Below are 144,179 nucleotides of genomic sequence, written 5' to 3'. Positions count from 1 at the left end.
TTAAATGCTTAAAGGATAAAATTAGAAACACATTCAATAGATATAAATCAGGCCCCAAAAACGAAATTATCTATTTTTGCAAAAGTAAATAAATTTACAGCATTTTCCTTAGATGCATTGTATTAGATGTTCACAGGCAAACTTTTCAGCTGCAGTATATTTGAGAGAAATGTTCATTCAGCCAGCACCTTCCCAGTTGAACACGGGTGGAATTTTGCAGAACCGTCCTTTTAAATGAAAGTGGCGCAAAAATGTGACGCGTTTCAAGTTGGGCTTATGCGCTTAGGCGTGTGAGTTAATGTGTCCAAAATGATAGGCAAGAGATGCAGCTTGTTTTTTATACATGGATTTATCACAAAAACGAATAATTGGGATTTTTTTAAAAAGAAAATTATTAATCATGGAAAAATTATTTTAAAAAAATAAGTGCTTTTCAAAATCGTTTTTTGATATTTATAAAGCTTAATACTCATACTATGACCTCCTAGCATTAAAATTTGATTTAAGTTGTGTTGCATCACTAAAATGACAACCATTCGCGTGTACAATTTTCCCTTGAAGCAGGCGCAAACAAGCTCATTTTTATAAAGTATAAGTTATTATTTCCAATGCCTGACTCATGGGTTATGTAATAAACATTCTGGTAATGCATATTATGCAAAAGAATTGTAGGATATTCATTTTTTAATGCCAAAAAAATGAAAGTCGAATTTGGGTAGAAAACACTGTTTGAACTGCATTTTCTTCCATTCAGAGTACTTTTTAAAGTGTCTCAGACTTCAGTAAATGCATACGTTTAGGTTTGATATATATTTACAGGTTGTGCCTTCTTATGATTCAATGAGTCAATGTGCCAGTACAAAGGCTTGTTTTAATATCAGGGTTGAAGGTTCTAACTTTAGCTGTGTCTGTCACGATACTACTGAACACGCTATGAAAAACAAGACCTTTTTAAAAACTTGGAGAAATTAAATAAAATATGGTATCGCAACCCGCAACTATTTGATGTTAATAAAAAACGGCCTTAATGGAGTTAGCACCCACATAGAGAAAGAGAAATGGAGAATTTTTTTTTTGATGAAGGAAAAAGAGGATGTTTGTGAGCAGGTACGTGATGAAGTCAGTAATGATAGAGGGGTGGAGAAATGTAGAATTACAGTTATAGGAACTAGGCAATACGTAGAAAGGAGAAGAACAATTGGGAAAATAGAATGCCGTGGAGGGAAGAGAGATGATGAAGGGGAGTAATAAAGACATGAAGAGTAGCGTGAGGAAGGTTGTATTGACGAAGGGAACAAAAAGGAATGTGGTATCGGTTTGAGTAAGTGGGAGGGGAAAGATGAGATTGCAAGTTCTAGCAGTAGGGGTGAAAATATTGTAATTACCTAACGGGAGGCACTGAGTTTCATATGCTAATATGAAAGCGACGAACAGAGCTTGAATAAAGGCAAGTGACTAAATGATGAAGAAAATATCAAAACTCATTGCGAATGCAATTCGCAGTGCCAGTGGACTGGGGCAGAAAGTGGTCCCAATTGCTGGAGTTCAGTCCAACTTTAGCTGGGCCTACTGAGACGTTCATTCATTTAAGGTTGTTGAAATGTGTACCATTACATAGGATTGTAACAAGGATTTATTCTAAAAAGTGGTATGTGTGTTATTAAGTTTTGTGAATTATTCACAGTAAATGTAGTTTAATAATCTGGGAATAGAGATAATTTTTTTAGCGCCTAAAAAGGAGAAATTATTTTTCAAAATAGAGTGAATTATTGCAAGTTAGGAGGAATTAGGAAGGCCTTCTGGCTTTGACAAATCCAGAGTGGCAGAAGCCGGGGGGCTAAGGAGAGCTGCAGAGGCTGGCTCAAGTTACGCTGCTGAGATGTTATGTTTGGTTTTCCCGTAGGCTGCCACGTTGACATTTATGACCTTTTAATTAGGGCCTTGCCTCTGTGGAATGCAGAATGACCTTGCTACACAGGCCTCTGAAGGTGGGGTTTCTGGTTTCTCCACAAGAACATCAATAAAACTAAAGAACTTAATTCCAAAGGGAAAATATAGCAAAGGGGTTTCTTTGGAAGCCCAAACATCATGTTAAATGCTTTGCAGAACTGATACATTTGCATCTCGCTCTAAAAAAAAATAAAAAAAAAGAATGATGCCTGCTATTAGCTCTTATTTAACAGAAAACGGAGTGTTGCATTAAGTCTTAAACAGACAAAAATATTCTAAAAATGTTTTAAGGCTACATGCCTAAATGTGAACGAATTGACTATTAAGACTTATTTTTCACAGTGGAAATTGTAGGTGCCAAATTAATATGGAGTGTCAGTGTAACGATTTTTTTAGAAAGGTAAAACTTAAGTGGCTGGATGTTGCAAGGACTGACAAGGGGGTACAGTTAAGTAATGGCAATTTATTTTTGTGTATTTGGTCCTATCATGAATTGTTCTTGCTGGTCCTGTATGTTAGAAGAGAGACAGTATATTTGACAGCAGATTTCCATTGCCTGGTGATCTACTGGGAGGGTAAGGATTTTAAACCTGACAAATTAAACAGGCCCGTATATTGGGTTTTGGGCTGCAGGTTTACAGTGCATAAGAGTACATGACATGGTGTTGTGTGTCACCGCTTATTTACATATGCTATTGTTTTGTCTATGCTTTTTGTGCTTGATATACAGCAAGTATATCTGATGGCTTGACGTTTTGTGCGTTTTTATTATTTTTTGCATGTTTTCGTTGTTTTTGTTGCTGCTTTTTGATACTATTACAAGTTTACCTGTGTTGTGAGGGGATGGTCATGACGATGCCCATCGCTACGCAACAGTTGGTTGAACTTGTTCTGGTTACTAAAGTCCACAGCTAATGATATTTCATGCTGTGAACATGAGAGACAACACTTCACCAGTCAGTGCATGTCTAAATTGGCTATAATGGTATTACAGAAAACTAAAAGAGATCTACAGGATCAAAGTGTGTCACCTGCAGTTAGTCACTTACTGCCCTTTCCCTTAATGGAACAGGCAGCCTTACATTTATGTATCCTTGATTGGACCTAAGGATGAAATTATAGATCTGTGACTCAAGGTGGCCTAATTTCTATATTACATTAGTTAATGATGTTTTGCTTCCTAAGTAGCCTATGGCTTTTGTTCCTTAAAAGAAAACTAGGTTTTCATTTTTCCCTGAAGAAGGAACTGGAACATTACCTAAGATTACCGTATATGGTGTAGTCACCAGCGGTAGAGTTAAAATGTATGTAACTTTGGCCTTTTGTGTATCACCCGTACTCTTGGTGTAGTGTCACATGCCTGACTATCACCCAAGTAAATTCTTGTCCTTCCTATAGATTTTCATTTTTAATTGCTTTTGTTGCTTCTCCCCTGACCGATGTCGCATCATGCTTAGTTATTGGGGATTTTAGTTGTGTCCCAGTTCCAATTCCCTTTTCTGTATTCCTTTCACCAGTCAGCCCATTTATTATTGTAGGTGTATTGTTCAGGTACACACTTCCAGACTGCAGTGATGCACCAGGAACCTCCATATTATGTATAATCCCCTCTTGTATGACCAGACTGGTTTTTAAGAATTGTCCCTAGGCCTGCTTCAATGTTTTCCAGCCTGACTGTCAAGTATATTATACTATAGTAAGACAAGTTTTCCAACCCGATAGGAGATAACTCACGTTTACCTCTTTTGAACATGACGAATTTTCAATGTCTATTTTTTATTGTGGTTTTTACCCTTTTTGTTCCTGCTGCTTTAATTTTCGGTGGGATCAGAAGTTTCTAATCATGCAAATATCAGGACCCTCTAGTTCTTGTCTTTTGTTTTCATATCTGACTATTAGCCTGTGTATTGCCTAGTGCACCTGATGTGAAAGGTTTCTACATGCCTATGATAATCTGTACCATGTGATTTCTCTATTGAGATGTCCTAGATAAGGAATTTAGGAACACTTATATGTAATCATTGAAAAAAAAAAAATGTGTTTGCCCCGTTAGACAATGCCACCATATGTGAAGACATCCATTTAGATAGAATTCTCGTGGAGTTATCTACCCTTAGATGATGGAGGCTCTCACACGGAAACCTAATTGAAAAGCTTAGAGGCACTGTTTTGCCTACTGCCTTTTTATTTGTATTGCTTCCTGAGAAAGACAGTGTATTCTAGACGAAAATTGTCCCATGGCGTGTGGCCACTCCTTTGAAAATCACAGGCCACCTGTTTACAGTCCCCTTGTTATACAACGAACTGTTTAAAGCATCACACTTGCTTCATCAGAAGGCGTTCAACATCAGAAAAGAAGGAGGAGCTGGTTTTGCCACAGAACCAGAATTCCAGTGCAAAAGAGCACCTGTCATGTGCTGGTAACCTCTGACAGTGTGCAATCCCTTGAGCCCCTTGGCCTGAGTTTTTGGCCACACACCCCCCCTCTTTTTCTTTGCTTCAATGGAAGTGCAGTGCACCGGCGGATCCAAGATTGACAGAAGGCACTACATTCCAGTGCCCATGGAAGAGCAGCCTGAGCGTCCTCTGACACTGAATGACGAGTTTTGGAGTCTGAGAATGGTCCTGAATCTGCACGAGATGACCTGTGCCCTTGATCAATGGAGAGCACACTACCTGTAGTGCCTGCCGCAAAGGAAAAATACTGGCGCACTGCCTTGAGACATTGAGACTTTTTCGAGTGAGCTGTGGGTGTTTGCCAGGAGGGCACTCCAACTAAGCAGTACTTTTCTCATGAAAGGCTTGAATGAAGAGGCCCAGGCAAAAGAAAACAACAGAAGAAGATTTGATGGACAATTGAAGCCTGCCAGAGAGGCTTTTTGAACGGACTCTGGGCACAGGTGGTTTCACAAGAGGTTTCCGTGTGATTGTATAGACTAGGTGTTAGAAGACTGTTTGTTTTGCTGGCATTGTCTAGTATAAACAGAATAAAATCCATTTTCTGTGGAAGAGTACCCCCTTTTCACCTCAGAGCATTGATGAGGGTCACCACTGTTTCACCTGAACATACAAAATGTATAGGAGCCCTAAAATGTTACTAAATAATTTTAGGATTTGCTTTTTGCTCAGGGTTGTAGACAATTATTATTTCATTTGTAATAGTGGTCGCTACTTTCTCCCGTTGTCTATATATTCTTAATAACGTGTTTTCTAGTGTTTTTTTAAACATGACGTTGTCATTTATGGGTGGGATTGATTTTCTCTACTCAATTGACTTCTGCACCCTCTTCCCAACCTATGTCTTTCCCTACCACTGTTTCTTTGCACTCTTTTCACCCTTTTCCTGAACATGAGCAGGTTAAAAGATCAGAATTCGTAAGCAATTCTTTTGTACAGCTTCTGCATCGACACTAGTTAGTAGTAAACATCACTAATTGTTGGGGGTGTGATCTTATGCCCCTAGATAGAGGTATTCCTTATTTTGTCCTGCTATATGTTTCCTTTGTGCTACTACATGTGTAAGGAGACGTGTCCCGTGAGAGTCGCTAAGTAATAGGATGATGCTACAGCAACATCTCCATGACTTCATGTCTGTAGACCTGGACTCGGATTGATGAGAGTATAGTTATTGCCTATGTAAGGGCAAAAGGAGGGTCTGTCGTACTTTAAAATTTGGGACCGCGTAGGAGGCAGGGCCCTACCCCTGTCTATCCCGGTATTAGCGAACCGCGAATGGTCAATGCGGTATGTACAAGTGCTTTGTGTAACGTTTTAGCTATGAATGCACTATGTATACGTTATTATACATTTGACTCCATGGGTTCCATCTTGGAGCGGTGGCCATCTTATAGTTGCCCTCACATAGGCTACACTTTACTTTGACTTCTCTGTGACCTGTGCAAACTGACTCCACTGCCCGAGGTCAGCCCTGTCCGGCCGGTTCCTTTTACTGCGGCCAAATGGGATTAGCATCAGGGCCCGAGGCATCATAAATTCCTTCTTCCCACACGAACCCTGACTAATCTCTTTCTCACCTGACTCTTCCTGATTTATGGCTTGTTTTACAAACAGGAGGTGCCCGTGTTTATTGGGGCCTGCTGATATCTGAGGAGGGATCTGAGCCTTGCTGGGTAAATAATTGCGGGCTGGCTGAACTGAAATGTGGGATTGTAATCATGACTCTGCTTGTTCTTTGAAGTAAAATATGTGAATGACCAACTGCAAGAGAAGGGCGGTGTTGCCCAGAGCATAACATTCTCCATAAAAGAGGAGACTGGTTTCTGTTCTGCAGACTGCCTCATTCAGTTGCTAAGGCTTCTGTGCGACGTAGTCTCACTCATTTGAGTTTAATAAAGATGTCTTTTCATATTTCAGCTTCTGTTGCCAAGTTCTTTGTTATATGGTCAAGATATGCAGAATTTTATAATACCACATCAGGAAGTACTCAAAGTCATAGGGTGCTACCCCTAGCACCTCTGGGGTCTCAAAAATTGGAGTACTTCAGTTCAACTGATGCCACACCAAGGGTCCAGGTTCAGAGGGGTGCCTCAGGAACTCCAACATATACCAGCAGGGCTCAGGCAGGCCCAGTTGCAGGTCCAGTGCAGCAGGTCAACTTGGAAGTTACAGAGAGACCTCTGGAGCTTGTAGTGTTCAGAACAGAAGGTCAGTCAGCTGTCCCTTGGAGTGACTTCAGCCTGGGATGAAGGGTGCAAGTCCAGTTTTCCTTCTCAGCAAGCAGGGCAGGCCTCAAGCAGCAGGACATCATTCTTCTGTACTATCCAAAACTCCAGTAATATACTGAAATGTTGGGTCAGAGGGTCCATCATCTATGCCTGGTGCCCACTTTGAAGTGTGAGAAGCTTCTAAAGCCTTCCACTTACATAAGTGTCTGGAATGTCCTGCATCACTGTCCTGGCCCCAGCTTGTCTAGGGACACAAAGACTAGTGTGAAACCCTTTGTGAGTTTTCTGAGGCAGAGTCTTTGTGATATGCAAGTGTGGTGGGTAGCAGCTGCCCTCCCATCAACTCAGAGCTGGCCTATACTGCTAAAAACCTATTCCCCTTTTGTCTCATTGTCTGGGAGCACTACAGAAAGACTACCTGCCAGCTACATCTAGTCATGTAACACAGGATACAGGCTGCAGGCACCAAATGGTTGGGACAAGAAAATGCCAACTTTCTAAAATGGGCATTTTCAAAATTGTGACTTAAAATCCGGCCTTACCATTACATAGGGTTTTAAATCTCAATTTTTTAGACATCAAACTCAACATTCCTACCTTCTCCCAATTAAGAGTTATGACTTATTAAATGTAAGAAAGAAAACCAATGTTATCAAATTGGAGAGGTAGTCCTGGAAGTAGTGAAAATAGAATGTAAGGGTTTTTCACTACCAGAACATGTAAAAGTTAAAAGTACAAGTCCATTTTTTAATTACACTGCACCTTGCCCTATGGGCTGTTTAAGGTCTACCCTAGGGGTGACTTGCATGTATTAAAAAGAAGGTTTGGGTCTGGAATTGTTTTTATTTGGACAGATCAAAATGGCAGTTTAAAACTGCACACACAGCCTGCAATGGCGGGCCTGAGACATATTTAAAGGGTGACTTAAGTGGGTTGCACAATTAGTGCTGCAGACCCACTAGTTGCATTTAATTTACAGGTCCTGAGTTCAAGTTGTACCACTTTACTATAGATTTATAAGTAAATTAAATGTGCTAATGGAGCGTAAGCCAATTTCACCATGTTTTAAGAGAGAGAGCACAAGCACTTAAGTAAGATTAGCAGTGGTAGAGTGTGCAGAATCTTAAAGGCCAACAAAATGGCGTTCAGAAAACAGCAGTTTTGAGGCAGAAAAGTTCAGGGATGGCCTTACAGACATGGCTAAGTCCAACACAGACCTTTGCAATGGTGAGTGATGTGGTGATCCATCTATTCAGGTGAATGGACATCTCATCAATATCTGAAAAATCATGAAGGTTTGCACGCCTGGCTGAAGAGCTAAAAAGTGTCCACTAAAGGAAAATAATATTTGACGAATGGCTGTCCAGCAGTGGGCTACCTCAGAAGAAACCCACAAAATATTCAACAAATCCCAGGTACATTAATAGCACCTCCAATAACAGGCATCACAGCACGATCTGCTTTTTGAAGCCTAAGCAGGAGAAAAAACACAAATATGTAAGACTTTGAAAGAGTACAATTTGATATTGGCCTACCTCCGTCTTAATAGGGAGGAACAGTCCCATTTTCTTTAGTTAGGAGACAGATGAGTTTTTCAGTGTAGTCAATTAAAGACGTCTGCAAATTTGGCGTACTGCTAAATAAGTAATATGCTGTCTAAGTCCGAAAACACACCCATTCTTCCACCATTTTGTCATATGTAAGAGGAGTAAGGATATAGAAAGCAGTGGAGTCTTATCTACTCCCAAGTCAATGTGCAAACTGCCTATAATGCCAGAACTGTGGCCTGCAAATGTGAATATCGAACTGAAGCAAAATGTCATTTGTGAAAGTACCATTCAGTCTAAGCAGCACAAACTTGGCCAATCCAGTGTTTTTGTTTTACCATCAGTATGAAGCCCAACATAATGCCATGTTGTGCTACTCATGTATAACTCCACAGATTCCCAGTTTCATAGGAGCTGAGCCTCAAGCAGAGGGTGACCCAGAAGGAGGACTTTTGAAATAACGAAGAAGCATTGACAAAAATAATAGGCCTTACCTTGCCTGCGTCTTTAATATGCTAATATTGAAAGTATTATACATTTAAGAAAAGAATGGGAGTAGAGGTATGTTTTTAGATTTCACATGTATTGGTGCTCGCATCAGTATTAGGTTTAACGTGTAATATTGCTTGCATCATGTTGGCAAACATATTGTATTAAATACATACTCCATATATGTAGAAAGGTGATTTAGGTCACCCTTTTTCCACTTCTGGTTTCAAACAATATTGAAAACATCATGGATCATCCTAGAGTAACATTTTATGCTAACATCTTTCTATCAACTTAGATATGTCCTTTTGATTTTATTGAATGCTGTAAAAGTAGACTCGGTCACCACACATTCATTTAATTATCTCATTCAAAGACTATATATACAAAGTGCTCTCTTCCATCACACATCCTGTAGTTATGCATGCAGCCTACAAACATCTTCAGTTAGCACATTACAGGTGGTTTGGTACCAATAGAATCAATATACTTTTGAGATAAATGAGGTGGTGGTGTTTGAGAACAACCTTGCTGTGAGATTGTGCATGAAGTGTCATTGATTCCCTGTTGCTTTTGAGAATGTGCTAGAGGTAGAAAGAAATGCATTATGAGCAGTTGATGTCTGTCTTCAATTATAGTCCCTCTGTCCGCTATTGCCTCAAACCTACCAGTTTTATTTTGGCACCTCCAAGTAGTGTGTGGGGGATAGCCGCAACACCTTCCACCTAACGGCCCAATAATACTGAAGTGGAACGGGCCGCCGTGGAGAACGCAGCTGTGATGTACGAGAATGCTGGGCCGGTGCTGCTGTCACATGGTGAGAGCTGGCTTCCTGATCGATATCGTATGTTGGTGCCGTTGCGTCTGACAGTGCTGCAAGCGAGTGCAGAGCGCCGGAGAAGCCTTGAGGCATTCACCGTGATGCTGGTGACGGGGCCGGGCTGGGTAGCTGGGCCCGAGTCGCCGGTGAGGCTTCGGGCGAGTGCCTCCTTTGAAGACGTCACTTTAGATAGTCAGCGCGGCTGGACTTGCCTGCAGCGCAGTGGTAACTCCTGAGGCCGTGGGCCGGGAGGCTTCTGCGGCAACGTGACTGAAGAGGCCGGGAAAGCTGTGGGGGAATGCCTGGCCTGACTTGTGGTGGTTGGCGGCATCAGCCTGTACCTGACCATGGTTTACTGCCGGAGGCAGTAAGGTGAGGCGCCTGTTCCTGGAGGTGTTGTGGCTCCCAGTACGAGAGTGGAAAGAGCAGCTTGGCCCACCATTAGCTGCTTAAGAATTTTCAGGAGGTGGAAATGTGGCCCAATATGAGTTGCGCATAAGGAACTGGAGAAAACATTGCACAACAGTAGGGCCAGCAGGTAGTGGTCACTTTCATCACTGCACCGGGACCAAGTAAGTTGTGACTTTCTATATTACACTCTACCCCCTGCATTTTACTGAGCGAGTGTGGTTGGCCATGTTAATGGGCAAACAGAAAGCAGCAGACCCAATTAAACTGGAGACTAATGCTAAGAAACCCCAGAAGCCTGTAAATATAAACTCTGAGGATCCCTGACTTTTTAATACTAGTACGCTGGCAGACATTTATTTGTTAATTGAAGAGGTGGAGTCCCTTTTGAACCCTAAAACCAACAGAGGGAAGAGCATTTCTTCGAGGGTTCCTGACATGTAAAAAAAAAACAACAATCATCTATCTCGGCTATGGTTGTGGGAGCTGCTGCCCTCACCACAAGTCTCTCTGCACCATACCAAAATCAACGGGAGTTCATAGAATCTATAGAGTTCACAGAGTCTATTGAGCCTGCTCTATCCAAATCGAAGGAAGTAGCACTCTTTGAGCCACTTACTTTGGTACAGTGCCTGTTAATCTCCAGAATCAATATCATTCCTAATTATCCATGCTATAATCGCTTTGCTCCCTAATCAGCTATTGACGATACCGGAGGGTCACATGTATCTAAGGAGCCATCTGATAAAAAAAATCAGATTAAACTGATAAAAGGATAGATCAGGATCTAGTGGTACTAGGTGGTGAAGTCTCTTTGCAAGTACAACATTCTGAATTAGATCATCTTAGTAGCTTAATTTCTTCATTATTGGATCAGGTCACTACTTAGTATAGTAAAAAAATCCTAGCTCCTATTGTAAACATGTGTGTAGCACTGTCATGTCCCACCTTAGAGGGCGCCAAAGAGCAAGACTATAGTGGTATAGGGCGTCTGCAGGCTGATACACTACATTGCCCATAAGGCAGTGGGCAGGAACACGAAGTATATTGTTCTAAACGGGGCTTGTCACTCGAGTTTACTTCTCGTTAAACCTCTTGATGCGAGCCTTCCTGGAATCTTCCTTGCAGTGCGAACTTCTGCTAAACTACCGAGAGACTGCAACCGACATGACCGTCATCTATGCCCTTGCGTCGCTACCTTTGGAAGAGACTTCCCACGCCGAGGAAGACAGACATATCAGAGAGATTACCGAGCGTGTCTCGCCATACGAGGCGGCTCGGGGGAATCCCACAGCACCAAGACCCTCCTGCCGGTGAGCTCAGTCCTACGAAGTCAGAGGACCCGGCACACCAGCGGTGACGTCTTGTAATACGGAATTGGGAGTCGAGACTCCAACGCGTTCTCTTCGAGCGAGCGGAAAGCTTGTTCAGAGCACTGATGCCTGAGAACAGTCCGTAAAGTACGGGCTGAAAATGAAGTGCACTTTTTCCGCGCTAGGCACGTTCCCTAGCACTTGGTCCGCTGTAACCTGCACTGCTCCTCATGATTCGAAGCCTCTGAAGTGAGGAGCGAGTTTCCTGGACGTATTCTTTTGCACGCCTCCAGAACCAGGGGACCACACAGAAGTTACAACAAAACGATAAGTACATTTACTGCATATATTCAAGACTGCATAACCTTGCTGAATTCTCATATCTCATTTCACAGTGTACAGACTGCCTCTATTACTACATGCTTGAAATGCTCCCTTACATGTAAGTGTATCTAGACAGCCAGACTAGTGAGGGGGTTGGGAGGTACGTTTATTACTATATTGATGTATGTTTGTTGTCTCTCCTTTTACAGGGTCTGGGAGTGTTGAGAGTAGGAGAGGTGAGTCTTCACCACTCGCGCCAGTCCTTTCCGTTGTCTGGAGGCAATCCTGTTTTTGTTTCCTTTGTCCCTTTTTACCCTTTCCCCGGTAGAGGTGCCTCCTGTGGCGTGTTATATCTCCACGCACAGGGGTTACCTCCTAGGGGGTAGGGCTAACCTAGCATCGTTCCTGCTGTACCCGGCTTCCAGGTTAGTGGCACTCTCTGTTACCTCAGAACCCGACAGAGTGACAAGACCACGGTTATATACAGCCTGAACGATGGATACAAACACTGTCCTGACATCGGTGTTAGAAACCCTGACCGCATTACGTATGGAAGTGGAAGCTGTCCGGGGAGATAATCTGGAGTTACGTAACGCCATGAGTACGATGAGGCGTGAAGTAGCGGGGCTATCTCGTCCTAGTACTAGTGAGCACAGAGGAGCGCAATATATTAGGCACTGGACACTACCTCCACCAAACACTAGTAGCACGAGTGCAGGACAATCTACACCGGGGGGAGGAGGCAGTATAGGTCCATCTACAATACAAATCATACAACCTGCTAACTTGCCTTTGGCCCCTCCTGAGAGATTATTCGGGGATCCGAAGAAGTTTGGTATCTTCCTTGGGCAGTGTAAATTACACTTCATGTGCAAACCAGCTGTGTTTCCCGACGACCAAACGAAAACTGCCTTTGTAATGTCCTATCTGGGGGGTGATGCGGCAAGCTGGTCTTTTCCCCTCATTGAAAGAAATGACCCGGCATGGCGGGACTTCGACACTTTTTGTGAAGAAATACGCAAATTATTCGAGAGAAAAGCTCACTTACTGTCCTTAGATCGTGAACTCATCACCCTAAAACAGGGAAATCAAGAGTTATTAACGTACATCACCACGTTCAATCGGTTGGTGTCAGAAACGGATTGGCCCGTAGAAAAACGTACTTCCTTGGACTACCAAGGTCTGAGAAGCAAGTTGAAGGATGTCCTTGCACAGGTGGTGCATCTTCCAACCTCCTGTGATGAACTCATCGACCTCACGGTCCAATTGGACCACCGCCTCCAAGAAAGAAGAGGAGACAAAACGAGGATAGAAAACCGGTACACAACTCCACGTGTGCACCCTGTGAGTACAGTACCACCGCCTGTAAGTGAAGGGGTTGAACCTATGCAAATCAGCGGAATTCGAGGCCCCTTAAATCAAGAAGAAAGGGAACGGAGAAGAAAACAACGATTGTGTATGTACTGCGGGAAATCTGGGCATTTCATAAGAGAATGCAAGGCTAGAACCAAGGCCCCGTATCGAGATCCTAAAGAAGCACAGAAGGTGAACGCCACGGAGTACCTGTCTGAGGCGTCGGAAAACTAGAGCGCCCAGACAAGGAACAGGCCCCTTGTTTGTTGCTTCAGGAGGAAGAGGTCTGTCCATCCATCATCAATACACTACAAAGTGCTGTAGCACATATCAACGTATGTGTCAGATTAGCGGTAGCTAACCTTGGGATAGTGTCAGTTCACGCGCTACTGGATTGCGGTGCGACCGGCAATTTCATGGATCGTAAGTATGCCAAAGAAATCGGCATTCAGTGGGTCAAGAAGAACGTTCCAGAGATGGTTAAGGCGGTGGACGGCACTGAACTAACGTCGGGGCCGGTGGCATACCACACACAACTTGTACAGATGACTGTGAGGGAAAACCATTGTGAATCCATCCAGTTTGATCTAATTGACGCCCCTCAATTTACCCTGATATTGGGAATGCCCTGGTTGACACTACATGATCCTCATATACAGTGGGCAGCCAGAACAGTAACTTTAAATTCTCCGTATTGTTCAGAACACTGTACTCGTGACCGAACGGCTGCACGAGCCAAGACGTATACTCCGGCAGGATTTCTGGCTACAAGGCGGTGGCCTCACGTCCGCTGGTTGTACTTCCACGTTGCCCCTGGAATATCAGCAATATTGTGATGTTTTCAATGAGCAGGAAGCAAATAAATTACCTCCGCATAGGGCATATGATTGTGTTATTGACTTAGAACCCGGAGCGAGTGTTCCCTGCAGTCGTATATATGCCCTCACCGAAGCAAAGACGACATACTTACAACAATACCTCAGCTCTCTCTTGGCAAACGGGTTTATACGGCATTCATCCTCTCCTGCGTCTTCTCCTCTATTTTTCATACCAAAACGTGAGGGAGGCTTGAGGGCTTGCATTGACTACAGAGCCCTGAACCGCATTACCAAAAAGAATCGGTATCCCCTCCCTCTTATTCCAGTTCTATTAGGCCAATTGAAGGGAGCCAAAGTCTTCACGAAATTGGATCTCCGTGGTGCCTATCACCTGGTCAGAGTGCGGCGGGGGGATGAATGGAAGACGGCTTTTAGAACCAAGTTTGGCCTATATGAATACCAAGTCATGCGTTTTGGCCTATGTCTTGCCCCCGCCGCCTTCCAATACTTCATGGATGAGGTATTAAGGGTACTACTGGACGTCTCCTGCATCGTGTACATTGATGACATCCTGGTGTACTCTTCCTCCTTGAAAGAACACATTCACCATGTGGCGGAAGTCTTGGATCGGCTTCAGCGATATTCCCTCTATTCCAAGCTTGAAAAATGCTTTTTTCACACGAGCGAGGTAAAATTCTTAGGATACGTCATTGGTCCAGAAGGGGTGTGTATGGACACCAAGAAAACACAGGCCATCCAAGAATGGAAACGGAATCAAGCATTAAGGATCTGCAGAGCTTCCTAGGCTTTGCCAACTTTTATAGAAGATTTATCAAAAACTTCTCTACCCTCATTCCTCCGTTAACCTACCTCTTGAAGAAAGGAGCTAAATTCCAATGGACAACAGACACCGAGGAGGCCTTCTGCACCCTCAAGAAGTGCTTCACCACAGATCCAATCCTAAGACACCCCGATGCATCTCTCCCATTTATGCTTGAGACAGATGCCTCCTACTATGCATTGGGAGGAATATTATCACAGCGACACCCAGATACAGGACAACTCCACCCTGTTGCCTTCTTCTCTAAGAAACTAACCAACTGCGAAATAAACTATAGTACGACGGACAAAGAATTGCTGGCCATCAAGCGAGCCTGTGAAGAGTGGAGACATCATCTACTTGGGGCAAGACACACCGTGGAGATATTTACAGACCATCGTAACCTTCTGTTCTTAAAGAGCGCTCGAGCTCTAACGCCCCGGCAGTTGCGATGGTCTCTGTTCTTCGCGGATTACGATTTCATTATTAAATACCGTCCAGGACCACAAAATGGAAAGGCAGACGCACTTTCTAGATCAGTACCATTGGGTCCTTCAGACTACGAGAAGGAGGAGGAACCTCCTATCATTTTGCAGAAGGCGACCTTTCCGACGAAAACAATGGCATTAGTATCGTCACAACTCTTTCTTGCTGAAGTGAAACAACAGACAGCTACCCTAGACACAAATACATGGATCCAGGAAGAACCCCAACAGAGAAAACTAGAAGATGGACTGTTATTCCATGATAACAAACTCTATTTGCCTAACGAACTTTTGCAACAACGAGCCTTGCAGTGGACTCATGACACCCCCTTGGCAGTTCATTTAGGGAGTCGGAAAACCGAACTTGCCCTATCGCGATATTTCTGGTGGGAAACCCTCCGACAAGGCGCCGCAGTCTATGTGGCAGATTGCGCCATCTGTACTCAGGCAAAGGCTACACATCAACATCCTAGCGGGATATTAAGGCCTATTCCTACACCTCCCGCTCCCTGGCACACCGTTTCGCTGGACTTTATAGTGGAAATGCCGCCTAGTCGAGGGAACAACACTATTCTGGTCGTCATAGACCATCTATCCAAGATGAGCCATTTCATTGCGCTCCCTAAACTACCTACGTCCTCTGAAATTGCACTGATCTTCTTGCAGCAGGTGATTCGGCTACATGGAGTTCCGGCCGTTATTATCACAGATCGAGGGACCCAGTTCACCTCCAGATTCTGGACAGAACTTTGTGAGATCATGAGGGTAGATGCGAGATTATCCTCCAGCTATCATCCACAGACAGACGGCAAGACAGAAAGACTTAATCAGACCTTAAAGCAATATCTCAGATGTTTCACGCTCCTGCACACCAATGAATGTAGTACGTTATTGTGGACTGCTGAGTTTGCGTATAACAACGCTCACCATTCCTCCTTGGGGTGTTCTCCTTTTTTCTGTCTTAATGGGTTCCATCCGAACATGCTGCCATTTGAGCATCCAATTACTTCCAAACTCCCTTCCATTCCAGAACACCACACACACCTCAAATCTGTCTTAGACACGGCTAAAACACACCTAGGAGAGGCAAGAACGAGAGATAAGAAACAGGCAGACAAGAAGAGATCCCCTGAGCCAGCGTATTGTGTAGGGGACAAGGTATGGTTGAGTACAAAACACCTAAAACTCAAGAGCAACAATAGACTACAGCCTAAATGCATAGGGCCCTATCCAATAAACAAGATTATCAACCCTGTGGCCATGAAACTCTCGCTGCCAGCTAACTGGCATATCCACCCGGTATTTCATGTATCACTTCTCAAACTCTGTCGACCCAGCACACGCCTCCCTAGCCGGCCCTCAGCGATAGACGTCGAAGGGGAGGAAGAATATGAAGTACATGCTATCCTAGATTCCAAGATAAGCAGAGGCAGAATTTACTATCTAGTGGATTGGAAAGGGTACGGGCCGGAACATAGGTCATGGGAACCAAAAGGAAACTTGCATTGTCCAGACCTATTAAGTCATTTCCATTCACGCCACCCTTCTAAACCCGGAGGTCCGCCAAGACGGCAGACATTGAGAGGGGGTTCTGTCATGTCCCACCTTAGAGGGCGCCAAAGAGCAAGACTATAGTGGTATAGGGCATCTGCAGGCTGATACACTACATTGCCCATAAGGCAGTGGGCAGGAACACGAAGTATATAAGCCCCGCCTCTTGTTCTAAACGGGGCTTGTCACTCGAGTTTACTTCTCGTTAAACCTCATGATGCAAGCCTTCCTGGAATCGTCCTTGCAGTGCGAACTTCTGCTAAACTACCGAGAGACTGCATCCGACGTGACCGTCATCTATTCTGCTGCTAGTTCCCGGCGTGTCTTCATTTCACGCACAGCGCGGGGATTGCCCTTGCGTCGCTACCCTTGGAAGAGACTTCCCACGCCGAGGAAGACAGACATATCAGAGAGATTACCGAGCGCGTCTCGCCATACGAGGTGGCTCGGGGGAATCCCACAGCACCAAGACCCTCCTGCCGGTGAGCTCAGTCCTACGAAGTCAGAGGACCCGGCACACCAGCGGTAACGTCTTGTAATACGGAATTGGGAGTCGAGACTCCAACGAGTTCTCTTCGAGCGAGCGGGAAGCTTGTTCGGAGCACTGATGCCTGAGAACAGTCCGTAAAGTACGGGCTGAAAACGAAGTGCGCTTTTTCCACGCTAGGCACGTTCCCTAGCACTTGGTCCGCTGTAACCTGCACTGCTCCTCATGATTCAGAGCCTCTGAAGCGAGGAGCGAGTTTCCTGGACGTATTCTTTTGCACGCCTCCAGAACCAGGGGACCACACAGAAGTTACAACAAAACGATAAGTACATTTACTGCATATATTCAAGACTGCATAACCTTGCTGAATTCTCATACCTCATTTCACAGTGTACGGACTGCCTCTATTACTACATGCTTGAAATGCTCCCTTACATGTAAGTGTATCTAGACAGCCAGACTAGTGAGGGGGATGGGAGGTACGTTTATTACTATATTGATGGATGTTTGTTGTCTCTCCTTTTACAGGGTCTGGGAGTGTTGAGAGAAGGAGAGGCGAGTCTTCACCACTCGCGCCAGTCCTTTCCGTTGTCTGGAGGCAATCCTGTTTTTGTTTCCTTTGTCCCTTTTTACCCTTTCCCCGGTAGAGGTGCCTCCTGTGGCGTGTTATATCTCCACGCACAGGGGTTACCTCCTAGGGGTAGGGCTAACCTAGCATCAATCCCGCTGTACCCGGCTTCCAGGTTAGTGGCACTCTCTGTTACCTCAGAACCCGAGAAGCACTGGCATCTCAGGGCCCTATTCGAGGACTCAGAAGCCCAGAACTCGACCACTCAATCAGCAGAAATTTTAAAAAACAGATCAGACATCGATCTCTGCCACAAACTTATGTCCTGCTCAATTGGCTAAAACAGAGGCAGTAAGTTTACTACCCAAAAGGGTCTTCAGTACAAATTCCCCCACAAGGCCTACAAGGCCCCTACGCAATTTAAGTTTGACAGCAAGATCACAAGACTGCCAAATGCAGAGAAAGAAATGGGCCAAAGGCATTGTGCCGATAAAGAACTCATTACACACCAATTATCCCTAATGAACTTACTCCCCACCCACCCCAGCTTCATTCTCCGGGAGCTTTATCCTCTCAAGCACAAGAGAGATTAGAACATAACTCCAGAAATATGATCTATATGGCACTGCTGCCCAAACCTAAGCCTGGAGTGTATGAGGACACTGACTATTTAATCAATAAAGTAATTTATTGGCTTATGGCTATGTGGAATATTCTTTCTGTGATCAGATCCTACATTTTATATGCTAGGCGGTGTTCACTCAACGCATCACCCCGTGATCACATTCAGGTTACACTGCGTGCAAACCAGTTGGTTGAGAATCTTATAAATTTTGAACTTCACACTTGCCATCTTCTGGGGGGCAACTGACTGGGAATTAGATTGAAAGCATTTCCCCTTTCTGATAATTTTCCGGAAAGTTTTAACACATATCACCCCATTCTAACTCAGCTGGATGATGCCACTCATAATATTCCAATGTGTCAAATCTGGACGCAAATGATTGACTGATTACCCAGGCCACACAGTCCCTTTGATCTCCGCTGAAGAGCGCTATATATAAGAGTGCATTATCTGGTCAAATAGGGGGCCACTGCTAAGGTTTTCTAATATGAAACCTTAGATTGGATGTCCCTGTTTGTATGGAGAACTTGGTTGAAAGTGAGGCTATTAACAGGGAAATAGGTAGTGTAGTCGCCCTGTCAGAAACAAATAGTCATGACAAAACCCCTACTAGAGCAAGACACAGATCCCATGGAGTAGACCTGTGTATGGCCGAGGTAGCTAGGGTCAATCATTCCCAATCTAGCATTAGCCTACTATCCTGGATTTTGGCAGGAATTTCATCAAAATTTGCTGATCCTAACTGGTTGTCGTATATTGGAGAGCATGAAATCTGTTCCTAGAGACCTGGGCTATCAAAAATTGTTTGTTGATGGGTTTATCACCTTTAGTGTGGAAGCAAACGCCCCCGCGTTATGGGAGGGCAATTGGGAGTCTTTTGATTCTAATTAAGAATAATGCATTTAGTTGATGCACCTTATAGCAGCCAAATATTCCTGATTTGATGGGGGCTAGTGTTACTCTCCCCACTGGGTTAAGTCTGATATGTGTAAATATTATGTAAGAACATCCTCGGCAAGCATTGAATCTTCCACTTTATCCATTTTAGAAGAACTTTTAGATTCCTTACACACAAATACAAAAATATTATTGGCTGGTGACTTTAATGAATCTTATGAGCCTTCAACATATATTAATGAGATCATAGAAGAGGAGGATTAATTGTTGGGCATTCCACCACTAACAAGGGATCCCAGGGTTAATGTTATGGCCACTCGACTCAAACTAGCCTCTTTAACCTTCGGTAGAGGGTTGAGGGCATACAACGGCTGCACTATTTGTGACCCACATCAAGCCCCTACTTTCAGGAGAGGCCCCCATACAAGTGTTATTGATTTTGTTATCCTGGATGTTGGACTATGGCCACTTCTGATCGATATGAAAGTGGGTCGGCGACCAGATAGTGTTCATTACTCCCTGATCCTAACACTAACCAGGGCACATCTGGAAAGGAATGCAAATATTTGCTACACAAAAGTGCCAGAACCCATATTAGCTAGCAATCGATGTTATGTCTCATGGCCTAGTGTTTTGTCTAATCAAAAATTGTTGTCCCAGATTTGTGAGTCGTTTATTACGTTTTTGTCGAATTATGTAGGGTTAAGTGAAGCAGAAACTCCTATTCTAAACACGCAGCTTATTATTCAAGGAGCTACAAAAGGTTTTATATAAAGGTGGTTCTTAATAAACCAGCATTGGGAAACGGAGCAAAATGATACGATCTTGCCTGTAGACAGGCTAAATGTTCCTTGAGATTAGCTGTTCTCAAGTGGTGACAGGTCCCTAATAGCCAATGCCAGATGCATTTATAAAGCTTCACTAAACTCCGCAAAAAAGAATTGGTATGACAACATTTGGAATGATATATTTTTCTCTGTAAAACAAATGACAGTCGTTCCTTTTGGTGCACAGTGGCCCAATCTAGACCAGAGAAAATGACAAGCTACCAACATCCTATTCCTGCAGGAAAATGTGTGTCCCACTTCTCTGATCATTATGAGGTCAAAGTTCACAATATTATGGGGCAGTGTTGCGACCAGATGATTACTCTAGACACATTTAGTCATGTTCTGACAGAAGCAGCTAAACAAGCTATTGTTTTTAGCTGAGATGATACAGCTAGAACCATTGCTTTGCTAAAACCTGCTAATCCCTGGAGATCTATATAAATCAGAGCCCCAGATCTCGTCAGTCTATCTAAACTTACTCTCAAACACCATAGCGAAAGGGGTTGAGATACCAGACTCTTGGAGAGGTACTGAGATTATTACAATATATAAAAAAGGTGATGCTTGTGCCCCCTCAAATTACAGACCAATTAGTCTAATTGATAATGCCAAAATATCTATGCCAAACAAGTTCTTGAGAAACTGTTAAACTGGGTGGAATCCAAAAATATCTTGTCTGCTTTTCAAGCAGCAATTCATCAAAGATTAGTACTTCTGATCAAATTTTTAGACTCACCACATTATATTGGAAATTTGTTTTATGCCATCATCAAAAGCTCTATGTGGGGTTTATAGATCTTAGAGCTGCCTTTGATCTTATTCCAGTTGCCAACTTGTGGCATGTCATATCAACAATGGCAGTCCCAGGGAATCTGATTCACCTTATGTCTCAACTCCATAATGACAACTTTGTCCAGGTTCGTTGTGGGCATATGGGTGAATTAACCAAACACATTCCTACTCAGCATGGTGTGCGCCAAGGGTGCGTTCTCGAAACCCAAGCTATTCACCCGTTATATGATATAGTAGACACCTTGATGAATTGTAAAAATGACTCTCCAGCCCAGAGCAACAAAAAGGTTCCTATTCTATTATTCACAGATGATTCTCTTCTTATTTATAAGACACCCATGGGGCTCCAGCTCCTGGTTGATACATTAGTAGGCTTCTGCATGTCCTGGGGATTGGAGCACATTGTTAATAAGACCAAATACATGGTGCTTGGAAAGGGAAAGGGAGAAGCTTTGATTATTTGGGGGTAAAAGTAATGGAGAATCTCAAGTGGAAAGGACAACTTAGCAAAAGCTCACTACTAATTGAGCATAGATCAAATGCTATTATCAGATTGTATAGGCAAACGAGCTCGCGTTCGGTGACACCAACCCTTGAAGTATGTTGTGCTAAGGCCCAAGGAGCCACATGCTATGATGCTGAGACCTGGGGTTGCACTGATGTTTCTCTACTATCTGATGCTGAAATTAAACGTGTGAGACAGCTGGTCTCCATCCCTACTAGTTCACAGCTAATTCCCTTATAGTTTGACTTAACTTAGACCGCTTGTTTATTGGGTTTGTTTATGAGTTACACCAGCGCTAAGTCAGTTTAGAGACTCGCTTGTAGATTTACTAAATGTAGGTGGCGCCAAGTCAGTTCCTTGGGTCAAGTTTGTTTCTGATTGGCTGAGTAAGTTAGGATTGCAAAGGCTATGGGTTGATCCAAAAAACATCTGTAAAGCTGATCTCACTGTCCTGAAATCCTGTTATTGATCATACATCCAGGAGGGTTATGCTATAACAAGCTAAGTGGCTCTCTGACTAATAGGTTCCTAGATATCAAGCCTTTCGCTCGCGTTGAGGAATATTTGGATTTTGTTTGTCCATTCTTAGCGAAAAGGTTGTATATCCATTTTTGATTTGGCATTCTCACTTTGAGATCTTTCACTACCAAATAGAATAAGGACTTGCTGCCACATGCATCAACAGAAGGATTTGGGTCTCCTAAATAGCAATTTTTATGGAATATATATTTAGGAATGGAAATCATTATGCATGTAGGAATCGCAAAACAAATTGCGATTCTCAAACATTAACTAAAAGCGATTCGCGAATTGCAAATCGCTATTAGGTAATGTCACTCCATTCATTCCTATGGACCTATAGGCCCATAGGAATGAATGGGAATACATTCGCAAATAGTGATTACCAAATTGGTAATCACAAATTGCAAATGCATTTCCAAGGTTGCCAGGGGACCTAAGGCCCCCCTGATGCACCCTCCAAAAAAGGTAAGTATACACATGTGATGTGCACCACACATATGCCCTAAGGGCGCTGCACACCACTTTGAAAAGTGCACTTTTGTGCATTTTTGAAAGCATGCACAAATTACCATCAACTTCAAGTTGATAGTAATTAGAGTTTCCAAAATGCACTGTTTGCATTTAGGAAAGGCTTGATGTATCGCAATTAGGGAATCGCAAATTGCGATTCCCTAAATGCATTCGCAATTTAGGTAATCAAAATGAATTGTGAACATCTAATTTGTGAATTCAAAGCCTTGGATTCATCGGAAAAGGCCTTATTCCAGCTGCAAATGGGTTGATTCTGAGAATCGGCCCGTTTGCGACCGGAAATTTTTTTAATGCATGTGGCTATTAGTCTCTACTTTGTGCGCGGCCTGTGGCTCGGTTAGCGAAGAAGAGATACACATACTGTTTTTTTGCCCAGAGTATATTGGGCCACTCCGGAAATGGATCGCCCCAATATGTCGAGATCTGGGTGTGTCAATATACCTTGTTGCTTACAGAGTTTTAAAGAGTGATACCTCCCCTATAATTGTTTTTCCTATCAGTACATTTTTACATGCAGTTTGGTTCAAGAGTGGCAAACTGTATTCAGGGAAACTCAGTGAACAAGATGTACTATGAATACTAATTTAATTTTAACTTGTATATATATTTAACCACCATAACAGGGGCGGCTCCTCCATGTGGGCGGAGTAGCGTCGCACCACTGCTTTCTCACAGTGCGAGAAGCAGAAACATAAATGGTATTATAAATACCATTTTATGTTTTTGCTTCTCGTACTGCGAGATAGCAGATGGGTTTGGTTGGAAGCGTGCGGATGGACGAGTCCACTCGAGGGCAGGGGAGGAGTTGCTTGCCCAATGTTGTGGGCCCTGACTTTTTGGTCAGCCCTCTAGGGCCGAGCAAACTAGTCATGCACACTCTTCCTTTTCTCCATGTAGGCTGCATGCAGCCTACATAGAGAAAATGGCCTATCCATAGACACCTGTGTGGTCGGCGTCCCAACCAATCCCAACGCTGCCATTGCAGCATTGTGATTGCCTTAGGGGAGGGAAGGAGGCTGCCTGCTTTCTTTTCCTATGGGGGCAGGAAAGCAGGTGCAGTCCAAGCTGTTAATACAGGGGACCTGGGAAAGGTACGTTTTTATAGATTTAATTTATTATTTAAACCCCCCCGTGCGACCCCCATTCCTCACAACCACTCGGCCATTCCCCCCCACCCGCGCGTCCCCGCACCCACCCCTCCATGGCCGTGACTGCACCGTAGCCAAGTTTTGCACTTATTATATATAGAAATGGACCTGAATTAGTACTGATTTTATAGTATGATTGAGGCATCTGTTTGTTTTAAACCCTGTGTCAAAAACTGAGGTCCTTTCTTTCTAGCTGTTTTCACATAGCCTAAGCTTAGCTTTTCACTATTGGTATATAGAAATGGATCCGAAATGGCATTGATTTGAGCTCACGTCTGCTTTAAACTGTATTTTAACGTTACATATTGTTATACATTGTGCAAGTATACTTTCATGGTGCATAGATACCAAATAAAGGTTACTACTACTACCACAAAGCATTTGTTTTGTTTTACACTTTAGCAGGGTTTCCTATTTGCTTTTGTCTTAGGTGGACTACGAGAAATGAGTCTCTGCATAACCCAAAGATGTAAAAGCCTGGTCCTCCTTTTACCCGGAGCACCATGAGGATGCTACTGGAAATGGAGCTAGGGCCACAAAGCAGCAGATTTACTAAACAGCCAAAAGATATACTCAAAGAATAATGCAATTGCTCGATAGATGAGCTTGTACTATACAAACAAGAGATGCCTTAACAGAAATATACAATGGAGAGGGAAGGCTGCATTTGCAACATACTACCAACAGATATCCTCAAAGAAGATGGTATGTTCATATACAATTATAATATGGGGGAAAGGAGATCTGTACCTCCTCTAAAAACAACTCTTAGAAAAGATAAAGGGCAGGAATGAGCATAACGTTTAGAGGATAGAAGCACTTTCTGAGTGTCATAGCTCTTCCAGGTTGAACACTTAATGGTTTGTCCATTTTAACATTTTCCCTGCATTTTCCTATTTGTAAACTTTTATTAATAACAATAAATAGGAATGGCAGTACAAGAACAAAAGGTAGAAAAACACTCTGCCCTTCTTACACTATTCTCACATGGGCTTTGGAAGAGAGATATGCAACCTCCGTATTTATTCGGTATAAATGTGAAATCATATTTGCACCATACCAAACAGCGACATGAATGCACAATGACAAAGATGACATCTTGATAAATTCAGTTGGCACTGCCCAGCATCTATAGTTAAGTTTCCCACAGCCTCAGACAAGTGCTCAAAAGGTCAAGTGTCACTATGCAGCCCACAGATGTTCTCATCGGAAAATACAATGGAGAAGGCAAGCTTACTGCACTAAAAACAGTTGTCCAGAGTGGAAAATAAAACTGTGCTGGAAAGCACAAGTTGCTCTCCATTACCAACAAAGGTCCTAACAGAATAGTGTAATGTAGATGGAAGGCTGCTGTTGCATTATGCTACCAATAGCGGTTCTCACAGAAGAACACAATGTAAATTGAAATCCTGTTGCACTCTACAACCAACACTGGTCCACAAAGAGTTCAATGGCAATGTTCTCCTAGAGAAGGGTGTAATTTAAGTGGATAGCTGCAGTTGTGCTATAATACCATGAGAGCTCCTTCCAGAGATTGCTGTGGAGATGAAAATCTACAGTCGTAGCACTCTAGGAGCAGAGGCACAATGTAGATAAAAAACGTGCTGCACTCTGCTGCCAACAAAAGTCAGCAGAGAACAGTATAATGGCATCATAGGCTTTCCTGGGTGTATAATTGCACTTCAAAAGAGTGAGTTATAAAAGAGTCACACAACATTGACAGCTTGACAAAATACATACAAAACTGATTTGCACCTAGGTCAACGTATTCCCCAAACAAATGCAATAAAAAGTTTATCAACTTCTGCAACATCACATTTGCATAGGACTGATTTTCACGATTGAATGTTTCCTTTCCTTCTAGGAATTAGGATGTTCATCCCGATAAAGGCACTTGCACAGCTATTATGGGATGCCTCTAACATCCTGGAATCATTTGATACAATAAATACATGCAACTGCAACACCAATGTATGGGAAAGAAGTGAAAGGACTTCAAAGCTGCTGCTTTTCCTCAAGTTGTTACTAGTGTTTCCTCTTAGGCCGGATAAAATTCATTGAAATGTTAAACTGTCCTAAGCACTCGACCGAATCTGCATCATTTGAAATGGTGGACACATGGAAACAAACCTTAGATTAAGGAAAGAATGTGGTGCTGATCTTATTAGATCTGTCTACCGCATATCTCGTACCGCCTTAGCCTGAAAAAAATCCTTTCTTACCAAGCACAGACAAACAGTTGTTTTAGGATGGCTTCTTTCAACCTAGTGGCCCATCACCTCAGGCATACCAGGGGGCTCTTCTTTTAGCCCTCTTTTGTTCAACATCTACATGGCTCTGCTTATTTTGTTAATATCCTCAAATGACATTGAAACAGCCTCCTATGTGGATAACACTCAATTGATCGTAGTCTTAGAAAAATGCTCTAATGAATCACAGCTTAATTTCAATCAATGTCTAAGAGAGGTCATCACATTGTATGAGACTTAATAATCCTAAATGGAATTCGGATAAGACCAAGATAATGTTAATAGGCAGGGATAATCCCTTCAATCCAGTCCAGTGCTGCCCAGAAGATGCGCCTGCCCCACTGAATACAGTAGAAGTAGTTAGGAATCTCGGGGTAAAAGTCAATGCCTCCCTCTCATTTCAGCCATAGGCCCCCCACAGTGGCTGGGATGTGTTTCAACCTAATCAAAACTCTTGAAAAGGTTTTTGATCTCATCCCCTACTCTGCAAGGAAGACAGTAGCATTAGTACTTATCCTATCCAGATTAGAGTACTGTAACAGCCTGTTTGCAAGGGTAAACAAACAAGTACAAAAAAAGTTACAGATGGTACAAAATTCAGCTGCCCACCTGGTGTTGAAACTGACCCGCCGCTTTTTGGCTTCAGCAGCCATTCAAACCCTTCTTAGGCTGCCTATTAAAAAAATTGTATTTATGTGTCTGCTAATCACTTTTAGAGCCCTTAGAGAATCAGTACTCAAATACACAACTGCCAGATTTACACTGTATATCACTGCTAGGACACTCAGATGCTCCACAGCAAACTTGATAAAACCCTGAACCTTTAGCTACAAAACCAAAGGAGGAAAGTCCATGGCAGCCTTCGGGACCAGGTTGTGGAACTCATGCCTATACAGTTGAGACTGATGGAATAAGAAACCAAATTCAGGAAAGCCTTCAAGACCTGGATTTTTGTATGCACTGACACACTCTGTTCATCACTCATATAGATTGGGATACATCACATGCCAGTCTGAATCTCTGTGTTTACTTCTGAACAGTGCCAAGATGCTCCTTTTAGAGTGATAGTTGCACTTTACAAATAAATCAAATCAAATCAAACAGAAAGTTGAATGACTCTGGTTTCATCCTAAAAAGTTACCTATGCACTCTTGCTACACTAGCACTTTGTTCTAGTTTTTCCAAAGGATACATCAATATATCCAAAGCTGGTTAAAGTGATGAGTCAAAATTCCAGTTTACAATAAATATGTTGAGTGTTTGGAAACAGTTGATGCAAACTAATATACATGGGGACTAGCAGTCATTGGAAAGTAAAAATGTCTACGAAATTCTAGTTTTGAGAAACAATTTTTTGTGTGTATGTATACAAGTGCAATGGACAAATACAGTCACTTACAGCCAATGCATCGTTTAGTTGAAGTGGGTTCATTCCTGTGGTGGGTGAGGGCATTATAAGTACTCTACTACCAACAGAGGTCCGCAAAAAGAGTACATTTGAGATGGATATCTTTTGTTCTGTGTTACTACTCACAGAGGTCATCACAGAAGAGTGCATGGAAAACTGAGTTTAACAATACTAACAAAAGGTGTCCTCACAGTAGAGTACAAAGCCCTTCCAGGGTGGATACTTACACATTAAACCAGTAACTTATGCAACAGGTACACAAAGTTGACATCTTGAGACAATACACTAGCACTTCTTTTCATCCAGGTCAAGAAGTGTAGTAAACAAAAATATTAACTTCTACAAAATCATATTTGCCGTGGGCAAACTTTCACCATTAATTTGTTCCTTTCTTTTTGGGAATTAGGATGTATACCCCAATATAGAATGGTGACGGCACAACAATTACAGCATCACTTTAACATCCTGGAATTTTTGCACACAATGAGTTGTTTTGAAACATCCCTCTCCAGTTGGATTCAATTGCTTTAAATGCCAACCACATTGATTAGGAGGTGTTGCTTCATCCTGGAAATTTGTATATACACTTTTGCTCCTCTAATGCCTTGTTGGCGTTGGAAAGCTGCAGTGGTACTCTACTACCAACAGAGGACCTCATAGAAGAGTATAATGTAGATGTATGACTTTTTTGCCTATACTACCGATTCTCACAGAAGAGGACAATGTGGATGGAAAACCTGTTGCATTCTAAATCGAACAGAGATCCGCAAAGAAGTGTACAATGGAGATGGAAAACTGCAGTTGCGCTATATTGCCATCATTGGTACTAACAGAAAAATACAGTGGAGACAGAAAACTGTAGTTGTGCTATACCACCAGCAGAGGTCCTCTAAGAAGAGTACAATGATGATGGAAAATGTGTTGCAATTTATTGCCACCTGAGATCCTCAAGAACAGTGCTTTGGAGATGGAAATCTGCAGATGAACTAGGCTAACAAAAGACTTCCTCATGACAATGTCATGCAATGGCGATGCAAATCTGCAGCTGTACTGTACTATCAACATCGGTCATCACAGAAAAGTACAATGAAGATGGAAAACCCGTTACACTCTACTTCCAAAAGAGTTCCTTAAAGAAGAGTACAATGCAGATGGAGATGAAAAGGTGCAGTTGTGCTATACTACCAACAAAATTCCGCTCAGAAAGCTGGAGTGGTGAATGAAACCAACAGTGGTCCTCACAGTACAATACAATGCTGGTGAAAAATGTGATGAATTCTACTACCCCCAGAGGTCCTAATAGAAAAATATAATCAAGATGGTTTAGCTCGCTCCTAGACTCCTCTCCCAGGCAAACTTATGGCTGCATAGCGCCAACACAAGCACTTTTGCTCCATGGCACAAAGGTGCCTGTGTTTTGGTTAGGGTCATTTTTGTGCAAGAAGGAATACATTCCTGCACAAAAAATATCTTTTTATACTATCTCCTCTTTGTATGTATGCTGCAGAATGCAGCACTCATGCAAATAGGATAAAATGAGGAGATAGAAAGGTATTTCGGCTTACTGTGCCAGCCTCAGATATGTGCTCAATCTTGGCACAAACCCATATTTGCTGACTTTATTATATATAGGTTTATGTCACAATACATGGTTGGGTGCACAGGATCACCCATACACCAACCATGTAATGCCTCTCTGACGCAAGGCAATGCAAGGCAGCCCTAAACGCAGCCTTGCATAATTTTTGTTTTTACAAAGCTATACAATTTGGGCTTTGCATTTCTACCTAAATATCAAAATAGATTATGCATCGGAGCTACATCAAAAACGTTATGCTACCCAATGCAAAATCTTAGTAAATCTGTCCCTAGGTTGTCAAGACACAAAGGGCCATATGTAGGTAACATACAATTTACCGATTCATAAATACCGAATTTTACCGAATCGGTAATTATGAATCGGTAAATAGTATGTAGGTATACAATCGGTAAAAATTACCGATTCGGTAAAATTCGGTAAATGAATACCGAATCCAAAATACCGGCCGGAATCATGAATCGGTATTTACCGATTCGGTAAATACCGAGGTGGTATACCGAATCGGAGTTTACCGAATCGGTAACTCAAATATACATCACTTGATGAATCAGCCAATCCTGTGCAAGGCCAACCCCACCCAACCAGGAGGTGGCCACACCCAGGCAGGTGCACACAATCAACAGACTCTGGAGAGGCTGGGAGTGCAGAGCAGAGCAAGGGAGCCAGTGCCTGATTGTGAACCTCACACTGACAATGTCCAGCCAGGAGACAAAGAGAGATGGAGGGGAAAGGAGGAGGAAACAAAAATTTAGCCCAAAGGAACTGCAGGTACTAGTGGAGGAGGTGGTCAAGCAGCACCAGAAGCTGTTTGGAAAGCAGTCCCTGCAAGTGCCTGAGTCGGAGAAGAGGAAAATCTAGCTGGGAATCCAGGCGCAGGTGAATGCAATCGGAGTGACCCCCAGGGACATAGACGTGCTGAAAAAGCGGTGGTACAACCTACGTATCGTCACGAAGAGGAAGATGGGGGAACTGCAGAAGGAGGCCAGCCGGACAGGAGGGGGAAGGAACAGGGCACCTGCCCTTACAGAACTGGAGGAGCTGGTGGAGTCCACAATAGAGCCCGAGAGTGTCGTGGGGATTGGGGATGCCGACAGCTCTGCCAGAGCCGCCACCAAACAAGGTAAGACGCATGCACAGCAATGTGGCCCCCCCTACCCCTATCCCAAATCCCCAATTGGGCAATGAGCATCCCACTCCAGTCCATGTGTTAGTGCATACTAGCAATGCATTATGGGAGATGTAGTCCGGGAAACCCCAACCATGAACTGAATAGCACAGAACAACAAGGCATGTTACACACATTAGCGAAAAGCAGGCAGAGGACAATGTGAGAGTGTTTCAGAATTGTATTGTGATGCTAGCAATGCAGGGCTTCAGGTACACTGAGCTGATGTTGCATTTCTGTCCACAGACGATACATTGCGCAGGACTGCACATGAGACGGGAGAGAGGGCACACCGTAAAGACAGCTCAGGGAAGGCCACCACCAGTTCTGGCCAGAGATCAGCACCACATGCAGCCTCACCACCACAGCCAGCATCACCACCACAGCCAGCATCACCACCACAGCCAGCATCGCCACTCATGCTGGAGTCACCGGCATCATCACCGCCTGCATTGCTCAGGTCGAGGAGGCGTGCTGCTTCCAGGTTGCAAGTGTCGGAGTCCTCATCCGAAGACTGCAGGGGGCCGGAACCATCCACTGTGCCCCTGGATGGCAGCCATGCCAGTGTGCCCTCCGCCTCTGAGGGACCACACACAGGTGCCAGACGTCGCCGCAGGGCTCGGGTGCAGAGTCCACCACCACAGGGTGAGAGCCATGGAGTGTTCTCGGGGCTGGAGGCCACCATGGTAAAGATACAGCGCCTACAGGCAAGGGCAATGATGTCAGTGCAGTGGCAAATGCGGGGACTCCAAGATACATTTGTAAATATGGACAGGGGCATCAGCGCTATGGCTGAGGGAATGAGTGAGATGGCTGCGGGAATGCGGGACATGTCCCAGTCCGTCATGCTGCTGTGCAGTAAGTTTGATGCAGACAGAGCTGCACGGCGCCGGGAACGGCAGAGAAGAGACAACCATACACGGGCAGTCAACCGGCTGGCAACTGCCACTTAGCTGCTCTGCAGGTGCTCTGTGGCAATGCAGGAGGGCCTGACGCACTGCAGCAATGACGTCTCAAGGGGGATGGTGAGGGTCACCAGTGCACTGGAAGTGCTACTGACAAGCCAGTCGGCCACAACTGGTGCTGGGGATGCTGTGGACAGTGTAGAAACCACCAGCAGGAGCAGCAATACCCCCCCGTCCCAGATACACGGAGGAGCAGCAGGCGGCATGGGGCTGCCACTAGCGAGGATGCACAATCAATGGCATCCCGCACTGTAGTGCGTGGGCGCAGACACTAATGCTGCCCAGTATAGCATGAGACATTTGGGTGAAGTAACCCTTGATTTGCAACTGGTTATTGCACAATATTGAGAGCACAGGTTTTTCTTTGTGTTGTGGCGTAGTGCCGCATAATTAAACTACGTCATGCCATCCAACTACTGGCTGTGTCCCCTTATTACTCAGAAATAGTTGCATGTGATCTCTGCCCGTCTCTCTCTCCCATCTGTTGCTGTTGCCACTCCAGCTGCGTTGGCCTCTGGCTGTGCAGACTCATCATCATTGTCCTCATAATCAGTTAGCTCCACCTCTGTACCTCTCTTCGTGGCAAGGTTGTGCAGCATTGCACAAGTGGCAATGATTTTGCAGCAGATGATGGGTGAGTACTGGCGTGCGCCTCCGCTTTTGTGGAGGCAGCGGAACCTGCTTTTCAATAGTCTAAACGTGCGCTCCACCACATTGCGTGTTGATTTGTGTGCCACATTATATCGTCTCTCACTCAGGGTTGATGGGTGTAGGTAGGGAGTGAGGATGAATGACCGCACGGCATATGCACTGTTGCCTAGGTGAGTAAGAGAGAACCATCAGTCACATGCCTCAATACACAATAATTTGCACTAAGTATTAGGGAGCGTCACAGTGATTTACCTAGCAGGTATCCTTCTCCAAATTCTCCGGCAACCAGGCGTGTGTAGATCCCACTGTTCTGGAAGATGAAGGAGTCGTGGGTGCTCCCAGGAAACTTTGCTACGATATCAGTGATAATGTTCCCTGCATCGCAGATTACCTGCACATTTATGGAGTGGGTGGACTTTCTGTTCCTGTATATGTGCTCAGTGGCTTCTGGTGGGCAGATTGGAATGTGTGTGCCATCAATACAGCCTATGACATGCGGGAACTGTGCCATCTGGTGAAAGTCTTTCTTGGTTTTCTGCAGTTCAGCCTGTGTGTTTGGGAAGCTGATGTAGTGTTGCATTCTCTGCATCATGGCATCCAGGAACTTCCAAAAAAACCTGTGCTTTCCCATTCACCTGGGTGGTGTTTACTTGGCTGATTAAAAAATTTTCCAAACCACCTTCCTAGCCATACAAGCCTCCATTTGGCTCTCCTATTCTCCAGTTTACACCCGCACATGACTGCTAGTTGAAAAAGAAATTCGAGGTGATCTTCACCCTATCTCATTCCTAACTAGTAAAATTAATCCCACACCTTCAGGTAAATATATCTTTGATAATACAGGCCCGATTCACAGAACTAACTTAAGACAAAATCCTAAACTTACTACCATTTTGGTATTTACAGAAGGCACTTACTCATTTCGGTATTCACAGAAGTTAGGAATCCTAACTTTAGGACTCCTAAATGTCTTCTGTGAATACCGAAAATCTTAAAATTAGGATTTTCTCAGTTTAGTAGTAGCAAAGTTAGATCTCCTAAATTTAGGACTCCTGAATGCCTTCTGTGAATCCCGAAAGTCTTAAAATTAGGATTTTTCTCAATTTAGTAGAAGTAAAGTTAGGACTCCTAACTTTAGGACTCCTAAATGCCTTCTGTGAATACCGAAAGTCTTAAAATTAGGATTTTTCTCAGTTTAGCACTAGTAAAGTTAGGAGTCCTAACTTTAGGACTCCTAAACTGAGAAAAATCCAAACTTTAAGACTTTCGATATTCACAGAAGGCATTTAGGAGTCCTAAAGTTAGGACTCCTAACTTCTGTGAATACTGAAGTGAGTAAGTGTCTTCTGTGAATACCAAAATGAGTAAGTGCCTTCTGTGAATACGAAAATGGTTGTAAGTTTAGGATTTTGTCTTAAGTTAGTTCTGTGAATCGGGCCCATTGAGTCCTAAGAAAAATGGATAAGCTCCTAGAAACCCCTCTTACCCACTCTAATATGATGTCACTCTGGGACAACCCAAAATTCAAAATTCATGGGAAAACAATATTATGGAGCTCAAGGGCGTCAGAAGGCATCCATTTTCTAAACCAATTGGGCCCTAGAAGCGCCTCTCTCCTTCAGGGAAATCCAACAACAGCATAACCTGCTGGACATAGATTATTATGACTTTCTCATTAAGACAATACCTCCCTCAACAAGTCTGGTCACCAATCTCCAAGCTTTACCACCTCTTAAAACCAAAATCCACATTCCTCCCGGGGGCAGTCATGAAAAAATGTGATAGTCATGGGTCCATCCTTTCAGGTAACTGCCAGCTAATTTGGAAGGCAGTCATAACCCACAAAATCTCCCCCTCTCTCTCCCAAAAAAAGTACTGGCTCCTACATAGGACTTTCTGGACACCGGCTCAGCTTCATAAAATGGCTCTTAGAGAAAACCCAACAAGATGGAACTGTAATGATGCTAATGGGGACCTATGCCATTTACTATTTCACTGCAATGAGGTCTCATCTTTTTAGGATAGCGTTTTTTACTTTAGCCACACTCTATGTGGGATCCGATCCCTAATCCAGGGATTTCAATATCCCCAAATCCATTTGCAGCAAGTTAGACTTCTAGTGGATATACTACTAACTTTGGGCTGTAAGTCTGCACTGCCCAATTGGAAGAATACTGCTGCTACCTCTTTCCACTCTTTGCTGAACTGGATTACTTATCTAAGAAGGGCATATGATTTCACTCTTCAGAAATCCCCCTGGAAACCACAAAACAACAACGTTTGGAAGTCACTTGACAGCTACTTTGCCACATCGAAACCCCCATAACCCCTCAATAAGTCGTACATCTCCCCCTCTTGGACTTGGGTTGGAGTCTGCACACAGGCATAGACAGCAGGTCACCCCTCTAATTATGTGTGCCAAATATGTATGCCAAACTATGTATGATTATGGATGCATTATGCTGTACTGTCAATATGTAGCATGTGTTATACTTTCTGGCACAACTATCTTTTCAGGATTTTGTTTGCACCAGATACCCCATCTGGTACGCAGCTAATAGCGTTCTGTTTCTGAACAGTAATGGGTCATGCCCACCTCTGTGATCCCCTCAGTGAACTGTTCTTTCAATGTCTTTACTTTACCTTCATTGTGTCCTAGATTTTGTGCTCCTGATATTGCTCTTTTATTCTTGATCAGTTACTTTTCAGTCCACCACTTAATCTAGTTTATGTAATCAGTTTATTACTGTACCTTGCTACACAATCACATCATTGTCTCCTGTGTTCTGTTTTACAAAACCCAAGAAAATTCTTTGAAATAAAAAACACACTTCTTGGGAGACCAACTGCTTATTTGCAAACTAGAGGTTATCCCATTTTATGATAGTGTTCTCAGATTGCACAGTACTTTAGCTAGCAGATTATGTTTCCAGCTTAGAGCCCACATGCACCGGGGAGGAAGTGCAGTGTGGTAAATGGGATTGGGAATACATGAAAGATAACATTACAGTCTGGAGGTGAATGCTTTGTTCTGACTGGACATTCATTGTGGCCATTCCAGCAGCCATGCCATGTGAAAGGTCATGGATTATGGAAAAGTTAGGATGAATTCAATCAGGAGGTAGCTGTATTCGACTGTTGCCCCTTTGCTCACCTCTATTTAAAATAAAATGTACCTGAACTTCACAGTTAGTTTGGAAGCCTCTTTCCCACTTTGATATGAGATTGGCAATGAACGTTTACTGATCCACACATGCTGATCCCTACTGCTCTGCAATCACCATCCGCGTTACCGGTCCACCACCTGTGGACTCCCTATTGCGTACATTGATGAGTTTAGTGTATACTTCTATTATGTGAGCAGTCAGGTTCTTTGGGGCAGGAGCATTTCGTCGATGCAGAATGGTATACAGTGATTGATCTGTGTCAGTTTCTGACAGGCAATGTTCTTAACTACCATTTTCCCTCCGTTACACTTTTCCTAGCAGTACATTTATCATCACAAGTACGTGACCAGCACGGCAACCATCTTTGGTTTGGTAAATGCCCTTGCTGGAGCGGGTAATACAAAAATGTTGTATACCCACCCCATTTTGCATGTTGTTTTACTAATTAGATTAATTAATTAATTATAATCGAACTAATGGTTTGAGATTAATTAATTAATTATAATCGAACTAATGGTTTGGAGTGATGTGGAAAATACTTACCAACCTTACTAATATATGAATTATACGTGGGATTTGCACCTGCATGGCCTAATTAATACATGAACTAAATTCTGTACGCATATTAATGATAGACAATTAGAATATTGCATGATATATGTCGCTTTTGTGATCTAATTGTGATTTGTGCTTTATTCAGTAAGTATAAACCGCACTGAGTGTTGCTTTTGCTAGATAAATACACACACATATGGGTATTAGCGAGGGAATCACATTTAATTAGCCATTTCTATGTATTAATTACGTTTTTGTGTTTCTTTGCTTAAGTTGACCATTTCGAGTGGCCACAAAATGGCTGACTTCTGTATCTGATGAAACTGGCTCCATTGAACAAGTTTCTGGGTGAAGTGCGCATGCGTCACCGATAGCAACTGTGGCCTGGACCTGACCCCAGATGAACATGTACCCTCCAAGGACAGTCTGGGACATCAGCCAAATATTTTGAACAAAGACTGTTGTGTGAACCGGAACTGACAAGGGTCATAACCCAAAAGACACTTTCGTGAGAAACCAAAAGGATGATCCCTGATTGTCCAATCAGCAAACTCGGATGGCCAAACTTTGATACTTTTAACATTGATTTTACTATAAATTATGGTAGAATAGAGAGGTAAAAAGGTTGTTTTCCAATATCCTGATGTTATGCTGACGGAGAGGACGGTGACACTGCAGGACAGCTGTTTCCCTGAATTTTCGACAGACTGATCGGATGCCCAATTTCCTGATGAACTGAACTTTCAAATTTGACGGGCATAGATTGATGAGACTATTTGGATTTGACTTAGAAGACGATATTAGCCAGAATAGGTACATACGATGGTCAGCGGCTTGAACAACTAATGAATTTACTTGCATTAAGTAGATAAAGAACTGATTTAATTCATTACAGAAATGAGTTGGTTTGTTTATTTATGAAAATGTATTAATGCGAAGGGAAAAGAGAATTAGATAATCATTTAAACAGCAACTAGCAGATCCACCACCAAAATTATGGGAGGAGTACCAAAGATGGAATATTGGGCCTAATGAGCAACAGAAGGTGGTGTAGATTTGTCACTCATTAGGGTAAAGTGGTATTTCCTTCTCATACCAGCATCTGGAAGATAATCGCCTCCCACACGGATTAATGGTGAGTGAATGGTGGTGTTATGGGCCCCACCAGCGAATGTATGGATAATGTGTGTATGTGAGATCTTTGGTCTGTGATAGAGGGAGGGATTTTGCACTCCACGCTGGAGTACCCTATCCTCAGTACTGCTGTCACTCAGTTATCAAACATAGCTGCTGTGGAGTTAGTCAGTGAAGATTCTTCAATATTGACTCTAAATGGTTAAAAAATACAAGTGTTCTTAATTTCTGCCAATTTATATTTAGTTGGAAAAAGGGCTTTTATGCCTAACCAATTTTAAGACCTTCAGATGGAAAGAAAATATTGAGGTTTTTCAGTTACATTTTGTTTTTCTTTTCACTTACTTCGTCTCTTTATTCAGTTCGTACTTGATTTTTGATTTGCAGATGCAATCTATAAATCCTTCACCTCCATTATTGTACTCTCCTGGAGAACATCCAATCAGGTGAATAGACTGGTTTCAGGCTTTTTTACTTATAACTGATCCAGGGTCCAAAATTACTATTATTTCATCTGTTTCTTTGGATAAGAGAGGGCTTCTTAAGGCTCTAATTTCTACGGACATAACTCCTGGTGGGTATATGGTTTGAAAATCAATCTTGAGGGGTATTTGGATACCACCGTAGGATTCAAAGGAAGAGTAGTGCAAGACAAAATGTGTCTTTCAGTGGAAGGACCTACTCAAATTCTGGGCTGGCATCACCAAGGGTGTTTAGGTATCATATTGAAGCCTGGCTGCTCTCAGCAAGTTTTGTGGTTGGGAGATATTTAGGGAAATTCTTGTGAAAATAGTGTAGCAAAGTTCTTAGTGTAACAATCTTACATTTGTGGTGAGGATTTGGGTGGCATTAAAGGTTTTGAGCAAGTTATCAAATTTAAACAGGGTGCAGAAGCAGTTAAACATAAGTTGAGGTGTGTACCTTTCATCGTGCAAGGTGAATTGTCTGAGCTTTTAAAGTGAGGGTGTGATTGAGCCCATTGAGTCTTCATTGAGGTTATTACCCATAATTGAGGCCTCCAAGATGATAAAGGAGTTAACTCTATGCAGACTTAATATAGCCATCTGGGTTGATGGACATTCTCTTAATAGTTGACATGGGGACTACTTTGGGTAGAGCAAAGCTTTTTTTAAAGCTTGAACTCAAGGCAGCTTATCACCAGGTTGTATGCCATTTAACAGCTTTTGTCAGTTTATAACAAAGAAAAGGCTCGGAGTCTACCTTACTGTTAATGAAATATATGTCTTTATTGATTCACTTAGAATCTACCACAGTCACCGAAGATAGTTTTGCTCAGCCAGATATAGTGGATCCCCCATCTCTGTTATGGTGCTTTCAATTCAGCCCACCCTATTCTCTATGGATATAAGTTACTTCCTAAATAGGTAGTTGTTCAGGATCGTTCAATTAATATTTTGATCTCTATTTTGAAATCAGTAATAAACACTCATGAAACAACAACAAAATTACTTTGGTAAGATCTATTAGTTAATCAAGGAGAACAAGAGATTGGCGCTAGGTTAGGTTCTCCCAATTTCAAACAAGCATTTGCAATGCAATTGGGCTCGCCTTTTGGACCTTACATGTATTTAGCTTTGCAGCTTATTAGCCTGGGTGCTGAAACATCTACTGTTCCCTAACATGGAGGGAAAGTAGTCACCAAACTGCCTGACATGCCAGGTATGGGAACACATGGAGAGAAGAATTGCCTTTCAGCAGGAAATGGTATAGTCCAAAGCTCTCTTTTTAATTAAAAAAACACGTCCTTTGGTTGTCATATCAATGAAAATACAAGATCTGTAAAAAATATTATTGCCTACGGGTGCTCGTGGAAGACAATTTCTATGGACTGGAATCTAGAGAATGCTAAAGTGATTCTGGTATTTTACTGGCCTCTGCTAGTCGTTTTCTATCAAGAAATTTAAATAGAGGCAGTTGCCAGAAAAAAAGTCATTAAGCTGAAGCACACAAGTCCTAGGGCTGATCTCCAGAGCCCACAAAGTACATACACATATAAGTATATACTAACGTATATACAAGAGGTCTTGAATGCTCGACATAAAAAGTATATACTAAAGTACATACAAGAGGTCTTGAATGCTCGACCTAAAAAACTATAGATGTTGCACCTTCTCAAGCTCTCCCTCCTGGTTTACAAGCAGCTGAAACAGTTCCCAAAGTAGTCCAGAGTGAGAATAATGCCTCCGTTGAACTGTTTGACCATTGGAACATTTCTTTTTCAAAGTACCTGCTAGTCAATGAGACAAACCAGACAGGTCCCATTTCCTTGGAATATAAGAAAATTAAAAGCTGCATTTTAATAACAAAAATATTCCAAAAAGTTATGTTTCTTAAGGCAGCTACGCTGCCATCTTCCATCAACATAAATGTTAAAACAGGAGGCATGTATAATAATAATATTACAATTTTAAAAAATACTCTAAAATCTCATTGCCATTCCATTAGATTTTCTGTCCCCCTTTACTCCAGATCTCCTAGATTAAAGGGGACTCCAATTCTTCATACTGAAACTTTAAATGACGTCTGTCTAACTATTTTATTAACAGATTTACTTTCACAAAATTGTATATCCCATATTTTGAAATTGATAAACCATGCAGCATTTTCTTATCTTCTCGCTTGACGTACTGTAATACGGAAAACACAGAAAATCAGCAAATAATGTGAATCAACCAATTCCCTACAAACAACCCTTGCAATGGCTCAATTGAAAATTGTCTTGTAATTGACTTCTACATATTGTCTTCCTGACTCCATTACAGGACAAACGTCCAACTTGGTTGTCACATGCTCAGGAACCTCCTGGAGGATTGCACTATTATTATTAGATATCGATCAAAATAATCTCTGCAGATTAATTAAATTGGTTGTGGATTACCAGCATTTAAATCCTGTTGTAAAGGCAAGTCAAACAAAAAAGTGGCTGGAGAATTTTTACCTAGAATATTCGTGAGTGGGATCTTTTTTTGGACATCTTTGGTTACTCGTCTCTTTTTCCAGATTCTTAAATTATCCGCCTCCAGGAAACTTGATTATCAAATGATTTAGATTGGTTTAGTTACAGGATTTTTTCCTGTGAGCTGTTGCTTCGACGAAGGTCCATGCTAAAGTGTGTCTTGTCATAATTATTCGGTGCTGAATATATCTGCTTAGTCCCAAAAATGGATTTAGATTTTTCTTTTGTGGGCTACTTATTCAGGGTAACATCGAGTAGTGAGTCCTTTAAATGCTTGCTATGAAATGTATGTATTCACTGAAAAAAACAAGGGTGAAAATCAGGGCCAGACTGGCCGTAGTGGGCACTGGGCATTCCCCCGGTGCCCCGCACGGATGGGGGCCGGTTTTGTTACAGGGCCGTTGGCCCTGTAACTAAATCGGCCAAAAACCTGCCCTGGCAAAGAGCTCGTCGGCGCGGCCGAGCACTTTGCCAGGGCCGGTTGTGGTTCCCAGTCCGGCCCTGGTAAAATAACATTACATTTATTTGAAAACGTCAATTACAACATAACATTTTAAACAAAAAAACACTGAACTTCACCAGTTATAGTTAACTGAAATAACTATTCCTCATGCCTTGAAGTAAGTGTAACTTGCGCCCAACATGCACAATGCTGTCATAAATGATGTCATTTCAGATGCCATCAGTGATGTTATCATTGCTGCCATTAAACATGTTATGAGCAGCCGCGATCCATGCAGGTAACAGTGGTGGGGCAGTGGGCCGGGTAAGGGGAGATTTTGAGGGACAATGCAGAGGGAAAATTAATTGTTTATTACATTTTTCCTCTGCATCGTCCTACGAAATCCCCCCTTACCCAGCCCCATCGCTGTTACCTGCACGGACCGTGGCTTGTTATGAGTGTTGTAATGTGTGGGAGTATAAGCAGTGCATGGTGAGGGCGCAACTCAGAGTTACTACATGATGCAAGTTATAGTTTCTCCAGTTAACTATAGCTGGTGAATGTCAGTGTTTTTTTTGTTTAAAATGTTTTAACTGACATTTTCACCTAACTATGACATCACAAACCTTTAGTTTGTTAAGTGAATGTCTAAGCGTATTTTTAATATAAATAAGATATTATTACTACACCTAAATATAAAAAGTAGGAGAGTAGGATCTGCTTCACATGGGTACCCCCACTTTTTGCTGGTGTTTCACTGTTTTTCGACCTCAGTCTGGCTGTGGCCCTGCTAATTCGGGCCCCAGCCTAGCTGCTTCCTCTCTAAAATGGTTTCCATGTACATTAGGTACATATCTAATTGGATTCTGGAGTGCATTATAAGCCCCTAGTATATGGTATACTATGTACCTAGGGCATAGGTACCTCAGAGGCCTACTAGGGTCTGAAGAATGTATTATGCCACCCCTGGGAAGCACTCCAAAGTGACACCACAGGTCTGCTACTGCAGCTTGGGTAAGGTGGTGCTTGCACCCCTTACAGTGGTATAGGCTACCTATATCACTACCATTGCACACACATCTAAAACCTATAAGTCACTCCTATGGCAGGCCTTAACAATCCTGAAGGCAGAGTGCTTGGTTTTTATGTGAGAGGGTGCCCCTACATGAGCAGAGCCCCTCTGCAGCGTTCGGAGTACCTCCTCTGATGCTGTTTGTGGTGCAGCCTGACCATATACTCTTAAGTGCATTATAACCTCGTGGTAAATGCTAACTTCGGGATGGCTGCATGGAAACATGTCGTGTTTGGTGTCAAATGCTTTGGAATACTACCCCCCTGCCAGTTCTGGCGGCTGGGGTAGCATTCCACCCTTCTAGAGGTAGAGACATGTTCACACTGGTCTAACCCGGTAGGACTTTCTACAGCCCTGGCATCACAAAATGGAGGCCTCTGCCACAGACATGCATCTGGCCTCCTGCTGCTGACCAAAACTCTGGCAGGGGAGGCCTGGACAATAGGACCCAGGGAGGTGTAACCACCTCCCCAGACAGGCAGATGTGTATTGGGGCTGGGCGGGAGCACTCTCTGGTGCTTTGAAGTCCTGCACTGGGAGCACACTTGGTGTCCCTGTGCATAGTCCAGTTCAAACCAGTCGCAGGGGTTACCTGCCCCTGCTCTGGTGCAAAACTGGACAAAGGAAATGGGTGTAACCACCCCTCTTTCCAAACCCTCCCATAGGTGGGTCCCTAGAGTATGTCCAACCCCCAAACTTTGTATAAGTATGGGAACCCAGTCCTTGTGACTTTAGATTACCCTGGATGAAACTCTGCAACATATATCCTGGACCTTCGACATTCTACTGTGACTAGAAGACTGAAGAAATTTCCCTTGGGGTCAAGGAGTGACTCCCCTGCTTGGCAGGCACCAAAGAAGCAACTGACTGGTCTGCATTGCTGAAGCTCCCACCGGACACTGAAGTCTTTGCAACACCAGAGGTGGAATTTCAGACTTCCCCGAGGCTACCCTGAGTCCACAGCAAAGCTGAGATCCGTGGCTATCGTGAGTGATGTGGAACCATGACCCCTGGACACCGTGAACTTTTGCAGCAACATAATCTTCCTGGTCTTCCTTGAAGTTGTGCTTTGAGTTCCGAGTAGCCCGAGCCTTGAGCATCTCCTGCACCGAAGATTTCTGGCCTCCACTCCACGAGTGACCCGTGGGCCAGTTTCCAGTGCGACCGCTTGAGGCTCCTTCACGATCGCTAGCCCGTTGGATAGTAGGTCCCCACGAAGGCAACTCCTCTTCTGATTGGGCTTTCCTGGTTACTCCAGACGAGCCCCGACTTACCCTTGCTGGGTGAGTCCCCCAAACCTTGCTGGTCTGCACCGACGTCCTTTCTCTGATTTCCAGTGACTTGCCGTTCCTAAGGCTTGTTGTGTCCAATCTGGTAGCCGGCACTGCAGCACTCAACAGACTTCATGGGACAGCTTGAATCCAGCTCCTGGTCATCATCGGCGCCTCTTGGACCTCGTGGCTGAAGAGTCAAGACACCCGTCAACTCACCTGAAGCACCTGACATCTGTGGGCATTGGTCCATCCTGCCCTTGGTCACTGGTAAGTGACCCAGACTCTGTCCCCTCTGTTTTCAGGTTCCTTCCATCCTAGATCCAGGCTTGGATCGCTTCAGACACTTCTCCTCTTCACGGCAGCAGCACTTCTTTGCCAGCTTCCATTGAAATCGATGACGCGACCCCACACCAAAAGACACCTATGCACCCGGCTTCCCTGGGTGAGGTAATACGAGTACTCCGGTGCCCCCGTGGGTGCTAGCCCTAGAACTTCCCAAATTCAAAAGTGTTTGGTCCTGACTAGATTCTAAGTGTCCCTAATCTTTAAATTTCCAACCACGACATTGCCCATAGAACCTAACGGGAACCTGCGGTTGTGTGTACACACTGCGCACGGCCCCCGTTGGTCCCCTGCGTCACTACCTTGGGTAGTTCCTTGGGGTCCCAGCGATTCTACAGGCTCTAGGCCTTGTGTCTAGTTCAGTCGTGGTTCTTATACCACTTATTGGTATATGGTTTGGTATGCCCCTAGGGCCCAAACATGTATGTGTGCTATTACTGTTGATTGCTAACTTGTAAATTAAGTACTTCGAACTCCAGCCTCATAAAGAGACTAGAGGGGTGTGTTTTATCTTAAATACATATATTTTAAATATATACCTGGTGTGGTTGGACTTTCATTTGATCATTCAAGAGATTATAGACTGGTAAAACAAGCTGCTTTACATTCCTTCAAGACTTAGCCTGAAGGCTGCTCTCCATAGCTACCACTAGGATAGCTTCCAATAAAGTTTTCTTTGACCTATTCACCATAAGGGGTTGTTTGGACTGATACAGGGTGCCCACTATAACTAGTGGACAGCATATATCAGGCCAACTCCTCACATAAAGTCACTTTTTAATGTAATGTATTTTGGTGAAACTATGAGGAGCTTTTTAAAAAAAAAAAAGGACATCTACCTTGAACCACTGGCACCGGCTACTGTTCAGTCTTGTTGGGCGCTGCAACATGTTTGGAATTAGAACATTTCCTAAGTTTTTTAATTTGTTGAGGTCTATTCCACTTTGTGTCCCTAATTATTTCTTTCAATGGCTAGATTCAGCTGTCGGCATTGTAATATGGGGATCCTTTCAGTTACATAAACTGCCCCAACAAAAGAAGGGTTAGGCTTTATCCCTTTTCAAACTGCTAGCTTCACGGTTGCCCCACGCAAAGTTGTACATGCATGCCGCAAGCCTCTAATTCAGATGTCTGAAGCCATGCAAAACCACTTTGCATGGCTTTGAAAGGCTTAAAAGATCTGGCGGAAGGCAACGCAGCGCAAATCGCTGTGTTGACTTACTCTGAGCAATGGAGGTGCTCCATGGGTGTTGCGGTGGGTGTTACCAAGCAACTCCCATGGTTTTTGTCGCATTTCCAGATTTACAAGGACTTGTAAACCTGGGAATGTGCCAAAATCTTAGCCCTCCCCAGGTGAGTGCAATGAGGAGAAATATCTTTATTTCTCCTCGTTTTTTCATCTTTTTATGTGTTCTGCATTCAGCATAAATGCAGTGAGAGCCCTTGTTATAGCAGGCCCTGTGGAAAGTTTGACAGAAATATCCATTTCAACATGGCCAAGATCTGCCCTGATATGTGCCCCACTGTTGAGTGTGCACAAGGATGGCCACTATGGATGGAACTATGTCCCGTTGTGGTTTTTATAATAATGTGCTTGGAAATAACCTTTCTCTATGTGTGAAAGTAGACACAAGGTGATCTTAGGTCTAAAAAAAAAACTGAGGTCCTCATTCTGGGAAACAATCCTGATCTATGGGGAGCAAACCACTGGCCTGACTCTCAGGGGCCTCCCCCGGCGCTGATTACGAAGGTGAAGAACTTAGGTGTTATCAAAGATAATAATATTTCTTCTAGAGCCCAAGTGTCTGGAGTCACTGAAACATGCTTTGCGGTTCTCAACTGGCAAAGAAAAATCCTTTGGATGATTCCACCTACAGCCCAAAGAAACGTGGTGCGGTCAATGGTGATCTTTAGACTTGACTATGGCAATGTACTGTACTTGGGCGCAGATAAGGCGGCTGCTCGTCGTTTACAGCTCATTCAAAACTTGGCCGCTCGTCTGCTTTTTCAGTTGGCTCGACAAGCCTCTATCTCTCCTTTGCTACATCAACTTATTTGCCTTAAGGTAAATAAATGCATCGAGTTCAAGGCTCTCTGTTACATGTTTCGAGCTAAGCATGGCTTAGCTCCCTCATACATATAAAGCCTGGTCAAATCTTACCTACCTACCCGTCAGTTGAGATCGTCAAGCCACTCTCTTTTTTCTGTTCCCAGAGTGCGGTTGACCTGTATGCGAAGCCGTTCTTTTTCCTACCTTAGACCTAAACTGAGGAGTGCCCTTCCCGTTGAACTTAGGACCTGTCAGTCTCTTCTGGCCTTTCGTAAAAAGCTAAAAACATTTCTTTATAACCAAGTTTAATCCTTGTTCAGATATCTGCAATCTCACTTGCCCTGTTTAGCTCCAGGAAACCCTGTTGGGTAGCTTTTTGCTGTATAAATCTTTTATTTATTTTTTTCAAATTCTTTTTATTAAACCAATTCGACAGTCAGACAGCATATATTCATTGGCAGGCGTCGTTGGTTACAATCGGCCACAAATTATACATCTCAATACATGTTTCCAACGGAGTTTCATGTTGATTAGGGGGTTACATGAGCCTCATCCGCAGTCAGTCTGCTCGGTGGGGGACACACATCTCCTCTATAGTGGTTCCAAGCTCCCCACACTTTACTCCACTTTCCGGGACAACCCCTGACCACAAACACCGCCTTTTCTCTCCACATGCACCAGTCTAGATCTTCCTTCCACTTCCCCAGACCGGGTGGCTGTACCGCCCCCCACAATTGCGCGATGTTTCGTTTCGCTATCATGAACGCCAGCGTAGCCCACTGTGTAGTGCACACGTTGAGGTCCGTAGGCTCCCAAACATTAAGCAGGCACCTACAGGCCTCTGGGTGGATGTCAACCCCTAGCACAGCCCGAACAATTCGGTGTACACCTCTCCAATACTCTGCTATCCGCTGGCACCCCCAAAGGTTATGGAAAAAAGTCCCTGGTTCCCCACACCCCCGTCTGACTGACTGACTGACTGAAATATTTATTAAGCGCACTTATGCCGAGGCGTCTTGGCGCTGAGCTGCAAGGGGGTGTGGGGAGAGGATCTATGGTTTCATGAAGAGCCAGGTTTTCACGGCCTTTCTGAACAAGATCCTACTTGTTGTTAACCGTACTTCTGTCGGTAGTCTGTTCCATAAACTTGCTGCCTGGAAGGAAAAGGCCTTGCCTCCCCAGCGGGCCCTTTTAAATTTAGAAATGCCGACTTGGCCCATACTAGTGGATCTGAGTATACGACTTGGAACATACCGAGGAAATAGCGTTTTCATGTCATCTGCACCTCCTCCATGTACCGCCTTATGTACAAGGCATAAGATTTTGAATTGAATACGGTTGCGCACAGGAAGCCAGTGGAGCCTCTTCATGCTTGCTGAAGTGGGATGATGCTTTGGGAGGTCCAGCAGTACTCTTACTGCCGCATTCTGCAGAGACTGGAGCTTTGAGAGCTGTCGCTCACCAATCCCAGAGTATAGTGCATTACAATAGTCTATACGAGATAGAACTAGAGCTCCCACTACGGTTTTCCTTAAGGACGAAGGGATGAAAGGCAGAATTTTGCGAAGAATTTTGATCATCAGGAAGCAAGCAGAGGTAACCTGGTTGACTTGATGGGTTAATGAGAGGTCTTTGTCCACCAGGAATCCTAGGTTCTTCACTTTGGGTGCAGGAACAGGGCAAGCGCCCGCCTCTGGAGGCCACCAGAGGTTATTCCAGATGGATGGTTTTTGACCGAATTCCAACACCTCCGTCTTTTCGGTGTTAAGTTTAAGAAAGTTTGAACTCATCCATCTCATCACCCTGGAAAGGCAACTTCTAAATCTCTCCGCAGTGACTTCAACAGTTTGTGTCAGGGACACCACCAGCTGGGTGTCATCTGCATACGATACTCATTTTAGAACATGATTTCTGATTAGGTTAGCTAGTGGAGTAACATATAGATTAAACAACGTAGGGGATAGTGCTGATCCCTGAGGTACGCCACAAGGGAGAGAGAGTTCAGCAGACTGAAATCCCTCCCAGTGGATTTGCTGTGATCTTGAATCAAGGAAGGAATGCAGAAGCGCCAAAGCAGAGTCTTTAATGCCTAATTCGTTCAATCTTTCCAGTAGCACTCTATGATTAACGGTGTCGAATGCTGCTGTTAGATCAAGAAGGACAAGAGTAGCCCTGCCTCCACTGTCCATGACTCTGCGAATTTCCTCCATGGCCATTATTAAAGCTGATTCTGTAGAATGGCGTGATCTAAAACCGTGTTGTGTTACATCCAGCAGATTATTGGCGTCAATGAATTGCATCAGCTCCTGGTTAATCATTTTTTCTAAAACTTTAGATGGAAGTGGGAGACAGGAGATGGGGCGATAGTGTTTGGTATCCTGTGGGTCAAGTGAAGGCTTCTTTAGAATGGGCCTAATACAGGCCTTTTTCCAACTTAACGGGAAGATACCTGAACTAGTGATCTTATTAAGCAAGGGGGCCAGAGAGGCACTTATTTATGTGGGGGCCAGGTGGTATATGTAAGAGGGGCACGGATCAAGGGGAGAGCCTGACTTTATTTGAAGTAGTGCGTCATGGACCTGTTTTACGCTAAAAAATGAGAATTTTGACAGACCGTTTCGCGACAGAGGTTCCTCCAAAGGCTTGGCTATGTCTTTGTCAGGTTCATTCTGAAGCTTCTGCAGTTCATTGTAGACATCTTGGATCTTACGTTGAAAGAAGACGGCAAGACTATCGACAAAATTTTGATCAGGACAAAAAGTAATATCATTAGGGCTCTTGATTAAGGTAGTGACTATTTTAAAAAGTTCCTTGGATGAATTTTTTGCCTGTTGGATCTTGTTGGTAAAATAAGTCGCTTTGGCTTGTTTAATTAATGATTTGTATTTTTCCAAAGTGAGATTGTATTCCTTCTTTAATGTAGGGCTATAATCTAGTCTCCAGAGACGCTCCTGCTGCCTACATTTGATTTTGGCGAGCTTAAGCTCGGCTGTATACCAAGGCGAGGTGAATAATCGTCTGCACTCCCCACTTTCCACTCGTCCCATACGAACCAGCCCAGGACCCGTTATATATGTCATATGCAAAATATTGAGCTGAACCAGCCTAAGTCGGGCCTGTGTTGCTACCACCCTGGGGGAGGAGACTGCCTCCTGCCAGTCTTCATCGTTAAGTTCGAGGCCTTCAGCATTCCATCTCTCCCTAAGGCGCACCAGTGGATCTTCCATGTTGTTGATTAGCTTCTTATAAATAAGAGAGATGGTTTTCTCCGGGATATGCCCGTCTAGGACCCTAGTCTCCAATGGCGACGCCTCTGGCAGCGACCCACCCTTTGGGATCTTTGCCAATAACGCATGTCGGATCTGCAGTTACCTGAAGTGCTCGGCGTCCGCCATGCCATACTGCTCCTTGAGGGCAGCGAACGATAGAACCGCGTCCCGTCCCCACAAGTCCTTGATCTGCGCGATCCCTATAAGATCCCATTTGTCAAAGCCCTTGGATTTCCAAAGGCTCCCCACTTTTTCGGAACTCCACAGAGGCGTGGCCAGCGTCAGCTTACCGTCCCATCCCAAATGCTTGTTGACCGTGTGCCACACCTGGACTGGGTGGGCGGTAGGGCCTGTCAGCGAGAATGTACCCGGCCTAGCATATAGCGCCCTAGTATAGTCTCCCCCCGGGAGCAGCCACCTATCCATGGCGTAACCGGGATCACCAGGGTTGCCATGCATCCCATGATTAATCGCAGCCAGCTGGGCCGACCAATAGTACTTCCGAATGTCAGGGAGACTTATCCCCCCGTCATACCAATTCAGGGTTAATTTGGTGAACGCAATCCGCGGTCTGCCATCCCAAAGAAGCTTCCTTTGGAGGCCCTCAACCTCCTTAAAATAAGACCCCGGGACCGGGTCCATCGCGTTGTGGAGCACGTACAAGAAACGCGGAAGTGCCATCATTTTAAAGAGGACCGCCCTCCCAGCATGGAGAGAGGAAGGGACCTCCAACGCGCTACATCCGCTTTGACTCGCTGCAGGGGCGTGTGGTAAATAAAATAAATATTACCTGACTGAATTTCGTACGGAGTCTTAAAATAAAGTAAAATAGCTCAAAATAACAAGAGGCAGAATCCGTGGTATAAGAGGTTTTCTAATGGGCTTTATTCCATTCAAAATGGCCGACTCGAGTGGCGGCCTTCAGGTTCCGTCACCACGAAGGTTCAGGAAGTGAAGTACAATAACTTATTAACAGACATACATTTTTATAATAAGTGCATTGCAATGAAACGAATGTAGAAGGCGTAACATTTGATTAGAAAAATGACGTAACAGTGACATAATCGAAACTAGGCGTAATAAGGAATAAAAGAAACATAATTGGCTTGCATTATCAGACATAGGTGGATCTATAAGATAATACTTGGCATAGATGCGCGCGCGGCAGCATGACGTGTAATTGACGTGTAACTAGGGGGTGAAGGGGACTTGACATTTAGCTCTACATGTGGAGACGAGAAGTCTGGGGTCAAGTCATCCTAATCCCAAATCATATCTAACATCCTATGTTTAAAGAACTATGTTATCCACAAGGAGGAGACTCTCGGACAGAATCTATTCTATACTGACTATGTGCGTGTACAAGCGTCTAAGTGTCTATATGAGATGCGAGGGGCAGAAAACTTTCCATAGCAACAGGGCTATGAATCACTTGCATGAAGACAGAGAAGCCTGGCCTTTTGCTTGGTAACTGGAGGAATGTTTACTTAAACTACTAGGCAAGAATGCATCGGCTGAAGAGCAAAATAGATAATTCGAAGGTGAAATACAACTTCTTGGCAGACAGGCGAAAACTGGCCGAGGCAGGCACCGTTAGCTGCACAGAGAGTAGGACAAAGTTCATGGATACAGATGCGAGCTCAAGCTGAAGCTGTCAGAGACAGAGAGCAGGGAAAGGCTTTGAGGACAGAATCGGGCCTACTCGCTTGAACTGTAAAAATGGAGTAACTTGGCCATATAAAGTCGGTGGCCTTTTATACTTAGGAATCGAATATCCAGCCCATTGATGGCGGATCTGACAGAGAACATGTTGACGGTAGACACACATATGTTTGCGTCTTAGAAACTGGAACTGGAGGGAACATACATGTACTTGTAACATGCATATAGAACCGTTGGGGTCCAAGATAGGGGACATAACTGACCAGGAAAATCCACATTTCCACATTCCCTCCTTGTCCCCTTCTTGCCCTTCACGAGACATCAATCTTCATCATTCCATCGATTTGCTCATGGAGCATCATTTCTTCTTCCTTTTTCTTCCGGGATCTTGAGCGAAAACCTTGATGTGGAATACACGATGTGGCACACAGACCACAAATCGCTGGTCCACATTGCAAACATATGCAACAACTGAAAAGCATAAGAAGGCCAATACCTAGGAAGGATAGAACTCTCCATCCCCAGGCTGATATCACACTCCAAAACCACCCGGACCACGTCCAAGTGCCTGGATTCTCGTGTATCTGGCTTACAATCTTATGAAGGCGTGTTATAGCTTTATATACAGATGGCGAATTTTCTGGTATGAAAATGCAGCAGCTGGATCCGATGACCCTGCAAGCTCCACCCCTATCGGCCAGGATGACGTCAAGGACAAGACGATTCTGGAGAACAACAATTCTCATCACTGATTGTTCCTCTGTCAGATTGCCTAGGGCGGCTATAGTCTCGTTTACTACAGCTTCAAGAGTCTTGGTGAGTCTGCGTATCAGCTTACTATTTGATATTGTACCTATATAGGGAAAGATACCTTTATTGAAATCTACATACTTGTCCCATGCCGTCTCAGTATAATCGACAACTGGGAGATCTCTTCGCTCTCTATTGTGTACTAAATGAACATTTCGATAATAATCAGGAGGAGCTAGGAAAACAGGTGGCAGAAGGAATGCTATGTAACAGGTACCATCCCAATCTAGAGGCAGACGCATATATGCCGTCTGACCACATATAAAGTAAGAATGGCGAGAAGCTCTAAATGAAGATTTGCCTTGATCACTATATTCTACTGTAGTAACGCATTGGCTATGGCCCATATGTATGGAACCAACTTTTCTCACACATAATTCACCCTTTACTGGAAATACTGACATAGTGGGCAGAATTAGTTCAACTTCGGATTTGACATTCAAAATCATAAGATTAGGCGTAAAATTACCTAATTTATACACTTCATTTTCTAAATCAGTTCCTGTTCTACTGGGGTGACCCTCCTTATTAGGGTGACAGACTTTGAATAAAACTAGATTTAGATTTCCCCATATCCAATGTTGTTGATAAACTGCTGTGTCTGGGTCTATGGAATTTAATAAACTAAACCATGCTCCACAGGAGCCATTGCGTGTAAATGGATGTGGAAAGAAAGGCAGAACTCCTTTGTTATTCTGATAGGGAGGGAGTCGGCCACACACCCAACAATTGGTCGCATTACTAGTCTGATGGGAATGATGTAACATACTAATGAATGTGTTATTGCGCAGCGCAAGTCTATAGGACAACTCATGTGGCGGTAGGTCACTAAAAGAATGTTCATCAGTTATATTGAAAACACGTTTAGAAACAGGATGATATATGTGCAAAATCATACTCGTAATAATTACTAAAATACTCAATAAAAACAAAATTAATAATGTCACAATACAGTGGTTACGCAGTAATTTACAATAAGCATGTCGTTTCATTATGATTCTGGACTCTGCATCATTCAGACCTAAGGGATACATGTCGGGACAGATTCAACCGCTTCACCTTGGAGAGGACTTAAACAATCAAATCGTCCGACAGTTTAGATCTGGACCTGAGTTTCTGTTTATAGCACTGAGAGTCATTTTGTTCAACAAAAGGAAGTTTTGAATCAGTCTGTGAGGGAGTGCAGGGCACAGTGTCTATATCTGAAGGTAGTCCATGAAATTTTTTTATATGGGTGGAATGCACCCATCCTTTCCGTCCTTCGATCTTCACAGCTGTTCTGGTCGTCAGCAGGACCTGCTTAGGCAACTTCCACCTAGGATCCAATTGGCTTTTCCTATCAAAATTCCGAACCAGGACAAAGTCCCCGGGGACCACGTCATGGGGTTTCACCTCAGTGTTGTCAGGAAAAGCTGCGACCACCTGTGAACGAGAAGATTGTAGTGCAGACATCAAGGAAGCCAGGTAATCTGTCAGCATATTACAGTCAACATCAGTTATTTTACGGGGTATAGGCGTCCCCCACATATTCGGTGGTCTACCAAAGATCACCTCATACGGGGATAGCCCTGTTCGAGAGTGTGCTACCATTCTCATGTAGAATAGCGCAACTGGTAAGGCTACTATCCAGTCCACACCTTTTTCCTGACATATTTTGGACAATCTGATTTTTAAAAGTTGATTATGTCGTTCCACGAGACCTGCTGCCTCGGGGTGTCGGACACAGTGGAATTTCCACTGATATCCCAACAAAAGTGAGACATGTTTCATTAATTCGGATGAGAAAGGCTGGCCGTTATCTGAATATACAACACGTGGTAAACCGTACCGTGGGAAGAATTCTCAAACTAGCTGCTTGGCAGTAGTCGGGGCAGTGTAATCTGATACGGGATACGCCTCTGTCCAACGGGAGAGAGCGCAGACAACTACGAGGACATATTTGAATCCTCGACAACGTTCCATCTGAATATAATCCATCTGGAGGACTTCAAAAGGATGGTCAGGAGGCTGAAATCCACCCTGCTCTACGGGAACACTCTTTCCTGGATTAAACTGACAACATATCATACAGGTACGAACTTTTTGTTTAGCTGCTGCTCGTAAATGTTTGTTGAACCAAATGTGCTGAATGCTGTCTAGCATAGCCTTCTCTCCTAAATGTGCTGGACTGTGAACTGTAGCTATAATGGCTTGAACCATGGAATCAGGGAGAAACCATACAGATTTCTCTTTCGTCATCCATCCTTGATCTGTCTGGATCCCTCCTAGTTCAGTCCACTTCTTTATTTCTTCTGCTGTGGCATGTGTCTGTATGTCAATTACATCAAGTGTGGGATCCTTAATTGTCATACACTGTGTTGGTGTCTGAACTATTGGCTTTGTCATGTCGGATGTGCGATTCTGAGCAGTCTGTTTAGCTGTTCTGTCAGCTAAATCATTGCCTTGAGAAATGATATCAGTAACCTTCGTGTGTGCTTTACATTTCATAATTGATATTGCAGTCGGTAAATGAATCGCGTCTAACAGAGCATGAATGAGGGACCCGTGTTGAATATGTGTTCCATGAGAAGTTAAATAACCCCTCTCCCGCCAAAGCACTCCGAAGTCATGTACGACTCCAAATGCATAACGTGAATCAGTATATATGTTGACTTTCTTGTCCGTGGCTTGAATACAGGCTTGTGTTAGAGCAACAAGTTCTGCTGCTTGGGCTGACAAAGTATCTATACAATTTGTCTCAATAACTTCAGTGTCTGTTGTGACTGCATATGCGGCAACTAAATTTCCTGTACTTGTCCTCATACACGAACCATCTACATATAACGTCAGGTCTGGATCTAGCGATGGAACGTCTGTCAAGTCTTGTCTAGGTTTCGTCTTTATTTCAATGATTTCAACACAATCATGAGCTAGTGGGTCTGTTCCAATTACAGGTAATAGTGTAGCAGGATTCAATGTATTACACCGTCGGATCTCTATGTGTGGTTGAAACAATGTCAGTTCATAACCAGTAAGTCTTGCTATGGTCAAGTGTTGTGTTTGTGTTCGGTTCACAAGAACCTCTACTGCATGTGGTACTTGTACTGTCAATGGGTGTCCTAATACTATGGCATCGCTTTGTCTGATTGCTAAAGCTGTCGCTGCCACTGATTTCAGGCATGCAGGCAAAGCCTGAGCTACGGGATCTAATGTACTGGAAAAATAAGCACATGGCTTGCGTGATCCTGCTTGATCCTGAGTGAGTACTGATAAGGCAGTACCTTCGCGTTCTGTAACAAAGAGTGTAAAATGTTTGCTATAACATGGTGTTGCTAAAACAGGTGCTTGACATAAAGCTTCCTTTAGGCTTTCAAAAGCTTGTGTATGTTCCTGAGTCCAAGGGAGAACAGTCGATGTGGCTGCCTCCTGTGTGGTTAACTGAATGAGTGGTTTTGCTAGAAATGCGTACTGAGGGATCCACTGCCTACAATATGAAGTGAGGCCTATGAAAGCCCGCACCTCCTTTTGTGTCTGGGGTATTGACATATTAGCAATTAACTGGATGCGATCTGGTGTAAGCTGCCTTCCCTCCTTGGACAGCGAGTGACCAAGATAAATAACTCGCTGAACACAGAATTGCAGCTTAGAAGGGGACACCTTGTGCCCCTTGTCGGCTAGGAAATGTAAAACTGTCAGAGAAGCTTTTTCACATTCTGGCTCGCTTCTCGCGGTGATCAGCAGATCATCGACATATTGAAGCAGTGCTGTATTGACTGGCATGTGTATACTGTCAAGTTCTCGTTTCAGTGCTTGGCTGTAGATGCTGGGGCTTTCTGTAAATCCTTGGGGAGCGCGTGAGAATTTAAAGCTGCGCCCATTTAAACTGAATCCGAACAAGTATTGGCTTTCCGGATCTATTGGGACGCTGAAAAAGGCATTCTTGAGATCAATTACAGTAAAGAATGTTGCTTCGGAATCAATTGCTGTCAATAACGATGATATATCAGGGACCACAGGGAATTGTGGTACAATACACTTGTTTAGTTCACGCAAATCAATAACCAATCGGTACACTGGTGGAGCAGTAGGATCAGTTCGTTTAAGAATCGGAATTATCGGTGAATTACATACATTGGAGTCTGTTTCTACAACTACTCCCTGGGTAATTAGCTCATCAATTATTTTCAGCAAAGCCACTACAGCATCATGCGGTAACTTGTATTGTCGCATTCGTGGTAGTACCACTCCTGCTTTCAGTGTGACTCGATAGGGTGTAATGTTCATGCAGCCAACATCCGTAGGGCCTTGTGCCCATAGATGTACTGGTAAAATCTGTAGTCGGGGATCCATGTCTCTAGACACATAGTGACCTTTAAAATCACGTAAAAACAACCTTACTCCTTCCGGAGAACAACATATTATGGCTCCTAGTGCTTTCAGAGTTTTAATTCCTAACAGATTTTCTGGGCATGATTTAGTAAGCAATAAATCTGTAGTTCGTGTCAAAGGTCCTATCGTAAGTGGTAGAGGCTGTGATACTTCATTAACAATAGGTTTTCCTGAAAAACCAAGGGAAACATTTTGAGAGCCTGAGAGGGGTGCCCCTGGAACTTCACTACGTTTTATGGTTGTTCGACTTGCCCCTGTATCGAGTAAGAATTTTCTATCTTGACCTAATAATTCACTATGTACATAAGGTCCTTCTTGATCTACCGGAATCTCGATAAGCGGTAAGTCAACTTCCCTCTCTAGGCTGGTTCATGCGTAACGCTGGTATTCAGGGTATTCATACTGTGCAGTCTGATACAGTTGTCGTGTTGCGGTTTGTGTGGCAGTAGCAGGCAACGGTGGTGCAGCTGGCACAAACTGTATGGGTTGCTGTGAGGCTGGCATGGACTGTTGCTGAACTGGCACGGACTGTCCATGCAGCATAGCTCCTTGTTCACTCTGATCTTGTCTAACTAATCGTGGTCTCTCCTTTGTAATGCCTGTAGCTATATTACGTTTCAGGACTGGACAATCGTGTACATGATGGCCCAGTTGTTTACAGTAATTGCAGGTTCCTTTTACAGGAACTGCAGAATCACCAGAATGTGTCACACTCTTTTTGTGACCATCTGCTGGTACTGTCTGAGAAACTAGCATTTTCATTTTTGTATCCTTCATGCGTCTATGCTCGTGTTCTTGTTCATCCCTAATTCTATTGTGATGATACTGTAACATTTGTAGCATTTGCGACGGAGTGTTACTTTGCCAGGTACTCTCGAATTTCAATATTCTATTCTTTACTGGAGGTAATGCATTTTCCACTAATTTTGTCACAAATAAATGTGGATATGAGTCACTACTTGCTTTTATACCACTATTTATACTAAAACATTTTTCAAATCGAGCATAATAATCGCTTGTGTCTTCATCTTGCTTTTGTTTGCAGGCTGTGATTGCACCCCAATCTTCCTTTTTTGTAGTTAATAAACGTGGCAGTACCTGTACTAGTAAACCTGGTAATAGTTTAACTTTATCCCCGAGCCCCGAACCTGCAGTTCGGCCCCTTTCTTCCTCTGCTAATGCTGTCCAGTCTATCTTTTGGTCTCCCACTTCCCACTCTTTTTCTTTCAGTTTTTCATAAATGCCAGCAGGCAAAAGCACCTTTAATATCGTCATAATATCAGGAAAGGTGTACTCTCCCATCAGTAACATGTCTTTAATTTCTCGGTGGAAACCCGCTGGGTCTTTATCATGGCTAGGTACTACTTTCTTCATTTCTAATAATTCCATTTTTGATATGGGTGTGTAAACAAATACACGGTGAAACTCATTGTCTTCGCCTTTTATTGGGTGCACTTCTCGTAAAGGATTTTGTCTATCCATATAGTACGGCGTTCTTTCTCTATGGGGCAGCGAGAGAGAATCCGGACTTACAAAAAGGACATACTGTTTACGTGACACTAATATCTCTTTAATTAACTTGTTACTAGAACCTCTCCATCTGTTCGTGAGTAGTTCCGTTAATATATCAGGTAAAGGACCAGGATCAGCATGTTGGCTCTTATATAATATGAGGAGTTGCTGAATCATATAGATTCCAGCTAAACGTTGTTCATCTGTACTGAGATTGAGAAACGTGTGTGCTACGGTCTCATCACCGTATTTTTCAGGACTAACGATCCAGTGAACGGCTGATCTGGCTAATTCTTGCTCATCCATGGAATCGAGGAGGTGATAACCCCTTCGTTCTCGTAGTATTTTATCTGCGGCTTGAAACGAATGTTCAGGAGACTTCAGATTTATTACAGGCGTCGGATATGTTCTGCTATTATTTGGACATACAGAATGTATGGGATCAGAAAAACATCTAGTATTTTCACAGGATCTTCCTCTGCCTACATAGGCTATGGTCTCTGACTGTCTTGCAGAGTCCCCTGATTCGGACACTTCATCTTGCTCAAACTCGTCTGTTCCCAATCTTTCTGCATGAATACGTTCTATTTCTTTACGGATTTTTCGGCACATGGCTATTATACAATTTTGCTTATCGTGTCTCCCTTCTGATATATTCTGACTCCATCTTGTAAGAGTAAGCATTACGTTCATGTCTACCCCCGGACGATCTTGATTTCTGATCACACAGTTTATGAGGAAACGTAACAGTTCCCCCTGTATTTCTACTTTCTGGAATTCCATAGCTCTGTTAATACATCCTGGATCTCGTCCTGTTTGAACAAAATGATATATGTTATCCAGATGCGTAGTCATCCCTGGTAACCTTGCTAAATACTCTGCGGCTCGCCTAATACGTAATGATGCCAGGACCATTTCATCCTCTTTACCAACCACCGGGTCATATCTACAATTTACAAGGAGCTCCTTAAGCGCACGTTCACTTACGAACTTAGGTGTACGTGAATGTGCTGACTCTTGAAAGACAAGTTTATTTATTCTAGGTGGTGTAAAAGTACTGCTAGCACCTCCCGTGGCCCCATCTGGGGCGTCGGGTGTGAAAGGGTTCGTTGAACGTGATACAGCAACTATGGGTGTCGATACCCCTGTAGAGTCGACTGCGGAAACAGATGCGGAAACAGATGTGCTTGCCGAAACTTGCGTCGGGACTTGCTGTTGCACGGGGACAGATACCTGATCCTGACGTTGAACCCCTCCGCCAGACGGTCTATGTGGTGTGGCGTTAGCATACTCGGGGGCTGCATCATCTAGATATGAGGAAAGGAAAACGTCTTCTGCGGTTCTGGGACGCCCTTTTGGATGTACCTTAATTGGAAATAATGGGGGTGGCAAGTCTTTTGGTATCTCTGGAGCAGCCTTAGGTAATCCTTCGGCTAGAAGGGGATACATACCATTCATAAGAGCATTACTTTGTCTATTTACTTGTTCTGATTTCACTCGGATACCTTCCTCAATTAATAGATTTTCTTGAACTTTATTTGAACTTTCTTTACTCCTCTCTTCTTGTCTACGTGCTTTTTCTGTTCGTCTATGAGATTCTTTACGCCATAACTCGATAGCGTCTTTCTGTGACTGTCTGACCTTTCTTTTCCATAACTCTTCCTCCACTTTCATGATGCACTCTGCATCCCAGGTTCCCGCTATGGGCCACCTTTGACTTTCCGGTAATCCCTTGGTATAATCTACCCATAGATCAAGAAACAATATGGCATCTATGCCATGTTTATGGTACATGAAATGTCCTGGAGTGTCTCTAGGAGGAATAGGAACTGCTTCTTCAAGCACCCCTTTTCTGGTGGTAATCTGTCTTAACTTCGAGAAGAGCGGCATATTAACAACTGATCTGATACTTACTCTTGAACTTACTTAATACGAGAAACACAATAATGAACAGTGAACAATGAACAGTCATTCATACCACAATATGCAAGACATTTTCTGAATACTTTAAACATTAAACATTAAACATTATAACAATGATCGACAATGATGACAGTCTGCTTAACTAATCACCACGCTGAATTCTTGACAATAACTGAATACTTCGGAATACTTGATATACTGCTAAACAGTACATATACACTGCTAAACAGTGCAGACCGGATTTGTGTACCCAAATCCGTCTTGACCGGCACAACCTATGTGCACGTCAACATGCCTCCCCGGCGATGGTACTCACCGAGTAGCTCCTTGAAACGGAAGGCCTCAGAGAATGGACAGGACTCGATAACTGCGGACATCGGACCCTCTGGACGTCGGAATTTCGGAAAACCTGGTGGGCCTCTGTATACCTCGGATCTTGCTCTCTCAGCTAGGCTCTGGTCGGGATACTTCGCACTTCTCACCGCCTCGTCTGGGTTGATCGCAGCCTCAGTCGCCCCCGCTTGACCGGAGGGAGCTTACAGGAAATCCTGCTGGTACGCGTTTATGGTCCGTCCAGCTGTGGCAGGAGACCGGGCCTGCAACGCACCGCCGGCGCGTGAGATGAGAAAGTGTCCCTGTTCGGGCGCCATTATGTGGTAAATAAAATAAATATTACCTGACTGAATTTCGTACGGAGTCTTAAAATAAAGTAAAATAGCTCAAAATAACAAGAGGCAGAATCCGTGGTATAAGAGGTTTTCTAATGGGCTTTATTCCATTCAAAATGGCCGACTCGAGTGGCGGCCTTCAGGTTCCGTCACCACGAAGGTTCAGGAAGTGAAGTACAATAACTTATTAACAGACATACATTTTTATAATAAGTGCATTGCAATGAAACGAATGTAGAAGGCGTAACATTTGATAAGAAAAATGACGTAACAGTGACATAATCGAAACTAGGCGTAATAAGGAATAAAAGAAACATAATTGGCTTGCATTATCAGACATAGGTGGATCTATAAGATAATACTTGGCATAGATGCGCGCGCGGCAGCATGACGTGTAATTGACGTGTAACTAGGGGGTGAAGGGGACTTGACATTTAGCTCTACATGTGGAGACGAGAAGTCTGGGGTCAAGTCATCCTAATCCCAAATCATATCTAACATCCTATGTTTAAAGAACTATGTTATCCACAAGGAGGAGACTCTCGGACAGAATCTATTCTATACTGACTATGTGCGTGTACAAGCGTCTAAGTGTCTATATGAGATGCGAGGGGCAGAAAACTTTCCATAGCAACAGGGCTATGAATCACTTGCATGAAGACAGAGAAGCCTGGCCTTTTGCTTGGTAACTGGAGGAATGTTTACTTAAACTACTAGGCAAGAATGCATCGGCTGAAGAGCAAAATAGATAATTCGAAGGTGAAATACAACTTCTTGGCAGACAGGCGAAAACTGGCCGAGGCAGGCACCGTTAGCTGCACAGAGAGTAGGACAAAGTTCATGGATACAGATGCGAGCTCAAGCTGAAGCTGTCAGAGACAGAGAGCAGGGAAAGGCTTTGAGGACAGAATCGGGCCTACTCGCTTGAACTGTAAAAATGGAGTAACTTGGCCATATAAAGTCGGTGGCCTTTTATACTTAGGAATCGAATATCCAGCCCATTGATGGCGGATCTGACAGAGAACATGTTGACGGTAGACACACATATGTTTGCGTCTTAGAAACTGGAACTGGAGGGAACATACATGTACTTGTAACATGCATATAGAACCGTTGGGGTCCAAGATAGGGGACATAACTGACCAGGAAAATCCACATTTCCACAGGCGGGTCCAGATTGGAAACAAAACGCCGCCCCGGATCCAGGGACACATAAATCCCGAGGTAACGGAAGCCATCAGCGGCGATTGTTATTGGGCAACCTGGCAGGATCACCTGCCAGCACATAAATGACAGACTTGGACCAATTAACTGTGTACCCAGAATATCTACCAAAGATAGCTAAGACGTCCAACAAGCAAATCAGTGACGCCCTTGGAGTGGCAATGTAGAGCAGGACATCGTCCGCATATAGGGAGATCTTGTCTTCCCATTCAGCGGTCCACAGCAATCCCCGAATAGAGCGGTCTTGCCGGACCCAAGCTGCCAGCGGTTCGAGTGCCAGTGCAAAAGGCAGCGGCAACAGGGGGCAACCCTGATGCATGCCTCTGCTTAGCTGGAAGTCTTTGGACTTCCGATTATTCACTACTACCCTGGCCATCGGGTCAGAGTATAAGAGTCGGATCCAACTCCGAAACACCGGCCCAAATCCGAATCTGCGCAACACCGCAAATAAATAGGGCCACTCAACCATGTCGAAAGCCATGGTGGCATCCAACGAGACCAGGGCCGCCGCTTCCTGCATCGTCGGCACCCTACTCAACACCCCATGCAGGCGGCGCAGGTTAAGGGCCGTATTGCGATGCGGCATAAACCCCGATTGATCCGGGTGCACGAGCGCAGTGATTACCTTTCTTAGCCTCGTGGCCAACAATTTCTCCAGAATTTTAGGCTCCGCGTTAAGGAGCGATATAGGCCTGTAGGATCCGCAGTGCGCTGCTGGTTTACCCTCTTTGTGTATGACGACTATATTGGTGACCCGTTGATCATACGGAAGCAGTCCCGTATTTCTGCTGTAATCAAACATTGCACGGACGTGCTGGGCGAGTTTATTTGCCGCCAACTTGTACAGTTCGACCGGGATACCGTTAGGACCCGTGGCCTTCCCAGAGCGCACCTCACAAATCACCTGTGCCACCTCCTCATCCGTCAATGGGGACTCCAGATATGCCCTGTTTTTGTCCGAGACTATGGGGAGCTTTACATCCCTCAGCATTTCACTATTTTCCTCTTCTGAGTATGTCCTGGAGGCACTATAGATCGTGCGGTAATAGTCAGCGAACGCGTCGGCAATGGCCTGTGGCTCGGTGATAGGCTGCTTATCGTCACCCTGTAGGTCAGGCACAAGACGCGAGGCCCACTCCCTCTTGTCTAGCCACGCTATCAGCTTCCCAGCTTTGTCCCCAAGTTCATATACCCTGCTCTGGATCCTGCCGCTCTGAGCCTACGCCCTACTCTTAGCAACAGCATTCAACTCTTCCTGCCGCAGTCTCAACCGGTGGAGGCCATCAGGGGTCACTCCCCGGGCCATCTCCTCCTCTGCCCATAGCACCTCTTCCTCCGCTCTTACCAGCTCGGCCTGCCCATCTCTCTTCTTCCCAGCTATGGCGGAAACCATCTCGCCCCTAATGACCGTTTTGTATGCCTCCCACAGAGTCTGCGCGGAGTCCACAGTGCCTCCGTTTTCTCGGAAGTAGGCGTCTGTGGCTTTAATGGCAGTTTTGCGGATTATGGGATCAATCAGATACCATGGGTTTATCGGGGCTATCTTCCCGGCCGCGAAGTTTCCCATTCTCATTTGAAGCCACACGGGGGAGTGATCAGAGATACCGCGCCCCAAGTGACGGATCTCCTGGATGGTATGGGCCTGTGACGCCGGAACCAGAATGTAATCAATACGAGACAGACGACGGTGCACACTTGAGACATGTGTATAGTGTGTCCCGTTGGGGTTGAAAGTACGCCACCCATACACCATTCCCGTTGTTTCCAGAAATCCGGACAGCCACTTCTGAGAGGGCTGCAAACCTCGCGGCGGGTGCCTATCTATCTCCCCGGCCACCACCGCGTTAAAATCTCCCCCTATTACTAAGACCCCCAATGGGAATGTCAGAAAAATGGAGCCAACCGGGCGGGACATATACAGAAAGAAACGTTGCCGTTCTCCCTTCCCACTGACCCGAAATCCCAACATATCTGCCACGGACATCCGTCCATGTTGCCTTTATCGTGAAAGGGAAGGAGTTCTTCATAAGGATACCCACCCCTCGAGACTCGGATGTGAACCCCGAGTGTGCCACTATTTTGTACCCACCCCTATGCAGGGCGAAGCATTTATTCCCAATTAAATGGGTTTCCTGAAGAAGGACCACATCCGGAGCGTGTCTGTTAACAAACTGGCTGACCATCCCATGCTTCAGTTTATCCACCAACCCGTTTACATTCCAACTGAGGACTTTGATCCCCCAGTCTCGCTCATTCCCCATTTCTCCGGTGTGTCCGATGTCCCCTACGCTTTGCCCACTATTCTGACATTGTCGAAAAATACAAAACCACAACAAACTCAAATGCAATACCAATCCCCAACCCCCCCCAACTCCCCCCCACCCTGCACCCCTGCTGACTGGGACCACCCATATAAACTGGCAGAGTGCCTGTCGCCCTAAACCCTATGCCGAACACAACTAAATGTAGTACGGAGGAGGTAGCCCACTCACCATCCCCAGGTCCCCATCGTCTAAGTGAATTTTGTCCTCCGCGTCCTTCAGCAGTCTATTACTGTGCTGCCCAGCTCCCACTGTTCGAGTCTCTCCTGGGGTCTAAGACCCCCATACCTGACCACCAGGGTAGTGTCCAGAGGGCAGTCCGTCAACTTCAAGCCTGCCCCGGTATCTCCTCTTTCTCGCCTCCGCGCCGTCCACCGGGCCCACGATCACTCCGCCCCTCAATCCAATCCGCCGCCCCCACAGGGGTGTCGAAAAACCATACCCTCCCCTCACTCTCCACCCGCAATTGGGCTGGGAACATGGCGTATTTAATCCCTTTATCCCGGAGCTGTTTCTTGACCGCCAGGAAAGTCTTCCGCTGTTTCTGCACCAGCTGGGTGAAATCCGGAAAGAAGGAGAGGGCGGCATTCTCATAACGCAGAGGGGGCGGCGCCCGCGCCGACTGCAGGATAGCGTCTCTGTCTCTAAAGTTCAGCACCCGTGCAATAAGAGAGCGGGAGGGCGCCCCCGGCCTGGGGCGCCCACCTGGGATCCTGTGCGCCCGCTCGATGGTGAAAAACTTTCCAAGGCCCCGGGGCTTGAGGTGGTTAAGAATCAAGTCTTCTACAAAGAGATCCGGCGCAGGCCCCTCCGATTTCTCGGGGACCCCCAAAATTCGAATGTTATTCCACCTAGACCTCCCTTCATACTCATCCATCTTGCGCTCCGCCATTGCACAAAATCCCTTGAGATCTTGGACCTCCCGCTGGAGATCCGACACATCCTCTGTCAGGCCGGCCGTTTTAATGTCCAAGGTTTTGACCTTCTCATTGACTTTGGTGAGATCCGCCCTGATCAAGTTAACTTCAATGGAGACCGTGTCCAGTTTATGCTCCAGGGACTCCAGCTTATATTCAAGGGAGGATTTGACCCCTCCTATGGCGGTCATTACGTCCTGTAGGGTCAGCTCCGGAGGGGGACCCCCCCGGCCCTCGAAGTCTGGCCCTGGTCCACCGACGGGTCCTTGGGCTGTGTGTAGCGGTCCAATTTGTTAGACTGGACCTGTTTATTACCCTTACTAATCCTGGGCTGGGACTTCTCGGACTCCACTCTGCTCCCCATGGGACCGGACGGTTTCTGCGGTTCCTCGCCAGCGCCGGGGCACACCCTCCTCCATATCGCGGCTCCAACACTGCCGAGTCGTCTGCGGTCCGCGCGTCCCGCCGAGCCCGGCGCCTCACCACTCAGTTCTCCGATGCCCCTTGAACAACCACCAAGGATGGCCACAGCCAGCCACTGCCCGTGGAGCTTCCGTGCCACGTCTCAATGTAGACCAGAACCAGGGGCGGGGCAACAGCCAGACGAGTCAAGTCACCCCCCCGGCGCCCCCAAACTGTGATCACTCCATCGGGGGTATGCCGCAGATGCCACCAGGGGTATATCTCCAATTTGCCCTCTCAGCTCCGCAATGTCTTGGCAAGCTCGCGCACGTGGCTCACACCCTCAGGCACCACACGGACCCCGGGCAGCTCCGCAGGTTATCTTGCCAGTTCCTTGCTAGCAACAGGAGCGGTCCACTATATATCACACTGACGGCAGGGCGCCCCCATCCAGCGCGCCCCAAGGACTCTTCCCTGAGGCGCCTCAGTCACGAGCGCCTCGCGAGTTTCGCCGCGGCTCACAGAAACACAGGCCCGCCTCTCCACTGCCGCCGGGGGGAGATCCGAGGCCAGCACCCGCTGCAGGAGAGAGGTGCGGGACTCCCAGCTGCCCCCCCAGCTGAGAACGGGCGGACAAAATTGTCACCTTCCGGCCGGGCCCTCCGGACAGCGCCCCCGCCTTCCTCGCCTCTCCGCGCCGCCTCCTTTCCAATCGAGCTCCCGGCTTGAAGACTCGTTTAGGCCCACACAAGTGGCGCAGACAGCTCGGCCGATCCGGGGGCTAGAAGGACCGCAGTTGCGGGACTGGGCACCGCTTCCACCGCAGCATCGATGTACGGACAGCTCGGGCAGGATATGCGACAGGATGATAGGTCCCCGGGGCGGCTACCACGGAGCTCGGTGCTCAGGCGGCCATCTCGGTCCGACGATTGGCTCCTCCCCCCTGTATAAATCTTTTTAAATAAATAAATAAATAAAAGGGTGCAAAGAAGTTTGTCTTTGTAGTGTGCAAGGAGGCATAGGTACAGTGAAAGGTGAAATTGTTTGGTTTTAGATGTTCAGAGACTCACTGAGCGTGTTGTTTGTAACTGACAAGGGGGCACATGCATAATGATTAGGAATTATGATTCCTTAAAGCAATTTTTAAGGAATCGCTATTTGGGAGTCTCAATTCCTTATGCATGTAGGAATCGCAAATTAAATTGCGATTCCTACACATTCCCTAGCAAATCGCAAATTGCGAATCGCCCTGGAGGCCCATAGGAATGAATTGGAAAGCATTCACAATTTGCGATTACCAAATAGGTAATCGCAAATTGCGAATGCAATTACAAGGGTGCTAGGGGGCCTGATGCACCCCCAAAAAGAGTAAGTGTACACATGTGGTGCACACACATGCCGTAAATGCAATTTTGTGCATTTTTCTAAGGATTTGCAAATTACCATCATCTTGAAGTTGATGGTAATTTGCGAATCCTTAATGCAAAGTCGCATTTTTAAAATGTTTCATGCATTGCATTTAGGGAATAGCAAATTGCAATTCCCTAAATGCTTGTGCAAAATAGGTAGTCACAGAAATTGAGATTACCTATTTTGCGAATGCCTTTAGGTTTGATGCATAGGAAATGGACTTTTACCAGTTGCAAAAAGGCTATTTGCGACCAGTAAAAGGATTGATGCATGTTCCCCAAAATACCTAAAGTTTTGTGGAGCATGTCATACATCTTCTGTCCAGGACACGTTTATTGTAGAAATTCTTTTTTCCTGTTTTGTGGTCAGATAAATATTGAGGTTTCAGAATACATGCTTTCATACTCTGCAGTGGGACCTCACCTTTGTATTTACTTGGTGTGTTTTCATGTTTTGGTGCTTTATCTAATTTGGGATTCCCTGGTATGTTGGGTTGTATACTACTCTTAAAGCACAGATACGAGTTAGGGTGATGAGACTTACACTGGTTGCCTTTTATTTAATTCGATTTCTTAAATACTTTCCTTCTATTTTCTTTGTTGTGTGAGGTGCTCCATGGAAGGGACCATGGTGTTTCCCATCAGCTTATACACTTGTGTGTTTATTGCTTACCTTGGTGTTGTAAACAGCATGATAGTTCTCGTTCAGACTTCAATTTCCATTACTTTGTTATTTTAGAATCTACTTTTTCCATTTCCATTAAGGCTTGCTGTGAAAAAATCTGACCAGGCGATGCAAGTGAAAGACTGCGCCCAGGTAGGTATTCGCAACTCTTAATGGATTTTATTTACTGAGTATTAATTCATTTCAGGCCTCAATCTTATTTTCCTATTTTTCCTTTATTATCTCCGATGGCATATAAAAGTGATTTGTGTAATCTCTATCCTGATGATGACCTGACGTAATACAGGTCGAAACGCCATTGACACAATCCAGTGGATTTACTGCCTTAACATGCTTCTGTAAAATGGTTTATCTCGTTTTCGTGTTTTGTACCATTTTAAAGGAATGTATGATGTTACAACGCATACATTTACTAATCATGCCTTTACAACGCAGTTTTTACATCGCAACATCCTTTACAATGCATACATTTACATCGCATACCACTACAAGGATTTTTTTTAAACTACAATTACAACGCATTACATTACATCGCATTATACCTTTACAATGCATACCATTAAATTTCATTTAAGGTAAGTGTTGGATAGTGTAGGGGTAACAATTACTATTCTAACTCCAGGGTGTGCAACAGTAGGGTAAGTGTTGGATAGTGTAGTGGTAAAAATTACTATTCTAACTCCAGGGGATGTAACAGTAGGGTAAGTGTTGGATAGTGTAGGGGTAAAAATTACTATTCTAACTCCAGGGAGGGGGGAGCAACAGTAGGGTGAGTGTTGGATAGTGTAGGGGTACTATGCGTTGTAATGGTATACGTTATAATGACATGCGATGTAATGCCTGCGTTGTAGTGACATGCGATGTAGTGTCATGCGTTGTAGTGACATGCAATGTAATGGATGCGTTGTAGTGACATGTGTTGTAAAGGATGTTGCGATGTAATGACTGCATTGTAAATTTAGGGCGATGTAATGGTTGCGTTGTAAAGGTTGTTTCCCATTTTAAAGTAATGCCCCCTCGCAGTTACCTTCACTCTGTCACGTGCCTCACATGATCTGTTTATGTTTGTCACAAGCACTATGTGTCCTCTTCCTATTGATTGCACATACATAGAGAAATAATATTTTTGCTGTCCAACTTTTTTCTTATGCTTGTTTATGAATATAGAGTGTGATAATCAACTTTTGCTGTTTCTCTTCTTGTCCTATGTAATCACTTTACCTATGAAAAATTATTTCTATATTAATACCTGCTAAGACATTGTTGTATGCTATTATACTCACACAAGTCTCAACTGGGTATATGGGGCATTCGAGTCATCTGCTGGGGTCGAGTTGGGTTCTGCCGGCAGCTCCAACCGGTGGGCTGAGTCCTCTAGTTCCTCATCCTCTGTTTGTGCTCCCTCCTCCTCATTACCATGATCATCCTCTTCTCCTGAGGTGTCCTGCCACCTCAAAGGCCCTGACTGCTACCCGTAGATCCAGCTTGGCAGCCCTTTTGTCTACTTTCAGTGCTTTCTATTAGCAGAGTTTCAGCAGCTCAATCCCGCTGAGGGTGTCAAAGTTGCATGGCTCCTTCTTCATGTTGCAACAAGGAAGGTAGGGCAACAAAGTAACTCTGATGTCAAATTATTCATCTGGGATTTTTGTCTAACGCAAATCACTGTATGGTACTGCACAAACGCTAGTCCTAATTCCCATCGCTGAGCGTCAATGTAAGAAATTAGATTGTTGGTTGCTGGGTGTGAATCCTGGTCAAGCAACAGCGACAATCCCTTGCAGAGTGAACCTCAGAACCAAGTCTTAACCCTGTGTAGCTTTGAACAAGAAGCAGTCAGGCTTAACTTAGAGGCAATGTGTAAAGTATTTATGCAGCACAGAAACAGTAACACAGAGAAGACACAACACAAGAAAAATCCCAAACCAATAAAAAACAACAGAGTGCCCCGTCAATCCCTGCACCGTGTGGCAGGTACCCTGAGGTGCCTGCCACACAGTGCAGGAATGACCACAGACTTCCATTCCTCTGTGGGAGTGTGTGTTACGGCCAGTTTACGTCCGTTATACAAACTCCCATAGAGGAATGAGAGTATGCGACCGACTGTTCAGTTGCATCATAATTATGTCGTCGGTCCCATTTCCGAGACGTACGTCTGCCTGACATTGTAATTAGCCCCTTAGTCGTCAAAATGTAAGTTAAAAATCTGTATAGGGACAAAGCAGAGGGCTGTACCCGAAGATAATTCCACAAGTTTGGATATCCCTTTGGCAAAGGATCACTGAAAATGATTTGCTGCTTAGGCATAGGAAGTGGGCCAGGTTCTCAACAGCCAGCTTTAATCAGGCCCTCCAGCACGGTGGGCCACCGGGAGGCAATGACATTGAGACGGCCTGCAGATCACTAGATGAACGGATTATGGAGGCACTAGATAGAGTATCCCCATGGTCCTCGAGTGTGCCGTGGAGACAATTAAAAATTGCACCATGGTTTAATGAGGAACTCATGATAGCAAAGACTGCCGGCAAGCGCTTAGAACGAGTATGGAGGTAAGACTTTGCAGGTCACAAGAAGACCAAATACAAAATCAGTTTAAAACGTTATCACTCCCTCATAAGAAAAACTTGGGCCGCCTACTACAGTGATAGGATTGAGCAAGTTGGGAACTCTTCTAGAGAACTCTTCACAATTTTCAAAGACATTTCGTCACTAGGCAGAACTACGGCTTCCAACAGTAGCTCGGTGGATTCTTGCAATTTGGTGGCAGACTTCTTTGCGGAGAAGGTAGCAAGAATTTATTCTACCTTCCTGGATGAAGCACGTAATGGGAGTTGCATTAAGGAAGGGACGTCTAACATGGAGGAAACAGACTGTCTCTGCGAATTTGTTATCCCCTCCTATGACAACCTCAAAGGTATTGCCTTAAGTATTAAATCGGGTCCACCTGGGGACCCCACTACTCCTAAAGTTCTGAGAGATAGCCTGGATGTCCTAGTACCATACATTAGGTATCTCCTTGAACTCTCTTTTGTCTTGGGAGTGGTCCCAAAAAGGTGGAAAGAAGCGATTGTCCTTCCCATAAAAAGGAAGCCAAATGTGAGCGCAAGTCAGCTGGAGAACCTTCGACCAGTCTCACTCCTGCCATATTTTGTGAAAATAGCCGAAAGAGTGGTCAATACTCAATTGTTGGCCCACATCAACCCGCACAGCTTACTACACCCTACGCAATCGGGTTTTTGAGCAAATTACTCTAATGAATCAGCACTACTCCTGTCAACAGAAACTATCCGCGACATGTAGATGAGGGCCAGACCGTTGCCTTGGTCCTCCTGGACCAAAGTGCCGCATCAACACTGTTGCCCACCCACTACTCCTACAGCACCTTAGAAAAGGCAGAGTGGCTAAACAGGCCCTAGAATGGCTGGGGTCCTTTTTACAGGATCGAAGCTTTCAGGTGTCTCAGCGACCTCACTATTCCAAAAGCGTTGCGCGGGCCCAAGGTGTCCCCCATGGCTCTATTCTAAGCCCCACTCTCTTTAATCTCTATATCGCCCCATTGGCGGAGATTATTGTCAAATATGGCATCAGTGTTGTGTCATACGCGGATGACACACAACTGGTGGTCTCATTGACACAATCCCACGAAGAAGCAGCTACCAATTTATCTACTTGTCTACAGGAACTGGCATCTTGGATGACGAGTAACTGCTTAAAACTTAATGGCAACAAAATGGAGGTTCTAGTGGTGGGCAAACCTCCCTCGATCTGGTCCTCATCTTGGTGGCCACAGACCCTGGGCCCTACTCCTTCCCCCAGCAATCAGGTTAAAAACATAGGGATGTGGCTGGACCAAGCTCTCTTTTGAGAATCACACCAGAGTGGTGGCTGGGAAGTGTTTTGGAGTAATGAAAGGGCTTCGGAAGACCTTAGATGGACTTCCGGTGGCAGCTAGAAAAACCCTGGTACATGCGCTAGTAACTTCGCACCTGGATTAAGGAAATGCTCTATACCTGGGAGCAAGTAGCAAGTGTCTGAAGAGACTTTAATGCATTCAGAACGCAGCGCACTGTCTTGTTCTGATGCTGCCCAGGAGAACTTCCTCCAAGAATGCCTTCGCGGCCCTTCACTGGCTCCTGATTAAGGAGAGAATCCTTTTCAAGGCCCTGTGTGTCAGTCACCGCATTCTGCAGGGAAAAGCACCAACCTATTTGCACAGTCTACTGTCCCCCTATACTCCATCCCGGCATATGAGATCTTGGGGGACAGGACAGGTCAAAATCCCGATTATTAAAAGAATGGGTGGCCGATCCTTCCGATATCTGGAGACTGGAATGACCTCCCCCTCGATCTCCGGATGGAACCATCGGAAAAGCTCTTTCGCAAAAAACTGAAAACATGGCTCTTCCGCCAATAAGTTCCCCTCTAGCTGGGTTACAGTACTGCTTCAGATGAGTTTTTATTAGCCGCAGAGCAGGGACACACTAGTGAGTGTAACCATGCGCTTTATAAACTTGCTTATTATTATTATTAAGCTGCAAGGTCAACCCAAATGGAGATGCACCTCAGGGAAATTGGAGAGCAGGTCAGTCTAGGTCTCCTCCTGGTTCTCAAGAACACTTTTGGGTCAAAATGTGTCTAAGTCCTCAGTTTTGTTTTTTATGATATTGGCATCTTTAGCACCACAGCCATGGGTCTAGGACTGGTGGGATCCTTTTATGTCCCTGTGGTGCTAAAAAGGAGGCCAGAAAAGTAGTCCCTGTAGTCACTTCTGGTAATCCTGGGTGCAGGAGCAGGGCTCAAAAGCAGGGCTGGCCTCCGAGGGTTCAAGGCAGGCTCCAGGCATAAAATCAGTCCTTCTACTTACAGCAGCAATCTGGCAAAGAGCACAGCCGCAGGCAGGCTTCTGAGAGTCCTTCTAGAGGCCCGATAGTGAGCTAAAGAGTGTGACTGAAGGCTCTGTTTTTCTACCCTGGTTCCCTTCTTCTGGAAGGTGAGAGAAGCTTCTGGAAAGGCTTTTTGACGTGCATAGATGTTCCTGACTCCTCTGCCCCGACACAAAGCTGGCTGCAGTGAAAATACAGGGTTGATAGGCCCTTTCTTGGAAGGCAGAGCACAGGCTATTCAGCTTTAAATGGGATTGTGCTCAGTTCTGCCCCCATCTCCTAGCATTGGCCCATTGAGTCACCCCTAATCTCTCTATTGTTTGACTGTTTGGGAGAATTCACAAAGTCTGTCAGCTATACCCAGTCATGTGACCCAAGTCAGGCTGCAGGCACAAAGGGCTAAGGGCAGGAAAATGGCACTTTATAAAAGTGGCATTTTTTTTTAATTGTACTGAAAAATCAGACTTTACTATTTTATTTATTTATTTATTTGAAAAGTTTTATAAAGCGCTTCAAGACCCGGGGGTAGCGCTTTACATGAGCATTAAGATTCCAGTTGGTACAGTAGATTCAGCGGGATCGAAAAAAAGTATACAGACATTGCACATTTAACAAAAAACACTTCTTAAATAAGCAAAATGGACTAACAGATATGGCCATGAGTTGAACGAAAATGTTACTGCAGACAATTAACACAGAAGCAATAAAAATAGGCAAGGGAGCTAAAGGAGGGTAGTTTACCCGGGACAAGGTTTTCGTTTATGCAGTTAAATGGTATAGGGCTGATCAAATATAGATTTTCCGAAACATGCAGCACCGCTCAAATTAGGAAAGAGGGAGAGGGAGAGATCGGGTCTGTTAAGTGAGGAAGCAAAGAAAAATCGAGTGAAATAAATGGGGAGGGAGCAAAAGAGAGGAGAAGGGAGCAACGAGTTTGGGGGAGAATTGAGGAGGAGCTAGAGGTAAGTGTTAAAAGGAGGAAGGGTAGAATTAGAGTGGAGAAAAAAGTCAAGGAGGAGGAGAGAGGGGAGAAGAGTCAGACAGAAAAAGACTGTCAGGGGGAATGAATAACAGGGGATGAATAAAGGGTTGAATGCAGCGATTATGGACCCCAGTAGTTGCAGAGAAGGTGGGATTTGAGGTCTTTTTTAAAGCTATGGTACGAGGGATTCTAGTGCAGGTCTCTGGGGAGGGCATTCCAGATGATCGGGGCATTTCCCGAGTAGGAGCGGGATTGTGTGGAGCTCCTATTTGATAGGGGGGGACGAGAAGAAGAGCATTAAAGCTTCTCGTCTGCCGGGCGCAGCCCGCTTTTTAAAGTTTGTCGGAGAGATATAGCAGGGTTTGTTGGTGGAGGGCTTTGTGTGTAATGCAAGCAGTCTTGTATGCTGATCTTCCCTCAACGGGTAGCCAGTTTATGGCCTTGAGGGCTGGGAAGATGTGGTTGAAGCGTTTCCAGTCGGTGATTAGCCTGGCGGCAGAGTTAAGCACAGATCTGAGGGGGGCAAGGTGTGTTTTGGGGATTCCAATGAAGATAGCATTACCATAGTCTATTTTGGAGAGGACTAGGGATTGGAACCCCATTTCAAGTCGTCAGAAGGAATGAAGGGTTTGTGTTTTTTAAGATGCCGGAGGGTGCAGAGAGCTCCTTTTGCCGCATTCTTAATGTGGTTGTTAAGAGTGAGTTTATTATCGATATTGAAGCCAAGTGATTTTGCTGAGTTAGATAAGGAGAGCGAGCAGTTCAGGGCATTGAGGTCAGAGAGCCAGCCTTGAATGGGGAGCTTGTTGTTTTTGGGTGAGAAGAGAATTATTTCGGTTTTATAAGGGTTAAGTTTGAGGTGATTGTAGAAGAACCAGGATTGGATCATACTCAGAGCATTGTTAAGGTGGAGAATATCGGAGTGGGATTTGATCTTGTAGTTCAGTTGGGTGTTGTCTGCGTAGAGATGGTAGTTAATTCCTGCTTGTTTCAGAATGAGGATAAGGGGTTCCATAAAGAGGTTGAAGAGGGAGGGAGAGAGAATGGAGCCCTGGGGTACACCTAGGGAGACCGGCATGGGTTGGAGAGGCAGTCCTTGATTTTGAATTGTTGTGTTCTGTGTTGGAGAAAGGAGGAGAACCATTTGAGGGCTAGACCATTGATGCCAAAACGGGTTTTGAGTGAGTTAAGTAGCGAGTCGTGGTTAACTGTATTGAAGGCAGCGGAGAGGTCAAGGAGAATGAGAAGGCAGGACTCCCCATTGTCAAGGAACCGGTGAAGGTCGTCGACAATCTTGAGCATGGCTGTTTCCGTGCTGCATCCTTTTCTGAAACCGGATTGCAACGGGTCAAGTAGGTGAAAATTGTTGATGTGATTGTCGAGTTGTCGGAAAGCACATTTTTCCAGGACTTTAGATAGCAGTGGGAGTTTCGAAATGGGGCGAAAGTTGTTAGGGTCATTCGGTTCGGCTGATGGGTTTTTGAGGATGGGAGTGATTTGACCGAGCTGGAGAGAGACAGGGACACACCCTGTGGCAAAGGAGGAGTTAACGATTGAAGTCCAGTAAGGGGCGATGATGTGTTTGATTCATAACTTTACTACTCCTAAACTGATAAAAATCCTAACTTAAAGATTTTCAGTATTCACAGAAGGCTTTTAGGAGTCCTAAAGTTAAGAGTCCTAAGTTTACTACTCCTAAACTGAGAAAAACCCTGACTTTAAGACTTTCAGTATTCACAGAAGGCATTTAGGAGTCCTAAAGTTAGGACTCCTAACTTCTGTGAATACCGAAATGAGTAAGTGCCTTCTGTGAATACCAAAATTAGTAAATGTGTGAGAAGTTGGCCTGGCATATGTTGGTCACTAGTTATAGTGGCCACCTTGCACCAGTCCAATTCGACTCTTATGGTAGATAGGTTTAAGACATCCTTTTAAAGAAAGCTATCCTAGTGGTAGCTTTGGAGAGCAGCCTTCAGGCTAAGTCTCAGAGGAATGTAAAGCAGCTTGTTTTACCTTATAATCTCTTGAATTACCAAATGAAAGGACACCACACAGGTATATATATCAAATATATATGTATTTATTACTAGACACACTTTACTAATCTCTTTATGAGATTAGAAGTCAGGAACATATGCAAATATCAACATTTCACAATAAGTTAAGCACAAATATGGCTGGGGCCCTAGGGGCGTACCAGACCATATACTCAAAAAGAGGTTTAGGAAAGTCGACTTGCAAGGGGACAAGGCCTAGGACCTGTAGAATCGCTGGGGCTTCACTAATCCACCCAAGGCAGGTAAGTAAAGGACCCACGGGAGACGCGTGCAATGTGAGAATACAGCTGTGGGTTCCCTATTGATTTCAATGGAGCAAGTTGCGGTTGGATTTTTAAAGTTTAAGGGTACCTCTAGAGAGTCCACAAGCAAGCCACTTACAAGGTAAGTAGTTCGAGGGCCAACACCCACAGGAGCACCGGTGTGCATGAGTTACCTCACCCAGGGAAGCCAGGTGCATAGGTGTCTTTTGGCGTTGGGTCGCGTCGTAGTTTTCTATGGAAGCCGAAGAAGTTTTGCTGCTTGTGAAGACTGGAGAAGTGTCCGGTGGAATCCAAGGCAGGATTCAAGATGAAGAAGACCTGAAAGCAGAAGGGACAGGGTTCGCAGTCACTTGCCAATGACCTGGGGCCAGGAAGATGGATGCCCACGGAAGTCGGGTGATTTCAGGTGATCAAGGGTGTTTTGACTCTTCAACCACGAGGTCCAGGAGGCATCGACAACAACCAGGTGCTGGATTTGGAGTGTCCCATGAAGTCTGCAGCTTACTGAGGTGTTGGCAACCAGATTGGAGCCAACAAGCCTTGGCAACAGCAAGTCTTGTGGAAATTGAAGAAATTCAGCAGTGCAGACCAGCAAGGTCTGAGGGACTCACCCAGTAAAGGTAAGTCAGGGCAGGCATGGCGCAACCAGGGAAGCCCTTTGGTTTGATGAGAATGTCTTCAGGGACCCACAAGCCAGCCAGCAAGGGATCGCGAAGACGCCTCGTGAGGATTCGCTTCCCAGGAGCCCACAGTCACTCGGGACAAGGTAGGCCTCTGATTTTCGAGGGAAATCCTGCTGGAGGCTTGGACCACACGTGGTCCAATGCACAAGTTCGTAGAACATCGTGAAGGGGTTGCACTTGACAATAGTTCGCGGTACCCGGGTATTGCTGTTCCTCATCACTCATGGGGTCCACTCGCCTCAGCTCTGCTGGGGATTCACAATGCCATCGAGAAGTCAGGAAATCCACTTCCGAGGCTGCAGGGACTTCGGACTCCAGCGGGAGCGGGAACCAGCGGGAGCGGGAACGTTTGCGACCGTTGATTCAAGTTTTTGGTGCCTGCCAAGCAGGGGAGTCACTCCTTGTCTCCAAGGGAGATTCTTCAGTCTTCCAAAGGTAGTGTAATGTCGAAGGTCCAGGATTCTTCTTGTAGAGCGTCATCCAGGGATATCTGATTTGCAATGGCAAGGGTTCCCTAACTTATACTAAAGGAAAGGGATGGACTAGCTCTATGACCACTTCTCTGGGAAGGTCAGGGGAGTGGGTGGTTCCACCTACTTCCCTTTGTCCAGTTTCGTGCCAGAGCAGGGGCAGGTAGCCCCTGAACCGGTTTGAGCTGGCATATGCACAGAGGAGCCTACTGCTCCCCCAGTGCAGGACTTCAAAGCACTCTAGGAGTGCACCCACCCAGCCCCAGTACACTAAATCCTGTCTGGAAGGTGGTGACACCTCCCTGTGACAGGATGCCTATTGTTGGGCCTCCTCCACTGCGAGTTTCAGTCAGCAACAGGAGGGCAGCCCAGTGTCTTGCTGGTGGCATCCATTTTGTGATGCCAGTGCTCTTTCAGATTTCTACCATGTTTCCACAGTAGGTACATGTCTTCCCCTCTAGAAGGGTGAGATCATACTCCCACACCAGTTACTGGTGTGGGGGTATGATTCCAAGTTGTTTGACACCAAACACGACATGTTTTGATGCAGTCATTCCAAAGTTAGCATTTACCGCTAGGTTATAATGCACTTAAGAGTATATAGTTTAACTGCATCCACAAACAGCCACAGAGAATAGACTCTGCCAGCTGCAGATGGGCCCTGCTCATGCAGAGGCAGCCCCTCACATTGTAAACCAAGCACCCTCCCCTCAGGATTGATAGGTCCTGCCTTAGGGGTGACTGATAGGTTTATGTGTGTGTGTATGGTGAGAAATAGGTAACCTATACCTCAGTGAGGAGTGCTAACACTACCTCACCCAGGCTGCAGTAGCAGGCCTGTGGTGTCAGATTTAGTCTGCTTCCCAGGGGTGACATAATACTTGCTTCAGCCCCTGGTAGGCCTGTGAAGTACCTATGCCCTTGGTACCTAAGGTACCATATACTAGGGGCTCATAAGGTACCACAGTATCCAATCACTAGTGCATCTAATATGCACTTCAAGTTGTTTAGAGAGAACAGAGAGACTGGGTCCCTGATTAGCAGGGACCCAGCCAGACTATAGCCAGAAACCAGTGTTAACATCAGAAAAAAAGTGGGGGCAACATAAGTGCAGATCCTACTCTCCTACAAAGTGCCATCTGTGAATACCAAAATGGTAGTAAGTTTAGGATTTTGTCTTAAGTTAGTTCTGTGAATCGGACCCTATGTGTTGGAGTGCTGGGATGATGGGGCGGGGTTGACGTGTGCGGGAGGGCTGAAAAGATATCACCTGCAGGTGGAAGGGTAGGCGAGGCAGGGGTGGTGAGGAAAGATTGCTCGATTTTAGTGATTTTCTCAGAGAAGAAGTTGGCAATTTCAGCACATCTCTCAGAGGAGGCAATCAGCTCCGGGCGCAGAAGATGTTTGTTTTCTAACAATATTTAACAGTTCTCTGGGCCTCTTTTTGGCGCGATCAAGCTGAAAATGTGTTTCTTGTATTTAGATCTTGCTGATCTGAAAAGTGCTAGATGGGAGGGAGAGGGGTTTTGTCTCCATGTTCTTTCAGTATGTCTAAGAGAGCATCTTTCATTATTCAGATCGGAGTTGAACCAAGAGTTGGATGGAATGTTTCTTTGTTTTTTTAGTTTGGGAGTGGCTAAGTGATCCAGCACCTCATTGACTGTCTTGTTAAAATGCTCAGTGAGCTCGTTGGCAGTGTGGGAGAGAGGGGTGAGCAGGAGTTGGGCTTGGAGTTTTGATTCAAGAACGTCTGAGGAAATTTGACTTAGGATTCTGGTCCATTTTAAGGGTTTGGAGATTTTTTTGGGGGGAGCGGGATTAGTTATGATCTTAAAAAGAATGAGGTGATGGTTCGACCAGTCAGTGGGAGTGATGCTGGAAAGGGACGTAAGGTCGCTGTCAGAAATGATAGCGCCAAGAGTTGCTCCTTTGATGTGGGTTGGATGTTGACATAGTTGTTTGATATCATTAATCTCTAGGAGGTTACTGATGCGCATGACTATAGGATCCTCTACATTGTTCCAATGGATGTTAAAGTCTCCTAGGAAGAGATTTTTGGAGTTTGAAAGAGAGGATAGTGAGATGAAGTCCGGCAGTTCTTTGGCAAAGAGAAGCGGTTAGCCCGGCGGGTGGTAGATGTTGTGCAGTCGGATGGGGGCGCGCCCTGTATCGAGAGTTCAGCACCAAGGTATTCAAAGGTTTGGTGGACAGAGTCTTTTAGAAGGGAGAGATTAAGGACGTTTTTATATATTATGGCTAAACCGCCACCGTTCTTAACGGGCCTATGTTTTCTGAGGATAGAGAAGCCGGGTGGGATGATTAGGTCCAGAAAAGCCATCAAATGGTCCTTGAACCAGGTTTCTGTCAGGAAGGTGATGTCAATGTCTTCTCTGAGTATAGCTTCGGATAATTCGGTTGCATGTCGGACCGCCAAGCGGCAGTTTACCAGCATGCAGGAGAGGGGATTTGGGCTATCTGATGTAGTATTGCATTGGATGGTGGTGAGTTGAGCAGGGGGTTGGGGGAAGGGAGTGCGGATGGGATTCTGTTAATACCTGTGATCACGGGAAAATTGGCATGTTGGGGGTAAGGTCGGGAACCAACAGATTAGGGAGGAAGGAGTTACAGAGGTCCCTGAGGTCAGAAGAGCATAATTTGTTCACAGTGCTCAGATGCCTACGAGCTCGGTCACAGGAGGGTGTATTTCTCTACTTATTGGGTAGGTGCATGCCTCGGGTGCCTGCACAGGGGGCCTCCTTGAGGACCAGGGATTTGAGGGAATTTGTAGTCCTTTCTGAGCCTTGAGAGTTCAGAGGTCACAATGGAGAGATATCGCTCGATGTTGTTAAGCGTCTGTGTTAGAAGACTAGGTGAGGGTTCAGTTGAAAGGGAGTGGGGGGGATGCAGTAGGTTTCGTTCTTGTCTTGGGAGGACGTCTAGTGTGTGGAGGGGGCGGGGGATCTCAAGGTGCTATTGGAAGGACCTTCCGGCTGTTTTCAGGATGTTAGGCGTGTTTAGAGAACGGTTAGTAGTAGGGTCATTCAGGGCAGAGGAAGGTGGTGAGTGGGGATTTGGGGTGATGGGAATGGTTACTTCCGAATGAGGGGGGGAGCCATTCAGGGAGGGAGAGATTAGCAGTGGGAGAGGTGTGGCAGGAGGTACGAGTTGTAGGGAAAGGGTGAGCGGAGTGAGGTTAGGGGAGGGGAGAAGGATAGGTGACGGTTGGTCATGGGTGAGAGAGAGAGTAGGCATGACAGTCTGTACTGGGTTGATGTGTAGGGGTGGGGGAGGGAGATCTAGTGGGGGAGGGGACCGAATGTGGTTCTCGGGTAGTTGGGTCTGGGTGGGGATAGGAGAGGGTAGAATGAGTTTGTACATCAAGGTACTAAAGTGTTTCTCAAAGAGGGTGAGGTGGCGATCTGAGGCTTGTATGATGATGTTGCCAGTTTTGAAGATGGAAATGTCAATTTCACCGGGAAAGATTGGGGATGGGGAGGTAGGCAGTTTGAAACCATAGGGAATGTTTGTAGATTTAGAGATTTGAAGGTAGCGGAGGAAAGTGCTTTTCCATTTAGAGGGGTGTTTGGTGAAGAAAATGTAATTCGATTTAATAGGAAAGGTGAGACTAAGATAGGTATCGGCTATTAAAGTTACTGGGAGACGAGTAAGTAATTTATGCTTGAAGTTTTTCTTGCCGTTTTTTGAAAGTTGGAGGGGTATAGGATGTTCCATGAGTTGGGGCCATGTCTAGAGATTGCAGGATCAGGAGGAGAGAGGAGGGGTTTGGGGGTGGCGTGTCTGGGACGTGGGGAGATTACGGGGGGTGAGGATGGGAGGGGAAATGAAGAGTGATAAGAGCGACTTGGGGAGTCCCTGTTATAGACCAGCGAGTGGAAGAATAGGCCTGAGCGAGGGTTGTGAGAGATTAAGATTGCGAGGAGACCGGGGAGAAACGCAGGATCCCAATGATCTTTATCCCATGATTTTCACTACAGCTTTATGGGTACCAAACCTGACATATCTACATACTCCCAATTAGGAATTACAGCTTATTAAATGTAATAAGAGAACATGTAAAACTTAAACGTACATTCACAACCTTTTAATTTTATTTCACCTTGCCCTATGGCTAACTTAGGGCCTACCTTACCGATGCCTTATATTCAATAAACTCGGAGCGTAAGGTTTAGCAAGGGGGTTTGAAGGCCAAGTCAACATGGCAGTTTAAAACTTCATTCAGGCTGCAATGACAGGCCTGGGATACAATTTAAGGTGCTACTTAAGTGGGTTGAACAATTAGTTATGCAGGCCCACTGGTAGCATTTAATCTACATGTCCTAGATATGTGGTATACCTCTCTAAAAGGGGTTTATATAAATACATGAAATATGCCAGTTACGTATATGCCAAACAAACCATGTTTAGGGATTAAGCACAAGCACTTTTGCACTTGTTAGCAGTAAGGCCACAAAAACACATTTTAGCAAAATGTTTGGAGGAAGACCACCTTACGGCTCACAGGTCAAACAATGGGGTTTTTACTAAATATAACAAAGAGTTCAAGAATGAGATTGGTAGATGTCTCCTAGCTGAACATAGCATTGTTTAATGTAAAAGTGCATCACAGTGTTTCTGTATCGAACAGTCATCCCTGCTATAGGGAAAATAGCTTTTAGATGTTAGTGACTGTAAGGACATGTCTACTATTAACTTCCAATTTGTCCCACTTTTAAATACCATGCACTCTGCCTTATGGGCTATTGGACCTACTTAGGGGTTACTTGGTAATATTTAAAAGGAAGGGTTACCCTGTCAAAAAACTTAATTTGCAGGCCAAATTGCAGACCTGAAGCCATCTTTACACTGTCACTGAAGTAGATGACACTACTGACATTTAACTTGTAAGTCCTGGATACACTTTGTATTAGGCATTCATAGGTAAATCAAATATACCAATCACGAGTATAACCAATTTTGACATGGTTTAGCGGTCACAGCACATGCACAGAAGCCTGGTTACCAGAATATCAGGGCAGAGTCAAAAAAGTATCACCATCAGTTCACACTAAATGGGTGTTAACCACACAAAAATAGACATTTTCCTACAGAAAGATGAGTATTAGTAGATTTTCTATACTTAACTCCACATAAATGTACATTGACAAGGCATGCATTTCCATATATGCCTTTAACTTTTGGTATTGTTACCTAATTATTTTGTCCAATACATTGTCTGCCATAGTGTTCTTGTACTTGATAGTCCAGAAGACATCATGTTATAGGAAGGGGAAGCCCCTTAGTCTCAATGTAGGGAAGTTCAGAACAAGAGATGCCAAAGGGCTCATCCTAGGAGCACATCAGTGGATTACTCTTTCCTTACACGTACTAGTAACTTGCAAGCCGTGTTAATGATGAATCCTAAAGAATTCCCTACCTCACCGTCTTACTCTGTAGTGGATAATGCAAGCATAAACACATTAGAGTCTTCCATTTCAGTCCCATTTACTAATAAAGAATACCAGTTTCTGAGGTCATAATAATATAAATAGTATGACAATATTGCCAACATCGTCAACATCACAAGCGCCACCATCTTTACTCAAAATCTCCCATTACAACTCACTTGACCCATGGGAGAAACGGTTTCTTATGATTCATCAAAGTCATTTGGTGCTAGACCTTTGCTCAAGAGCTCAACATTTTCAACACCCTAATCCTAATCTTAAATACAACTGGAATTCTACGATATTAAAATTCAATTGAGCCCTGGCTGATTATGTGTTGGACTTGGCCCTTTTTGCAGGGTCATCCCTGAACCTTTTGCCTTCCTCCTGTATTTTTTCTGACCTGTTGTTGGCTGTTTTATGACTCTGGGCACTTTACCACAGCTGATCAGTGCTAAAGTGCATATGCTCTCTATTGTAAATGGATGTATGGATTAGTGACTCCATGATTGGATTATTTGATTTACTGGTCAGACCCTAGTACAGTGCACCATGGGTGCCCATGGCTGGTAAATCAAATACTGCTAGTGGGCATGCAGCACTGGTTGTGCCACGCACAGAAGCAGCCTGTAAATGTGTGTCTCAGATCTGCCATTGCAGAGCCTGTGTGCAGTCTGGTACTGCCATATTGACCGGCCAAGTGCACCCACTTGCCAGTCCCTAAACCTTTATTTCAGACACCCCTATGGTAGGCTCAAGGGCAGGGCGCATTGTAAGTATAGGGTAGGACATGCCCTGGAGTGTTTAGCATGTCCTGATAGTGAATTACAGCCATTCTAGTTTTTCACTTTTCACCTGTTCCCCATAAGCCAGAATGGGCAGTTTGATTATAACATCTTATAATCCTAACTGACCCAGGGAACATGGTAGAGATTCGAGTTTAGTATGCCTGAACTCAGAATGATAAAATACATCTTTTAGTGAAGTTGGTTTTAACATTCTGTGTTTGAAAATACCACTTTTAGAAAGTAGGTATTTTCTTGCCTAACTATCCAAACTGCCTCTGATAGGTTGTGTATTCCTTGTCTGGAGTTTGAGTGCCAGGGGCTGGGGGATTCCAGGAGACAGTGTGAGTCAGCACAGGGCTGAATAGAGAGATCTGCATGTAGATGGGTGGGAGGAGTTGCACCTGAGACCTGAACAGGGCTGTGCCTTCCCTCCACCTCCTGTGGTGCATCTGATGTCCCTGGCCTACACTGTGAAAGGGAAGAAGAAGTCTTCTCAACAAAGTGCTCCAGGACTGACCAGAACTGGTTTGGACTAGGCAAAGACCTCTCTGCCTTCAGGGAACAAAGAGAAAATGAGTATAAAAAGGGGGATCCAACCCCTAGAATTTTAGATCACTTTGGGAAACAAGAAGAACCTTTGCTGAGGAGAGGAACCAGAAAAACTGAGGAAGAGACTATCCCTAGCTGAGTGCTGTCTGGGGGATTGGCCTGCAGTGGTTGCCTGACTGCCAAAGAAAGGAGAAAGGAATTTGTGCTACTTTCAAATCAACTTGTGAAGGACCTCCAAGGGCTTGAGATAGAGCTTGCCTCCTGCTGAAGTCTCAGGGACAACAGACTTCACCCACCAGCTCCCCAAGAGTTCTTTTGAAGTGCCTGCTGTTGTGTTGGGCCTTCTGAGGGACTGCGTGTCATAAGGCGCTGGAAGCGCGACTCACGAAGAAGAAGCATGTCCCGTTGTTGTCGCATCACTGGAGAAGGGTGTCGCCGCTGCTGCTGTCGCTTCACATCACAGAAGCGTCTTGCATCGCCGGAGAAGAGTGTCGCCCTCGAATCAGATGCCATTGCAACATCGGAGAAGCATGTCGGCGCGGCAGCCGCTATCATCTCATCACTGAAGAAGGGTGTTGCCGCTGCCACTGTCGCATCTCATCGCTGAAGCGTCTCGCATCACCGGAGAAGAGTGTCGCCGTTGCATCAGACTCTATCGCATCACCGGAGAAGCGTGTTGCAGGGCCTGTCGCGGCTCAGAAGAATCATTGAGTTGCCGCACGGCCGTCGGGCGTGCACACATCATGTTGCAACAAGAAGAAGACGCCATTTTTGTTTCATTGCACCAGATCTTCATCGCATCACAGCACTGCTGGTCGCATCGCCACGTAAGGGCAGTAAGAATCCAATGCATCGCCTCCCCTTCGCCAAGAAGAGCCAACACCTCCCCTACGCATCAGTAGGGACCCGACGCATCACCGTTCTTGCGTGTAAGGAACCGACGCATCACCTTCCCTGAAACCCTTTCGTTGTATAGTGTTATGCGTCCAAAGGTACATTGAACTTAAAGTGTCACATTTACCATCATAAGAGAACTGAGCTATTTCTACCATTTTTAAGTACAGTATTGTGGATTTTTGTCGTTTGTGGTCTTGTGGTCTTGTGTTAAATCTATATAAAGAATAATTATTTTTAATATAGAACTGGTGTGGTTCTATATTTTGAACATTTTGAAGCAGCAGACAATACTTCTAAGTTATCCAAATTATTAGAAATGTTCAAATTTAAGCATTCACACTTAATCCAAATTTGCATGGTGATGTTAGATGACTTGCACGTTTTTCAACATACCTTGTTTAGAGATATTAGAAAGATCCTATAGGGCTTTGCTTCTTACCGTTAAGTCTCAAATCACAAAATGTCACCACTACATCTTTATATAGAGATTTAATTTACTTTTCCACAGAGGGATCTTTTGGATTTTCTGTTCCTGCCTCAGTATTGACTTGTTTGTCCTTGAGGGACTTTGGAAATGGGGAGGGATTCAATTTAGACCTCCTCATGTCTTGTTTCCCCTACTTCTTAAATTTGCTTAATGTTAGAAATGGGAGTCTCTAGTTGGCAGAGGTAGGTACCTTTGACCAAATAGGGACCCTTGCTTCTAGTCAGGGTAAGGGGGTACATTCCTAAAATAACCCCTGCTCACCCCCTTGGTAGCTTGGCACGAGTGAACCCAGTGACAACACTACAGATGGACACCACACCAGTTCTATGATCGAAGCTTGAGTGCAGAATAAATTTGAATTTGATTATTAAGATGAAACATGCAATCTGTCTTGTTTAAACAAGATTTTGCTGAGAGAGAATTCAACTATGTTATTGTTTGCTGATGATAATAAAACTTCATTGAGTGAGAAATTTCCCCAAAGCATTTGGAACATTAAAACTGTTCTTTGGAGATAGTAATTACCCACGTTTTCCAGCATTCACAATAACATATAGATGAATTATGTTATTGTGGGTAGATCAGTTAGCCTTTTTATCAAATGCTGTAAAATAATGGATTAATAAAACTGAAAGACTAATCTTTAATTGTTCTGAGAAAAAGCCTGCTGTTATGATGTAATATCATTACTGTGTACAAGAATTCTCAGTGAGGGTAATTATTTTATATACCAATATGTATCCAGGAAATTATTTGAACTGTTGCTGAGGCCTTTCATTTGGTGTTTGAGAGTGATCTGTATGGAGATTGCATTATGGTGGGAAATATTTCTTAAAGCTTGTATTAAGAAAAGTTTGTTTTAATTTGATTATGTCATGATTTATAAATGTTTGTATCACCTTTTGTTCACATGTTTCTTGATAAACTTTATTTTAATGAAAAAAAGGAAAACATATCCCTGAATAACCTAGATGAAATAGAGAAGGAACAACTCTAGAAGGAATAATAAATGGATATTGAATGTCCCTAAAGCTGCCAAGAGCAATGATATGAAATCGTTTACGATTAAGTAATCACACAGCACAGTTGTAAGCCATGAACAAGCTATTGATTGCAATTATCAGATACAGACGGTGCACCGAGACCCACTCAGAAGAAATCTTAATCGTCAGAAGCAGAGGATGATTCTGAAGTCCTTTTTTACATTTTCTGTAAAGAATCGATATTGACTACATCATTAACTGTTCATTTCTAAATTTTCAATTTCACTCTCCAATTCTGATAATAGCAAACAAACTGAGCATCATTGGTGGAAAATGGGGAAGAAGATGCAAGAACCAAGACATTTGATTGCGACTGTACAAATTACATTTTCAGCCATGTTAAATACCAAATAGTGAAATAAAATTGACAATTGTAACTTAACACCGGCCGAGACCACCGCTGCTTCCAGGCCGCCCCGAAACGCACACACAGACCCTTTTCCTGCCACACCTTCAACTTCACCTGTGACAGAACCACCAAACCCCCAAGGACCAGACCCAACCACCTCCGCTGCATTCTCCTCAACACCCGCTCCGCACGCAAACACGCCGTCGAGCTCTGGGACCTGCTCGACAACACCGCCCCTGACGTTGCCTTCCTGACCGAGACCTGGTGGAACGACTCCTCAGCCCTGGACATCGCCATAGCCATCCCGGACGGCTACAAGATCACCCGCAGAGACCGCACCAATGGGAGGGGAGGAGGAACAGCCATCGTCCACAAGTCCACCCTCCAGGTCCACACCCTCGCAGGCGACTCCATCAACTCCACCAAACACCTTCACTTCCGGATCCACACCGACCCCAACACCACCCTCAGAGGAGCACTCATCTACAGACCCCCGGACCCCAGGCCCCCTTCAGCGACTCTGTCACCGACCTCGCCAGCACCCACGCACTCGCCTCCATGGACTACATCATCCTCGGGGACCTGAAATTCCACCTCGAAAACAACAACGATGCCAACTCCACCACCCTGATCGACAACCTTGCCAACCTCGGCCTCCGACAACTCGTCACCGAACCCACCCACCCCGCCGGCCACACGCTCGACCCCATCTTCTCCACATGCACCCACATCACCATCAACCACACCACCGAACTCCACTGGACGGACCACTGATGCATTCACTTCACCTTCACGAAACCAGCCACGCACCACCGTACCCAACAGCTGCCCCGCCGCTGCTGGAGCAAAGTCACCGAGGACCAGCTGACCTCCACCCTCACCCAGAACCCACCCACCGACCCCACTGACGCAGATGCCGCCGCCCGTAATCTCAGACAGTGGAACGACGACTGCGCCAACATCCTCGCCCTGACCAAGAAACCCGCCGCCAACCACCCCAGCAAGAAAGCCACCTGGTTCACCAAAGAACTCCAGATCTCCAAACGAACATGCCGGAAGCTGGAGAAGAAATGGCTCCACGACCGCACACCAGACAGCCACACAGCCCACAACGACGCCATTCGCAGGCACCACCACCTCATCAGAACAGCCAAGAGATCGTCCTTCAAAGCCCGACTGGACAACAACGCACACAACAGCAAAGAACTTTTCAACATAGTGAAGGAACTCTCCAACCCCAGCGCCAACACCAATGACATCCCGCCATCGCAAGATCTGTGCTACTCACTGGCCACCTTCTTCCATTGCAAGATCGCCGACATCCACGACAGCTTCAAGTCCTCATCTGCCCCGACCACAACAAACCACACCCCGAACGCCACTTGCACCAACCAGCTGACCTCCTGGTCCCACGTCAACAACGAAGAAACACGCAAGGTCATGAACTCCATCCACTCAGGATCTCCGTCAGACCTCTGCCCACACCACGTGTTCAACAAAGCGGATGCAACCATCGCTCCCCAACTGCGGAAGATCATCAACATCTCCTTCGACACAGCAACATTTTCGGAAAGCCGGAAGCACGCCGAAATCAACGCCATCCTCAAGAAGACCAAAGCGGACCCCACAGACCTCAAGAACTTCCGGCCCATCTCCCTGCTCCCCTTCCCAGCGAAAGTCATCGAGAAAATCACCAACATGCAGCTGACCCACCACCTCGAGGACAACAACATCCTAGACCCATCCCAGTCCAGATGCAACCACAGCACCGAGACTGCCCTCATCGCTGCCACAGACGACATCAGGTGCTAACTAGACAACGGCGAAACGTCAGCCCTCATCCTCCTGGACCTGTCAGCTGCCTTCGACACGGTCTGCCACCACACACTAAGAACATGCCTCCAAGAAGCCGGTATCCAGAAGAAGGCACTGGACTGGACCACGTCCTTCCTCTCCGGCAGAACCCAGAGAGTCCGCCTCCCGCCCTTCTGCTTCGAAGCCACTGACATCATCTGCGGCGTACCCCAGGGCTCATCCCTCAGCCCGACGCTGTTCAACATCTACATGGCCCCCCTTGTACAAGTGGCCGCCAGTACGACCTGAACATCATCTCCAACGCCGACGACACTCAGCTCATCCTCTCCCTCACCAAGGACCCGCACACCGCCAAAACCAACCTCCACGAGAGAATGAAGGCCGTCGCCGAGTGGATGAGGAGCAGCCGCCTGAAACTGAACTCGGAAAAGACGGAGGTCCTCATCCTAGGTCCCACCCCCTCTGCGTGGGACAACTCATGGTGGCCGACCACACTAGGAGCAGCTCCAACTCCCACAGACCACGCACGCAACCTAGGGTTCATCCTTGACTCCTCCCTCTCCATGTCAAAACAGGTCAACTTCACCTCCTCCTCCGGATACAACACCCTTCGCATGCTTCGCAGGATATACAAGTGGATCCCAATCGAAACAAGAAAAACAGTGACCCAAGCCCTCGTCAGCAGTAGGCTGGACTACGGCAATGCACTCTATGCAGGCATCCCAGCCAAACACCGGCGACGACTACAACGCATCCAGAACGCCTCAGCCCGACTGATCCTCAACGTTCCCCGCCGCAGCCACATCACCTCCCACCTCAGTGACCTGCACTGGCTCCCCATCAACAAGAGGATCACATTCAATCTCCTCACCCACGCACACAAAGCTCTCCACAACACCGGACCAGCCTACCTGAACAACAGACTCAACTTCTACACCCCCGCCCACCAGCTCCGCTCCGCCAACCTCGCCCTTGCCACCGTACCGCGCATCAACGAACAACCTCTGGTGGCAGATCTTTTTCTTTCCTCGCCGCCAAGACCTGGAACACCCTCACCACCTATCTACGATCTGCCCTGGAATGGCCCCCTGTCCCCAAGACCTCAACCTGATCAGGTTCAAGCTCCTCTGGGACAGTTCCTTCTTCAGGTCCAAGATCATCTCCCTCAGGAGACTGATCTGTATTCTGAGTCAGTGGGGAAGGCACTGCCTTAACCCTACTGCTCCTTGTCTTGGTAGGCACCTGGTCCATTCTTCCAGAATCCAGGGCCTGTTCAGTTTTAGACATTTTGGCCTGTGACCTTATTACAGCAAATACATGTGCAGGCATCCCTAGCATTTCTGCATGTGTTCTGAGGTCCACTTCACCCCAAGCTGAAGTTTCCAGATCATTGCCAAGCAAGCATTCAACAGGGAGGTCTGCACTTACCACAACCTTTTTTGAGGCCAGTTACCCCTCCCCAGGAGAAATTCACAACTGCCAAGGAATGGCCCGTCCTAACATTGCTAGCATTGGTCACTTGGTACATTTCACCAAGAATAATCTGCCCAGGATCCACAAGATATTTTTTCACCATTGCGACACTTGCTCCTGTGTCCCTGAATGTCAAAGCCTCTTTTCCATTAATCAAAGTCTGCTGTCTGTATTTGTCCAAGTTACTGGGACTCACAAAGGAGGACATGTCCATGCCTCCATCACAGATCAGTACAGCCTGAGTTGGAACTCTGACTAGGCCAGAGTCTACCTCAGAACCCAGGATTAACCATACTACACCCTTATTCTGAGTATTACCACCACCAATTGTAGCTGCACCAGGAGCAACAGTTGCCTTAGGGGCAATGGTGGCTGGAGTTGAGCCGTTGGACTTGGTGCAATCACTAGTCCAGTGCGTTTTCTGCTTACAGATATTGCACCATGGTTTCTTTCAGCCTTTTCCTTTATTAGATTGGGATTCTTCCCCTGAAGAAGATTTTTGGGGACCTTGTGAAGACTTCTGGTCTTTACCTGTCTCCCCACCCTTGTCAGAGTTATTTGAATCTTGCTTCTTCTGGTCACCACCTTGGTTCTGAACCTTCTGCCTCACCCTGGTTCTGACCCATTTGTCTGCTTTCTTTCCCAATTCTTGGGGAGAGGTCCGATCAGAGTCCACCAGAAACTGATGCAACAGCTGATTTTGACAATTATTAAGGATCTGCTCCCTCATAATTAAATTGTTCAATCCTTGAAAGTCATGCACTTTGCTGCCAAGTAACCAACCCTCCAGAGCCTTACTAGCACAATCTACAAAGTCCACCCAGTCTTGATTTTGTGCCTTTTGGGTATCTCTGAACTTTAACCTATATTGTTCAGTGGTTAGGACAAACCCTTCAATCAATGCACTTTTCAGACTGAAATAATCATCAGCATCCTCCTCTCTAAAAAGTGAGGAGCTTATCTCCACCTTTGTCTGCAAAGGAAAGCCACAAGATTGCTGCCCACTGCTCCTGTGGGACCCTTTGAACTTTACAGGCCCTTTCCAGTGCAGTAATCCATTTGTGGATGTCATCCCCACTCTGGTAGGGAGGGACAATCTTGTTTAGGTTTCTATGGTCATGAGACCTCTCCCTAACAATAGGGAACTTGCTGCCACCATGGAACTCTAGTATCATCTCTTGTCTAGCTCTCAGGAGCTCCAGGGATTCCCTGTCCAAAGCCAGCTGCTGCTTTCTGATCTTAAGCTGAGTTTCCTCATACTTCAGCAGTATCTCTCTCCTCTCCTGGGAGGTTTCCCTCCTATGAGAAGAGATAGAGGTCCATATGGATAAACCGGAATAGTTAGACTCCACTGAGGGAGATCTGGACCGTCTAGGCCCCCCACCAACTCTCCCAGGAGGGACAAAGAGAGGACCATTGTGGCCTCTTCCTTATCTTCTAGGGGAGCTGGGTTTTCCAGGTCAAGATCATTGTCATCCTCCTGGTCAGCATCAGAGGTCTGGTCATGGGGAATTTCAGCCCTAGGCTCTTCCTCGTCTGCTGCCCCACCCACTCTGCCTACCCCTTCTGACCCTATATGTCTTCTAAGATCATCCTCCATAAGTACCTCTATGAGGCGTTGGGTGTTTGCACTTTTGCCTGTCTTCAGTCTCCTAGTAATGCATAATGCTCTCAATTCCAAGAATGGGAGGTTATCATACTTGGAGGGAAGATGCCCACTGGCTTCTGGCAGGGACCCACTGGTTCCTGGCCTTGAAGACATTACTAGTGAGGTGTGGTGTATGCACTACCTACTCTAGTGTGGCCTACTAAACTCTCTTGATTTGTAGAAAGAGTGTGCTAAGCTCTTGACACACAACTCTAAGTTCAGTAGAACTTACTGTATTCTAAGCTTGTATTATATGTACCTTAGGTACCTTTAGTGGTTTTCAGTTAGTCACTCAATTGAGATTATCTGGTAAAACAATAGCAAGCAGGAATCCTACATGCTGCACACCAATGTGAGCAGTTGGCCTGGTATGTGCTATCCACTAGTTATAGTGGGCACCTTGCACCAATCCAAACAACCCCTTATTGATGATAGGTTAAAGACAACCTTTATTAAAAGCTATCCTAGTGGTAGCTATGGAGAGCAGCCTTCAGGCTAAGTCTTGAAGGAATGTAAAGCAGCTTGTTTTACCAGTCTATAATCTCTTGAATGGCTAAATGAAAGGAAACCACACCAGGTATATATATAAAATATATGTATTTATTACTAAACACACCCCTCTAGTCTCTTGATGAGGCTAGAGGCAAAAGCACATAAGTTACACTTCAAATAAACAGTAAAGTAGCACGAAATACACATTAGGCCTTAGGGGCGAGACAAACCATATACTAAAATAGTGGTATAAGAACCACGACTTGGCTAGACACAAGGCCTAGAGCCTGTAGAATCGCTGGGACCCCAAGGAACCACCCAAGGTAGTGACACAGGGGACCCACGGGGGCCGTGTACAGTGTGAGAACACAGCCATGAGCTCCCGTTAGCTTCTATGAGGAAAGTCGCGGTTAGATTTTTAAAGATAAAGGACACTTAGAGATGGATTAGGACCAAACCCTCTTGGACTTAGACAGTTCTAGGGTCCACACCCACGGGAGCACCAGCGTACTCGAGTTACCTCACCCAGGGAAGCCGGGTGCATAGGTGTCAAATGGTGTCGAGTCGCGTCGTCGTTTTCAGTGGAAGCTGGCGAAGAAGTGCTGCTGCCGGGAGGATGCGAAGTGTCCGAGGAGATCCAAGCCTGGATCGGAGATGTGAAGAACCTGAAAGCAGAGGGGACAGAGTCTGGGTCACTTGCCAGTGACGAGGGGCATGACAGACGAATGCCCACCGTTGTCGGGTGTTTCAGGTGAAGAAGGTGAAGCTTGACTCTTCAGCCACGAGGACCAGGAGGTGTTGAGGACAACCAGGAGCTGGATTCGAGCTGTACCACGAAGGATGTCAAGTGCTGCAGCATTGGGGCCCAGATTGGACACAACAAGCCTTGGCAACAGCAACCCACACAGAAAAGAGAAAGATGCTTCGGTGCGGACCAGCAAGGTCCGAGGGACTCCCCCATAAAGGAGGTGTGAGGGCACATCTAGAGCAACCAGGGAAGCCCAAAGGAAGTCAAGTTACCTTCATAGGGACCCACCAGTCAATGGACCAGGGATCGCGAATGAACTTCGAGAGGAATCACAAAATGGTGGCCCATGGGTCACTCGGGGTGACTAGGCTGACAATCTTCAGTGGATTCTCTGCTTTGGGTCTGGGCTACAAGTAACCCAGTGCACAGCCTCAGGAGATGTCAAGTTGCTGATGAACTTGCAAATGTGCATGGTGTCTAGGGGTTCCAGTTCGATGGTACCCACGAGGGCTACGGGTTTCAGCATTGCTGGGGACCTGGTTTGGCCCCTGGAAAGTCTGGAAATCTACCTATGGTGTTGCAAAGTATGCAGCATCCGGCATGAGCTTTGGAGATGCAGACCGGACAGATGAGTCTTTGGTGCCTGCCAAGCAGGGGAGTAACTCCTTTACTCCAAGGGAGATTCTTCAGTCATCTGGCGCTGAACAGATCATTGAAGGTCCAGGATTCAGTTTCAGAGTTTTGTCCAGGGATATCTGAAGTCCTGTTGCCTGGGGTTCCTATCTTATACCCAAGGAAGGGGTTGGACTAACTCAGGGGACCCACCTATGGGAGGGTTTGGAAAGAGGGGTGGCTACAACAATTTTGTTTGTCCAGTTTCGTGCCAGAGCATGGGCTGGTAGCCCCTGAACCGGTTTGAGCTGGACTATGGACAGGGACACCAAATGTGCCCCCAGTGCAGGACTTCAAAGCACTCTCAGAGTGCACCCACCCAGCCCCAGTACACTAAAGCCTGTCTGGGAGGTGGTGACACCTCCCTGTGACAGGAAACCTATTGTCCAGGCCTCCCGTGCTGGAGTTTCGGTCAGCAGCAGGAGGCCAGACTCATGTCTGTGGCTGCAGCATCCATTTTGTGATGCCAGGGCTCTGTTAAGTTGGTACCGGGTATACCGGTGCTGTCATGTCTCTCCCTCTAGAAGGGTGGCATCATACTCCCACACCAGTTACTGTTGTGGGGGTATGATTCCAAGGTGTTTGACACCAAACACAACATGTTTTCGTGCAGCCAGTCCAAAGTTAGCATTTACCGTTGGGTTATAATGCGCTTAAGAGTATATGGTCAGGCTGCATCACAGACAACCCCGGAGAAGAGATTGCGTCCTCGGGGGTACCTATGCCCTGGGTACATAGTATACCATATACTAGGGACTTATAAGGGTACCCCAGAAACCAATCTGTGGTGTACCTATAGTACATGGAATCAATTTAGAGAGGAAGCAGGTAGGCTGGTGTCCTGAATAGCAGGGCCCCAGCCAGACTAAAGTCGAAAAACAGTGTCACAGCAGCAAAAAGTGGGGGTAACCATAAGAAGAAGATCCCACTCTCCTACACTCTCTTCTACCCACAGGGCCAGCTGGGGATGATCCAGCGGTAATTACCTGGTAATTTCCCTATTCAAGACCACATCACCTATGGTTTACCGCTGTAAAGGGCGAAAAATTATGGATCTTTTGATGATCGTGTTTCACCAAACAGGAGACTTGACATATATATAAAAATTAAATGCAAATAATATTAGAGGCAATAATGAGAGTGGTGAGTTATTTTAAAGGGTTTTATTTAAGACAAAAGTTAAGGTTCGCTGACTCTTTATTCATTAGTCAAATATCAATCAGGTTACATAATTGAAAAATAGGAAAAATAGCATTAATACAGAACATATTACAGTCTGCATATACGCATCACATATAGGAAGGGAAATGTGGCGCAAATTGTCAGTCAAAACTCTTAAAGAGTCTCTAAGAAAAAGAGTAAGTCTTACAAGGTTAATCAATAATTAATAATGGCAAAAATATCCCATAAAGAGAAATAAATGCAGTTTAGGACCTAAAATCTAAATCTGTTCTGATCCTTTCAGCTCTTTCCCTCTGCTTCTGCTTCGCTGTGCTAGTCTGTGTCTCTGTCTCAAGCTGCACCATAGCCCCCACAGAATGCAGCCCCTCCCTGTCTCTGTGTCCAGCACAGAAACTGGGCCTGGCCCTGGGAGAGAGGCAAAAAGCAAGGCAAAAAAGGCACTCCTCCCACTTGTAAGCCATATTTCAAGTAAAAGTTCACGTGCTCAGTCCTCATAGCTGGTCCAATCAGAACTTCAAGATATATCATCTCCCCATGGGCTGACTGGATACGTCATTAATCAGGCTTGTTCCTGTTCAAATTTCAGTCATGTGATTTATGAAAAAAAAGTGTGTTCTTCTCTCCACGTTTAAACAAGCTACAAAAGTATGCAACATTTTGAAGGTCGGAGGAAGCGGTAGGCAGGATTTTTCTTTATCAGGGCCCTTTCATTGAAAGTTGCTAGGAAAAGAGGAGCACATTCCAAAATAATGTTTCAGTTTAGTCCACTAAAGCAAACTAAAATCACGTGGTTTTCTACACTGTGAAACACAATTCAGCACGTTTCTACTCTTGCAAAAATACATGATGCCATTTTAAAAGTACAAATACATTTTCTAAATTAATGTGCATTCTATAGTGAGATTACATATGGATTAATCACATATAAGCATAGCTGTTCAACTAATTAAGCATGTTTTCACATAAAAGCACCTCCAAACTGAAGCCCTATTTTTTCAACTTGCTTTTCCACAATCTGCGTGCCATTATAAATCTCATCTCTGCAGCTTTTTGTCATATAATAATGCATACATTTTATAGGTGAAATCTAAGCTCCATCAGGGACACTGCAGGAACAGAACAAAAATCCCAGGCCAAGACTCTGGTTGACCCTGAGCTCTCCAGTGTGGACGTCTCCCAGCCCTCATCAGATGAAGAGGAACAACCTGGCCCCTCCGGTGTGGGTCAGCATGCAGCTCCAGCAGCTGTAACATCATCAACCCCTGCGACCACTCCCGCAACATTTGTTAAACACCCTGATGACACTACCCACACGGACACACCAAGGCAACCAAACACTGGGAGCACAGCAACACAGGGCACTCTGGAGTTCGCGGACAACAACACCACTGTCAACAATGAAGGAGGCCAAGTATTGTCTGTGCCTGCAAAGAAAGGTCCTGCTCCTGTGGGTAGGGGTGGTGGGAAGGGGCATGGGGAGAGGTCACATCATGCAGCTGGTGATGCTGATCAAGCTGACCCACAGATGGGATGCATTCTTGGTGCATATCAAGAATGCACCAGAGATTTTGGCCAGGTAGTTGGAATCCTCATGCAACAACAGCAGGCTGCCCATCATGCCAAAATGGTACAACATATGGAAAGGATGGACTCAAACATGTCCAAATTGATGACCTGACTGCGGTGCACAGGGAGATACTCAAATGCCTCCGCCAGATTGCTAACAACATGTCCCAACCTCCCTGTGTGACCACTACATCTGTTGCCTCTACATCTGCAACTGCCACAGGGAGGGATGAGGATTCAGGCGGAGAGTCCCCTGCACCATGGCAGCCTGCACCTGAGGGTCCCCCCGAAAAACAGAAGAGTGGTCGTCTGAAGAGGGACAAATGAGGGACAGATTGCTATGCATCCCCCAAGAAGTGACAACCTGCTCCCGATATCCTCTATTGTGTGTGAAGCGTTTACTTTCTTGACTGTCACTGAATTCTCCCACATGGGATGGAGGGTCTGAGTTGGATCAATGACTCAAATGACTGTGGACTTGGCTATGAAAATTACATCTACTACCACTACCAATTCCTCTGTGAACTTTGGACTTAACAAATTTGTACTGCACTAGCCCTTTCTTGTTAAATTTCACACATGCACTGCAATACATTTAAATGCACACAATACTTACTTATGTCGTGAATGAAACACTATTGTCCAGATAGAAATGATGATCGAAAGCACACGATTTTGCAGAAAAGCAAGTCCAAGTATATAACTACTGTCTTGTGAATAAATGTAACCTGACACATATGAGAGATACGCACAACAAGGTCAACACGACACACATACTACACGGCATAGATCCTCATTGCCGCCACTGTTGTAAAATGAAACTAAACGTCAATGCACAAACACTATTCATTGTCAGATAAACTGAATATCAGGGAATATATACACCTCAATGTGGAGTAAAGGTTTATTCCACAGACACAACATCTTTACTTCACACCAAATGTAAGCAGATAACACTGTGACAATAAGCGAAAAAGTAACAACTATTTCAAAATATGTCTGGAAGTGAGTCTGTGGCACAGATTCTTGATCCTAAGTAAACTCCAATCTGTAACTGCATTGTCGGACTGGGTGGTCACATGTATTCATACAACAGCCAAAGGACCCTGTGAAGGAGAGACATAGAACACCATTGAAACTCATTAATTATATTTATACATCTCCAAGAGACATTTCACATTTATAAGTTTGAACATTTGAACACTAGCTAGGAATCATGTCAACACTGTACTGGTGACCATACTAACCTAATAGACACTAAACAAATCCAAGGTTCATGTTAAGTAGCATTCACTCACATATTGTACAACAGACACATATCATGCTTAGAAAGTGCTTTGTCATCTCATCATTGCATGCTTACACTCATGAGAAAAAGTTGTTGATGAGCTGTCTCCTAACATCTTCCTCCTCCTCCTCATCACTGGCAACGTGTCCCAGTCCAGGACCCTCCCCAGCTGGAGGCTTCTGGTCTTTGTCATTTGTATGAGAGATACCTCATTCCTCACTGCCAGGTTGTAGAGCATGCAGCACACAATGATGATCTTACATACCTTCGAGGGTGCATATTGGAGTGGTCCTCATGTACGGTCCAGGCAGCGGAATCTGGTTTTCAGTAGGCCAAATATCCCCTCAACCACTCGCCTGGTCCGCCAAGGTGCCTCATTGAAATAAACCTCAGCAGGGGTGACTTGGTTCTGGAGTGGTGTCAGCAACCACTGCATGTTGGGGTATCCTGAGTCTCCTAAATTGAATACAGAAAATACTTCAGTTGTCTGAAAACAGAGTACAGCCTGACATGCAAGCAACACACAACAGAAACAGAAAACATTACCCACCAATAAGCCACACACGCTCATTTTGCAGCTGAGACATCAAATGTGGGATCCTACTATTTCTCATTGTGTAGACGTTGTGTGCTGATCCCGGAAAATGTGCACAGATATGGGAGATCATCATGTCAGGCAGACATACAACCGGGGCATTTATGGAATGGTAATGCTTGCTATTCCTGTATGTTTGTTCATTGGCCTGATGTGGGATCAAAGCCACACGTGTACCATCAATGGAGCCAATGGCAAGTGGCATTTGGCCCAAAGCATAAAAATCACTCTTGATGTCAGCAAACTGCCCTGGTGTTGGAAGCTTGATGTAAAGGTTAAGAAAATGAAACAATGCCTCACACACATCATGAAGCACACGACTGAACATCGTCTGTGACATTCCACCAGCAGTAGCCAGAGTATACTGGAAGGATCCTGTTGCAAAGAAATGTAGGGCCGCCATCACCTTGACCTTGGTGGTCAGTGCACAGGGATATGTGCGTCCAGGCTGCAAATGTGGGGCCAACCGGTCTGCCAACTCCACAATGAGTGATCTGGTGAAGCGGTATCGTCTGATGCTATCCCGTTCTTCCATGGACTGGAGGTCAGGGAGGAGTCTGTGGACAGCTGGTCCCGTGCGGTACATAGGTTACAAGTGAATATATACTTTTGGACACTTTCCAATGTGGTAATGGACATGGAAATACACACATACAAATTCAAATAAAGACACATTAAAATCAGATGTGTAAGGTTGAGCCTAGCCACAGACCACTGCTATGTGACCCTTCCCAGACCTTTCATATTATTATGGCTTTTCAACTATTACAGTGCTGTACTATGACTACTCACTGGTGTCTGTTACTGTCAGGAACTCGATTGCTTGCACACTTACCACTTTTGCTCCTAGAAAGACTATGGTGTTTCGGCACGTTAAGCTTTGAAGGCTGCATCCCCATCTGTGGTTTCTGTTTAACAAATTGCTCCTGTTGCTTGCGCAAACCAGCTTGAACCCTATCCAAGATGGCGGCTGCCATTCATTCGATATGACCCGCTCTAGTCTTCAGGAGGAAGGCTCGAGCTCAAGCCAATCTGCCGCGCGAGCGCCCAGTGAGCCGCGCACTTCAACTGAGGAATCCGGCGTCGACAGCTGTGTCTCTCAGCTGTTCCTGTGAAAAGACTAAATTCTAGTCAGAGTTCCCCCTCCTAATTTTTTCCGTTAGAATATATAGGGTGTGCACACCGGGAACTCGTTCCCCAGAATAGAGTTCACTAGTTTTTTTGAGTTTCCTTACGCTCTAGTGAGGCATTCGTCTAAAAGTTTCCGTCACAGTTCCAGAGAGAGAGAATTATTTGTAACAAGTCTTCATCGAGCTCAGAAGGCAGAATTTCCGTTTCCAGTCAGAGTTCATGGCCGTGAGTCCAGAGAGCATTCAAGCATACAGCAAGACCAAGTAAGGCAGAGACATTTGTATTGGTACAGGAGACTGAAGAGATACATGTATATAAATGACTTTTCAGAAGGCAAGTGCTTCACCTATCTAGTGACTATTTTGAAGCACAGAAGACTTTGAGAAGAGCGCAGCAGTTCTTCTACATTCCAGGGAGTTAGACCTAGTACAGCAACTCAGGTGTAAGCATAAGTCGCAACACTTCAGGAACACCATTCACTCTACCGACAAGAGAGAGTCAAGACTGTGACAACTTCAGGTAGATTATGTTCGAACATGGAGAGAGAGAGAGAGACCCCAGGTAATAGGGAGGATAGAATTGTAAGGTTGTTCTTCTCCCCCTCTTCTGCAGGTTCGCCAGATCTGTCCAGAATCTAGAAGGAACAAGGAGAAAATTAACATAGAAGATTCTGAATAGAGAAGGTGGTAGCTCCTGAGATCACAGGCAGTCTCTCTTTCTTTTCCCATTCCCCTTTCCACCCCGTGGGTGTCGAGATAGAGTTATTCTGTCTCGGCAACAGCGCTGGGGATTTGGGACTAGTCATCTGCTTCTGTGGAAGAAATTCTGGCACCAAGGTAAGAATCCTGACAGATTGAAGTGCCGTTTATTTCTACCCAAGCAGGATGGCAGAAGGGCTTGATCTTAACGCCTTAGCAATCCTAGTTCAAAACATGCAGGGCCAACTAACGCTTGCTATGGAGGAGAATAAAGAATTAAAAGAGAGTATGAAAAGATCCCAAGTAGAGAACCAACAACTAATACAGAAATTAATCGCCCTGACCTCGAGTTCCTCCTTCCAGGCAAGAGGACCAGAAAGAAAGGAATTAAGGAATTTCCTAGTTCAAATTCAGAAATAACTACACAGGTAGTACACTCTATTTCCCCAGTAATTCCTTGGGCACATCCTGAGCGCTTCAATGGGGACCCTCAAAAGGCGCAAATATTTCTGACCCAATGTTCGTTGCATTTTCTTTGTAGGCCGGTTATCTTTGCCGATGACCAGTCTAAAACAGCGTTTGTATTGTCTTACTTGAGTGGTGATGCAGCATCCTCGTCATTGCCTATTGTTTCTCGCAATGACCCAGTGTTATATAACTTTGAGGATTTAAAAAAAGAATTTCTCCGTATTTTTGACCGTCGAGCTATTTCACAAGACACGGATAATGAGCTGCTAGACTTGAAACAGGGAAATCGAGATTTAATTTCTTACCTGGCCCAATTCAATAAACTAATAGTTGAAACAGAGTGGCCGGAAGAAAAAAGAGCTGCAATCTTCTACAGGGGTCTAAGAGACGAATTGAAGGACGCACTAGCGCAAATTCCCAATAGACCTACAGGAGTTTCAAGGTTTATTGATTTAGTATTGCAAATAGACCAAAGGTTTTACGAGAGAAAATCGGAACGGAGGCGAGAGTTCAAACCATTTCCTCCCCGGTTCGATCGGAGTAAATCAGAAACCACCAAGAACCTAGACGTGCGAACTGCAGAAGAACCTATGCAAATAGGTAGTGTACAAGGGCCTCTTTCCAAGGAAGAAAAAGAGAAAAGAAGATCAGGAAATTTATGTTTGTATTGTGGACAATCGGGGCATTTTGTAAGGGAATGTCCTAAAAAACCCAAGACAAATAATCCGTCAAAAGAGAAGTCCCATCAGTGAAGGGAGTTGCCCTGATGGTAGACCCACCCAAGTCGACTCTTGAACCCCTACTTTTGGCGAATACCTTACAGTCCGCATCCCCACATCTTACAGTATCATTTAACCTAAAATTTGAAATAAAGGAGTTTAAGGATGTACTGGTGATGATCGATTCTGGAGCGACCCGAAATTTCTGTGACATACAATATGCCAAAATATTAGGAATAAGTTTCATTCGAAAGAAGTTTGCAGAACCAGTCCGTGCTGTTGATGGTACTAATTTGACCTCCGGACCAATCACAGATGAAACCGAAATTGTAGAGTTAAAACATGGTCAAGGACATCTCGAACATATCTCTTTCAACCTCATAGATGCCCCTCAATTCCAGCTAATCTTAGGCTTACCATGGCTCACGGAACACAACCCAGAGATCAATTGGGAATTTAGGACCGTTAAACTTGATTCTAACTACTGTCAAAGACACTGTTATGACTCCCCGACTGAGCGTGGTGAGATTTCCCTGGCAAAGTCTTTAGCTGATAAACCAGTTGTAATTGGAGCAATAGAAACAGTGTCCTTTCCTCAGGAGTATGAAGATTTGAAGGCAGTATTCGATAAGGCAAGGGCAGAAGAACTTCCTCCATACAGGCCTTACGATTGTAAGATCGAACTGGAGCCGGGAGCAAATCTGCCCTGTAGCAGGATCTACGCGCTTACAGAAAAGGAAAATCAGTTCTTGAAGGAATACCTGGACCAATATTTGGCCAATGGATTCATCCGTCCATCCCAATCACCAGTTTCCTCTCCTTTGTTCTTCGTCCCTAAGAAGAAGAAGGAAGAGTTAGGAACGTGTATAGACTATAGGGCATTGAATCAGGTCACGGTCAAGAATAGGTACCCCCTCCCACTCATTTCTGTGCTTCTTGATCAAGTGAAGGAGGCCAGGATTTTCACTAAATTGGATCTTCGTGGAGCGTACCACTTGATTCGAGTTGCAGAAGGAGATGAGTGGAAGACTGCCTTCCGGAACAGATTTGGATTATTCGAATACCAAGTGATGCCGTACGGCTTATGCAATGCACCAGCCGCGTTTCAACACTTTGTTAATGACGTGTTAAGGGAATTCCTAGATCACACTGCTGTGGTCTACATCGATGACATCTTAATCTTCTCCAAGAATTCTCAAGAACATGTGCAACATGTAAGAGCAATCCTTCAACCACTCTTGGAAAATAACTTATACGTGAAACTTGAGAAATGCGCCTTCCATGTAAACAAGGTTGAATTCTTAGGATTTGTTCTGTCAGAAGAAGGAATTTCCATGGACACCGCTAAGATTCAAGCAATTTTGGACTGGCCATCCCCTGAGAACGTAAAGGAAGTACAAAGCTTCCTTGGCTTTGCCAACTTTTATCAACGCTTCATCAAAGAGTTCTCTAAACAAGTGACCCCCATTACCAAACTTTTGAAAAAAGGGGTGATCTTCCAATGGTCCTGTGAAGCTGAGGCAGCCTTCAAATTTCTCAAGGATTCCTTTACCTCTGCACCCATTCTTCTTCACCCTGATACTGGAGAACCTTTCTATGTCGAAGCAGACGCCTCGGAAAGGGCCATAGAAGGCATATTATCTCAAAGACACAAGGAGACGGGTCAACTTCACCCAGTGGCGTTTAGATCTAGAAAGTTGACTCCACCTGAAATAAATTATTCCATCGCAGATAAGGAGTTGCTTGCTGTGAGGGATGCCTTTTTGGAATGGCGGCATTATCTGCTGGGAGCTCGTCACGTGGTCACCGTGTTCACTGACCATAAAAACCTACAATTTCTTAAGTCAGCCAAGACCCTAACAGCCAGACAATTGAGATGGTCACTCTTTTTCGCTGATTACAATTTCACGATCACATATCGTCCTGGATCGGCGAATGGGAAGGCAGATGCATTGTCAAGATTGGGAACAATTCCAAAACTCAAGGAGCCCAAGGATGAAGCGATAATACCAGCAGAAAAATTCATATGTGCCTTGCAATTCTCCGAAATCAAGGAAAAGATTCGGAAATCGATGTCTAAGGAAGAAATGCAGAGGTGGGCTCTGGAAGACGATGAGAGAGCAGTTATTGATGATCTCCCTTATGTCAAGGAAACCTTATATCTACCCACTGAGGAAATGCGAGAGTCAGCACTACAAGCCTGCCATGACGATCCTTTAGCGGGGCACAAAGGAGTCTTGAAAACTACAGAATTGTTGAAGAGATATTTTTGGTGGCCAGCTATGGCCCCTCAAGTGAGACAATACATCTGCTCTTGTGAGAAATGCATTAGGGGAAAAAGCAATAGACAGGCCACAGAGGGAGAATTACAGCCCCTCCCCACGGCACCATACCCATGGCACACAGTCACCATGGACCTAATTGTGGAGTTGCCAAGCAGTCAAGGTTTTGATACCATTTGGTTTTCGTGGATACGTTCTCCAAAATGAGTCACTTTATTCCATTAAAAAGAATTCCCACGGCCCAACAATTGGCACAGTTGTTCACTCAACACATAGTTAGAGCTCATGGGATCCCAGTAGTTGTGATTTCCGATCGAGTGGCCTGAGCTTCTTTCTCGGTTTTGGAGATCCTTTTTGCCGCGGTTGGGAACCGATTCACGACTCTCCACAAGCTATCACCCAGAAACAGATTTACAACAAACAAATGATGGACGGAATGCTGACAATGCAAACATTCTCCCCCAGTCAAGAGATCTGGGTTAAATCCATCGTTCTTTTGCCCACTACGCCACACCAGTTTAGACATGGCCATATGCAAATCAGTCTTGACCCTGTGCCTCATGGGAACAGTCCAGCCCGAACTGCCAAGCCATGTCTTCCCTGGACCAGAATCAAGCATCCTAGGACCGGTTTCTGGCTATCAGCCGTCATCAGCCAGGATAGCTTGACTCCAGTGGCGTAGTGAGCACGGGTCCCACGTCTGGGAATACCCATCCCACTTAGGGCGAAAAGCATTACAACAAACAAATGATGGACGGAATGCTGACAATGCAGACATTCTCCCCCAGTCAAGAGATCTGGGTTAAATCCATCGTTCTTTTGCCCACTACGCCACACCAGTTTAGACATGGCCATATGCAAATCAGTCTTGACCCTGTGCCTCATGGGAACAGTCCAGCCCGAACTGCCAAGCCATGTCTTCCCTGGACCGGAATCAAGCATCCTAGGACCGGTTTCTGGCTATCAGCCGTCATCAGCCAGGATAGCTTGACTCCAGTGGCGTAGTGAGCACGGGTCCCACGTCTGGGAATACCCATCCCACTTAGGGCGAGAAGCGTTACAACAAACAATTGATGGGCGGAATGCTGACAATGCAGACAGTCTCCCCCAGTCAAGAGATCTGGGTTAAATCCATCGTTCTTTTGCCCACTACGCCACACCACTTTAGACATGGCCATATGCAAGTCAGTCTTGACCCTGTGCCTCATGGGAACAGTCCAGCCCGAACTGCCAAGCCATGTCTTCCCTGGACCAGAATCAAGCATCCTAGGACCGATTTCTGGCTATCAGCCGTCATCAGCCAGGATAGCTTGACTCCAGTGGCGTAGTGAGCACGGGTCCCACGTCTGGGAATACCCATCCCACTTAGGGCGAAAAGCATTACAACAAACAAATGATGGACGGAATGCTGACAATGCAGACATTCTCCCCCAGTCAAGAGATCTGGGTTAAATCCATCGTTCTTTTGCCCACTACGCCACACCAGTTTAGACATGGCCATATGCAAATCAGTCTTGACCCTGTGCCTCATGGGAACAGTCCAGCCCGAACTGCCAAGCCATGTCTTCCCTGGACCAGAATCAAGCATCCTAGGACCGGTTTCTGGCTATCAGCCGTCATCAGCCAGGATAGCTTGACTCCAGTGGCGTAGTGAGCACGGGTCCCACGTCTGGGAATACCCATCCCACTTAGGGCGAAAAGCATTACAACAAACAAATGATGGACGAAATGCTGACAATGCAGACATTCTCCCCCAGTCAAGAGATCTGGGTTAAATCCATCGTTCTTTTGCCCACTACGCCACACCAGTTTAGACATGGCCATATGCAAATCAGTTTTGACCCTGTGCCTCATGGGAACAGTCCAGCCCGAACTGCCAAGCCATGTCTTCCCTGGACCAGAATCAAGCATCCTAGGACCGGTTTCTGGCTATCAGCCGTCATCAGCCAGGGTAGCTTGACTCCAGTGGCGTAGTGAGCACGGGTCCCACGTCTGGGAATACCCATCCCACTTAGGGCGAAAAGCATTACAACAAACAAATGATGGACGGAATGCTGACAATGCAGACATTCTCCCCCAGTCAAGAGATCTGGGTTAAATCCATCGTTCTTTTGCCCACTACGCCACACCAGTTTAGACATGGCCATATGCAAATCAGTCTTGACCCTGTGCCTCATGGGAACAGTCCAGCCCGAACATGCCAAGCCATGTCTTCCCTGGACCAGAATCAAGCATCCTAGGACCGGTTTCTGGCTATCAGCCGTCATCAGCCAGGATAGCTTGACTCCAGTGGCGTAGTGAGCACGGGTCCCACGTCTGGGAATACCCATCCCACTTAGGGCGAAAAGCATTACAACAAACAAATGATGGACGGAATGCTGACAATGCAGACATTCTCCCCCAGTCAAGAGATCTGGGTTAAATCCATCGTTCTTTTGCCCACTACGCCACACCAGTTTAGACATGGCCATATGCAAATCAGTCTTGACCCTGTGCCTCATGGGAACAGTCCAGCCCGAACTGCCAAGCCATGTCTTCCCTGGACCAGAATCAAGCATCCTAGGACCGGTTTCTGGCTATCAGCCGTCATCAGCCAGGATAGCTTGACTCCAGTGGCGTAGTGAGCACGGGTCCCACGTCTGGGAATACCCATCCCACTTAGGGCGAAAAGCATTACAACAAACAAATGATGGATGGAATGCTGACAATGCAGACATTCTCCCCCAGTCAAGAGATCTGGGTTAAATCCATCGTTCTTTTGCCCACTACGCCACACCAGTTTAGACATGGCCATATGCAAATCAGTCTTGACCCTGTGCCTCATGGGAACAGTCCAGCCCGAACTGCCAAGCCATGTCTTCCCTGGACCAGAATCAAGCATCCTAGGACCGGTTTCTGGCTATCAGCCGTCATCAGCCAGGATAGCTTGACTCCAGTAGCATAGTGAGCACGGGTCCCACGTCTGGGAATACCCATCCCACTTAGGGCGAAACGCATTACAACAAACAAATGATGGACGGAATGCTGACAATGCAGACATTCTCCCCCAGTCAAGAGATCTGGGTTAAATCCATCGTTCTTTTGCCCACTACGCCACACCAGTTTAGACATGGCCATATGCAAATCAGTCTTGACCCTGTGCCTCATGGGAACAGTCCAGCCCGAACTGCCAAGCCATGTCTTCCCTGGACCAGAATCAAGCATCCTAGGACCGGTTTCTGGCTATCAGCCGTCATCAGCCAGGATAGCTTGACTCCAGTGGCGTAGTGAGCACGGGTCCCACGTCTGGGAATACCCATCCCACTTAGGGCGAAAAGCGTTACAACAAACAATTGATGGACGGAATGCTGACAATGCAGACATTCTCCCCCAGTCAAAAGATCTGGGTTAAATCCATCATTCTTTTGCCCACTACGCCACCCCAGTTTAGACATGGCCATATGCAAATCAGTCTTGACCCTGTGCCTCATGGGAACAGTCCAGCCCGAACTGCCAAGCCATGTCTTCCCTGGACCGGAATCAAGCATCCTAGGACCGGTTTCTGGCTATCAGCCGTCATCAGCCAGGATAGCTTGACTCCAGTGGCGTAGTGAGCACGGGTCCCACGTCTGGGAATACCCATCCCACTTAGGGCGAAAAGCGTTACAACAAACAATTGATGGACGGAATGCTGACAATGCAGACATTCTCCCCCAGTCAAAAGATATGGGTTAAATCCATCATTCTTTTGCCCACTACGCCACCCCAGTTTAGACATGGCCATATGCAAATCAGTCTTGACCCTGTGCCTCATGGGAACAGTCCAGCCCGAACTGCCAAGCCATGTCTTCCCTGGACCGGAATCAAGCATCCTAGGACCGGTTTCTGGCTATCAGCCGTCATCAGCCAGGATAGCTTGACTCCAGTGGCGTAGTGAGCACGGGTCCCACGTCTGGGAATACCCATCCCACTTAGGGCGAAAAGCGTTACAACAAACAATTGATGGACGGAATGCTGACAATGCAGACATTCTCCCCCAGTCAAAAGATCTGGGTGAAATCCATCATTCTTTTGCCCACTACGCCACCCCAGTTTAGACATGGTCCTAGGATGCTTGATTCTGGTCCAGGGAAGACATGGCTTGGCAGTTCGGGCTGGACTGTTCCCATGAGGCACAGGGTCAAGACTGATTTGCATATGGCCATGTCTAAACTGGGATGGCGTAGTGGGCAAAAGAATGATGGATTTAACCCAGATCTTTTGACTGGGGGAGAATGTCTGCATTGTCAGCATTCCGTCCATCAATTGTTTGTTGTAACCCAGAAACAGATGGCCAGACGGAAAGGGTGAATCAAGAAATTGAACAATACCTCCGTCTGTACCTTCTAGATCAAGATGGGGAATGGCCATAACTTATCTGGGCAGCGGAATTTGCATACAACAATGCGGTTCATGCTTCCACAGGTTTTTCTCCATTCTACTTGAATGCAGGCAGGCATCCAAACATAATTTTAGGACGATCTAATGACAAGGTACCCGCCGTGAAAGAATTCAGTGAGAGAATACTAGAGACATACCAGTCAGCCAGAAAACACTTGGCACATGCTAAAGATTCTTATAAAAAGTACGCAGATCTAAAGAGAAGGTCGAACCCAAAATATTCAAGAGGAAATTTAGACTGGCTCTCCGCTAAACACTTAAGTCTTAAAGGAAACAAAAAATTTCAACCTAGATTTCTGGGCCCCTTCAAAGTAAATACCATTGTTAATCCTGTAACTGTGAAACTCTCCCTTCCCTCCCAAATGAAGATCCATCCTGTTTTCCATGTGTCATTGCTAAAAAAGGGGCCAGCAAATGTAAGAGTAACCTCTCCACCGAATCCAGTAACCATAGATTCTCAGTCCGAATATGAAGTCAAAAGAATTCTGGACTCGAAGATCAAGAGAGGGAAACTATATTATTTAATTGACTGGAAGGGTTATGGTCCAGAAGAAAGATCTTGGGAGCCCTCTGGAAATGTGCACACTTCCAGATTAGTGAACCAATTTCATAACACCTTTCCTAACAAACCAAAACTGGTTGGGCGATCCTTGGAGGGAGGTACTGTCAGGAACTCGATTGCTTGCACACTTACCACTTTTGCTCCTAGAAAGACTATGGTGTTTCGGCACGTTAAGCTTAGAAGGCTGCATCCCCATCTGTGGTTTCTGTTTAACAAATTGCTCCTGTTGATTGCGCAAACCAGTTTGAACCCTATCCAAGATGGCGGCTGCCATTAGTTCGATATGACCCGCTCTGGTCTTTAGGAGAAAGGCTCGAGCTCAAGCCAATCTGCCGCGCGAGCGCCCAAGTGAGCCGCGCACTTCAACTGAGGAATCCGGCGTCGACAGCTGTGTCTCTCAGCTGTTCCTGTGAAAAGACTAAATTCTAGTCAGAGTTCCCCCTCCTAATTTTTTCCGTTAGAATATATAGGGTGTGCACACCGGGAACTCGTTCCCCAGGATAGAGTTCACTAGTTTTTTTGAGTTTCCTTATGCTCTAGCGAGGCATTCGTCTAAAAGTTTCTGTCAGAGTTCCAGAGAGAGAGAATTATTTGTAACGAGTCTTCGTCGAGCTCAGAAGGCAGAATTTTCGTTTCCAGTCAGAGTTCATGGCCGTGAGTCCAGAGAGCATTCAAGCATACAGCGAGACCAAGTAAGGCAGAGACATTTGTATTGGTACAGGAGACTGAAGAGATATATGTATATAAATGACTTTTCAGAAGGCAAGTGCTTCACCTATCTAGTGACTATTTTGAAGCACAGAAGACTTTTAGAAGAGCGCAGCAGTTCTTCAACATTCCAGAGAGTTAGACCTTGTACAGCAACTCAGATGTAAACATAAGTCGCAACACTTCAGGAACACCATTCACTCTACCGACAAGAGAGAGGCAAGACTGTGACAACTTCAGGTAGATTATGTTCGAACATGGAGAGAGAGAGGAACCCCAGATAATAGGGAGGATAGAATTGTAAGGATGTTCTTCTCCCCCTCTTCTGCAGGTTCGCCAGATCTGTCCAGAATCTAGAAGGAACAAGGAGAAAATTAACATAGAATATTCTGAATAGAGAAGGTGGCAGCTCCTGAGATCACAGGCAGTCTCTCTTTCTTTTCCCATTCTCCTTTCCCCCCGTGGGTGTCGAGATAGAGTTATTCTGTCTCGGCAACAGCGCTGGGGATTTGGGACTAGTCATCTGCTTCTGTGGAAGAAATTCTGGCACCAAGTTACTGTCCATGTGGTCAAACATCACATACTCAACACACACCTAATAAAGTATCAAACACAGAGGTTTGTAACAACTATCAAATGGTTTAAAGATACACAGAGCTGGATCATGTAATGCCACCTAGGTGGGATACTAGATACAGACAGCGTGTCACCATGCACACCACTGTCACAGTGTAGACACTGGCATGATGTCATGTCTAACATACATATACTATCACATACCCCAAAATTTCAGAATGTGTTGCACATTTTTATTTGACAGGCATCCATTTATGCCTGTGAGACAAAGATACAACAGCAACTCACATGGCAAATATAAACTGATCTGTCAGATACATATAATGTAAAAAAACAACAATGAAGTGTCTGCATTGTACAAGTCTCAGATACAGTGGATTTAATCACAATAACTTAACACAATGCACTTTCTAACACACAGTCCAACATAGCTGTGATTGTGGTGCACATAACCTGTGTTACAACAATGATCCCCTGGGACTGTGTCCAAGCCTATGAGGGTGATCTGTGAAGTGTTCACTCACAGTTGTGATGTTGCTCATAAACAATGTTTGGTGTGCTTATCAAGCTTGGCTCATCATGGGAGTTTGACCAAGTAGGGGCCCTTGCTTCTAGTCAGGGTAGGGGGCCTACACTCCTAAAATAACCCCTCCTCACCCCTTTGATAGCTTGGCACAAGCAGGCCAGTTTATCTCAGAGGAAGTGTGTAAGCATTTGTGAACACATACAGTAATACAGTGAAAACACTACAAATGAACACCACACCAGTTTGAAAAATAAGTAATCTTTACTAGACTTAGCACAAGACCAAATGACAGAAATCCACAATGCAATATCAAGAATATGACTTTAAAATGGTAGAAATAGCTTAGTTCAATGTAGACGGTAAAAGCAACACTTTACTCTCAAAGTACCTTGGATGCGTCACGCAAAACAAACAAAAGGGTCGCAGGGAAGGTGATGCGTCGGTTCCTTGCTTTGAGGGAGGTGAAGTGTCAATTCCTTACTGCAGCATAGGGGAGGTGATGCGTCGGTTCCTTACCGGCGAGGAGGTGATGTGTTGGTTTCTTACTGCGTTCCGGTTACGATGCAACAAGATGGCACCTTGATGTAATGTGATGATCCAGTGCGAGGCAACAAAATGGTGTCTTTGATGAGATGCGACAACGTGGATGCGATGCATGCACGCCTGGTGGCCGTGCGGCAAAATCAATGAATTTTGGAGCTGCAACAGGCCCTGCGACACGCTTCTCCGATGATGTAATGGCAAACTCTGCAGCGGCGGCATGCGTCTCTGGTGATGCGACACACTTCTTCTGCAATGCGACGGCGAACAGCTGCGGTGACGACATGCTTCTTTGGTGATGCGACGGCAGCTGCTGCTGTGACGAAATGCTTCTTCGGCAATGCGACAGCAACTGCTTCGGCGGCGACACGCTTCTTCCTCATTGCATCGCGCTTCCAGCTTCCAGTGATACGCAGTCTCCAGAGAGCCCAAAACAACAGCAGGCACCTCACTGCAGGTAGAATTATCAGCAAGGAAATTCATGGGGAGCTGGTGGTGAAGTCTTTGTGTCTTCAGAACAGGTGGCAAGCTCAACTTCAAGCCCTTGGAGATATTTCTCAAGATAGTAAAAGTACACACAAAGTTCCTTTCCTTGGCAATAAGTAACCACTGCAGGCCAACCCCAAACAGCAAACAGCAAAGGGTCAGTCTCCTCCTTCAGCTTCCTTGATTTCTCTCCTTGGCAAAGGGTTCGTCTTGATTCCCAGAAGTGATCGAAAGATCTGGGGTCTGGGCCTCAATATTTCTACTGCAAAATCCTTTGTCCTCTGAAGGCAGAGGGAGTCTGTGGCCAGCCAAAACCAGCTCTGCCTTCCCTGGTGCAGCTTCCTGGCAGGAGGTGGATACAGTATTGTTGAAAGCCGACCTGGCCCAGGTAACTGAAAGGAAGTCTCCTCCCCCTACTCTCTATTCAATGCAGGTCCCATTCAGCCCCACCTTGATCCATCAGACTGCTGGAGCCAAGGCCCTCTCCAGCCCCCTGTCACTCACAAACCAGACATGGAATACACAAACCTAGCAGAGGCGTGCTGGATGGTTAGGCAAGAAAATACCTACTTTCTACAAGTGGTATCTTCAAACATAGAATGTAAAAATCACTCACACTAAAAGATGTATTTTAGCATTCTGAGTTCAGGCATACTAACTTTATTTTCTCATCTTGTTCCTAGGTTCAGTTAGGATTATAAGATGTTATAATCAAACTGCCCATTCTGGCCTATGGGAACAGATAGCCTTGCAATAGTGAAAAACAAAATTGGCTGTAATTCACTATCAGGACAAGCCACACACATCAGGGCATGTCCTACCATTCACATACAATGCACCCTGACCTTTGGCCTACCTTAGGGGTGACTAATAAGTAGAAAAGGGAAGGTTTAGAGACAGGCAAGTATGTGGCTGTTGGTCGTCATGGTGAACGTCGCGGGTGAGTATTCAAAGGATGCGTTATCCGCATCCGAACCGAGCACACATTGGCTGTTGGTCATCATTGTGACAGACGCTCGTTTCGCTTTGTGTATGAATCACGTGCAATCCGAATCGGTTACCTCACAATTCCAATGTATACACGTTTGTTAGGATGCGTATATTTTCAACATCAATGTATAAACTATTGTTAGGATGCATATATTTTCAATGTCACAGTAGGCATGTCCGATGCGTGCAATGTTATGGATTGGACAAATTCGGATAATGTGAATGACTCAGACTTATCGCTTTGGACGCACAGATATAAGTCTGTCTATTCCCCAGAGACTTTACTTGCCTGCACTACACTGCATTACAAAATCTCTCTGCTGCTGTCTCTGCATCCTCTGCGAGCTACAATAGCACATACTGTGAAGAGGGCACCTGTTTTCTTAGAGGAGGAGAACCAGGTCCTGCTGGACAGCCTCCTTCCACAGTACAGCAAGCTGTATGACAAACCAGGGAAGCAAGTGAGTGTTGATTACACTGCCTTCATTACTGGCCATGTGTAAAAACATGCACTACTAGCATTGAGATCCCCAAGGGCAAGCATGCAAACATAGTTAATGTAAGTCTTACAGTGTGTAGATTTAGGTTCTGGACAGGTACAGTGATGTAGAAGAGTGCGTAGTGGGTTTGACTTTTCTGCACTGTTCTCATGTTTCTGATGGAGATTTTCACACAGGAAACTTGCCCATGATGATACTTGGCTACCCTCGAGACATTATCTGCCATTCTAACTATTTCCTATATGTCCATGTGAGTGATGCATAAACATGTAGCATATGGAGTAATGGTGTGTCACCATGTCATCCTTGCAGGTCGACGCCCATCAGAAGGCCGAAATTTGGAAGAACTTTGTCCGGTCAGTAAGATCCTTGGGGGTATTCAGACACCACGTCCGCCACTGCCAGAAGAGGTGGCAGGACCTCCTTGGCTGGCCCCAGAGGATTGCAATGGTTCAGCTGAAGCAGTCACCTCCTCGCAAAAGGGGTGGACGATGGACCCTGACCCCCCACATGCTCCGGATACTAACAGTGGTCTTCCCTGACCTGGATGGCAGTTGAAGGCCAGACAGCAGCAAGGAGGGGGTGAGTATGTGTCATGTTGTAAAACTATGTTTAACAGGCATGTTGCACTCCCTCAGCCTTATACCCTTCCCACAGATCGTCTGTCTGCTAAGACAACACTTCTATGGCCAAAATGTAACTATGCCCCATTGACTAATGATGGCCAGGTGTGTCCATTTCCGTCAGTGACATGTGTGTCACTTAGGTCCTGTCTATTGGCTGTAGTCCAATGTCCATGTGTTCAAGACTATATACAACATGCGCATGGATTTGACCATCATGAGTGATGTAATTGTCTGACATGTGTCAGCACATTCACTGATGTATGACCTGTACTCAGTGTGGTACATACATATATGTTTAAAATGGTGCTAATGGTGCACACAGGTGTGCATTAACAATGCTATACATCCATGCAGCAGGTGAGACCAATGTTCAGACAAATCATATTGATAAGTGGTCAAAATGTATTGTCCCATACATAGTGCGCTGTGTAATCACATGTATGACGTGGACCAAGGACAGGTCTGCCAACTCAGGCCATTCATACACTGACACATAAGACTTTGTGTGTCAGGAAACACTTTCACCATGGTAATGTGGAAAAAAATGGGTCAGACTCGGTGACAGTGAGTACATGTGCCACTCTTTGCAAGACACAGGTGGTCAATATGCAAGTGATGGACATACAGCTAATGTCTGGCTTTTGGCTCAGATACACAAGACAACACATGTGTGTATCATCCCTTGACTGTGCATACTGGTGGCTTGAACAGCTCAGTGTATGCTGCATTACTTTCTTCTGGAGAGCTGTAAAATGTTCATTTAGACAGACATTTTTCTTCACACACTCGGATGGTAAGTAGAACAACATGAGCTTGTAAAAGGGTTCAAATTGTGTCAAGCACATAGTGGACATTTATACTTGACACATACAGATTTTAGCTGAAGCAGTAAATACAGTATTGTGACAGTGCTGACTGTAAACTTGAGATGTACCATTCCAGTACCAAGATTCCGTATAGACTATTCAGACATAGTGTCGGACATTGTTTTTTTAGAGTATGCAATATTTTTACTTCATAGTTGTCATACATGCAGACCATTAGAGCATTGACGTTCAAGACATAGGTGCCCATCATGATGACTGTGGATGGAGGTATGTTTGACAGTTAAACATTCATAATGTGGGCATACAATTTGCTGTGTCAGTTCCAGACTCCCTTGCAGAAGATGAGACATGGCCCTCCTGAGAATTACAGATCAGACAACCTGCAAAATAGTGTTGTAGATGACATGGGTTTGTGGTGTTTGACATACATCTAACCAATGTTTCATATGCCATCATGTGTCTGTGAACAATAGTTTACTGGCAGACTGACAAGTGCCATGTTCACATATGTGTAAGGATTTAAAACCTGCCAAAAAATGATGCATATTCTTACTCTGTGATGTGTTGTGATGATACTCATGTGTGAAGTCCATGCAGATGACTGATGTAAATCTCTTTCTCATCCTTGTTCACAGCATCATCAATGGCTACTGGAGGAGACAGTTCCACGTACGAAGGGGAAGCAGCTAGCCAGACTGGGTCCAGTGTGGAGGAGAAAGAGGGGCCCAGTGTCACGGCGGATGAGGGGAGCCACACTGAAGACAGGTCATAATCATATTCATCTGCCGAGGACCAAACAAGCTCCAGTGATGACTCCCTTTTGGTGGTGGGTGTTAGAAATGGGATTTCTGGTTGGCTAAGGCTTGCACCAAAGCCAGGCAGAGACCACCACTCTAGTCAGGGCAAGGGAATTACACGCCAAAGATAACCACTGCTCACCCCCTTGGTAGCTTGGCACGAGCAGTCAGGCTTATCCCGGAGGCCATGTGTAAAGCATTTGCGCATGCACCCAGCAACAACATCCCAGGCACACTACAAAAGGAACTCCACACGAGGTTATATGTAAAAATAGGCTTTGTATTATCATAACACATATTGCACATGGTGCCACCTGGCACTAGGTCATATCTACAAGGGATTATTTACACCTGACAGGGCCAACTGGACCACTGTCAGAACCATCACAAAGTGAACTTAGTAGGTGTAGAACTTATCATAACCATAGAACACCACCAGTAACTACTGGTAACCACTGTACTCAGCATCAGCCTGTAACATAAACTACATTATGCACAGTATCACATCAGGCACGAATTACATTCTGCGCCAACCTCACCAGCATAAACACATTAAGCAATTCTCTCATAAGTTTAAACGCATTAGACCCTAACCTCCTAAGCATAACACACATTAGGGGCATAAATCACACAGTGGAACATAATCTCACTAGCATAAACACATTATGCAAATCAACATCATAATCATCGGAACACATTTAGAGGTATAGAACAGGGTGCATAAAACATAGTACCAACATTGCATTTCATAGCACCACATAATCACATTAGGGCCTGGCGCCCTACACATATCACAGTCCCCCTAGCCAACTGGCCATCTCAACAGGGGCTCAAATGCCCTATGTCCAAGAGTCAGGGCGCGCTGCCTAAGCAGGACTAAACGTTGCAGCTGGCACTAAGTACTGCGCAGCTGTGAATGGATGGGGGCGAAGGAGTGCATCTCACTCCTAGCTTAGACGACATGTCCCCCAATAAAGAATAACCTAAACGGTGCAGCTGTCCACTACTTCCTGGGCAGCTGGGAATGTTAAAATGAGGCATGGGCCCTCAGTGGCCCTTAAAACAAATGTGCCCCCTTTGTTGGAGCTACACGGGGCTCTGAAAACAAATATGCCACTCGTTGGAGCCACACGGGGCTCTGTAAACAAATAATGCCCCCAAGCACTGTGGCCCTCAGGGGCCCCTAAACTATTGGGCCCTTGTGGGAGCGAACTCGGGCCCCTCTGGCCCTTAACACAAATATGCCCCCTTCGTTGGAGCCACACGGGGCTCTGAAAATAATCATGGCAAGCGACGTGGGAGCGGCCCGTTCTCTGGCGGTGCCGCTCAGGGGAAACAACACTGGGGCCAGGCACCGATAACGTGCCTCGATATTGGACCCCCTCCCCACTGGCTCCACTCACCAGTTCATGACTCCACTCTGCAGCGGAGACCGGCCTTCTTTCTCCCGGCCTCCTTTTCACCGGGTCCTCTCTCGCTTGGTGCAGGGAATCCGCGGGGCTCTCCCCTCTCTATGAGAGACCCGCACACCGGCAACACCGAGGACCGGGTCCTGCTGAAAAAGAGCCCGTGAGGCTATGTGCGGCTTCTCCCCGGCCGGGGGAAGCGGAAGTGGAGCCCGCGAGGCACTGGCATGCGTCGCCGGCTCCGCCCACAACCAGGCAGATGGCCGGACTTCTGCTTCCGGCTTTACTCTTCCCGAACGGTGGCGGTGAAACGCGGGGTGGGATCCCGCTTTAATTTAAAAGCATTGGCGGGGTGGGCACCCGTAAATTAAAATACAAATAAGCGGGGTAGGCACCGGCGAAGTAATGAAACATGCTAGGTGGGCAACCGCCGCAGTAGGCATAACGGGGAAATCCCTATGAGAGGGATTCCCTCACCACCGCACCCTCGAGAAAGCCTGGTGCAAAGACCCGACTACAGACAACATGACCGCTCTCAAGCACGCCTCCCGTAAACACCACCAGCTGATCCACACCACCAAGAAGACTGCACTCAAGGAACGACTAGACCACAACGCACACAACAGCAAGGAACTCTTCAGCATCGTCAGAGAGCTCGCCAACCCCAGCGCAGAAAACAACGACATCACGCCCTCACAAGACCTCTGCGACTCTCTCGCCTCATTCTTCCACAGCAAGATCACCAACATTCACAACAGCTTCGGACCACAGACCACGCACCCTACCACCGAGCCGACACCCCCCACCAGCACCCTCCGCGCCTGGACCCCGGTCAGCACCGAAGACACCATCCACACGATGAACACCATTCACTCCGGATCACCAGCCGACCCATGCCCCCACCACATCTTTAACAAGGCCGACTCCGTCATCGCACCCCAACTCCGGGATATCATCAACTGCTCCTTCAACACCGCCACCTTCCCGGAGAGCTGGAAGGATGCCGAACTCAGCGCACTCCTGAAGAAACCATCAGCAGACCCCACCGGCCTCAAGAACTACCGCCCCATCTCGCTCCTCCCCTTCCCTGCCAAGGTCATCGAGAAGACCGTCAACAAGCAGCTCGCCGCCTTCCTCGAGACGAACGGATCCCTCGACCACTCGCAGTCCGGCTTCCGAGGCAACCACAGTACCGAGACTGCCCTCATCGCAGCCACTGACGACATCCGTGCCCTACTCGACAACGGGGAAACAGCGGCCTTCATCCTCCTGGACCTCTCCGCAGCATTCAATACTGTCTGCCACCGCACCCTTGTACAGCGCCTCAGCAACATCGGTATCCAAGAGAAGGCACTAGAGTGGATCATCTCGTTCCTCGCCGGAAGAACCCAGAGAATCCACCTCCCCCCGTTCAGATCCGAGGCCACCGAAGTCATCTGCGGCGTACCACAAGGATCTTCACTCAGCCCCACCCTCTTCAACGTCTACATGAGCCCCCTCGCAGCCATCGCATGCCAACACAACCTCAACATCATCTCCTACGCCGACGACACCCAACTGATCCTCTCCCTCACCAACGACCCAGCCACCGCCAGAACAAACCTGCACGACTGGATGAAAGACGTAGCAGAGTGGATGATGAACAGCCGCCTGAAATTGAATTCGGACAAGACGGAAGTCCTCATCCTCGGATCTTCACCCTCCGCCTGGAACGACTCCTGGTGGCCCCCTGCCCTGGGCAGCGCACCCAAACCAACGGACCATGCACGCAACCTGGGCTTCATCCTGGACTCCTCCCTCTCGATGACCAGACAAGTCAACGCCGTCTCATCTTCATGTTTCAACATCCTACGCATGCTCCGAAAGATCTTCCGATGGATCCCCACCGAAACCAGGAAGACGGTGACCCAGGCTCTCGTCACCAGCCGTCTGGACTACGGAAACACCCTCTACACCGGAACCACAGCCAAACTACAGAAAAGACTCCAACGCATACAGAACGCCTCCGCACGCCTCATCCTGGACATCCCCCAACACGACCACATCTCCAGACATCTGAGAGACCTGCACTGGCCCCCGTCAGTAAGAGAATCACATTCCGACTCCTCACCCATGCGCACAAGTCCCTCCACGACCTGGGCCCCAGGTACCTCAACAACCGCCTGACCTTCTACACTCCCACCCGCCAGCTGCGTTCAACCAGCCACGCCCTCGCCGCCGTTCCACGCGTCCGAAGAGCCACCATGGGAGGAAGATCCTTCTCCTACCTGGCAGCCAAGACTTGGAACTCCCTCCCCATACACCTCCGCCTGACCCAAGATCACCTCTCCTTCAGGAAGCAACTCAAGACCTGGCTGTTCGAGCAGTAGCAGGCCCCCCTCCCACCAGCGCCTTGAGACCCTCCGGGTGAGTAGCGCGCTATATAAATGCCTTGATTGAGTGATTGATTGATTGATTGACCAAGGGCTGCAGTTCAATGCTGCATAGCCCCACTCTCTCCTCTCTTGGGGGAAAATAACAGAAATATAGCACAACGCTCCCAGGGCACAAAAGTGCAGCCAAAGTCTTTGTAGGGTCCTAGAATAAAAACAAGGCAGAAGGGTCCCAAAAAGAAGTCCTTAAGGTATCCAGGGGCAAGGAAGGGCCCAGAGAGGCAAGCCCTCATGGCAGCCCCCCTGGGCCCCAGCAGCAGCACGCCCCACCACGAACAGCACCAGAACTGAACAATTTCATGGGGTCACCGCCCCTATAATTATACCAAGAGCGGGTCTTCTAAAGCTAGAGAGGGGAAGAACCCAGTCACCCAAGAGCATGGGAAGCGCAGAATAACACTCAAAATGTCAAAGTTGTCATTTATTTAATCTGTTAAAGACTAATATGACCGCTGCTGCTGCCACAGGGGGACTACCTGTCCCAGAACTCCTTGCTCCCTGGAGGGAGGTGCTCCTGCTGACCTCGCGCTACAAAAGCGCCGACAAACACCGCTGCGTGGGACGCGCTGACCGCTGCTGCTGCCACAGGGGGACTATCTGTCCCAGAACTCCTTGCTCCCTGGAGGGAGGTGCTCCTGCTGACCTCGCGCTACAAAAGCACCGAAAAACACGCGGGACGCACGCGGGCGGCGCCCGGGCAAAGCCCGGGCCTAGGGCGGGCCCGTCCTTGCCCGTCATCGCCCAAAAGAGGCCAGGCTGGGCCAGGGCTCTTGGTTTTATTTTGTCCTTCGATTGGCACCAAGGTCCCTTCAGCCGGGTGAGTTGCATACTTGCCCAAATTGTACATGTGAAACAGTTTCTCACAATTTGACCCATTATTCTCATTTTTGTACTCTTTGGAGAACAGTACTGAGGGACAGAGTATCGTCTTGCCATCCCTCTGTTGCTACGCGTAATCCAACTGAGAAGACTTTATTCTATTTGACATAGGGGTAGAGCCTAATATTTGTATGGGACTTTAAATATAACTTAACCCACTGGGTTGAAAATGGGGAAAAGGAAAACAATGGATGGGAATAGTGGAATGGAGCAGGGGGGGGGGGGCAGCGCTAGAGAATCCAAGGGGAAAAGGGTTGAGAAATCTTTGAAGCAGAAGGTAACCGCTAATAATTGTACCTTGGATAGAATTGATCTGTTGATCAATGATTGCGAGGTTATTTTAAGTAGTGACACATGTACTCAAGCTACAAGCGCTGAACCAAATATAGATAAGTTATATTTGCCTAAATCTACCATATGTCAGCAGATAATAATCCCGTCAATGTTTCATAAATCTAACAAGGGAGACACCGTAGAGCAACAAAATGAGAGCTTTGTAGCCAAGAGTCAAGCCCCTGGTGGGAGTAAGGCTGATAAAGGGGAAATTCCGGTTGTTTGTACAAATAGGTTTGCTCCCCTTTTAGATTTGCATGAACAAGAAACGGGGGATGTTCATTTGAATAACTCTGTGTTACTACCATGTAGCTCCCCACCTGCATCTCTTTTAGATAACATTAATGTCTCTCGGGGTCTGCTCTCCCTCTTTAGTGAATTAAAATCAGAGGTAGAATTAATACGTACACAGCTAGTAGAATTGACTGTGAAGGTTGACCTCTTGACGCATAGGATCCCTTATCCCGTAGAAAGTCCTAAATGCAGTGAGATGCAGTTTGAGCAATCAATGCCAACATCTAAACAGGAAACTCGTCCAGACATAACATCTAAGGGTGCACGGAGTAAGCCCATTACCGCACACTCGCAGACTGTGGGAGAAGAGAATAGATCTATTGTAGAATTGGGCGGTCCTTCTTATGCTACTGTTTTAAAATCACAGCTTTCACAGTTGAAAACTAGATGTCCTGTGAACCTAGGTATAGGGACCAATCGAAATAAATATAGACAACAAGGCTTTACATCACCGGGCACTGATTTGGACCGGGGACCAAAAATTTATATGATTAACGTCCCTAAATATAACACCGGGATTAACAGAGAAAGTACAGATTCCCTCACAAATAAAGCAATCCACTGGATTCGCCATGTTAGGGGCTGTCGCTCTATTATTAGGGAAGATATTACGAGAGCCCGTAGACTTTCTACCAGGACAAATCCTTGGGATTCCATAGAGCTAACATTAAGAGATCATGCTCTGGTTAAGAATTTGTTGGCCCTAGAGTTTCGTACATCTTCCCCGGACCACTCTTCAATACAATTCAGATGTTTTCCATTTGTATCAGGCCAGGAGTGCCCCGGCAGGCTTGCTGACCTTACATCAGATGGACCCTCAAACTTGCATTCTAATGACTGACTAACAAATGTGTTGCAGTTGGCTAAACATCGTACCAGGGTCCCCCCTGTCTGTATTCATTCTTCAAATGAGGAAGAATGCATAATGACTTCCCCTTCCTCCAACATTGATGTACCAGCTCTTAGAGGAGTTATAGAGGCAATTAATCATCATGCTATTTCACTAGTATGGTCTCTCCTGCTGTTTCTATATTGACATCAAAGAGAGCTATTGAGTTCTCAAATTCCTATGGTATTCCAGCGATTGAGGGGAGATCTCTATGTCCATCTAAAACTCTAATGTCTAAACTATCTGTGGTGTCATGGAACATAGCTGGTCTAAGCTCCAAGATTATATCGCCAGAGTGGCATTCATTTATTGATCAACACGATGTTTGCCTATTTCAAGAAACCTGGGCGTTGGATTCAATTCATTGCGTAGGTTTTCTGAATTATTATGTCCCCGCAATTAATGGTGGGAAGGGCAGACCTTCAGGTGGTTAGGTAATTTAGGTGCGCCAAGAGATTGGTTTTAAGGTCCAGGTCCTTGAGTGTAATAACAAGGACATACTAGTGATTAGGTTGTTGTGGGAAATGGCTGAAAAACTTGATGTTTATAATGTTTATGCAAGGGGGACAAAGAGAAGGAAATCTGAGGTGTTAGTAGCCCTAGATACACTCCTTGGCCAACATTCCACGGGCACTGAGGTAATACTAGCAGGCGATTTTAATATGACCTTCGAGCCCCTTCTAAATGGCAATTTCAATTTTTATGACTCTGAAGATGATCTCTGGAGAATCCCAGAATTAGATTTAAATCCGGTAAAGAGATGGACGGATGTAGTGGTGCAAATGAACTCTCTCTGTATGGAGAGAGGATTAAGGGCATTAAATGGTAGAACTCAGTCAGATGGAGCTGGCGTATGTACTTAATAATGGTTCTAGTCAAAGTCGTATTGATTATATATTAATTAATTGTCAGTTCTGGCACGCCTCAAAGGATATCAAGGTAGTTGAACGGGTTGAGAGTGATCACAACCCTTTATCCGCGGCTTTTGAGGTAATGGTTGAAAAAGGCGTTCCTCAGCTCCCTAGGGAGGTGACAACCTTAGACCTAGTTCTCACAAATGATATGAGACGCTTAAAATGGGTAAACTTAGTAGCAAAACCGGAAGTTTTAGCTAGTATTTCACTAGATGTAGGTAAGGCGGTATTAGACTTGGAAGAACTTTCAGCTCATTTGGCACCCACTGAAATGCTTACTGGATTTCATGCTGAGTCTTTCATTCATCTTCGCTCCTATTTCTCTAAAACAGCTAAAAACAAGGGTATCCAACAAAAGAAGGGAAGCAAATGCTTCAATAGGGATTGTAAGGAGGCTCATAGTTCACTGGGGCTCGCCATCAGGGAAGGTGATATCCCTAAGATCCGGCTAGCCAGGTTGAAATACAAGAAAGCCCTGGTCCTGGCAAAAAAATGTTGGGATGATACAAGGTGGCTGGACTTAAAAAGGGCCTGTGAAAATAAAAACCAAAAAGTATTTTGGGATGTGGTAAAATGGGGTAGAGAGAGATGTCCATCAGAGTTGGCAAACCATGTAAGCCAAGATCATTGGGTAACGTACTTCCAATCCCAATATGCTGGTGGCTTAGATGACAGGGAGATACCTGAGCTTCTCTATACTTATTTTGACGAACCGGCTTTTAACGCAGATGATGTTAATATTGCTTTAGGTACTTTGCTGGGTGGTAAAGCGTCAGGTCCTGATGGGATTCCAGCCGATACATTCCTCTCCAACAAAGTCATATGGAACCGTTACTTCCTGATTTTAATGAATGAAATTGCTAAAGGTTTGCCGATACCAGAGTCATGGAAGGGAGCTGAAATAATTCCAATTTATAAAAAGGGTGACAAGTCATTACCTGAGAATTATAGACCCATAAGTCTAATTGATTCATCACAGAAGATTATGGGTCGTTTGGTGTTAAATAAAATCCAGGAATGGATTAGTGCCCAAGATATTTTATCTCCCTTTCAGGCTGGATTCCGGGCATGTACTAGCACAATCGATCAAACCTTTAATTTTACATTACCCTATTGGAAGACGGTGGTTTTGGAAAAAGGCAGCTTGTACGCTGCCTTTGTAGATTTAAAGTCAGCCTTTGACCTTGTCTCCTGCAAAAGATTATGCAGAGTTTTGTAAGACTTGAGAATGCCCCATACATTATTATCTCTCATTGCTAGACTCCACCAGGACACATATGCAAAAATTAGGTGGGGAAGCCAGGGACAGGTTACCCCCCCCCCCCATTTGGAGTGGAAAGAGGGGTGAACAAGGCTGTGTGATGGCCCCAACCTTGTTTTCCATCTTTATCAATGGGGTAGTAAAATTCTTGGAAAATACTCCAACGGATGCTCCAAAATTGGCGGGTGTAAGAATTCCGATTCTTATGTTCGCCGATGATACGCTGTTACTAGCAAAAACACCGAGCGGCTTACAGCGTGCTTTATCTCTCTTTGAGGAATTTTGCCAACTTCGGGGCCTAGAAATAAATGTCTCTAAAACAAAATATATGACATTTAACGCCCATAGATCATTTGGCGGAACATTGCTGCTAAATAAACGTCCGTTGGAGCAGGTAAAAGAATATACATATCTTGGGGTTGTCATACAGAGGGATATATGATCCTTTGGAGAGGAGACTACACTAAATGTACATAATTCTGTACTTGGATCAACACCTTAAACCCTTATCTGAGATTTACCCACACTATCTCTGACAAAGAAGTTCCTTTCTTGGATCTACTTGTTCGCCTTGAAGGAGACAAGATTACTACGAGTCTGTACCGAAAACCAACAGACAGGAACAGCCTCCTCTTGTTCAGCAGTTATCATCCTAAGTCATTGAAGTAAAATCTGCCCTTCGGGCAATTTTTGCGCATCAGGAGGAACTGCAGCTCTGTGGCAGATTACCAGAAAGAGTCCGCAACCCTCATGAATGATCTGATCAAACGAGACTACCCCAAACAAGTAGTGTCACGGGCTCGCAAACGAGCAAGAAATAATAACAGAGAGAGCTTATTAGACATTGTCATCAAGGAACCTGATCAATCCATTACATGTGTCACCACTTTTACCCCTGATTCGAACAGGATCAGATCCATCATTAAAAAACACTGGGGGATCCTCAATATTGGCGACCTGGATTTAGCCACCCCCAGGTTTGCATTTAAACGTACTAGTAATCTTAACCCCTTCCATGCTCATGACGGAACGGTTCCGTCATGAGCATCGGTTGAGCTGTGCTCATGACGGAACCGTTCCGTCATGGCCCCGCCCGCGCTCGAACCCTTCAGCACCGCGGGGGAAACCGCGCAGCGCTGAAGGGGTTAAGGACTAACTAATACATACCAGACCTAAGAAACCCACTACTAGGTCACAAAGAATGCTGTGGGATTTGCCTCCTGTTAAGGGTCATTATCCCTGTGGGACATGCTCTATGTGTCCCCAGACACGCATTAGTAAAGAATTGACACTTCCTAACGGCTTGATTTGGAGTATCTGCAAACACACCAATTTCAACTCATCTAACTGCATTTATCTGATGACATGTCCTTGCGGTCTACCTTATATAGGTATGACTACTCGTGCAGTCAAGACCCGCATGCTGGAACATAAAAGTAGTTTCAGATGCGCAAAAACGAACACCAACATGACGACCCATTATCAACTTGAACGACATGCCCCTACTTCATTCCAATGGGTTGTCCTTGAATCCCACCCACACATGTCTAAAAAAGCCCTCTTTAGACTTGAACAGCGTTGGGTCTTGAGATTGGCTGCAGATGCCACTGGCCTTAACGAGGACATCCCGTGCAGTATGCTTACTTGAATTCTGGTTTGTTTTGTTTGGCTGCCTCCTATTATTCTAGCTGAATGAAATTCACTGGCTTCTCAGATTAATAAACCGCATTACTGATTTTTGACCATGTGCTCTATTTTAACAATTATTAGCTCTCTACAACATTTATCATTGTATTATTTTATAACTCTACATTCTCTTGGAAATTTGGTGTTGATCCGGTTGCCGCAATGCCAATGGATGCCCTTCTACCCTCTTGGTGACTCCACGCTCAATCGAGCGCCATGGTTGTCTATTCCATGCACGAGTTACCTGAACAACTACGCACGCGCCCCCTCCGTTACTCACTGGCGAGGTTAGCGGCCCAGATGTTATCACAGAAGTACGCCTGCCCCGACCGGAGGTTCCCGCCCCCCACGCACCCGTGCTCTACGCCGACGTGTTCCCATAACTAGGAACTAGCCGGACGTGCGGTTACCAGACTACAGTGGCTCGTGAGGCTGTAGGTACACGGCATTTGTCCCCAACACGGAACTGTGAGTATTGAAACGTACATTTCGTTTACCACGAGGTTGCCTGCATTGATATCCTCAAAACTCTGGCCATTAGAGTTTGTGCGCACGCAGTATATGCGTTAGGTTGTACGCGCCCATTGAGGTTGTACGTGCACAACATATGCGTTAGGTTTATTGGATATCTTACTGCCCCATGATCTGTGGCATTATACTATCATTCATATGCGATCCTCTGTTCGTTGTGTACTTTGGCGTACAGCATGTTTTTGGGTTCTCGCTACGAAGCGCCACTTTATGTTTCAGGATTGGAGTGACTTAACTCAGACTCGATGTGTACTTTGGCGTAGAGCATGTTTGGTTTGGTTTCGCGCTATTTAGCACCACTTTCTGCAGTGGATTGGAGGGACTCAACTCAGACTCTCATACATGATTTGCTCCTTGAGCGACTAACATCGTTCTGTAACCCTCGAGTTGCACTGCATTATTCACCACTAGGACTGTGCATACCTCTCAGGGGTCTCAGCTGCTGATTGTTTCTTCGACATTCTAATACACCATGAGTTTCTTACAACTCAGGTTCTTATACCTTACAATGCGTTTTGTTTTTACCTTGTCCTTCACCTGTCTGTTGTTTTATCTGCTGTTTATATTTACATTTTAGGACACTAAAATTTAGTGTTCTCCCACCCTGGCCTCGCATCTATCACAGCCTATTAAGGTGAGTTGTACAAACTACTCTTGAGTAATTGACACAGCATGCTTGTGCAGGTCTTTGAGTTAGTAGATCCTGTGCTGCTTTTAGCCCTCAGTAAGTCCGACAATACATTTCCTACAATCGATGCATGTCACGGTTTTAATTTTTGGCACTACCAACTGTCTGAATTTAACCTGATATCTCGGATTGGTTTTTATCATAATGTTTTTATCTTATTCTTCCTTTTATCTGCAGGTTGTGTTCGCTTACCCACGGTACCACACATTTTTAGGGTGCTGTATGTGTGTCCACCATTGATACCTCTTAGAGGTTGTGGCCACCACCAAAAATGTGTAGGTAGCCGCCTTTTTCCTTGGTCCTGAAGAATTGCCCTTTAATACATTATAAGGCAAGAAACATGTTGACCTTTTGATCTTTTTTAGCACGTTTACTCACACACCTAAAGGTGAGAGATGTGCGGATTATTTTGATTTTAATCAGGATGGTGACCATGCTTTATTAAAATTGTTTTAAGTAGATCACCTACCCCTGTTTTATTACACTTTTCTTTCACTTCACATGCACCTACACCCACTACTATAATTAACCTCGCTTCCCCCACACACCTCACCCATCGGCGTTGGAAATAAAGATCTCCGATAGGAAGGCCCCATTGGGTGCCTGATCGGGCATTGCACCGCCGGCCCGATAAGGAGCAAAGACCCGGTGATGAAGCAAGACACCCGCTTGTTGGGTGTGTGAGGGTCTTCTTTTCCAAAAGGAGTAGTCTTCACTCCTGCTTATCATATCATCGTCACAGTATCACCCTGGTACCTTAAGTCATTCTAACACACCTCGCGTTTACTTTAGAAACTGCATACCTCTTTGTTTTCACTGATTGATGGGCATGTATGCTGGACCTCTAATAATAATAAGAGAGATTATTATTGAATAGCCCCCCCCCCCTTTCCTCCTATTTGTTTGAGATACAGAGGCATATGAAATGGGGCAAACAACTGGATATGGCTACATTAAAACATCGACAGCTAGCTGGAACCTTATTAGCTGAGTTTAAAGCATCTTTTACAAAACCAGTTAGCCCAGTCCTGACTATTTACAATATGAAAGTCATTAGTGCAGTTCTTCATGGGGCAGAGTTATGGGGCTATAAAAATCTGTCTAAATTGACTGTTGCTGAAAATAGCTTTTTAAGAAAAATCATTAACCTCCCGCAAAGTACACCAGTACTGCCTTTACTTAGCGATCTAGGAAAGAAGGCATTGGCCGACAGTGCTAGACTCCGCCCTTTATTATACTGGCGAAGAATTTGGTCAACCCCAGAATTGTCCTCCTATGCTGAGGGTTTTAAAGACCTAATAAGAGTTGACCAATTCAAGAAAATTAAATGGCTACGGAATCATAAATCGATGCTGGAAAATATTGGTATGGCTGATCTTTGGGAGAATCCAGAAAAAAGCAGTTCCCATCAAAAGTGCAATTGAAGGAAAGATATTGGGGTTGGGTGGAAGCCAACACTTTTAAGAATAGTGATCCATCGACGCTGACAGGCCAATTCCTTATGGCTAAACCAACTCAAAGGCTAGAAGCCTATTGGGACACTATCACAAAGCCTCTTGATAGAAAGCTCCTGTTCCAATTAAGATTTGGCACACTACCTGTTAAGTCTTTTTCAGCAAGTTGGGGGACCTCAGCTGATATGTCCTGCCCCCTCTGTCATGTATCTGTGGAGTGTTTGGCTCATTTACTATTTGTGTGCCCAGCTTATACTATTCCACGGCGCATATGGCTGGCTCCTATTTGCCGTGCTTTGGGTACTCGAAAATGTGAGGTTGCCCTTAGATTGATTTGCACCGAAACTTGGCTTCCACTTCTCATAGCTATTGCCAAATTTCTAGGTTGGGCATGGATAATAAGATCGAAAGCGATGGCGCCACTTTGACCCATGCATGTTACCCTGCCTACGAATGTATACTTGTTTGCTACTATTTTCACATTGTTATAGAGTCCGGTGACGAGTTTATGAATTTTATCTCTGTTGCTTTTTGATCTGTTTTATGGTCTTTTTAATTGAGGAAAAATTTCCTGTTTTATCAATTTTATAATATTTGTCATTTATTCTGTATTGGATTGTGCTTTTATGACATATTGTCGAATATAGCTTTTATGACTGACTGATACCAAGAAACCCATTGTGTCACAGCACAGGGCCTGGAGATACCAGTCAGAACTGGTTTAGGGGAGCTGTGGAGCACTTTGTTTTGCTCAGCTCCTCTCTCCTTTATCAGGTGGCGGCTCAGGGATTAGATGAACCACAGGGGGCGGAGCCAGCATTATGGAGGGAAGGCACGTCCTATTCAGGTCCCAGGTGCAACTCCTCCCTCCCATCTGCATGAAGATCTCTCTATTCACCACTGGGTTGACTCACCCTGGCTCCTGGAATTCCCCACACCATCCAGCACCTGTCAATCACAAGCCAGACATGCACTCCACATCAGGCAGGCAGACACACAGCACACAGAAATGACAACTGATGATGTGGCACTTCTCCACCAGTCACCATAAATCTGGACACACCATTGTGCAGCATTTATTCACATGAGTTCGTACATACCAAACTCGACCCTGCACTCCTCTCACACCAGGAATTACCATGGACACACATATCCCCCATGCATTCCTATGGGAGGGCAGGCCAATCTCACCACATGCACTCAGAGAGCGCACACACTTTACACTGGACCACCAATACCAGGTCACAGGAAAGGCAAAAAGTTTAGGGGTGAACCTGCCAAAAAGGGCCAAGTCCAACAGTGGGTATTCCCATTTTAGAGCCCACAGCATCACAGTCTGCCCCCACCACCACCACGATCTCCACCTCCAAAGCTGTTCCCATTCCAAGTATCCGTGGACCCTCCCGTGGTAGGGAGAATGTCTCCTTCAGGCCCGACACTGCATCCCTGCATCTCTCACCCCTGCTGCCCTGAGTATGAAGGACATGGATTACTAAAACAGATCCATGGGAAGCAGACATCCATGCTGAGTGTCCTCCATGCACATACCAGTCTTTTGACACAATTAGTGTCATACATGGAGGGCATCTCATTAGACATATCTGCCCTACAGCAATCAAATCAGGCCATGGTCTCCTCACAGACGGCAGCAGTGACCCTCCTTCAGCAGTCCCTCGCCTCTCCTTCCTCTGCCCCATCCACAGTCCACACTACCCTACCTGACCCAAGCACACTTCACACAGGCACATGCACATACCCTAACAGACACAAACAGCAGATAAACACCCAAAACAAAGTCAAAACACACATGCACACACACTCAGGGGACTGACATCATACACACAGGGGAGAGGGCCAAGAAAATCACACACCCATCCACAACCATTTCGCATTCCTCAGCTACCGCTCCCTCCAAAACCCCTAGCCTTGACTCTCCTGCAACCACCACTTCCTATCGGGTCCTCCTCTGTGACCTTGGCCTCTTCCCCACTGATCCATTACACCACACTAGCAAGGGGAAGAGGAAACCCCCGGCATAGAGAGGAGCTACCCCTGCATGCACCCCCCTAAGAGTAAGAACACCCAGCTCCCCACACGTACCTCCCCCGATGAAAGAAGTCCAAAACCCCACCACCATCCCACACTTCCCCACCAAAATCCACGTCTTCCCTGTCCCAGGCCTCTCCTCCTAAAGATCAAACCTCACACCCCAAAACAGTTTCACCCACACACCATTACACCATCCCCAAGAAGTGCAGGCCCTCCCCCTTCCATAAGCACTTCCCTTCCAACAGCACCCCCTTCAGTCTGTTCCTGGCACTGCAGTGGAGCCCCCACCCCCTCAATTTAACCAGTCCACTGCACTGGAGCCCCCATCAACTCAATCTGACCAGTCCACTGCAGTGGAACCCGACACAACGCTAGATCCCATCCTCCCAAAATTCAAACCGTTACCCCCTAGTCCTGCCCCTAAAGATGCTCCTCCAAGGAGAGATGTCACCTTGTGTTTGCAGTGCAGGCAAGCGAGAGAGGATTACTATGCTTGCCCCCTCAAAGACTCTCCCAAATGTACTTACCATTGGCCTTATTGTTCTAATTGTTTTCCCATTACTCCCAAATGCTGAATAAAGCAGTTTTGTTCTTTTTACATTTGCATTTTGTGAAACAAATATTCTGAATGAGTCATCTGTCATTGATGTGCAAATCTTGTTGAGGGAATACAATGATGTAGTGATGTGATGGACTGCATGTGGGCCATGGCATATGTGTCCTATTACAGTCTGTATCTGAGTTCTCGTTGTCTACATATACAGGTTCTCATGATCTACAAAATTGTGGACCATGAGGTGACATGCTTTTTACAACCTACCATCTTTCATTTACACTTTTGCACATAGGTAGTGCTGACATTTCTACACAGTGTAAATGTCTTTCAAAGTGAAAACGTCTAGGATGGACATGCAGAATAGCGCTGTGATGATCAACAAGTCATCTGTTTCATCATTCCAACTGGGTACACATGAAGTTTTACTACATGTAGATCACTTTAGGCACACCCATGTACACAGGCTGATGTAAACAAAGTATTCTGTGACTTTTAAGTGTTTGAGCCATGTCTGAGTGTGATTATGACATGGTAGACCCCTGCCAAGAACAAGCATGCCACAGCTGGCCTTCCACTGACGATGATTCACCTCATGGCAGTGTGTAAATCTGTGATATTTCCTGAGCCCATGGTGTGTGTGAGGTAAGCAGGAATTTCTGTCTTCAACCCCCCTTTATTACAAAGACTATAGTCCCTGCAGATGTTCCTGTTTGAGAAGCTTTCTGTGGGCTGACTAGTCCAGTGCTTTCTCCACTTATTTGACTTTGACTGGCCAAGGTATGGGTGCACCAGTAGAGTGGACTCATTATGATGACACCCCTGGTTGTGTTGAAACAAGAGCCTGCACTGTGAGCAAACTCACATGTGGCAAATTATGAATCCACCAAGTTCCATTTGTGTTAGCATCATCAGAGGGTTTAGAATCTGTCATCTTTTTTTGCAAGTGTGGCACTTGTATGTATATGTCAATGACTGCTCACAATCAACACATTGTACCCTTCCCAGTAGCCTGATGCCAACATGTCTTATTTGTAGGTCTCCTTGACGGATTTCAGGATTCTGAGACAGTGTTAAAGTGCCAAATGTGTCCAATGCATATTCCATTATGCACATGTACTCCATCCTAAACAGATGTACACATTTCCCATGGGTTATGTCTAGCTATGTGAATAGTGTTTATGAGACACAAATCCCACAACCACCCCTGGCATTGTGAACAGTGCAGGAATATTAGCTTACACATTTGCCTGTGCATCGGAGCCTACTAACACAGTTGTTGTATCCTCTATCTGGTGAGCCATGTGCCTTCCAAGTCTTCTGCAGTACACACTCAACATTGACATTTTGACATTAGTAAAGATCTTTATATAATGCATCTTCTGTAGGTGGCTGCAGAGTTGGTGTAATAGACATGCAAACAAGTTGACAGTGTAAATGATCTGATATTGAGTTGTGTGCAACACACTAAGGCCACATATGGTGACTGTCTCATACATTGGTGTTGGTCCATGCTTTTCTACACCGCAAGTAGGAATGTTATCTCCTCATGTAGCTCAGACAGCTGTGACACAGCCACTTCATGTTTGTTGTTGTGGGAGGTTCATGATTTTATTTTGTGTGTCTGTGGAGTAGTGTGGTGTCATGGGCAGTCTCCTCTGTGCTTCATTGTACACCAACTCATGACAATGTCATCCTTCTGTGGGTAGGTGTATTCCTGTTGCCCTGCTGGGTTTGCGTATGTGTTGTGGTGGACGATCAAATGTGTGTGTCCAAGTATGTGGCATGCTTGGTGTACCTTCCTGATACAGAGATTGCCACATTGCTCATACACAATAGTACATGGACCCATGTTTTTATTGTGATCACAATGATGTGTGGTCAATAATGGATTCCTCTTTAGACAGCCAGTGATCCACACAGTTATGGGTGCCTGTGCAATGTCACCTGTCAAGGGAGGTGTTGATGAGGCACAGTGCTGCTGATCAAGGTGGGTAGTGTTTAGACTGGCCAAATGTGACTTGGCTCCTGACATGGCCCCTACCTACAATGAGGCCTCACATTACCGGCCATGCCCTATGAGTATTGTTTGGGTATGTGAGATGACAGTGGTTCTTGCATGGCACGTGACACAGTGTGCAAGAGTGAGTGTGCTCAAAACTATGCCCCCATCCTCATTTGGGATCACAGAGGCTCAGCAGGCAGGAGACTGTCACCACAGTGCTCTGGCCTTGATAGTACTGCATAAGAGAGTCAGTCTCTTGATGAATTAGTTGATGTTTCACCAAGCTTGTTCCTCATGTGACTCTGGTGCACCCACTCATCAAACAATGGCTGATTGCCCTCATTCACAATCCATACTCTATTTGTAATATATCCAGATTGTACTCAACACGTATATGTATCAGTGAAGTTCAGCCTCTTAGTTTGTGTGTTGTCCCAGGATAGATAGACTTCCACACTCACAGACATGTTGTCTTTGTTCTGCACTGTGTGGAAGGTTGGTTGTGTTTGTGCATCTTACCCAATGTATTTCAACTATCCTTGAAGGGCATTGAGTGGATGATTTGTTTTGTTTCTTTCTCTACTGACCTTGGGATTCCTACATCTTCACTCTGCACTTTCCTTATGTTTAGCATTTAAGGTTGCTGCCACAGTGTGGAACTGGATCTCATCAAAACACTGGTTTCAGATTGAATCCTTTTTATGTGTGTCTGCTGGTGATAAAAATGTGTTTGTATGCATTTTGGATGGTCACATGTTACATTGTCAAATGGGACATTGCTGGCTGTGTTAGCCCCCAAAAGCACTGATTGTTGCACATGGCTCAGGGTATATAACACACACAACAATGTTTGCCTCAACAATTCTGTTGTTGTTTGGCACACAACCACTACTTTATCACTACATTGCTTGTGTTTTTTTGCCCCCAAAATACATAATTAATTGAACATGCTGGGGGTGTGAGACCTACATTCACTACACTGATGGGGGGGGTAATCCCCAAAACCCCCTATATGGTTGACAATGCTGGGGGATTGAACCCCACATTCACCTTTTTTCACTATAGAGATGGTGGGGGTAACACCCTAAAACCACCATATGATTGACAATGCTGGGGGCTTGTACCCCACATTCACATTTTTGTCAGAACAGAGATGGGGGGTTTTCCAGCATATCACTTTATGTATCAATCTTGCAGGCAGTTTGTACACATAACGCACATTGCCCTTGACAACACTGGGGAAGTGATAGGCATCCACCCCCCTATGGGGTGGACAATGGTGGTAGTGAAAGGCATCCACCCCCCTATAGGTAGAGAACACGGGTAGTGTTAAACATCCACCTCCCTATGGGGTGGACACTGGGTGAGTGTTAGGCATTCAACCCCCTATGAGGTGGACAATGGTGGGAGTGATAGGCATCCACCCCCTATAGGTAGAGAATGCTGGTAGTGTTAAACATCCACCCCCTATGGGGTAGACAATGGTGGTAGTGATAGGCTGCACCCCCCCTATAGTTAGAGAATACTGTTAGTGTTAAACATCCAACCCCCTATGGGGTGGCCAATGTTGGGAGTGATAGACATCCACTGCTCTATGGGGTAGACACTGGGTGAGTGTTAGACATCCACACACTATGGGGTGTACACTGGTGGGAGTGATAGACATCCACCCCCTATGGGGTGGACAATGGTGGTAGTGATAAGCATCCACCCCCTATAGGTAGAGAATGCTGGTGGTGTTAAACATCCACCCCTCTACGGGGTGGCCAATGGTGGGAGTGATAGACATCCACTACCCTATGGGGTGGACACTGGGTGAGTGTTAGGCATCTACCCCCCAATGGGGTGGGAAATTCTGGTAGTGTTAAACATCCACCCCATATGGACACTGGTTGAGTATTAGGCATCCACCCCCTATGGGGTGGCCAATGGTGGGAGTGATAGACATTCACCCCCCCCAATGCTGGTAGTGTTAAACATCCACCCCGATATCGGGTGGACAATGCTAGGTGTTTTTGCCATCCACCACCCCCCTTGCCTCTACATTGCTTCAAGAATTTCCCCACCCCACTATTTACAGTGGTTTGTCACAAGCTGTGTATTCAGTTTTCTTTCGCGTGGTTGTGACATTTTTGTGTGTGGTAGGTGTCTGACTTACCATCTGTGACAAACGCGTCAGTTACGGTTAGTGAAGCAACTGTAGAAGTACAGTATAGGGATGACATTCACCATCGGCTACATGTCTGCTTCGTCTCGTACGCAGTGATCTTGTTGTGGCTCAAATTGGAGATGAAGTACCGCTCTTCTGGATGTTGTGATGTGCGGATGTGGAGGTGGTGACCTGTTCATTGCGTTGGAATTACGCATCATACTTGGCGGGCAGGAATTAGTTTTAGGGTATTTCTCCAGACGACTCCATTCAGCGTTTATGGAGCCTGTTCGTACGGAAAATGGTGCTGGATTAGGAGCATGCGTGTCGTTTGGGAATTGAAGACAGTTGTGCATCGTACTTCGTTGTTTGGATGGACCAGCTCTCGGAACGAGTCGGTCGTTAGATAGCGCTACGGATGGCTTTCGGAGGGCCTTCCGAGTGAGATCTGAATTGGGCCCTTAGTGTCAAACACAACATTTATACACATAAAGAACCTCAAGGTTACGTACACATTCAATTAAACTTTAAACATACATACAACATATACCACACAATTATTGTTTCACTACTCTCAGTCTACCTATAATTTAATTGGAACGGGCTGTGTTATAAAATTCTCACACAATCAATTTATGGAGATAGTCTGTAAGTAGCACAACTATGAGAAAAATATATTCTCCCCTTTGTTCAGAAATATGTACGCCAAAAGACCTTAATCTGCTTATATTGGATAACGGAAGATTCCTCCAGTATAACTGTCAACGCATTTCGGTCTTGCAATTTCGGCCTCTTCTGAGGAAAAAAAAGACTAGGTGCTACTACACCGGTAGTCCGTTCAAAGGAAAAATCATTATTGGGTCTGTTTCTGATTGTCTACAGAGAGCCGATCACGGCACGTGTCCTGCTCTGACAAGCATAGGGTCCCACCAAATGGTGGCCTGTCTCATAAAAAGGATCCAGCTACATGAACTGCATGGAACTGTATTATAATATTAGCCACTGCTACCTTGAACCATAGATTTGCTCTAAAAGGAATTGATTTACAAGTCAGATCATAATAGTTTATTCTGATAGCTGAGTTACGTATAAACTATCTCACTCAGTGGATTGTGCTACCTGGCACTACTGTCCAAGAATGTTCTAATAGGGGTTGTAGGGCGCACACCTTTTCTTCTAGTTTGTTGAAAGATCATTTTTCTTTTCTTATCATGGTTCGCGTGCTTGCCGGTAAAAATGCCTAACCCAACTGGCATCTGTATTTGATACAACATAGACAAGAAGGGGCACCATTGTGCCCCAACCGACCGCACAGCTGAGATTGCGCCTCTGTCCAAGGCCATGCTGTTCTTCTTTTCTACAGTGATTATCCATCTCATGATAATGTGCCCATTGTCCCTGATGCTCTTGGACCTGTTCCTTTTAATTTGGGTTCTCTAGGGCATAGTTATCCGTAACCTGATCTACCTGCCATGTTATTTTGGTGTCCTTGGTCCTAGTTGTCCTGGTATGTCTTGTCCTATTGTGCATGTTATCATAAAATTTACCTTTTGGCCATCATGGCTCTTCTTGATTCCTCCAGTCTTGGTCCATTTAGCCCTGTTCCTTTCTGGTCCTCTTGGTTCTGGTCCCCTTGTCCCAGTTCTCCTCACCATCAACCTCCTGGTCCTGGTACCCCACGTCCTACTCAAATTGCTTCTTGTGGTCTGGCACTCTTAAGCATTGTCTTCCTGGTTTTATTTGTTGTGGTTCTCCAGGATCTGTTCCTTGGCAATTTAGTCCTAATAGTACTTCAGTCATTGATCCAGGTCCTCTTGGTCCATGTTCTTCTTGTTTGGGTCCTCCTTAGTCTGGCCATTTTGATCTGGGTCCTCCTGGTCACCACTTCCCAGCCCACTTTGTTTCCAGACTTTAGTTGGGCTTCCTATATCTGATCCTTCTCACCCTGGTCCTGCCACTTGTAATGATTGCTCTACCACACTTGGTAATCTGAGTCCTGGTCTCATAGGTCTGGATCTTCATGACCCGCTTATCCCTGTGTCAGGTCCTCCTGGTCATAGTTCTTTTAGTTTACCTGGTCTTCTTGCTCTGGTCTTCTGGGTGTGCTTGTTACTGCACACTTGTTTTATCCTAGTCCCTGTCCTGCCTGCTTATCATAGTATCCTGGACATACCGACCATTGCCCTCCATGTTCACTTCAATCTAGTCCTGATCCTCATGTCTTGCATTCTCCTGCTCCTTGCCAACATGGCTCTGCTATAACTAGCTCGATCACATATTATTTTATCTTTCCTAGTTTGGGTATACTTTGACATCTGCTTCAAGCTAGTCTAAGAACTTCCTGGCCCTCTACTTCTTGTGCCTGGTTCATCTGGTCATCATTCCCATGCACTCCTGCCCCTAGTCCTTAGGATCCAGTGTCTCCTATTTCACAGGCTCACAGTCCTGGACATTTTATCATCCTCATCTTAAATCCGATTTATCAGTTCTCCTCGCCATGCTCTGCTGGTTTATCTAGTCCCCTGGTTTGGCTATTCCTAATACTTCTGACAGCGGTCCCTCTGATCCATGTAGTCCTGGTCTTAGTTCTAGTACTTCTTTGTCTAGAACTCTAGTATTTGGTTTTCTGGTGCTGTCCCCACTGATCTTGGTTTCCCTAGTCTTCCTAGTTCCAATGTCCTCATGCCTGATCATAGTCTAACAAGTCATCCTAGTCTCCTGGTTTTCCTGTTCTACCTTGGGCATATCCATCTAACCATTGACCCCTATATCATGGTCATCTCAGTGATGGTCATCCTGTTTCTGGTCTACTTCATCCCTTTAGCACTGGCCCTCCTATTTCCCATGCTGTGTGTTACCCTGGCTCATTTAGTACTCATCATCCAGGTTTAGAATCCTTAATAATCTGACACTCATAGATTTTCTGTTCCTTATCTCAGTTGGCCTGGACTTCCTGTCTCTTCATATCTATCCTGATCATTCAAATCAAGAGTCTCCTGGTTATGCTAGCCCTAGTCTTTTCTGGTTATGGTCTTCTTGATCCTGTTCCATTCACTTCTGACCTCTTTGTCCTCCTTGAGTCGATCTCTGTGGTTTTGGCCCTTAAGAATCTGATTCTTCTTTTCATCAGTCTCCAGGTCCAGTCAAAATTCTTTGCATGTGGCTGATACTCCTGACCCTGCTGGCCCTAATCCCTCTTGTCCTTGGTGGTGCATACAGGCCCTCCTAACCCTCTTTGTTGTTATGGCACAGAACCTTCTGTTCCTCCTACCACTGGTCCTTTTTTCCTTACCCTCTGAGTCCAAGTTTCCCTGTTTGACATCTTCCTGGCCCTCCTGAGCTTTCTACCCTGGTGCCTCTTCCCCAAGTCCTAATTTTCTTTGTCCTGTTCCTTCTCATCTATTTATGCCTGGTCCCTCTAGAAGTCGTAACCCTGGTCCTAATTCGATTGTCTCCCTGGGTCTGGTTCTCCTTATTCTCATGGCTCTGGTCGTCCTAGCACTCCTCGTGGTCCACCTTCTGGCACTTATTTTTCTTTGTGGTCATCATCCTCCTTTTACTGATCCTACTGCTTCTTTCCCCATACCTCTCCACAAAGTGCTTAGGGGCATATTAATGAATTTATCATACAGCGCAGTGCAGCAAGTCACCGTGCTGCGCTGCGTGATAGGAACAGGGCAGAAAATTGCCATACTTACCATTTCACAGCACATTCCTGCCTTTTCTCAATGCTGGCACACAATGTGCTGCCTAGCACCAGCACAGCCACTCTTGCACCATGATGCGAGGGTGCCTGCATTGTTAGCAGGATTGTTTTGTGCAGGAAGGAGAACTTCCTGCACAAAAACAATCCACTGAGGATTTTCATGTTGTTGCAGAATGAGGATAAAACAAGGAGAAATAAACGTATTCCTCCTTGTTACTCCTCACCTCGGTAGATGTCGCAGTTTTGGGGCATTCCCAGGTCTACAACGTTTGGTAGATCTGGGAATGCATAAAAATCCCCCAAATCCATGGGTTTTGCATGGGAACACTTATGTTTCACCCAAGGAACACCTCCCTGGAGCAGAGTAACGAAACGCTGCGATTTCTGCTGCCTTACTCTGGATTTATCAAGCCACTCAGGACCACGCATGGTTGCCTTGCATAGCTTGATTAATAACATCTCAAGAGTTGCCACTTTGTTGTATGGTGCAAAAGCGACGCAACCCTTAATAAATATGGCACTTAGTCAGGGATAGACTCCAAACTTGCCGCTCAGATTTATTTTTTCTTCTAGATTTCTTAACTGAGACAGCATTGTCAATGAGAGAAATGAGGACTCAATAGAGATATAACCTTGCCCACTTAAAACACTGCTTAGCATGTTACAAATCAAAATTACCATTTCTAAGCTACATAGTGGTATATTTCTGTTGTGTCACATTTGCACCAGGCAAAGTGGTACATGTCTGGAGCAAGCCATAAGTCAGATTTACGAAGCCACACAAAGTCACCTTGCATAGCTTTAAATGGTTTCATACAGCTGGAGTCAGGCAACACAGCGCAAATCACTGCGTTGCCAAATTGTTCCTCTTTTTATGTGTACTACATTTTGGTGTGAGCTTCATCAGTGTCCAGACCACAGCAGAGGCTTCCCTGTCAAAAGCACTCCACCTTTGTTCCCTGGGAAGTAGCCTCAAGCTAATGGTTATTTTAGGCCCTACTCATTGAGCTGTTGTAAGACTGCCCCATGCTCTGAGGCATCTGTTTGGACTATGAATTCCTTGCAAAAGTTAAGGGCTGTGCACATGGTCTGTTTGAGGGAGTCAAAAGGTTTCTGGCGGGCTCCATCCAGATCGCCTTCTTGGGCTGCTTCTATTAAGTCATCTCAGTTAAAGGGGAATCAATGGTGCCATGCCCCTTGACAAACATCCTGTAGTAACCAGTGAGGCCCTCACTTTACTCTGAGTTTTAGGGAGCTCCTAGACCAGAACATTCTCTAATTTGGCCTGGAGGGGCTACTCCTCACCCTAGCCCACAATTTGTCCCAAGTACACCACATACCCCTGCCCTATCTGGCACTTACTGGCCTTGAGAGTCAGGCCTGCTTGCTGCAGGGCCGAAAGCACTTCCCTGGGGGTGAAAGAGGTGGTCCTCACAACCGCTTCTAAAGATAAGTATGTCATCCATTTAAGCAACACTGAACACCTCCATTCAGGCCAAAACCTGGTTCACCAGCCCCTGGTAGGCGGCATGGATATTTTGTTATCCCAAAGGGCATCACTGTGAGGAATTGCGTTACTGGTTGACGGGGGGGTGAAACCCTCCTTAATCAGCAACCACAACCCTTCTCTTGGGCAAAGTCACAGCAAACCCTAAATTAACCTGTGCTCAACACTTGAGTAGCTTGGCACACAGCAGTCAGCCTTAACTCAGAGGCAGTGTGTAAAGTATATGTCCAACACTTCAAACAGTAACACAGCGTAAACAAACCACAGAAGGTTATGAGCTAAAAACATAGAGTTATCAGTGATGTCATTTGTCATCAATAATGTCACTGACTGTGTTGTAAGTGATGTAAAATGTGAGGGTATAAGCAGGTCATTGCAGGGGCATAAGGTATAGTTAGATCAGGTAACTATGACTGCTGAATTTCTACGGTTTTGTACATGGGAAATCTGAGCCTAAATATGATGCCCCTTGCAACGTTTGGGTATTTTTTCAGTGAATTTCTATGGTTTTTCAACTTTTATATCCCAACTATACTGTCCCTATTTTCTTTGTTTTTTCCAGAGAATTTCTAAGGTTTTATTAATTCTATTTCCTAACTATAACATCTCTGTAAATCGTTGTTTTTTAAATTAATTTCAAAGGATCTAATTCCTAACTTTAATGTCCCTGTAACTTTGTTTATTCAGTGAATTTCAAAGATTGTTAAATTCTATTTTTAAAGTATTATGTCCCTGTAATGTTTTGTTTTCTGAGTTAATCTCTAGGTTGTATTGTTAATACTAATCGTCCAATTTTTTTTTAATTTAGCATTTTTTTTAACTGCAGACATTTAAAAAAAAATATTTTTTTGAATGTTTTGAAAGTTAAAATCATATGCATACTGAATGTAAAATAATGTAACTCTACAAGTTTAATTTTTTTAAATACATTTTTGGTTTTGCGATACTTCTGCGGGTCCGAAAACATAGATCAGACAAGTACTCTGTGTTATTATTTAATTCTGATCTGAATGAATCCACAAAGACAGATCCACAGAAAAATTTCAAGGTTATATCACATATGTACCTCCCTCTATTTTTTCAATATTATCAGTGTGAATATATTTACAAGTACATATATGGCCCCCTATATCTGTTTTCCAAGAAAGTTACTCAGTTTGCGAGTTTCGCAATTCTGCATATTTACAAAGAGGATTCGCAAATTTGCTCGATGACACACCCAAATCTTGCCTTCTGATTGGTTACATTAAGACCCCACATATAAAACCACACCCAAAAACACTTATTTCTCTAGTGAACTCTGTAGAAAGAGGATTGAGAGCCAGGGGTGGTCTGCTTTCATAGTATGGCTAAAGCTTCATCTTCTGTCCAATATGAACATCCAGAACTAGTTGAGGATGAGGAGGAAGATACACCACCTCCAAGAAAACAAAGTTATGTCTTGAAGGTTTTTACAATACCTTCAGGGGAAAAGAAGGTTAGACCTAAATATATGCAGTGCAGTGTTTGCAGAAGGCAGTTATCCAGGGGCACTGCAGAGAAGTATTCATAAGTTCCATGTGAAAGCATTGAAAACTAATACATGGAAGAGTGTACGACTAGATGATGTGGGAGAAACAGTTGGAGCAGGACAGTCTCCCTCTAGGGCACCCTTGGGAGAACCTTCAGCAGCTGCAGTCATTACATTACCAACCGCCTGTGAAGATTCAAGTGATATGATTACTCACTGTACAAAATGTCTTCTGTGGGTGCATTTTTTACTACATTGAAAAGGCATGTTTTGTTTCCAGTAACCACATGATTTTGTTTTGAAGACTGAAGCAAGGTGCTTCTTTGAATTTCCCAATCCTTACCCTTACTACCATGTTTACGTTTTGTTAAACAAAACCAGAGAAATAAAAAAATATAATTCTATAAAAAAACACCATCTGGTCAAACAAAGAGGTAACATGTCAGTGACTGTATCGGTGTGAGACCCAGTGTGTCAGTGGCTATATCGGTGTGTGCCTGGGTGTTTCAGTGGTAGTATCTGTATTGCCTAAGTGTGTAAGAGGCTCTATCGATGTGTGAGTGGGTATGTTATTAGATGTATGAGTGTTTTCCCGGGTGCGTCAGAGGTTATATCGGTTTGTGCCTGGGTGTGTCAGTTTCTGTAACGGTGTGTGCCTGGATATGTTAGCATTTGTATTAGTGTCTGGCTAGCTGTGCCAGCAGCTGTATCCATATATCGGTATGTGTATGGCTGTTTGAGAGACTGTATTAATGTTTGGCTGAATGTATAAGTTGCTGTTTTGACATGCGACTGGATGTATCATTGCCTTATGAGTATGTGCCTAGGTGTGTCAGTTTCTGTATCTGAATGTGTCTGGGTATGCCAGTGGTTATATCAGTGTGTGTCTGGGTATGTCAGTGGCTGTATCAGTGTGTCCCTGAGTGTGTCAGAGGTTTTATCAGTGTGATTCTGGTTTTGTTGTTGGCTATATTGGTGAGTGCCGGGGTGTGTCAGAGAATGTATTTGTCTGTGCATGGATGTGTTAGTCTCAGTGTGGCTTTAACAGTGTATAGGTGGGTGTGTGAGTAGCTGTATTGGTGTGTAGGTGTGTGAGTGGGTATATCAGTGTACAGCTGGGTGTATGAGTGGCTGTATTAGAGTGTGGCCTGGTATGTGAGTGGCTGTATTAGTGTATAAGTGGGTGTGTGAATGAATGTATGGGTGTATGAGTCTTTGTAAGTAGGGATTTGCATGTGTAAATGGGTGTGTGACTGTCTGTATGGGGGTTTGAGTGGCCCACTACTAGCATTTAATTTACAGGCCCTGAGCATAGGTAGTGCACTCTAATAGGGACTTACAGATCAATTAATTATACTCGTTGTGGATAAGTCAATGAAACCATGTCTAGGTGAGAAGCAAATACACTTTACCACTATCAAGCAGTGCGAAACTGCTCAGATTCCTATGGCGAACTGGGGTCTTCGTGTGTGACTAGGTGTGTGAGTGAATGCATGGGTGTCTAAATGGGCATATACATGGCTGTATGAAAATGAAACTGACTGTGTTAGTCAGTTTGGCTGTGTAACTGTGTGTGCAAGTGTCTCCATTAGCAGTAGATATATAAGTAAGCCTGGGCAAAGCACTACGCTACGCTCGCGTAGTTTGCAAAGTTTGCGCTACTTTGCACTACGTGAATTGCACGTAGAACAGTGCAAACACGCGTAGCGTAGTGTTGCGTAGTGCAGCGGTCATTTTTTGCTTGCTCGCGGTCCTCAATGTCAAGTTGGCGACCCCGAGCAAGCAAAATGACATCTCGGCGAGACTTTTTCCTCGTTCGCGATCAGCAACATCAAGTTGGCGATCGTGAGCGTGGAAAATAAACTTCCCGGCGAGATTCTCAACGCGAGGAGGTCAGGTTTCTCATTGCGAGTGTTCGCGTATGCTCGCGTTGAGAAAGCTGCCGCTCGAGTAAAAATCTACTCGAGCGGCAGAAAACTACAGCTCGCACTGTGCAAGATGCTGTTTTCAATGATTGCACAGTGCCGGTTGCTTGTCCGCACTGTGCAATCATTGAGAACGACATCTTGCACAGTGCGAACAGGGTACTACGCAGTTCGCAAAGTGCTACGCGTAGCTCGCGTAGTGTGAAGTGCACTTTGCGTAGCTTCGTGTAGTGCTACTTCGCGAACTACGCCCAGGGTTATATATAAGTACTGTGTGAATGGGTGTATGAGTGATTCTGACATTGTCTGTGAGGATGACAGTGGCTGTATGGTTTTCTAAATGTGTATGTTTGTGGCTGTATAGGTGGGGACCGGCATTATAACTGGGTGTATGGGCCTGCAAGTGTGTGTGTAAGTGACTGAATCATGACAGTACATCTCTCACCTTTTAACTACACTGTACCATGCCCAGTGGGCTAGCTAGGCTGTACATTAGGGGTCACTTATGTGCATAAGAAGGAAAGTATGAACGTTGGCAAATAGTATTAAATGTCAAGTAGGCATAGTAGTAAAACTGCACACATAGGCTCTGCAGTAGCAGCCTCGAGACAAGTTTAAAAGACTATTTGTCAGGATGGGTAACTAGGAGTGTAAGCACTTGAGTACATATCTAATCCTCTGTGGGTGTGTCACTGAATATTTAAGTATGTTTTGTGCTACATGACTGGCTCTCTTAATAGCGCTATGGGTCTGTAAATGTGTATGTATGTGGATTATGGATTGCTTACTGGCAATCTTAGTGTGTGTTGGGGTATGCAACTCTGTGTGCTGGATATATAAGTGCTATGTGGGTGTGTGAGTGCATGTATAACTTACTCTGTCGCAGTCTGTCTGGGTATGTTAGCAGCTCCATGCTTTTGTACATAGGTAGTGAGTCACAGTATGGGTGGGAGACTGGATGTATACCTGGGCATAAGGGTTTGTAAATGAGCATGCAACTCACTAAAACTTCAAACTGTGTCTCTTGCCTTTCAAGAACATAGCACCCTTCAGTATGGGATACCTATGGCCTACCTTAGGCGTGACTTACATGCAGAAAACGGGGAGGTTATGGCTTCGCAAGGGTTCTTAAATGCCTAGTCAACCTGGTAGTAAAACTGCACATACAAGCTCTGAAAAAATAGGCCTGAGAAATGTTTAAAGGGCTGCTTCTCTGGATGGGTGACTTATAGTGTCATATCTTCAGTACATATCTGAATAAGTGTATTAGTCCCTCTGTGGCTGTGTCATTGGATATGTAAGTTAGTATGTCAGCATATGACTGGCTCCATTAGTAACTCTATGGGTGTGTATGGAAGTGGCTGAATGGATTGCTTACTGGCTGTGTTAGTGGGTTTTCAGGGTAACTGTGTGCAACTAGCTTAGTTACTACTAGATGAATAAGTGATGTGTGGGTGTGTGAATGTTTGTGTAAGTACCTCTATTGCTCTCTTACTGGATATGTGAGTGGCTGTATGGTTTTGTAAATAGGTATGTGATTAGCTGTGTGGGTGGGCTACTGGGTATATAGGTGTGTAAATGTATGTGTGTTGCAAAGTCATCCTGTGCCCTGGGAACCCCCTGACTTTTTGCTGACGGATACTGGTGGTAACTGACTCTGACTGACCCTGGGCTCTGCCTAACCAGGCCCAGGGCCAGTGCTATGCTGAAAGAGACACATTATAATACAGTTAAAACACCTACATACACTAGGGTACACAATGGTATGGTGGGGTACCACTGTGATTGGCATGACATACCCTATAGGCTCCTAGTATATAATAGGGCAGGGGGATTGAAACTACCTAGAAGTCCCTAGTACCCTAGGGCATGGCAGTTTAGAGACCAGCAGCTCTTTTTGCACTTGCATGTGTGCACTGCTGAAGCCTGAGGTCAGTATAAAAGTTGCCCTGGTTGTCAGGACTGCTTTAAAAAAACTAAATCGTGCCCAAACTCGACGTTGGGGTACGGGGCACTTAAAAAATGGATAATCTACAATGTTTTGGCATATTCGGCACACCCGGGGCCTCCCCTAGGTTTCCCAGGGGTGGGGGTCAGATATGTATAAAGTAGACCCTTATAAAATGAGTTTTATATGCCCTGGGTTAAGTGAAATTTCACATTTCACTCCCCACATTGTGGTAAAGGGCTGCTCAAATTCGAATTTGATGCTAGGAGCACTGTGGAGGGAGGATCTGCAATATTTCTACAGATTCAGAACCCCTAAAGTCTCCCGTAGTTGCACATGGGGTGGGGGTCCTGTAGATATAAGACAAGTACTTATAAAAAGTCCTGGTGTTGGAAAAATGGCCCAAGTCATTTTTCCCATTGCAAATACCCTGTTACATAGGTTAACATGGTAGGAAGTTATTAATTCATAATTCTTGATAGGAAAAGGCTAGATATGTCATTCAAAGACTTCAAAGAATGGTATTTATAAATCTTACAATATCATATTGTTGAATTCCTCCTAAAGTGTACAAACAAGAAGTTATACGACTTTCTTGTTTGTAAGTCCAAATTCAGCCTTCCAGTGGTCTGTCCTGATTGGTCAGAGTTAAGTGGATTAGCAAGGCTGTCTTGTAGAGGTGATAAAGAGCCCCTGGGGTTAGCCAGCTATGCTGGCAGGGCAGTGTGCTGTTCCATAGGAATGCCAGGCCAGGGGGAGGAGTTGTAAACTATGTTCTTCAAAGAGGAGAGCAGAGAACAGTGTCATGTACAACTCTGAACTTTCCACCTTAGGCAGATGGTAGGATTAAGGAAGGTATGAGCAGATGCAGGGGGGAGAGTCTAAGTAAATTAGCCATCCTAGGGGTGTGTTTAGCCAGCTCGTACCTCCTTGCTGGAAAATCAGCCATTATGGATTTGGAAGATTTGATGCACTCTGGGACAAAATAATGCCACACTCTACAGGATGTGGTCTTATCTTTGAGGAGTTACCCTTCTCCCCTTGGTCAGAAGTGACCTCCTGCCTGACCCAGAGAACTTGGAATAAGTATCTGAGAGGGACAGAGCCTCTCAGATCTGCTGCTTGAAACTACTGAAGCAAGAAGC

At 45.4% G+C, this 144,179-nt stretch overlaps 1 long non-coding RNA gene across 1 annotated transcript; it reads left to right on the top strand.

Moving 5' to 3' along the window:
- Positions 1 to 123,409: 123,409 nt before the first annotated feature.
- LOC146802521 (uncharacterized) lies at positions 123,410 to 124,543 on the top strand. Its single transcript, XR_014967405.1, has 3 exons — positions 123,410 to 123,477; positions 124,118 to 124,174; positions 124,406 to 124,543. It is a non-coding gene; the product is annotated as an uncharacterized LOC146802521 (long non-coding RNA).
- The last annotated feature ends 19,636 nt before the right edge of the window (positions 124,544 to 144,179 follow it).

Source organism: Triturus cristatus, chromosome 8 (assembly GCF_964204655.1).
Source record: "Triturus cristatus chromosome 8, aTriCri1.1, whole genome shotgun sequence".
In the NCBI taxonomy this organism is placed as follows: domain Eukaryota; kingdom Metazoa; phylum Chordata; class Amphibia; order Caudata; family Salamandridae; genus Triturus; species Triturus cristatus.
This window is presented reverse-complemented; position numbering and strand designations above follow the sequence as displayed.